We start from the raw sequence: 113322 nt of genomic DNA, 5'->3' as shown, positions 1-113322 counted from the left end.
AGAGTCTAGCTATCTGCTGATGTAGCTTAGGCTTGATACTGGAGAGGACTTGCTCTCAAATCCCTGATAGGCTAGGTCTGGGCATTACCAGGTGTTGAGTTGTACAATGAGTACTTGGACACTCAGCCATGAAACTGAAGGTCCCAGGCTGATAAGACCCCTGATAGTGAGTCCCATGTTCATCTAGAAACCATAGAAACTTAGGGATCAGAGCAACTGCATGTGTTTAACCATGGAGGACAGAGCCATCTGAGCAAAGAATAAATGAAGGATCACCACTTTCACTTTCTACAGCACAGAAGAGACTGACCTTGGCACTCCAGAAAGAAGGTAATAAACACAATAAGAATAGTAATGATAGTAAATAAACCTTAGAGTACTTTCTTCCTACCAGGTGCTATTTTTACCAATTTATGTACACAAAGTCTTTTAACTATCACATCCACCCCATGAGGTGACTTTCCTTGCATGAGACAGGTACAATTATCATTATTTTACAAATGGGGAAACTGAGGAAGAGGTTAAATTACATGTCATAGGTCTCTCATCAGTTAAGCAGTGGAGACAAGATTTGAAGTTGGCTTAGAGTGTATGCTCTTAATCGCTACACGATACTACCTAGGAACATGGGAGATACCTTAGCTCTGTTTTCTTCTAAAATTTTTGAAATTTTAACTTTCACATTTATATCCTAAAACTATCTGGTATTGATTTTTTTTGTAAGTGTGAAGCTAGGTTCAATATCACCTTTTTTGGTGTTCCTGATCCATTTATTGAGTTCCTCTTTCACCCCATCATAAAAAAACCTTGCTTATATATGTAGGATTGTTTCTGAGCTGTTTATTTTACTCCACTTTATTTCATGTCTCCAAAGCCACTCTTATCATCTCCTGAACTTTCTAATAAATCTCGCTTTCTGTTAGACAATATTCCCAGTTTGTTATTTTACAGACTGTTTTGGGATTTTTGCATGTTCATATAAATTTTGGAATTAATGTGTTAATTTCTCAAAATACCCCCTTTTATTCTTTTTTTCCCCCAAGAGACCCCTTTTGGATTTTGATTTGAGTTGCGTTGTATCTATAGATCAGTTTGAGTAGAATGCCATCTTTACAACATTGTCTTTGGTGTACTATTCTCCAGATGTTTTGTTTTTTATTAATATCTCACAAGAAAGATTTGTTATACTTCTCATGCAGCTCATGCACATCTCATTTATATTTTTTCAGACTCTTGTAAATCATATCTTAAAGTATTATATTTCTATTTGTTTCTGGTATACAAAAATGTGGTTAATGTTGTATCTTATATCCAGTCATGTTACTGTATTCTCTTGTTATTTCTAATGACTTGTCTATGGTTCCTTTTGGCTTTTCTGAATAGGCAATTATTATCATGTGACTAATGAAAAATTTTTGTCCTTCATTCCAGTATGTGTGTTTTAATTTCTATTTTTAACATATTGCACTGACTAAGATCTCAAGTATATTGTGGAACAAGAATGTTGTTGTCCTATCTGTCTTTATTACTGATTTTAAAGAAATGCCTGTAATAGTTTCTAATTTTAAAACTATTCTTGCATTTCTGGGGTAGACTTGCTTATAATGTATAAACTTCTATACTCTGATGAATTTAGGTTGCTAATATATTTTGTAAGATTTTTCTACCTATGTTTATGAGTTTGATTGGCTTGTAATTTATTTCTCCTTCTATCTTTGCTTGATTTGGGAATTAGAATATATTAGACTCAAAGTCTGAACTGGGGGAATGGTCAGTCATTTTCTAGTCCTTGGAAAAAAAATTTGCATAAGATTGAAATGCTTGTTCCTTGAAGGTTTGACTGAACTTTTGCATTAGTAAGCTTATCTAATGGTTTATTTTCCAGTCTTCTGATTTTTTCCTGAAGCAGCTTTTTTTCCCCCTGGGAATTTGTTCATTTTGTCTGAATTAAAACAAAAGAAAACACCTTAGATGCACAGTTTTTAAAAAAAATAAATTTATTTTTTTAAAAAGATACTTAGATTACAAAAAATTTTACAGAAAAAAATACAAGGGATTCCCATATGCCTCATTCCCCCATGTCCCATCCTTCCCCACATTAAAATCTTCTTTCATTAGTGTGGTAATAAAGTTTTAAAAAATCTTTTATTATACTTTTTTTAAAAAAAGATACATAGATCACACAAAATGTTATATTAAAAAAGTATAAGAGGTTCCCATATACGCCACTCCACCCCACCCCACTCCTTCCACATCAACAACCTCTTTCATCGGTGTGGCACATTCACTGCATTGATGAATACATTTTGGAGCATTGCTACACAGCATGGATTATAGTTTAAATTGTAGTTTTCACTCTCTCCCAGTCCATTCAGTGGATTATGGCAGGATATATAATGTCCTGCATCTGTCCCTGCAATATCATTCAGGACAACTCCAAGTCCCGAAAATGCCCCCATATCACACCTCAATAAAGTTCTCTTATTAATCTCTAATCTTTGCTATATCTGTAAATATGGCTGCCATTCATCCCTAATATTGTTTCTTTGTGCCTTATCTCTTTTCATCTTGATCATTTTTCTAAGATGGTAATATTTCAAAGAATCAAAGTTTATCTTCATTATTTGATTTCTATGCCATTGAATTTTCGCTCTTATGTATTGTCTCCTTCCTTTTACTTTTTTGTTAATGTCTTAAATTTATGCTTATCTAATTTCTTTTATATTCTTTTTTTTTTAAAGATTTATTTCTTATTTATCTCTCTCCCTCCCCCGTTGTCTGCTCTGTGTCCACTCGCTTTGCGCTCCTCTGTGACTGCTTCTATCCTTATCAGTGGCACTGGGAATCTGTGTTTCTCTTTGTGGTGTCACCTTGTTGTGTCAGCTCTCCGTGTGTGCGATGCCATTCCTGGGTAGGCTGCACTTTCTTTTGCACTGGGTAGCTCTCCTTATGGGGTGCACTCCTTGCGCGTGGAGCTCCCCTACTCGGGGGACACCCCTTTGTGGCAGGGCACTCCTTGCCCGCATCAGCACTGTGCATGGGCCAGCTCCACATGGGTCAAGGAGGCACTGGGGTTTGAACTGCTGACCTCCCATGTGGTAGGTGGATGCCCTATCCATTGGGCCAAGTCCGCCTCCCCTAATTTAATTTCAGTCCTTTTTATTCTTACGTAAACATTTCAGGCTAAAATTTTCATTTAAAATACTGCTTTCTTTGGGCCTGTGCATTTTTACTTGAAATTTCTGTTCAATTTTGAGGTTTTTTTTTTGTTTTTTTGCAAGTGTCTTTTCTAAGTATTTGTATTATAGACTGTATTATATATTTGTATTTCTAGTATTTGTATTATATATTCTGTATGATACTAATTCTTAAAAAATTTGTTCAGTGCTACCTAAGTTGAATATATTTTTTTTTAAAAGATTTATTTATTTATTTATTTATTTCTCTCCCCTTCCCCCCACCCCGGTTGTCTGTTCTCCGTGTCTATTTGCTGCCTTTTCTTTGTCCGTTTCTGTTGTTGTCAGCACGGGAATCTGTGTTTCTTTTTGTTGCGTCATCTTGCTGTGTCAGCTCTCCATGTGTGCAGCAGCATTCCTGGGCAGGCTGCACTTTCTTTTGCGCTGGGCGGCTCTCCTTATGGGGCACACTCCTTGCGCATGGGGCTTCCCTGCGCGGGAGACACCCCTGTGTGGCACGGCACTCCTTGTGCACATCAGCACTGCGCATGGGCCAGCTCCACACAGGTCACGGAGGCCCGGGGTTTGAACCGCGGACCTCCCATGTGGTAGACGGATGCCCTAACCACTGGGCCAAGTCTGCTTCCCCTAAGTTGAATAATAAAGGGTTTTTAATTGAAAAATAATTTTGTTAAGGTTTGCTTTATGGTTTAATTTATAGACACTTTTTGTGACTGTTCCATTTATGCTTGAAAAAAATCATTCCTCTAACTGTTAAATGCAGAGTTCTGTATATTTTTATTAAGTCAATCTTGTTAATTTCATGTTTCAAATTGTCCATATTTTTGTTTCTTTTTATATTGATATATTAGTAATTGAGGGAGGTGAATTGCAAGTTCAAAAACATTGTCGTGAATTTCTAATTTCTCCCTTCTAGATCCATCAGTTTTTTTTTAATCCATCAGTTTTTGAGCCTTTCACAATATTGAAGCTATTTCCATTGCCTTCTGTCTTCTACTATTGCTATTTAGAAGCCTAATAGTTACTCCTTTGAGGCAAATAGTTTTTTCTCTACTTATTGTATTCTTTTAATGTTTGGGAGTTTTGTTATGATGTTTATTAGTATGGAATTAAAATAATTATTCTGCTTGGGTAGATTGTATTTCTTGAATCATGTCTTTAACAATGGAAAAATTATAACAATTACCACTACAAATAATGCCTCTTTTACATTTTCTCTATTCTATCTTACCGGGATGACTATTTCTTTAGATCTTCTCAGTATATTCTCCATTATCTCCCAACATCTTGTTATTCCATTTTTCTATATATTTTTCTTGAGTTGTTTCCTGGTACTATCTTCAGCTCAGTTTTTTGATTCCCTATTTCTCCTTTCAGCTGTTTGTTTTCTGCTGCTTAAAATTGTTTCATTGAGTGTTAAAATTAAAAAAAATTCTGACATACACATAGAGAAATGAAAAATAACTCATATGACTTTTTCAAATAATTCTGTCATGAACATTCTTGCACATATACGTTGATGCATATAAGCACAATTTTGGGGAAGGAATATATCTAGGAGTCAAGTTGATGGAGCAAAATAATGTACCTGGTCAAGTTTACTAGAAAATTCTAGTTTTCTAAGGTAGTCATACAGATTTGTATTCTGAACAGCAGTGTAGGAGAATTTCCATTTCTCACTTTCATCAATACTTTGTATTATCAGTGTTTAAAAATTCAGTGATTTTGATGGGTATATAGTGGTATCCCATTGTGGTTTTAACTTATACTTGCATGATTACCAACGAGTTTGAGCACCTTTCATGTATTTGTTGGACATTTGCAAGTTTCTTTAATGAAGTGCTTATTCAAGACCCTTGCCAATTTTTCCATTGATTATCTTTTTTAAAAAATGAACTTTATTTTCAGGGTATTTTTAGGTTTACAGAAGAATTGCACAGAAAGTATAGGGAGTTGCTATCTTTCTGCCAACCCCCACTCCCACAGTTTTTCCTGTTTTTAACATCTTGTATTGGTGCATTAGTGTGGACATTTGTTACAATTGATAAACCAATATAGATAGATACATTATTAGTAACTAAAGTCTATAGTTCACATTGGGGTTCATTTTTTGTGCTGTACAGTTCTATGGGTTTTGACAAATATATAATGTTAAGTATCTGCCATTCCTGTAGCATAGAGAATAGTTTAAATGCCCTAAAAATGCCTTGTGCTTCACCTATTCATTCCTTTCCCACTCCCCTTAAATCCCTGGCAACCACTTATCATTATCATTACTCTCTGTATAATTTTGCCTTTTCCAGAGTATCATATGCTTGGAATCATACGGTATACAGCCTTTTCAGGCTGACTTATTTCACTTAGCAATATTCATTTAAGGTTCTTACATGTCTTTTTTACGGCTTTATAGCTCATTTCTGTGTAACAGTCCATTGTGATAGTTTGAAGCTATATGACCCAGAAAAGTCATATTCTTATAGCTAATCCTTTCCCGTGGTCATAAACCAATTGGAGGTAGGACATTTTGATTAGGTTACTTCAGTTAAGGCCTGGCCAAAGGGGTCTTAATCATTTTGCTGGAGTTCTTTTTAAATGTGATGAATACACAGAGAAAGGAAGAATGCTATGAAGGGATCGTAACAGATGAATCCAGAGAGAGAAAATTAAGGGAAAAAAAAGAAAATTACAGAAGCATGAAGTCCAGAAAAGAAGGGAGAGACCAGCAGTTGCTGCCATGTGCCTTGCCATGTTATAGAGAAGTACAGGTTTGCCAGGAGCTGGTCTTTGGGGAGAAAGCATCACTTGATGATGCCTTGGTTTGGACATTTTTCTCAGCCTCAATATTGTAAACTTGTCACCTAATAAATTCCCATTGTTAAAAGCCAGTTCATTCTGGTATATTGCATTCAGACTAAGACATATGGATGTACCATAATTTGCTTACCAGATTATCTTTTTATATTTATTTTTGGTGACTTTCCTTTAAAATATATTCTATATTTGAACTTGTGGCTGGTTATATATGTTACAAGCAACTTCTCCCATTTTGTGGCTTGCCTTTTTCACTTTCTTAGTAGTGCCATTTAATGAAAAGAGTTGTGAATTTTAGTTCATTTAATAAATTTTTCCTTTTTGGTTAGTATTTTTTTGGCGTCTTAAGTAGTCTTTCCTACCCTCAAACCATGAATATATTCTTTTTTTTTCTTTAAGATTTATTTATTTATTTATTTATTTATTTATTTATTTATTTATTTATTTATTTATTTATTTATTTCTCTCCCCTTCCCCACCACTCCACCGCCCCGGTTGTCTGTTCTCTGTGTTTATTTGCTGCATCTTCTTTGTTCGCTTCTGTTGCTGTCAGCGGCATGGGAATCTGTGTTTCTTTTTGTTGTGTCATCTTGTTGTGTCAGATCTCCGTGTGGGTGGTGCCATTCTTAGGCAGGCTGCACTTTCTCTCATGCAGGGCGCACTCCTTGCGCGTGGGGCTCCCCTATACCGGGGACACCCCTGCGTGGCACGGCACTTCTTGCGCGTATCAGCACTGCGCATGGGCCAGCTCCACACGGGTCAAGGAGGCCAGGGGTTTGAACCGCGGACCTCCCATGTGGTAGACGGACTCCCCAACCACTGGGCCAAGTCCGCTTCCCAATATATTCTTTTTATTATCTTTTGGAAGTTCTGGATAAATTTTTGTGAAAGTTGTGAGATATGGATCAATTTTTATATTCTTCTATATGGATATCAACTTGACCTAGCATCATTTTAATAAAAAGACTCTTCTTTATCACTCTGTGGGACTAATTATATCAACTAATCAACTTTGAGTTGTGTATTATTCAGCCAAAGGGGTACTGATACAAAATACCAGAAATCGGTTGGTTTTTATAAAGGGTATAAATATTTGGAGTAGGAGCTTACAGATACTAGGACATAAGCATAAGTTACTTCCCTCACCAAAGTCTATTTTCACATGTTGGAGCAAGATGGCTGCCGTCATCTGTGAGGGTTCAGGTTTCCTGGGTTCCTCCCTTCCAGGGTCTTGCTTCTGTTTCCTCTGAGAGTTTACTTTCCAGGTCTCCAGCTTAAGGCTTCAGCATCAAACTCCAACATCAAAAACTCTCAGCTCTGTCCTTTGCAATGCCTTGTATTTGTGAGTCCCCATCCAAGGAGTAGGAACTCAGTGGACCAATCAAACCCTAATCATAACTTAATCATGCCCAGGTACAGACCAGATTACAAACATAATCCAATATCTATTTTTGGAATTCATAACCATATCAAACTGCTACAAGTTGGTTTTGAACCATCTGTTTTGTACCATTGATTCAGTTGTTTACCTTAATGTCAATATCATACTTCTTTTTTTTTTTTTTGAGGGATGAGGAGATCAAACAGCGGATTGAACCTCGTATATGGGAAACTGGCACTCAACCATTGAGCCACATAACCTCCCCTGAGTTGGTTTATTCATTTCTTTTTTTAAGGAGGCACACAGGAACTGAACCCAGGACCTCCCATGTGGGAAGCAGGTACTCAACTGCTTGAGCCACATCCTTGCCCCCATACTCTTTTTACTATTGTAGCTTTATCATAAATCTTTATATTTGGTGGTATAAGTCTTCCTTTTTGTTCTTTTTCTTCAAGAATGTCTTGGCTACTCTTGACCTTTTGATTTTCCAAATATATTTTAGAATTTACCTTGACAATTTTCATAAAAATGCCTGCTTGGATTATGATTGCACTGAATCTTTACATCAATTTGGGGAAATTAATATCTTTACAATGTTGAGTTTTCATCGCACAAGCATGTTATAAAGTTCCATTTACATAGGTCTTCTTTAATTGCTTATTAATGAATGTTATGCATTTTTCAGTGTAGAGGTATTACATGTTTCTTCTTAGATTTATTCCTAGGCATTTGATGTGTTTGGTGCTATTGAAAATGGTATAATTTAAAAAATCTTATCTTTCAGCTCTTTGTTACTTATGAATAAAAATACAACTGGATTTTGTATAATAACATTATATCCTTATGTTCTTGCCAAATTTGTTTCTTAATTATAATAAGATTTTATAAATTCATTTTTATATGAATTCTTTTTGATTCTTTTCACACACACAATCATGGTATCAATTTTATGGTGGCCTCATCAAAAGAGTTGGAGATGTTCTTTTTCCATTTTCTGGAAAAGTTTGTAAAAGTTTGGAGAAAGTCATTGGTAATTTAAAGTTTTTCTTTCATAAGCCACTTAGTCTGACAATCTCTGTCTTTGAGTATTTTATTTATTTATGTATTTATTTATTTATTAATTAAAAGATTTATTATTTATTTATTTCTCTCCCCTCCTGTCCCCCAGAGTTGTCTGCTCTCTGTGTCCATTCGCTGTGTCGTTCTTCTGTGACCGCTTTCTATCCTTATCAGCAGCACCGGGAATCCGTGTTTCTTTTTGTTGCAGCATCTTGTTGTGTCAGCTCTCTGTGTGTGCGGTGCCATTCCTGGGCAGGCTGCACTTTCTTTGATGCTGGGCGGCTCTCCTTATGGGGTGCACTCCTTGCGCATGGGGCTCCCCTACGCGGCGGACACCCCCGCGTGGCACAGCACTTCTTGTGCTCATCAGCACTACGCATGGGCCAGCTCCACAGGGATCAAGGAGGCCGAAGGTTTGAACCGTGGACCTCCCATGTGGTAGGCAGACGCCCTATCCATTGGGCCAAGTCCGCTTCCCTATTTCATTTATTTTTAATGTAATTACTGAAATATTTGGGTTTAAATCTACCATACTACTATAGGATTTTAAATAGTTTCTTCTATGGACTTTCTTTTTGACTAGTTTTATTTTTGAATTTTTAAAAATTAGAGCAGTGGTAAGTGTATAGAAAAATCATAGAAAGTACAGTTTCCGTATAACCCTTCCCCCCACATACACATGCAGTTTTCCCTATTATTAACATGGTGCATTAGTGTGGTACTTTTGTAACAATTGTTGAAACGATAGTATTATAAGTAGTCTATTAACTTAGGCATAACTAACTTACATTAGGGTTCACTTTTTCGGTCATACAATTCTATGAGTTTTTTCCCCTTTGGTTGTAACTTACACACAACCCAAATTTCCCCTTTTTATTCCTTTTCTAACATACAATTCAGTGGTGTTAATTACATTCACAAAGTTGTGCCTCCATTACCATCACTCATTGCCACAACTTTTCCATCACCCCAAATACAAACTCTGTACAATTAACTCCTCAATTCCCTCTCACACCTGACCCCTGGTAACCTGTATTCTAGTTTCTGACTTTATGAATTTGCATATTCTGCTAATTTCATATAAGTGAGATCATTGCAGTATCTGTCCTATTGTGTCTGGCTTATTTTATTCATTGTGATTTCTTCAAGGATTATCCATGTTGTGGTATGCATCAGAATTTGATTCTTTTTTACGGCTGAATAATATTTCATTGTATGAATATATCACATTTTGCTTAACCATGTATCTGTTGATGGGCACTTAGGGGGTTGTTTCCATTTTTTAGCAATTGTGATTAATGCTGCTATGAACATCAATGTGAAAATACCTGTTTGAGTCCCTGCTTTCAATTCTTTTGGGTAAATACCTGGAAGTAGAATTGGAAAAATACCTTTCTGAGTAATTACCAACTGTTTTCCACAGCGGCTTCACATTTTACATTTCCAATAACAATGAATGTGTGTTCCTATTTTGTCACATCCTCTCTAACACTTGTAATTTTCCATTTTTAATAGCTATTCTAGTGGGTATGAAATGGATTCTCATTGTTGTTTTGATTTGCATTTCCTTGATGGATAATGATGTTGAGCATCTTTTCAGTTATTTATTGGCCTTTTTAATATCTTTTTTGGAGAAATGTCTATTCAAGTATTTTGCCCATTTTTAATTGGTATGTTTTTTTTTGTTGTTGAGTTGTAGGATTTCTTTATAAATTCTGGATATTAAACTTTTATCAGAATATGGTTTCAAAATGTTTTCTTCCAGTCTATTGCTTGTCTTTTCACTTCCTCAATAATGTCTTTTGATATATAAAAGTGTTTAATTTTGATGAAGTCTCATTTACCTATTTTTTTCTTGTGATTTTGGTATAAAGTCTAAGAAACCACTGCCTAACATGAGGTCCTGAAGATATTTCCTTATGTTTTCTTCTTGGAGTTTTATAATTTTAGTTGCTATATTTAGGTCTTTTATACATTTTGAGTTAATTTTTGCATATTGTGTGAAGTAGAGGTCCAACTTCATTCTTTTGGGTATGGATGTCCTGTTTTCCCTGAACAATTTGTTGAAGAGACTATTCTTTCTTAATTGCATGGACTTGGCACCCTTGTCAAAAATCAATTTGCCATAAATGTTAGGGTTTATTTCTGAAGTCAGTTAGATTCCATTGGCCTATATGTCTGTCCTTGTGCCAGTACCATATTTTTTTGTATACTGTGCCTTTTAATACGTTTTAAAATTGGGAACTTTGAGTCTTCTAACTTTATTCTTCATTTTCAAGATGTTTTTGTCTATTTGGGGATCCTCACCCTTCCATATAAACTTGATGATTGGTTTTTCCATTTCTGCAAATATTATTGTTGGGATTTTCATTGGGATTGCATTGAATTGTAAATCGCTTTGGGTAGAATCAACATCTTACAATATTAAGTTTTCCAACCCATGAACTTGGAATGTCCTTCCATTTATTTAGGGCTTCTTCGATTTCTTTTGGCAGTGTTTTATGATTTTTCATGTATAAGTACTTTACATCCTTGGTTCAATTAATTCCTAGATATTTTATTTTTCAAATTGCTATTTAAAAGGAATTTCCCCTTAACTTCTACTTCAGATTTTTTATTACTAGTATATAGAATCACTACTGATTTTTGCATGTTAATCTTGTACCCTGCCACTTTGCTGAATTTGTTTATTAGCTCTAGTAACTTTGTTGTGAGTTTTCCAGGATTTTCTATATATTGTATCATGTTATCAGCAAATAGGAAAAGTTTGACTTCTTCCTTTCCTATTTGAATGCCTTTTATATTTTAAAAATAATTTCTGGGCATTTTATTATTTTGGTAGTATTTTCATTGGGATATTTTCCCATCCAAATTTGTATCAACCAAAAAACCAAAAAAAGAAAAAGAGAAAAGCAAAACATCAAAATAAAATATATTAAAAATTTTGAACTATAGACACAAGAAAACTTCACCTACATCATATTTAGTGTTGGTGATTTAATCGTGCCCCCTGCAGAAGGCATAGTCAGGTTTCAATCCCTGGTGCTATGGGTATGGTGAACCTGTTGTAAATAAGATCTCTTCAAGACGTCATTTTTGTTAAGGTGTGGCCTACCTGAAGCAGGTTGGGCTTTAATCCTGATTAGTGGGTCCTTTATAAGCGGGGAGAAAGTCAGAGAGATAAGCCACGGGGAGCATCACAAAGCCAGAAGTCAACAGAACCTAAAAGATTGCTCAAAATTGCCAACCAGTCAGAAGATAATAACCTAGGGTGGAAGCAAGCCTTCTAGCCTCTGAAGTCATGAGCCAATAAATTCCAGTTGTTAAGCCAACCCATTGCATGGAACTTGTTTTAGCAGGTAGGAAACAAAAACATATACCATTGTAGAAATTAAAAAAAAAAATTCCAGATGCATTTTGATAAAAGAAAATTTATACACTTATCTGTGCATTCTTTCCTCATGACATAGCTTTTGTTCTTCTTATTTAGAACAGATAGCATGTCCAGCATATAAATTGAAATAGGAAAAATAAACACTTCCCACATTGACACAACACAACCTGCTTTTGGATCATATAGTCTTTGATCAGAAGGCTGAGGGAAACCTTTGTCATGACACAAACTGCAGGTGGTGGTGTATGTTTGCTAAATGTCCCCTAAAGGAAGTGACTTGGCCCAGTGGTTAGGGTGTCCGTCTACCACATGGGAGGTCCGCGGTTCAAACCCCGGGCCTCCTTGATCCGTGTGGAGCTGGCCCACGCGCAGTGCTGATGTGCGCAAGGAGTGCCCTGCCATGCAGGGGTGTCCCTGCGTAGGGGATCCCCACGCGCAAGGAGTGCACCCTGTAAGGAGAGCTGCCCAGCGCGAAAGAAGGTTCAGCCTGCCCAGGAATGGCGCCGCACACGGAGAGCTGACACAATAAGATGATGCAACAAAAAGAAACAGATTCCCATGCCGCTGACAACAGAAGTGGACAAAGAAAGAACACGCAGCAAATAGACACAGAGAACAGACAACTGGGGTGGGAGGGGGAAGGGGAGAGAAATAAAATAAATAAATAAATCTTAAAAAAAAATGTCGCCTGAAATAAAAGCTTTATTCTTCTGGGAAAATATATACTGGGGATAGAGAACTACTGACTGATAAAGTACTGTGGGACAGTTGGTGGAGGTAATGCAAATTTTTGGAAACCATGTCACCACTTTGCTTCACTGTTTATGGTGGGAAATTAAGTAGGTCATGAAATAAATGGGGCTCTGGCTCTGAATCCCAACAGTCCTCAAACTCCTGAGTATGTTTACAATTTCTGTGTGTTCTGAATGTCAAAGGCAATTGGTAGAATTTTCTTCCTCCCTCCCTCCCTCCCTCCCTCCCTCCCTCCCTCCCTCCTTCCTTCCTTCCTTCCTTCCTTCCTTCCTTCCTTCCTTCCTTCCTTCCTTCCTTCCTTCCTCCCTCCCTCCCTCCCTCCCTTCCCTCCCTTGTGGTTTGCTTGCTGCCTGCTCTCTGTGGTCATTCACTGGGCATTCTTCTGTGTCTGCTTGTCTCCCTTTGTTGCATCATCTTGCTGTGCCAGGTCTCTGCAGGTGTGGGCTGGCTTGCCTCCCATATGGTAGATGGGAGGCCAATGAATTGAGCCACAGCTGCTTCTGAATTGGTAGAATTTTTAATGTTAGCCTTTGACGAGAGAAGCAAAGATTTTGGGGGTAAGGAATGCCATGTAGAAGTGACTACAATTTCTCCCCTCACTCTCTGCCAAATTAAAAAAATCAAAAGCAATGCTGTATTCCTGGAGAAATTGCAGAGTCTGGTGTTTATATCAAACACTTGGAAGATGTAGATGTGAAAAATATTGATCAATATTAGTTTAGTAGATTTGATATTCAGTTGAGGAATGCTTGCACCAAGCAAATGCAAACATGATTGCATTGAACTGGGAACTGAGAATGACATCAAAGCATTTCAGACTGCTTATATGACAAGGAAAACAGACAAAAAAGCGGTTTTAGCTTTGTTTAGGGTGATTTACTCTATTAAGGGAAAATTTGTTAATGTTTCACGATAGGGGAAGTGAAGATATAAATGAGGTTTCTGGAACATCTAATTGTACTACTTTATTCAATGATAAAGTTTAATAGAAGTTAGAAAACCTGGAAAACAGAAATGTGAGGTAACTAGTCAGACCTATTTATTCTTCAGGAATGATAATTTGGTTTATCCCATGGTTAAAATTTCCAGATTATCTGAGTAATATATCATTACTCAGTTTTCCTGCTGTGCTAGTCTATGTGTTGTTAGAGGGAGCCAAAGAGACATTATTCCTTCTTTTAAGGCTTTGACAGTAAAGTTATATAAAGAAGTTTAAACCTGATTTAATAGCCAATGGGTAGTGGATAAGTGCCTGGGTTTGGCTAAGTACGTTTCCATTGTGAAGAGTGGGATCATGGCCGGAAGCTGGAGTAAAAGGAGTCTGAAGGAGCTGGTTCCATGTCCAACAGGGTAAACATTTTTTCTTCTGCGCACCAGCAACATTGTCCCAATTAGGGCAAAGCTGGGTGGAGACAGGGGTGAATGTGAGAGGGCTTGAGTTATGAGAGAGGAACAAATATGTCCCAGAGTGCTGGATCCCTTTTGTTCTGCCCTTGTGTGTTCAGAAGAAGGGCTACTTGATGATACTATTATGTAAGTATCGGGTTCCCAAAGCTCCTGTATGGTCACATGCAAGCGTGGGAGTGAATGTTCTGAACTACCTGTCCCCAGGGAGAGAAGATGAGATGTTCCATTCCAGTGCAGTGCATGGGGTCCAAGCTGTCAGGTGGAAAATGATGAGGGGCATTAACTCTCTGCTTTGTTTCTTAAGGAAAGATGTTTGAGAGAAACATGGAGTACCCAGTGAACCTATTAGCAGTCCATCAAAATGAAGAAGGAGTCTACTTCAGAACAGGTGTGAAATGGCCCCAAGGGGACAAGCAGCTTTGGTGAGCAGGTAGAACACACTCCCAGCCCATGAAAAATACTCTTCTTGTGTTGTCACAGAATTTGAAACACACAAGTAAGGCTTCACTGAGAATGCCTAAAGGCAGGTGACTAAAGTTGAAAAAATTGTTGCCTGATTTGCACAAGTCTCTTTTTTTATAAAAAAAAAAATTATTTATTTCTCTCCCCTCACCCCGGTTGTCTGTTCTCTGTGTCTATTTGCTGGGTCTTCTTCGTCTGCTTCTGTTGTCGCCAGCCAAACGAGAATCTGTGTTTTCTTTTTTCTTTTCATTGCGTCATCTTGTGTCAGCTCTTCGTGTGTGAGGTGCCATTCCTGGGCAGCTCTCCTTACGGGGCACACTCCTTGCGTGTGGAGCTCCCCTACGTGGGGGACACCCCTGCGCGGCAGGGCACTCCTTGCACGCATCAGCACTGTGCATGGGCCAGCTCCACACGGGTCAAGGAGGCCTGGGGTTTGAACCGCGGACCTCCTATGTGGTAGATAGATGCCCTAACCACTGGTCCAAGTCCGCCGCCTCTCTTTGTGGGCGAATTGGAAATGAGCTGCTTCGGTATTTATTGCTCCATTGCCCTGAACAACAGTGGAGAATGGAAAATTTCCTAGTGGGCAAAACTTAAGGATATTTCCATCCTTGTTTACTCTGTGTTGCAAGGTGATGGAAAAAGTGATTAGAGAATTGGTAAGAACATGTCTTAGAAAAGGTCAGTGCAAATGGAACTTTCATTATGACACATATAATTGCTCAAGAATAATTTGTTGAATAAATGGACCTGTAACATGAGATTCTTCATGGTCCATGTCATTGTTCATCAGAAAAGCTCGAGAGCGGCGGACTTGGCCCAGTGGTTAGGGCGTCCGTCTACTACATGGGAGGTCCGCGGTTCAAACCCGGGGCCTCCTTGACCCGTGTGGAGCTGGCCCATGCGCAATGCTGATACGCGCAAGGAGTGCCCTGCCATGCAGGGGTGTCCCCCTCGTAGGGGAGCCCCACACTCAAGGAGTGTGCCCCTTAAGGATTGCCGCCCAGCGGGAAAGAAAGTGCAGCCTGCCCAAGAATGGCACCGCACACATGGAGAACTGACACAAGATGACGCAGAAAAAGAAACACAGATTCCCGTGCCGCTGACGACAACAGAAGCGGACAAAGAAGACGCAGCAAAATAGACACAGAGAACAGATAACCAGGGTGGGGGGAGGGGGAAAGGGGAGCGAAATAAATAAATAAATCTTTAAAAAAAAAAAAAAAGAAAAATGGTCATGAGTCAGTTTAAAATATTAAAAAAAAAAAAACATTGGAGTGCAAATATCTGTTTGATTTCCTGCTTTCAAATCTTTTGGGTGAATACCTTGATGTATTGCCAGGTCATATGGTAATTCTATTCCTAACTTTCTGAGGAACCACCAAACTGTCTTCCACAGGAGCTGCACCATTTTAAATTTCCACCAACAATGAAGGAGTCTTCCTATACCTTCACATACTCTCCAACACTTGTAAGTTTCCATTTCTTTAAATAGTAGCCGTTCCTGTGGGTGTGAAATAGTATCTCATTGTGATTTTGATTTGCCTTTCCATAATAGCTAATGCCGTTGAACATCTTTTCTTTTGCTTTTTGGGTATTTGTATGTCCTCTTCGGAGAAATATCTATTCAAGTCTTTTGCCTGTTTTCAAAATGGGTTGCCTTTTTATTGTTGAGTTGTAGGATTTCTTTATATAGTCTGGATATTAAACTGTTATTGGATATGTGGTTTCCAAATATTTTCTCCCATTGAGTATGCTGTCTTTTTAACTTTCATGCTGAAGTCCTTTGATACAGAAAAGTTTTTAATTTTGATAAGGTCCTATCTATCTATTTTTTCTTTTGTTACTTGTGCTTTGGGTGTAAAGTCTAGGAAACCATTGCCTAACACAAAGTCTTGAAAATGCTTCTCTATGTTTTATTCTAGGAATTTTATAGTACTGATTCTTATATTATGATCTTTGATCCAGTTTGAGATAATTATTGTTTATTGTTTATGGTGTGAGATAGGAGACCACTTTATTCTTATTTTTCTTAGTTTATTTTTTTAAACATGTTTAAAACTTTTTTAAGAAAGAAACTTAGATTACATAAATGTTACATTAAAAATATAGGGGATTCCCACGTGCCCCGCTTCCTAGCTCTCCCACATTTTCCCACATTAACAACATCCTTCATTAGTGTGGTACATTTGTTACAACTGATGAACACATTTTGGAGCATTGCCACTTAGCATGGATTATAGTTTACATTGTAGTTTACACTCTTTTCCACACATTTTTGTAAGTTATGACAAGATATTTAATGGCCTGTATCTATCATTGCAATGTCATTCAGGACAATTCCCACGTCCTCAAAATGCCCCCAAATTACACTTATTTTTCCCTCTCCCTCTCCTCAGAACCTCACTTCCAGTGGCCACTGCCTCCACATCAATGATAAAAGTTCTTCCATTGATGGACTAACAATAAGTCTATAGTAGAATAATAGTAAGTCTACTCTAGTCCACCATTCATTCCCTAATCCTGAGGATTCTGGGATGGTGATACCCACTCCACCTCTAATTGAGAGGGGGCTTAGATCCTATGGGGCAGATGGATTACCTTGTTTGCAATGGCAGACTCTCTCTGTTCCTTGAGATGGTTGTTGTCAATCATCATCTTCTTGTTAGTTGTCTTGGGTGAGTCCAATGAACTGGAGAGTACGTGTTGCAAATCTGTGGACTTTCAAGGCCTAACTGTCACATGGGCAGCCCAAAGATTTAAGTCTCTTGGATGTATACCTATCAACTCTAGCACTATCTATAAATTCAAATAGAAGGGGCAGAAGAACCATATTTAGGGAAACCACAAATAAGTCCAACTCTGTCACATTGGGGAGTATAAATTCCAATGGAGGGTCCACAGGCAGGGTGTCAAACTCCTGAGCTATCTGTCCTGCCTAAAGTGTCTGGATGTCTCCAGAGCCCTCAGGAGCCCCACTATTTGAGGCAATATTTACTGTGGCAGTTAATGAATTCCTGCTTAGACATGCTTAAGTGTAACCTCTGGGATGACCTCCTGACTCACTTTGAAGTCTCTTAGCCATATAAACTCTTTTGTGTTTACCCTTTCCCCTTTTGGTCAAGGTCTATTTCCAGTTGCATTGCTAGTTGGTGCTTGGTAGTAATCCCTGGTGCCAGGGAGGTTCATCCCTGGTAGTCATGTCCCACACTGGGGGGAAGGTAATGCATTTATATGCCGAGTTTGGCTTAGAGAGAGGCCACCCTTGAGTAACAAGGAGGCTCTTAGGAGGTAACTCTTAGGCATCCTATAATACTAGGTTAAGTTTCAATTTCAAAAGAAAAGGTTCATTAAGTACAGTCATCACTATTAAGGGCCCGTCAATGGTCTATCTTCCTTTACTAGTCACTGCCCCTCTACTCAGGAATTATTGCTGTCCCATTAGAGACTGTGACAGAGCTCCCCAGGATGGAAATTCAATATTCTTTTGTTTTTTGTGTGCGTCTCCACCCATTGTGACAATGCCTCATGGACACTTAACACATTCATATGCTTTATAGATATACCCCAGGTGAACATCCTCCCATGCATCCCCCATCACTGACACCCTGCACCAATGATCCTTTTCTGCTACAGTTGTAACCCTTCTGTGATCCAAAGCTTCTACAAAATTGAAGCCAACAAAATAACCAAATACAATTAATAGGAAACTGATATAATAATGATAGTTTAAGAAATATTGAATAAAAAACAAAAATTTTAAAAAAGTTTGAAATAAAAAATAAAAAATTTTTTATATTATGTCTTTTACCATTGTAAGATCTGTTGCTTATATGTACAGTGACATTTTCTTCTGTTTATTCCCCCAGTGCCTTATTTTTTTCATTTTGTCTTCAAAGAAGCTTTAGGTTACAGAAAAGTCACACAGAAAATATAGGTGATTCCCATTTACCCAATATCCTTCCCTTTCCCCCCTTTCCTCTATAACATTTTACATGTCGATGGTACATTTGTCATTTGATGTATAAATATTGAAGCATTGTTACTAACTATAGTCAATGATTCACATTATGGTTGACATTTTGGATCATACACTTTTAGAGATTTTGATGAAGTTTTTTTTTTTTTTAATTGACTTTGTAATAATATTACATTAAAAATATATATGTGAGGTCCCATTCAACCCCACCCCCCCACCCCCCCTCTCCCCCCCCAACAACACTCGTTCCCATCATCATGACACATCCATTGGATTTGGTAAGTACATCTTTGGGCACCTCTGCACCTCATAGACAATGGTTCACATCATGGCCCATACTCTCCTCCATTCCATCCAGTGGGCCCTGTGAGGATTTACAATGTCCGGTGATTACCTCTGAAGCACCATCCAGGGCAGCTCCATGTCCCAAAGACGCCTCCACCTCTCATCTCTTCCTGCCTTTCCCCATACCCATCGTCCACCATGTCCACTTTTCCCAATCCAATGCCACCTCTTCTATGTGGACATTGGATTGGTTGTGTCCATTGCACCTCTATGTCAAGAGGAGGCTCAGATTCCACATGGATGCTGGATGCAATCCTCCCATTTTCAGTTGTAATCACTCTAGGCTCCATGGTGTGGTGGTTGTCCTTCTTCAACTCCATCTTAGCTGAGTGTGGTAAGTCCAATAGATCAGATTGTAGGTGCTGGAGTCTGTTGAGGCTCAGGACCTAGCTTTGATGAAGTTTGATATGGTTTGCATCCATCATTGCAAGATCATGTAGAACAATTCTATCACCCCCAAAATGTCCCATGTTCCATTTATTCTATTCTTCTCTCCTTCTCCCCTCAGAACCACGGTAACCACTAAGATGAACTCATTGAAGGGTAAGATTCATAGTTACTTGCATCAACATTGAGGGCTTGACATAATGGCCTGTCCTCCTCTATTAGGCATGGCCTATGCTCTCAAGACTCCTGCCCCTCTATGTGAAATCATAGCAGGACTCCCTAGGATGGGAGTCCAATACCTTCTTGCTCATTGTGTGAGTCTCCACCCACTGATACAACACACTATGACAAGATGAACATTACACACTCCCTAGAAGTCTGCCCCAGGTGCGCCCTGTCCAACATAAACCAGTAACCCTCTCCTGCCATACTTGCTGGAAGAACATTCCCAATGTTGTAGTTTCAACCACATACCCACAAATCCCCATAGTTCACCTGCTCCCTCCCTCAATCCTCCCCCCAGTTCCATGAACAGTCCAACCCACCCTCACAGACCAGCACTACCCAGCCCAATAGGATCACTGTACTACTGTTATACCCATCCACTGTACAACTACACCTTTCCACCTTATCATAGATTTTGCCCCTATGGGCATTGACTTACAGCCTTCTCCTTTACTGTCTCCTGTAAACCTATCTTCCAGAGTCTAGCTCTGTGAGTCTGATCAATTTGCTTAATTCATATCAGTGAGATCATATAATATTTGTCCTTCAGTGCCTGGCTTGGCTTGCTTCATTCAATGTAAGGTCTTCAAGATTCATCCATGTTATCTTGTGTGTTAATATTACGTTCCTTCTTACAGCTGAATATTATTCCATAGGATGTATATATCACAATTTGTTTATCCATTCATCTGTTGATGGACATTTGGGTTGTTTCCAACTCTTGGCAATAGTGAATAATGCTACTATGAACATTGGTGTGCATATATCTGTTTGTGTCCCTGCTTTCAATTCTTCTGGGTATATACCCAGCAGTGGGATTGCTGGATCATATGGCAGCTCTATAGTTAGCTTCCTGAAGAACTGCCAAACTGTCGTCCACAATGGCTGTACCATTCTACATTCCCACCAGTAGTGATAAGTGTTCCCACTCCTCCATAACTTCTCCAACACTTGTAGCCCTCTGTTTTTTTAAATAGCTGCCAATCTAATGGGTGTAAGATGATATCTCATTGTGGTTTTGATTTGCATATAGCTATGATGTTGAGCATCTTTTCATGTACTTTTTAGCCATTTGTATTTCTTCTTTGGAGAATTGTCTATTCAAATCACTTGCCCATTTTTAAAATGGATTGTCTTTATTTTTGAGGTGTAGAATTTCTTTATACATGCTGTATATTAGGCTTCTATCAGATATTTGGTTACCAAATATTTTCTCCCTTTGAGGAGGCTGCCTTTTCACTTTCTTGACAAACTCCTTTGAAGTGCAAATGTTTTTAATTTGGGGGAGGTTCCATTTATCTATTTTTTCTTTTGTTGATTGTGCTTTGGGTGTAAAGTTTGTGAAACCATTTCCTAATACAAGATCATGTAGATGCTTCCCTACATTATCTTTCGAGATCTTTATGGTCTTGGCTCTTATATTTATATCTTTGATCCATCTTGAGTTAATTTTTGTATAAGGTGTCATTTTTTTGGATATGGCTATCCAGTTCTCCAAGCACCGTTTGTTGAAAAGGCCATTCTTGGCCAGTTGAGTGAGTGTGGTGGCTTCGTCGAATATCAGTTGACTGTATATGTGGGGAACCTATATCAGAACTCTCAATTTGGTTCTATTGGTCAGTATGTCTATCCTTGTGCCAATCCCATGTAGTTTTTTTTTTTTAGATTTATTTTATTTATTTCTCCCCTCCCGCCATTCCCCCCATTGTTTGCTCTCTGTGTCCATTCGGTGTGTGTTATTCTGTGTCTGCTTGTATTCTCACTATGTGGCTCTAGGAACCGATCCTGGGACCTTCCTGAGTGGGAGAGAGGCAATCACTCTCTTGCACCACCTCAACTCCCTGTTTTACTATGTCTTTTTTTTTTTTTTTTTTAAGATTTATTTATTTATTTAATTTCCCCCCCTCCCCTGGTTGTCTGTTCTTGGTGTCTGTTTGCTGCGTCTTGTTTCTTTGATCCGCTTCTGTTGTCGTCAGCGGCACGGGAAGTGTGGGCGGCGCCATTCCTGGGCAGGCTGCTCTTTCTTTTCACGCTGGGCGGCTTTCCTCACGGGCGCACTCCTTGCGCGTGGGGCTCCCCCACGCGGGGGACACCCTTGCGTGGCACGGCACTCCTTGCGCGCATCAGCACTGCGCATGGCCAGCTCCACACGGGTCAAGGAGGTCCGGGGTTTGAACCGCGGACCTCCCATATGGTAGACGGACGCCCTAACCACTGGGCCAAAGTCCGTTTCCCACTATGTCTTCTTATTTTCTCTCCTCTATGTCTCTTGTTGTGTCATCTTGCTGCACTGGCTCTCCATGTTGGCTGGGACTTCTGTGTGGGGCAACTTTCCCACACTGGGTGCCATTCCCACGCAGGGAGGCACTCCTGGTGGGGTGACATTCCCACTTGGGCCAGCGCTCTGCATGGGCCAGCTCACTGTGTGTGCCAGCTTGCCCTGATGAGGAGGCCCTGGGCATCGAACCCTGGGACCTCCTATATGGTAGACAGGAGCCCAGTTGGTTCAGCCACATCTGTTTCCGAATACCATGTAGTTTTGACCACAGTAGTTTTGTAGTGTATTTTGAAGTCAGGTGGCATGATTCCTCCAATTTCATTTTTCTTTTTCAATATATCTTTGGCTATTTGGGGCCACTTGCCCTTCCAAACAAATTTCATAGTTAGCTTTTCCAATTCAGTGAAAAATGCTGTGGTAGTTTTTACCAGGATTGTGTTAAATCTGTAAATCAGTTTGGGTAAGAAAACATCTTAGCGATGTTTAGTTTTCCTATCCATGAATAGGGAATATTCTTCCATTTATTTAGGTCTTCTTTGATTTCCTTTAACAATGTTGTGTAGTTTTCTGCATACAAGTCATTTATATCTCTAGTTCAATTTATTCCTAGGTATTTGATTCTTTTAGTTGCTATTGTAAATGGAATTTTTTTTCTTGATTTCCTCCTCAGTTTGCTCATTTTTGATGTACAGAAATGCTACTGATTTTTGCACATTGATCTTATAACCTGTCACTTTACTCAACTCATTTATAAGATCTAGAAGCTTTGTTGTAGATATTTTTAGGATTTTCTATGTATAGGATCATGCCATGTGCAAAGAGTGAAATTTTTACTTCTTCCTTTCCAATTTGCATGCCTTTTATATATTTTTCTTGCCTAAGTGCTCGAGCAAATACTTTGAACACAATGTTAAATAAGACCAGTGAAAGTGGGCATCTTTTTGTTGTTCCAGATCTTTGAGGGAAAACATTTAGGATTTCACCATTGAATATGATGTTAGCAGTGGGTTGTTCATATATCCCCTATCATGTTGAGGAAGTTTCCTTTTATTCCTATATTTTGAAGTGTTTTTCTCAGGAAAGGGTGTTGTATTTTGCCAAATGCTTTTTATGCACCTACAGAGATGATCATGTGATTTCTTCTCTTTCAATCTGTTTATGAGGTGTATTACATTGATTGATTTTCTTATGTTGAACCATCCTTGGATATCAGGGATGAAACCCACTGGGTGATGGTGTATAATTCATTTGATGTGTTGCTAAACATGATTATCAAGTATTTTTTTTTGAAGATTTTAGCCTCTAGGTTGATTAGAGAGATTAGTCTATAGTTTTTCTTGCTTGTGGCATCTTTATTTGGCCTTTATTAGGGTGATGTTGGCATTATAGAATGAGTTAGGCAATGTTCCCTCCACTTCTATTTTTTGGAGGAGTTTAAGTAGGATTGGTGTTAGTTCTTTCTGGAATGTTTGGTAGAATTCACCTGTGATGATGTCTGGTCCTGGGCTCTTCTTAGTTGGGAGGTTCTTGATGACTTATTCTATTTCATTACTTGTGATTGGTCTGTTGAGTTAATCAGTTTCTTCTTTTGTCAATGTCAGCTGCTTGTGAGTTTCTAGGAATTTGTCCATTTCTTCTAAATTATCCATCTTGTTGGCATACAAATTTTCAAAGTATCCTCTTATGATACTCTATTTCTGTGGGGTCAATGGAGATAGCCCCTTCCTCATTTCTTATTTATTTACATCTTCTCTCTTTTTTTCTTTGTTAGTCTAGCTAAGGGTTTGTCAATTTTATTAATATTCTCAAACAACCAGCTTTTGGTTTTATTTATTTATTTTCTAGTGCCTTCTTATTTTCAATTTCATTTGGCTCTGCTCTAATCTTTGTTCTTTCCTTCTTTCTACCTGTTTTGGGGTTAGTTTGTTGTTCTTTTTCTAATTCCTCAAGGCATGCAGTTAGGTCTTTGCTTTTAGCACTTTCTTCTTTTTAAATATAGGCATTTATGGTTATGAATTTCCCTCTCAGTACAGCTTTTGCTGCATCCCATAAGTTTTGATACATTGTGTTGTCATTTTCATTCATTTCAAGGTAGTTACTGATTTCTTATGTGATTTCCTCCTTGACCCACTGTTTTTCTAAGAATGTGTTGTTTAACTTTAATATCTTTGAGGATAATCTGGTTCTCTGCCCTTTATTGATTTCCAGCTTCATTCCACTGTGGTCAGAGAAATTACTTTGTATAATTTCAGTTTTTCTGAAATAATTGAGAGTTGTTCTGTGGCCTAGAATGTACATGGAGAGTGATCCATGTACATTCAAGACGAATGTATATCCCACTGTATTTGGGTGTAGTGTTGTGTATATGTCTATTAGGTCCAGATCCTCTAATGTATTATTCAAAGTCTTTGTTTCTTTATTGATTCTATCTTGAGTCTGTTAAATGGTGATAACGGTGTATTAAAGATCCCCACTGTAATTGTAGAGGCAACTATTTCTCCACTTAGTTTTTCCAGTGTTTGCCTCATGTATTTTGAGGTGCCCTGGTTAGGTGCATAGATGTTTACGATTATGTTTTCTTCTTGGTAGCTTATCCCTTTTGTTAATATATAGTGGCATTCTTTGTCTCTCACAATAGTTTTGCATTTAAAGTCTATTTTGTCCGATATTAGTATAACTACTTCTGCCCCTTTTTGGTTATTGTTTGCATGTAAAACAATTTTCCAACCTTTTACTTTCAGCCTCCTTGCAGCCCTGGGTCTAAGGTGTATTTCCTATAGATAGTATATAGATGGGTTATATTTCCTTATCCATTCTGCCAACCTGTGTCTCTTAATTGGAAAGTATAATCCATTAACATTCAGTGTTATTACTGTCAAAGAATTACTTATATTAGCCATATTTTCTTTAGGTTTGTGTATGTCATATGTTATTTTTATTTATCTTTTTATTTTTTTAGTTGTTCTTACACTGTCCTCCAACTCTCTCTCTGTCCTGTTTTTTTCCTTTCAACATGCAGAACTCCCTTTAGTTTTCTTGAAGGGCAGGTTTCTTATTGATAAACTCTCTTAATTTCTGTTTATCTAAGAATATTTTGAACTTTCCCTCATTTTGGAATGACAGCTTTGCTGGAAAGAGAATTCTTGGCTTGAAGTTTTTTTCTTTTAGGAGCCTTCTTGCTCCTGTGGTTTCAGATGAGAAATCAGCACTTATATGCTATGCTTCCTGGTCATGTGTGTCCATGTCCCTCAATAGTGTTGGGAAATTTTTGCCATTATTTCCTCCAACACACCTTCTATCCCCTTTCCCTTCTCTTCTCCTTCTGGGATACCTGTAACATGTATGTTTGTGCATTTTGTGTTGTCATTTAAGTCCCTAATTCCCTGCTGGGAGCATTTTTTCTATCATCTTATCTATCTGTTCTACTCTCTGTCTGATTACAGTGTACTGTCTTCCACATCACTGAATCTTTCCTCTGCCTGTTCAAATCTGTTTTGTGCTTCCAGTGTATTTTTGATTTATTGTTTTGTGCCATTGATCACCATCATATCTGTTATCTTTTTATATATATTTACAATTTCTTCAGTATGTTCTCCCAGTTTCTTCTTAATATCCTTAATCTCTTCCTTCACTTCATTATGTTGATTGATGGTATTTGTTTAGACATCTCTGATTAGTTGTTGCATGCTCTGCAGCTCCTCTTGTTTTTTAGTTTGTTCGTTTGACTGAGCCATGTCTTCCTGTTTCTTAGTATGACTTGTAATTTTTTGTTGGTGTCTAGACATCTGTTTATTTTTATGGGTTTATTCAGGTGATTAGCTTCTCTCTCTACTCTAGGGTTTTATTTTGTTGTTGTTTTTGTGTTTGTGATAAAGTTTCCCTTTGACACTTTGTTTCTCTTATTCTATTCCCTTGCTGTTGTCTATGTTCTGGTTTTCCTTTGGCTTCTTTATCTTTCCAGTGCCCTCCTAGATGACTCAGAGCACCTTCCTGATCTATATATATCCAAAGCAGCTCCTTCAGAGAGGTCTCTGCCCTCTGTCTGCTCCTTTGTTGTGAGAGGGTCAGACTCTGCCCATCCAGCTTGGCGCCATTTCCTTGGAACTCCCCACTTTATTCTTTTACATATGGATATCCAGTTCAACCAGCACAACGTGTCGAAAAGGCTATTCTGTCCCAACTGTACCACTATTTCATTTTGAAGGAAACTGCAGATATTATATAATTTTATTCACAAATAATTCAACATGTTATTAAAATTTTTGAGGAATCTTTGTTTTGAGACAAAATAAAAAGATCACATCATGCCAAACAATTTCCACATTATTTTTTAGTTTCATTAAATATGCAGTGTTTAAATTACCCCAAATATCTTAAAAATATTGTTTATTGTAATTAGTATCTAAGCAAGTTTGTTATATTTCTCAGTTCTTATTTAGTATATACTTTCTATCTTTTTTCATTTTTTTTTGTAGTTACAGTGAAGTAAAATTATTTTTTCCAAATATTCAAGGGTAAACTGATGATTCATCACAAAATACTTAAATATACTAAATTGGAGCATATAAGGATATTCTCCAGTTTAGCCACAAGACAAGCATCAATATCAGGAGATGAAATTGATATATTACTATCCAGTAATCCTCATACCATTCAAGTTTCACTCATTGTTCCAATTGTGTCCTTTTAGTAGAAGGATGCTGTACAGAATCACCCATTTTATTTAGTTACCATGTCTCTTAATTGTCTTTCAAACTGTGCATGTTCCACAGTGTTTCTTGAGTTCCATGACCTTGTTTTGAGACTACAAAAGTAATAGTGGAATTTCCCTCAATATGAGATTATATTCTTTCCTTATATTAAGGATATATAAGGATATACCTTTGGCATGAATATCATTTCTTCTCATTGCTTCCTGAATCTCCTGGTTTTGAAATGTCCCATTACCAGTGATACTCACATTGATCACTTGATTGCATTGTGTGTGCCAGTTTCCTCCACAGTATTCTTTTTTGTAATCATTCAAAACCAACTTAACATATACAATTTTAACCTCATTGCATTTATTTTTTAAAAAAATTAATTTATTGAAGTATATCCCTCATACATAAACATACATAAACAATAAGTGTATAATAATAGTTGTGAACTTACACAACAAACATATATAGCATTATAAAGGACTCTCACAACTCACCCTGCCACCAGTACCTTGCATTGTTATTAAACCTTTTAAACAAATGATTAAAGAGCATTGTCAAAATGTTACTACTAAGGAAAGTATTTTTCCCCCAACCCACCCTATTATTGCTATCTTTATATCATTTATATATGAACATACATAAACAATTAAGTGTATAGTAAAAGTTGTGAACTTACAAAGCATACGTGCATAACATCATACAGGGGTCCCCTACATCAACCCTTTACCACCAATACTTGCATTGTTGTGAGATGTTTGTTACAAATTATGAAAGAATATTGTCTAAATCTTACTGCTAATCATAGCCCTTATCTTACATTTGGTGTTTTTTTCCCCCAACCCACCCTATTATTATTTTTATTTATTTTTATTTTTTATTTTTTTAAAGATTTATTTTTTATTTATTTCTCTCCCCTTTCCATCCCCTCCCCCCCCAGTTGTCTGCTCTCTGCATGTTCTTCTGTGACGGCTTCTATCCTTATCAGTGGCACCGGGAATCTCTGTTTCTTTTTGTTGTGTCATCTTGTTGTGTCAGCTCTCCATGTGTGCGGTGCCATTCTTGGGATGCACTCCTTGTGCGTGGGGCTCCCCTACGTGGGGGACACCCCTGAGTGGCAGGGCTTTCCTTGTGCGCATCAGCACTGCACATGGGCCAGCTCCACACGGGTCAAGGAGACCTGAGTTTTGAACCAAGGACCTCCCATGTGGTAGGCGGATGCCCTATCCATTGGGCCAAGTCTGCTTCCCTATTATTTTTAAAATATTTATTTTTATGACAAAAGTTGTAAACTTATAAAACAATCATGCACATGTGCAGAATTCCCAAACAATACCCTTCCATCAACACACCACACTGTGGTAGAACGTTTGCTACAGATAAGATAATATCATCTGATTTTTACCATGTCCATAGTGTACATTTGGCTCACATTTTCCATAATGCCTCATTACCAACGCAGTACATATTTGGCATAGATGCAAGAACATTATATTATTACTGCTAACCACAGTCCATAGGTCACTCCAGCTGTATTTTTCCCATTCCATTCCCAACACCCTGAAGTAGTGATGTACATTTGCTCTAGCTAACCAAGTCACTCTTGCATCTGTACCATCAACCACAATTCTCATCCACCTCTGTGTTTACTGTGCTATTCAGTTCCTAGATTATCCTCTAGCATTCTGTTAATTGGCACTTACATACCTAGACTACCATTTTCAGCCACATCCCCATTTATAAAATAGCTGTTAGTTACTATGTGTTACCATCCACTCTATACATTTCCACATTTTTACAGTAAAGCCAATTAAAACTTCTACATACATTAAACATCAGTAGTCCATCTCAGTCCTCCTCTTATTTCCTTTAAGAATCCACCACCTACCACCAGGTCTTGAAGATATTTTCCTACAATTTCTTCTAGAAGTTTTATGGTTCTTGCTTTTATTTTTAGGTTTTTGATCCATTTTGAGTTAATTTTTGGATAAGATGTGAGATAGGGGTCCTCTTCCCTTCTTTCGGCTATGGATATCCAATTTTCTTGGCACCATTTGTAGAATGGACTGTTCTGCCTGAACTGTGTGGGTTTGACAGGCTAGTCAAAAATCACTTGACCATACATGTGAGGTTCTGTTTCTGAACCATCTGTTTGGTTCCTTTGGTCCATGTGTCTGTCTTTATGCCAGTACCATGCTGTTTTTACTTCTATAGCTAGCTAATTGATTTAAAGTCTGGAGATGAAGGTTTGCTTTTCCTTTTTATGATGTTTCTGGCTATTCAGGACCCCTTACCCTTGCAAATAAATTTGATGATTGTGTTTTCAAATTTTTTTTTAATGGTGGAATTTTTTTTTTGGGATTACATTGAACCTGTATATCAATTTGAGTAGAACTGACATCTTAATGATATTTAGTCTTCAATCCAGGAGCATGGAATGTTCATCCAGTTATTTAGACCTTTTTGGATTTCTTTTAACATTGAGTTGCAGTTTTCTGATTACAAGTGCTTTATATCATTGGTTAAGTTTATTCCTGACTATTTGAGTTTTATCTGTCATACTTTATTTTCACCACTCTTGACAATTTTAGTTACTTTTATTGATATAATCTTCATTTCTAGACTTACTTCCAGGCCTCTCTCTCCTGTCTTTTCTTTTTAGGTTCTAGCATACCCCTTAGTATTTCCTGAAAATCTGGTCTCTTGCTTAGACATTCTCTCAGTTTCTGTTTATCTGTGAATACTCTAATCTTGCCCTCATTTTTGAAAGACAGTCTTGCTGGATATAAAATTCTTGGCTAGAAGGTTTTCTCTTGCAATACCTTAAATATATCACAGCACTGTCTTCTTGCCTCTCTGGTTTCTGGTGAGAAATTAGCACTTAATATTATTGGGAATCCCTTATATGTTATGCATGGCTTTTCTCTTGCTGTTCTCAGAATTCTCTCTTTGTCTTTGGCATTTGACATTCTGATGAGTATGTGTCTTGGAGTTGGTCTATTAGAATTTTTTCAGATGGGAGTACATTGTGCTTCTTGGACATGGATATCTATATCCTTTAATAGGGTTGGGAAATTTTCTACCATTATTTCTTCAAATATTCCTTCTGCCCCTTTTCCCTTTTCTTCTCCTTCTGGCACACCCATGACATGTATGTTTGCACAGTTTTGCTGTCATTTAGCTCCCTGAGTCCTTGTTCAATTTTTTTCCATTCTTGTCTTCATCTGTTATTTTGATGTTCACTTTTAGAGACCATTTCTTTAAGCTCACGAATCCTTTCTTCTGCCCCCTCAAATCTGCTATAATATGATTCCAATGTTTTTAAAATTTCATTTATTGTACCTTTCATTCCTATAAGATCTGCTAATTTTCTATGTATGCTTTCAAATTTTTCTTTTTGCTTATCCAGTGTATTTTTAATATCCTTAATCTTTTTAGCCATCTCATTGAATTTATTAAGGAGATTTGTTTGAACCTCTATGGTCAGTTGTCTCAACTCCTTTATGTCATCTGGAGGCTTATCTTCTTCCTTTAACTGCACCATATCTTCCTGTTTCTTGGTGTGGACTGTAATTTTCTGTTGGTGTCTTGGCATCTGGCCTACTAGAGTATTTATTCTGGGTGCAGTTTTTCTCTTTAGTTTAGGGCTTCCTGGCCTTTCTCACTTGCTGGTTGTGCAGTAGGAGCCAAAGATGTGATTGGTGCTGTAAGCTGTGGAGGCTCAAGCTGCCCTCATTGCTCCAGGGACCAATGAAGCTTCTCCCAACTTTCTCCTTTGCCAGGGATAGGGACAGAGTCACAGCTGTGTGGAATAATCCAAGTTATGCAGACCTAGATTGTAGTTGCTCAGAGAGACTGATGAAGCTTCATGCCCCTTTCTCTCCTGCCTTCAGCGGGGATGGAGCTGCAGGTGTGGGCAGTAATCTATGCAGCGCAGGCCCAAGACGACTGCTTGCCCCAGTAGACTTCTGATTTTCAGTCTGTGCCAGCCAAATGTACCTGCAGTCACCTGAATAGGCTGGTGCAGGGCCCGCCTGCCTCCTCCCTGCCAAATGCGGGGCTGAAGCCTAGTCTGGGGCTGCAGGCTGATCTGGGTGAAAAAAAACCCGTTCATACTGTCACTGATTATTGGTCAGCAGGGCTTTCCATTAGGCTGGGGGTGGAGTAAAAATGATAGCTACCAGCCTCTTTCCAACTTGAACAGATTCACAACTCAGCTGTTTCCAGGGTTATATTTTAACCAGCTGAGTCTACGAATCAGTAGCTGAATTCGGCAGCCAACTGTCTCTTCCTCCCCTGTTTTTGGGTAATGGAGCTTCCAATTCCAGCCACAGAATAGCTCCTAGGGCAGCTCATGCCACCAGAGTAGGATAATCACTGGCCTCCGTGGCTTGACTGGTAATTTCCTGGAGAGGCTGGCATAGATCCCTGCAGCTTCCTTCCTGCTGGAGGGGTCATTGGGGCCCAGGCTAGAGCTGCAATCTGATCTGGATGGAAAGAAGCTGGTCCCCACAAGCACTGTGATTTTTAGTCCGCCCCACTTTCCCTCGTGCCAGGTGCAGAGTTAAGATGGCGGCTCCCGGCCTCTTTCTCACTTGGACAGGCTCAAACTTCAGCTGTTCTCAATATTATACTTGAGCCCACTGAATTTACTCATCAGTAGCTGAAGTTGGTGCCCAACTGTCTCTTCCTCCCCCATTTTTGGGAAATGGAACTTTCAATTCCAGCCATGGAACAGCTCCCAAGGTGGCTTGTGCCTCCAGTGTAGGATGGGCACCGGCCTCCATGGTGTGGAGCGCTCTACTTACGAGTATTCTCTGCAGATGGGCAGTCTCTCCTTCCATTCCTTCAAGGATGTTGGAGGATGCTCTTCTAGTTCCCTGGAGCCCCCAAACAGGTGCTTCAGCTAGCTCCAGATAGCTCTGGGTGTTTACTAACTTCTTTGTAACAGGAGCTGAGTTTAGGAGCTCCTTACTCCGCTGCCATATTGCTGGTTTTCCTCATTGCATTTCTTTTTATGTTTAATAACCTTTTTTTAAAAGGAGTTCTTGGGATTGAACATAGGACCTACTACATGTGAAGCAGGTGCTCAACCACTGAGCTACACCTGCTCCCCTTAATACTTATTTTTAAGAAACCAGATAGGTAATCCTGTTCATTTTCTTTCTTTTTGGATTATGCTAATGTATCATCATATTCCCATTGAATATTTTCCACTGAATCTTATAATACCTGTTTTGGTAGTTAGAATGACGGCTGCCCCCCACCCCCCAAGATATCAGGTCCTACTCCATGGAACCTATAAATGTTATTGTATTTGGAATAAAGGTCTTTGTAGATGTGATTAAGTTAGGGATCTTGAGATGGGGAGATTATCCTGGATTATGCAGGTTACCCATCACAAGTATCTTCTCTAAGAGAGAAGCAAGGGGAGATTTGACACAGACAGAAGAGAAGTGAATGTGCCTCTGGAGGCACCATGGTACCTAGGTAGAAAAAGGATGTAGAATTGACTTTTAAAAAAAAAAGATTTATTTATTTATTTCTCTCCGCCCCCTCCTCCCCAAGTTGTCTGCTCTCTGTGTCCATTTGCTGTGTGTTCCTCTGAAATTGCTTCTATCCTTATCAGCAGTACCAGGAATCTGTGTTTCTTTTTGTTGCGTCATCTTTGTTGTGTCAGCTCTCTGTGTGTGCGGCGTCATTCTTGGGCAGGCTGCACTTTCTTTCGCGCTGGGTGGCTCTCCTTATGGGGCACACTCCTTGCGCGTGGGGCTCCCCTATGCGGGGTGCGTGGCACAGCACTCCTTTGAGTGTATCAGCAGTGCACATGGGCCAGCTCCACATGGGTCAAGGAGGCCTGGGGTTTGAACCGCGGACCTCCTATATGATAGGCGAATGCTCTATCCATTGGGCCAAGTCTTCCCTAGAATTGACTTTCTGCATCCTAACAGGACTTCAGAAATTCTAAGAGATTTTTGGAGCAGAAGAGCATGGGCTAGAATAAAAAGTTGTGGAGATCCTGTGACCAGAGCCAGTGGCAAAGTTTGTGGACATTAACCCTGGTTTCACAGGTATTTCCCAAAGACTATGTGAGGTTAATCACATCTCTGGTTATGAGAGCAGGGTGACCATTGTGTGACCAGGGGTCCAAGCCTGGACTCCAAGACAAAGCAGCAAGTACTGAGTTCTATGTACAATGACAGAGCTGGAGACCAGTAAGATTCAGACATCTCATTCCTAATGGTAGGGTAATTTTTAAATTTCCATTGGACTGAGACCATGCTTTGGGAGAAAAGTAGGAAAAAAGGAAGATTAAAGAGTATTGGAAAGCACAAACTCTGAGAGGTGAATAATTATGCAATTAAGTTTGAACCATGATGAAAATATTTGAATTTGTCGGAAATATCCCTGAATGAGGTTAAGATTACCCTAGTGAGAAAGAAGGCTTGGAACACAGGGTTTGTTATAAAATGGAATTCAGTTATAGAAACTATGTAAAGTGACAGTTTTGCATCTGAGTCCTAAAATGTACATTTTGATCTTGTCCCTCATATTACTACATTCAATATGTAGTTTTCCCTCTGTGTTGGAAGCCTATGCTATGTCCTGGGTAGGGAGCGCTGAATAAGTCCTGCTTTTAAGGTCCTCATGCATAATAAAGGCATTTGTATTTGCTCCAATAAGGAATAGGTAGAGCCTGAGTGCTTTGGTGCTGACTACAGTATGTTTTCCACTGGGGGCCAGGGGGTTAGGGTCAGTGACTGGGAAGGTAGTGGAGGTGCTTCTTTCCATGGCCCCAAAGGAGCTAACATCTCTGTGTCTCCTACTAATCATCAACATAGCTCTAGTAAGCAGAAGACTTAGTAATGACAGGGCTGGATAGAAGAGGGTATAGGTTGGGAGAGGCTGAATAAATATCTACTAGCATACTGGATACTTCTGTGTTCTGCACCTGAGTCTCAGTTAGGATGGGTGACTTTTAATCTTACATTTTTGAAGAGTCTCTATGGGTGTGTTATAATAAGGGAGTAAATGTTCTGCTTTTTACGTCCATGGCAGAATATGTGATGCTGATTTCAGGGCAGGGCATGGGCTGTGAGACTTAGAAAGGTACATGAGTTGGAAAACAGAATTAGATTAAATTAGATTACCTTAATCTCATCTTTGGTGGTTACTCTGTGCTTTATTTGGTAGAGAACTCTTGAAGGAAGGACCTTGGAAAAGTTTGGTTACCCAGTGAACCTAGCAGCTGTTCATTGTAATAAGGTTGGTGTCTCTATTAGATCAGAGGTAAGCAATCTTGAACATCCAATAAACTGGCATCCTACTCTCCTATCATGCCTCTTCCTGCAATGCTGTCTAGGCCCTGCAATCCATACTTATGTCTTCATTGGAAGTTCCTGTGACTTGATGTGTAAGAATGAAAAATTGGATCCTGCCTTGTAAATAGCTTTCTCTAATGTAGTAAATCCAAATTAAATGAAAAAGTATTTATAGTTCTATTGTCCTGAAAGACAACAGGGAATCAGACTTTTCCCAGAGGACATGACATGAGATAGTACCTGTCCTTGTCCATTTTATATGCTGGGAATGATAGTTTATGTCACAGATTTTTGGGCAATGTGCATAAGTATCTGCCTATGTTCAATGATACCTGGAGGAAGCAAGATTGGAAAATTGGTTTTAAAGAATATGAGGCTGGAAATATTACCCAAATATGGAAGTTGAGGAAGTTCAACAGGAGGGACTTCCAGTTTTCTAAGACATTAATTTTATAAACATGCTTCAAGGGGACCAATTCATACATCAGCTGGTTGGTTTGTTCCTAGAATAGACTCCTATAATGGATTTAGATTTGCTTTTCTTCTCCATCATATCTTTGCCAATTCCATTCATCCATAAGAAACTGATGACTGTCTTATTTTTCATCAAATGAATGAGTTTAACACTGTTTTTTACCAAGGGTCTCACTTCGCTTCGAAAGGAGTTAAAGCATATGGTGTTATTTATATCATATGGTTTAAAATTCAGAGGTATCTGGTTGTATAAAATGTGCTTCACCTGAGTGATAGTACTTTGCAAGTCTTGGGATCTCTTTTGCAGTATGATGTCCAGTCTCTAATATGTTTCTTGGGAAGTGGTTGTGGCTCAACTGATAGAGCATCCACCTACCATATAGGAGGTTCAAGGTTTGGTACCCAGGGCCTCCTGACCCAAGGGTGAGCTGGCCCACGTGCAGTTCTGCAGCATGCACAGAGTGCCGTGCCACACAGGGGAGTCCCCCGTGTAGGGGAGCCCCATGTGCAAGGAGTGGGCCCCGCAAGGAGAGCTACCCTGCAGGAAAAAAGTGCAGCCTGCCCAGGAGTGGCGTCGCACACATGGAGAGCAGGTGCAGCAAGATGAAGCAACGAAAAAAGTGACATAGTTTCCTGGTGCTGCTTAACAAGAATGCAAGTGGACACAGAAGAACACACAGCGAATGGACACAGAGCAGACAATGGAGGGGAAGGGGAAAGAAATAAATAAAAAATAAATCTTAAAAAAAAATTTGTTTCTTTCATAGCCAGAGAACATGGATCTGTTAATGATCGGCATATAGATGTGGTTGACACTTCTGTAGCAATGAGATATTATTGATGAATTCCAAAAGGAAATAATGGATTATGTTTGTAAACTAATCTTTTCCTCTGGGCATATTAGATTATGTTAGGTTCATAGGTTTACTTGATTAAGTAATTATGTAAACCTCTTGTACTAGTAGGTCATTGAGTCCCCACCCTTTGGTGGGTGGTCTCACAGATAAAAGGCATGGCAAAGGACAGAGTTAGGAGTTTTTGATGTTGGAGTTTTGATGCTGGAGTTTGAAGCTGAAGCCTTAAGCTGGAGTCCTGGCAAGTAAGCTCACAGAGGAAACAGAAGCAAGATCCTGGAACAGAGGAACCCAGGAAGCCTGAATTCTTGCAGATGTTGGCAGCCATCTTGCTCCAACACGTGAAAATAGACTTTGGTGAGGGAAGTAACTTATGCTTATGACCTGGTATCTATAAGCTCCTACCCCAAATAAATACCCTTTATAAAAACCTACCAATTTCTGGTATTTTGCCTCAGCACCTCTTTGGCTGACTAAAAACAATAAGTGTATAGTAAAAGTTTTGAACTTACAAAATAAACATGCATCATGTCATACAGGGGTCCCTCTCTACCAATACCTTGCATTGTTGTGAAACATTTGTTACAAACTATGCAAGAGCATCATTAAAATATTCCTAAAAACTATAGTTCATATCTTATATTTGGTGTATTTTGTATTTGTATTACAGAGGTTGTGAACTTACAAAACAATCATGCGCATGTGTGGAATTCCTATACAATACCCCTTCACCAACACTTCACACCATGGTAGGATATTTGTTATAGATTATGAGATAATATCATCAGACTATTACCACCATCCATGGCCTGTAGCATACATTTGGCACACTTTTCCCCTACATCCCCATTATCAACACAGTACATATTTCGCATTGATGCAAGAATATTACAGTATTGCTGTTAGCCACACTCCACAGGTCACACCAGTTGTATTTTTCCCATGCTTCTCCACATTCCCACCACCCTGCAGTAGTGATGTACACCCACTCTTGCTGACAGAAAGACATTCTTGCATCTGTACCATCAACCACAATTCTCATCCACTTCTGGGTTTGCTGTGTTATTCAGTTCCTAGATTATTCTCTAGCTTTCTTTCAACTGACATTTACATCCCTAGATTACCCTTTTCAATCACAATCCCATTTATATACCAGCTGCTACTCACTATAATGCATTGCTTTCAACTCTGTCAATTTATACACTTTAACATTCAAGATAATGAAAACTTCTACATACATTAAGTGTCAGTAGTTCTTCTCAACCCTCCTCTTATCTCCTGATAACCTATACTCTAGGTTTTAACTCTATGCATTTATTCTTCATATTTAGTTCATGATAATGAAACCATGCAAAATTTGTCCCTTTGTATCTGGCTTACTTCACTTAGCCTAATGTCTTCAAGATCCATCCATGTTATCATATGTGTCCCAATTTCATTCCTTCTTACTGCAACATAGTATTCTATCTTAAGTACATACCAATTTTATTTATCTATTCATTGGTTGATGGACACAGGGGTTGTTTCCATCTTTTGGCAAGTATGAATAATGCAGGTATGAATATCAATGTGCAGATGTCTGTATCATAATTTTTAGTTCTTCTGGATATATTCCTAGTAGAGGAATTGCTGGATCATATGGTAGTACTATATTTAACTTACTGAGAAAAACTGTCTTCCACAGAGGCTGTACCATTTTACAATCCCGCCAACCTGTCTTCCTCGGAGGCAGCACCATTTTACAATCCCACCAACAGTGAAGGACTGTTCCTATTTCTACACATCCTTGCCAGCACTTAGTTTTCTGTTTTTGTTTTTTCAAAATAATGGCCATTCTATGCAGTGTGAGATGATATCTCGTTGTTTTGATTTGCGTTTTCCTAATAGCTAATGATATGGAACATTTTTCATGTGCTTTTTGGCCATTTGTATTTCCTCTTTGAAGAAATGTCTATTGAAATCTTTTGCCCATTTTTAAATTGAATTGTTTGCTCTTTTATTGTTGAGTTGTATGATCTCTTTATATAGAATGGAAAGCAAATCCTTATCAGATATTTGGTTTCCGAATATTTTTCTCCCATTAAACAGGCTGCCTTTTTACTTTCTTGATGAAGTCCTTTGAATCACTGTGTTTTAGTTTCAGGAGGTCCCATTTATCCATGTTTTCTTTCATTACTTGTGATTTCAGTGTAAGGTTTAAGACTGTACTACTTACCACCAAGTCTTGAAGGTGTTTCCCTACGTTTTATTTTAGGAGCTTTGCGGTTCTTGCTTTTATAGTTAGGTCTTTGATCCATTTTGAGTTAATTTTTGTATAAAGTGTGAGATAGCGGTCCTCTTTCTTTCTTTTGGCTATGGATATCCAGTTCTCCCAGCACCATTTGTTGAATGGTGTTCTGCCCCACCTGGGTAGGTCTGACAGGCTTGTCAAAAATCACTTGACCATAGATGTGAAGGTCTGTTTCTGAAACACCAATTCAGTGCCATTCATCTATGTGTCTATTTTTATGCCAATACCATGCTGTTTTTACAACTGTAGCTAGGGAATATAATTTAAAGTCTGGACGTGAACATACTCCAACTTTCCTTTTCCTTTATAAGATGTTTCTGGCTATTTGGGGCTCCTTACTCTTCCAAATAAATTTGATAATTTTGTTCTCCATTTGCTTAAAAAATGTTGGGGGATTAAAAAAAAGTGGAATTGTATTGTATCAATTTGGGTAGAACTGACATCTTAATTATATTTAGTCTTCCAATGCATGAGCATGGAATATTTAGACTTTTTAAAATTTCTTTTAGCAATGCATTGTAGTTTTCTGAATACAAGTACTTTACATCCTTGGTTAAGTTTATTTCTAAATATTTGATTCTTTTAGTTGCTATTGTAAATAGAGTTTTTCACCCTGACTTTCTTCTCAGATGGCACATTACAATTGTATAGAAACACCACTGATTTTTGCATACTTATCTTGTATCCTGACACTGTACTGAAATTGTTTATTAGCTCGAGCAGCTTTGTTGTAGATTTTTTGGGACTTTCTAGATATAGGATCATAACATCTTGAACAGCCAAAGTTTTACTTCTTCCTTTCTGATTTGGATGCCTTTTATTTCTTTTTCTTGCCTGATTCCTCTTGCTGGAACTTCTAGCACTGTATTGAACAACAGTGGTGTCAGTGGTCATCCTTGTCTTGTTCCCAACTCAACAGGAAAACTTTCAGTCTTTCACCATTGAGTACAATGTTGTATGTGGGTTTATCATATATGGCCTTTATCATGTTGAGAAAGTTTCCTTCAATTCCTATCTTTTGCAGTATTTTTATCAAGAAGGAATGTTGTATTTTGTCAAATGCCTTTTCTGTATCAATCAATAAAATCATATGCTTTTTCTTCTTTGATTTATTAACATGGAGTATTATGCTAATTTTCTTGTATTGATCCACCCTTTTCATGCCTGGTATAAAACCCACTGGATCATGATGAGTAATTCTTTTAATGTGTTGTTGGATTGAATTACCAAGTATTTTATTGAGGATTTTTTCATCCATATTCATTAGTGAAAGGTCTCTAATTTTCTTTTTTTCATAATATCTTTATCTGGCTTTGGTATTAGGGTGACATTGGTTTCATAGAATGACTCTGGTAGCATTCCTTCTTGTTCAATCTTTTGGAAGAGCTTGAGTAAGATTGATGTTTAATCTCCCCTGAATGCTTGGTAAAACTCACCTGTGAAACCATCTGGTTCTGGGCTTTTCATTTTGGGGAGCTGTTTGATGACTGTTTCAATCATTCACTTGTGATTTGTTTGTTGAAGTCATCTATCTTTTCTAGGGTCAGTGTATGTTGTTTATATGTTTCTAGGAATATTTCCATTTTGTCTACATTGTCTAGTTTTTGGCATTCAGTGGTTCATAGGATCCTTTTATGATTGATTTTATCCTGGAGAAAGATGCATGAGCATTTGAAAAGAATGTATACCCTGTTGTTTTGGGATGCAATGTTCTGTATATGTCTATTAGGTTTAGTCCATTTATCATATTATTCAAGCTCACTGTTTCTTTATTGATCCTCTGCCCAGATGTTCTATCCAATGCTGAGAGTGGTGTATTGAAGTCTCCAACTATTATTGTAGAGATGTCTATTTTTCCCTTCAGTTTTGCCAGTGTTTGCCTCATGTATCTTGGGACATCCTGGTTAGGTGCATATATATTTATGATAGTTATTTCTTTCTGATGAATTTTCTCTCTTATTAATAAGTAATGTCCTTCCTTGTCTCTAATAACAGTTTTGCTTTTAAAGTCTGTATCATCTGATAGAAGTATAATACTGCTAACCCAGCTTTATTTTGGTTACTGCATGCATGAAATATCTTTTTCCAACCTTTCACTTTCAATTTATCTGTATCCTTGAGTCTAAGGTGAGTCTCTTGCAGACAACATATAGATGGCTTATATTTTCTTATCCATTTTGCCAGTCTGTATCTTTTGATTGGGGAGTTTAATCCATTAACATTCAGTGTTATTACTATCAAGACAGTTCTTATTTAATCCATTTTGAGCTTTGTGTTTTGTCTGTCATTTCATATTTGACACTTTTAGTTACTGTTACTGATATAGTTGTCATTTCTAGACTCTCTTCCAGGCTTCTCTCTCCTGTCTTTTCTTTTGAAGTTGTAACATTCCCTTTAATATTTCCTGAAAAGCTGGTATTTTTGTTATAAACTCTCTCAGTTTCTGTTTATCTGTAAATATTCTAATCTCACCCTCATTTTAAAAAGATAATCTTGCTGGGTATAAAATCCTTGGCTGGCAGTTTTTCTCCTGTAGTATCTTAAATATATCATACCACTGCTTTCTTTCTTCCATGATTTCTGATAAGAAATAGGCACTTAATCTTATTGGGTATCCCTTATATATTATGCATTGCTTTTCTCTCGCTGCTCTCAGAATTCTCTTTGTGTCTGATATTTGACATTCTGATTAGTATGTATCTTAGAGTTGGGGTGTGGGGAAGCAGCTCCAGGTGTCTGACTATTCAGCCTCTGTCAGCAGAGAGCACTTGCAGTTGCCTGGAGAGCCTGGTGCAGGTGCTGCCAACTATGTCGCTGCTGGAGGTGGGGCTGAAGCCTAGGCTAGGGCTGCAGTCCAGTCTTGGTGGAAAGAAGCCCAGCTCTAACATGACTGTATTTCAGTCAGCCAGGCTCTCCCTCACACTGGGGGGTGGGGTCAAAATGGCAGCTACCAAATTCTTTCCCACTTGGACAGGATCAGACCCAGCTGGATCTAGTATTATACTTTAGCCAGTTGAGTCCACTAACCAGTAGCTGTGGTCAGTGGACATCTCTTTCTTCCTCCACCGTTTATGGGAAATGGAGCTTCCGCTCCTGCCACAGAATAGCTCCTGAGGTGGCTTGCCCCTAGACTGGGATGGGCACCAGCCTCTGAGGCATGGTTTGCAGCTTCCTGGCAAGATGGTACAGGTTCTCCCAGCTTCCTCCCTGCTGGAGGTGGGACTGGGGTTTAGGCTAGACCTGCAACCCAACCTGGGTGGAAAGAAGCTGGTCCTTACAAGCACTGTGATTTTCAGTCAGTGCCACTTTCCCTCGTGCCCGGAGCGGAGTCAGAATGGCAGCCACTGGCTTCCCTCTGACCTGGACAGGCTCAAAGTTTAGTTGTTCCTAGGATTCTACTTCAGCCTGCCAAATCCACTAATCAGTAGCTGAAGTCAGTGCCACACTGTGTTTTCCTCCCGTTTTTACTGGGAGAAATGGAACTTCAACTCCAACCACAGAATAGCTCTCGAGGTGGCTTGCATGCTAAGAGCACTGACCTCCACAGTGTGGAGGGCTCTACTCACGATTCCTCTGTACAGATGGGTAGTCTCCTCCTTCCACACTGTCAAGGATTTTGTAGGATACTCCTCTGGTCTCCTGGGTCCTCCAAAAGGTGCTTTAGGTAGCTCTGGGTGACCATCAACTGCCCTGTTTCAGGGGCTGACTCCAGGAGCTCCTTACTCTGACGCCATCTTGGCCTCTACCTGCACTGGAGATTTTTGCAATCTGGTGGGGGATCACCTTAATAAAAGGCTATCTTGTCTTCCAGTGGTTTCCAGTGTGTATGGCCTCCACTGTTCCTGGTGGTCCATCCCTTGTATTTGGTAGTCCACCACACATGGTACCAAGTGAAACAGGTGTTGAAGTTGAGATAACCTCTTGGTGACTCTAGGCATAGGTATTTGTTTTGCCCACTCAGCCGCCAGTTGTGCTCCAAATTCTCACAGTCTATTACTTGGCAGGCATCAAACTGCACAGTCTGGGATTCTAGGCCTTTGGTTACATTTGCTGCCAATTTGATGGGGCTTGTTGCATCCCGAATCTGGATCATAATAACCAGAGTAATTATTCTCATTCTCAGACAGAGCTTTAAACCCTTCATCCTTCAGTCTCCCAAGGCACTAGGCAAAGTCGTTATGAGTAATAGCCTGCCCTCTACAAGTTATGTTCAAGTGGAGGGATACATTCCCACAAATTTCACTGATACAGTGTCTGACCAATCCCTCCTCCTTTCCTGATATGTCCGCCTGCCTATTTTCTTTTCAGAGTGATCCTTAAAGCATCTGGTGTTGGAATTATTTTCCAGGACTTGGATGTTGTTGTTGGATACTTATTGTTTGGTTCAGGTACTGGTCCTTTTACTTGGGTGTGTGAGTCCAGCCTCTTTCTGCTGTCCGAACTGCAGTTTCAGTGGTTGACCAAACTTGGTAGGGTCCTTCCCGGGTTGGCTGAAGTTTGGACTCCTTCTGCAACTTGATCAGGGACCAACTACTGGGTCAGTGTTTATGAACAGTGAATTCACATGGCAGGGTCTGAACCAGCAAACCACAATGCCTGAGGGATGACAAAGTAGAGGACAAAGCCAGTGTATAATTCTTAAGGAAGAGATCCTTCCACTCTAAGGAAGGGAGTTCCCCAGTCCTCCTAGGAAAGGGCAAGCCAAAAAGCACTTTATAGGGGAGAGACCTAGTTCTTTCCTAGGGGCAGTTCTAATCCTCAGTAGGGCTATGGGTAAGCACTTAATCCAGGGTAACTTTGTTTCTAAGATCAGCTTAGAAAGATGTCTTTTCAAAGTTTGATTCATTATCTCCATTCTCCCTGAGGACAGTGGATGCCAGGGTGTATGGAAGGTCCCTGTGACACCTAGGCTTCACGTAACATTCTGTAGCACACAGGAGGTAAAGTGGCTACCATTGTCTGAGTCTATATTTTCCACTATCCCATAATAAGGAATGATTTATTCAAGGATATTTTTTGGAAGTTCCTGATGCTGTAGTAGAAACCAGAGGATAAGTCTCCACCCATCCTGTCAGACAATCTACAATAACCAGAACATAATTTAGCCGAACCACTGGGGGCATTTCAGTGTAATCAAGCTGAATGCTCTGGAATGGCCGGAGGCCTGGCTCCTTTCCCCCTTGCTCTTTCTTCCTTAAAACTTTCTTATTGACCTTTTGGCAAATTGTGCATCATTCACTTATTTGTTTAGCTACAGTATAAAGGCCCACTCATCCAAAATACTTAACAACCAGATCACACATGGCCTGTATTCTCCAATGACTCCCTTGATGTAAGACTGCTAGTACCTCTCTTTTTATTTGTTTATTCAACATTTTTCTGCTTTCCAGGAGGACCATTTCCCTTGATCATCTAAGGTCATTCCCAATTGTTCAAGCTCTTTCACCTCTTTTTTCAGAGAATGTAGGAACCCCAAACTCCTTGGAAATAGAGGGTGATAGAACCAGCAATCTTGAAAGGAGACAGAGGAAGGCTTCTTTGGCCTTCTCATTTGCCCATCCATTGCCCTTTGCCTCAAATGTATGACCTTTCTGGTATCTGTTTACATGCACCACTGATATTTCTCTGGGTAAGAGAAAATTGGCTAATATCTGTTTTACCAATTCCCCATGGATGATCTCTTTTCCTTTGCTGTTAATTAATTCCCTCTTTTCCCCAAAATTTCCAAAGGTGTAGACCACCCCAAGGGCATACTTAACATCAGTGTAGACCATATCATCTTTTTTCTTTAATAATTTGAGGGCTTGATTTAATGCATACAAATCACAAGTTTGAGCTGACCATTCATTGGGCAAATGGCCAGCTTCTTTTACTCTACGAGTTAGTCAGTCCACCACTACATAGCCATTGTGCCTTTTTCCTTCTAAGACTTTAGAGGACCCATCAATGAAGTCTTTCAGCTGAGGACAGGGGGGAGGTTCCCTAGGTAAGACTGGACTCAGGTGTGGTGTTCAATTAGGTCTAAACAATCATGCTCAGGCGCCTCTATTTGGTCAGATCCCTTCTGAAAGAAGGAGGCTGGGTTTAAGCTATGATCCACTGTCAATGCCAAATCATGTTTTCCCACTAGGATAGCCTCATACTTCAGAACGTGGGAGTCAGTCAACCACCTTCCTGCTTTCTTTCTTTTTAAAGATTTATTTTATTTATTTCTCTCCCCTCCCCGCCATTGTCTGCTCTCTGTGTCCATTCGCTGTGTGTTGTTCTGTGCCTGCTTGCATTCTTGTCTGGTGGCACTGGGAATCTGTGTCTCTTTTTTAAAAATTTTTAAAAATATTTATTTACTTATTTATTTCTCTCCCATTTTCCCCCTACCCCCCCGCCTCGGTTGTCTGTTCTCTGTGTCTATTTGCTGTGTCTTATTTGTCCGCTTCTGTTGTTGTCAGCGGCACGGGAATCTGTTTCTTTTTGTTGCGTCATCTTGTTGTGTCAGCTCTGTGTGTGGGTGGCGCCATTCTTAGGCAGGCTGCACTTTCTTTCGTGCTGGGCAGCTCTCCTTATGGGGTGCACTCCTTGTGCGTGGGGCTCCCCTACACAGGGAACACCCCTCTGTGGCACGGCACTCCTTGCGTGTATCAGCACTGTGCATGGGTCAGCTCCACAGGGGTCAAGGAGGCCCAGGGTTTGAACCACGGACCTCCCATGTGGTAGACAGACGCCCTAACCACTGGGCCAAGTCCGCTTCCCCTGTGTCTCTTTTTGTTGCATCATCTTGCTGCTTCAGCTCTCCATGTGTGTGGTGCCACTCCTGGGCAGGCTGCGTTTTTCATGCAGGGTGGCTCTCCTTGCGGGGCACACTCCTTGCACGTGGGGCACCCCTGTGTGGCACAGCACTCCTTGTGTGTGGCAGCACTGTGCATGGGCCAGCTCACCACATGGGCCAGGAGGCCCTGGGTATTGAATCCTGGACCTTTAATATGGTAGTCTCCTATATGAGCCACATCTGCTTCCCCTTCCTGCTTTCTGAGACAAAATAGTCCTGACCTGATGAGGGGTGCTGATGACAAGCTTCCCCAAAAATCAGCTTGAACGCACCTGGGCCATTCCCTGAAGACAGGGTAAAAAATTTTGGAAAGTAAGGCTACAGTTTGTTTTGGTCTCCCCGGATCTGGGTTAAAACTCACAATGCTATCCCTCTATCTACTGTAACAAACAAATGGAAAGACTTCTTGAGGGAAGAGAAGGCTAGAACAGGGGCTTGCACTAGTGTCTGTTTGAACTCCCCTAAGGCCTCTATTTCCTCCTCTTAGCATTCTAACTTGTCAGGCCCATCCTCCAATAGTTTTTTTTTTTTATATAATCCCTTAGTTTGGGATGCAGAATAGTCTATCCATAATCTACAATACCCCACCAATCCCAGGAATTTCCTTAGTTCTGTTTTTGTCCAGGGAAGAAGTAATTCAATTATGGCCTGAATTCTCTCTGGATTTATCTTCCTCCTTTCCTCACTGATGAGATGGCCCAGGTATTTGACTTCTCTTTCCACAAATTGCAGCTTACTTTTTGACACCCTTAACCCTTGATCCCCCAAGAAGTTCAGTAGATCCTTTGTAGCTTGAGTCACATCCCATCTTTCTTTATCTGATATTAACAGATCATATACACACTTTAAAAGGCTGATTTCCAATGGAATTAAAAATTTTTCCAACATTTTCTCTAATTCTTGCCCAAAGAGGTTGGGGGGTACCATGAAACCCTGGGGTAGGACTGTCCACCTGTATTGCTGTCTCGTTCCAGTGAAGAGATCCTCCTACTCAAAATGAACAAGTTCCTACACTCTGGATCAAGGGGACAGGCTCAAAAGGCATCTTTCAGATCTATTACACTAAACCATTTATGATGGTAGGGTATTTTGCTGAGGAGAGTATAAGGACTGGGAACTACAGGGTGCCAAGCTTGGGTAATTTGATTAATGGCTTTTAGATCCTGTTCCATCCTCCAACTACCGTCTGATTTCTGGATGGGTAAAATAGGGGAATTGAAGGGGGATATACAGGTCTCCAAGAGTCCATCTCAAAGGAGACCTCGATGATGGGTTGGAGTCCCTGTGTCCCCCTTTGGGGAATGAGGTGTTGTTTTTGACAAACTACATTCCCTTTCTTCTTTAATTTGATTATAAGAGGGGGAACCTGTAATCCCCCCTCTGTTTCCTTCCTTCACCCATACTTTTTCCTCGATGTCTTTTTTGTCTTCTCCAATGAGTGGGGTTAAAACAACTTCTATCTGTTTATCCCTTACTTCCAAATCCAGCCGCATGGGTATTATCAGGTCCCTTCCCAACAAATTACTCCCAGCTTCTGGGATGTACAAGTGAGGGCTCATAATTTGGTTATCCTCCCAACAAATATCAGTAGACTCAAGAATGGGACCTTTATATCCCTCCCCTTGTAGCCACAAGACTGTGAAGGAACTACCAGAGAGTTTGGTCCCTGTTGGGATGGGTTCACAGAAGATCAAGCTGCTCCAGTGTCCACCAAAAATGTAATTTCTTCCTGATATATGTCCACCTTTAGATTTACTAAAGTCTCCCAGTGAGCTCTTGAGATTAGGAGCCTCTGATTCCCCTAGTCCTCAAAACTCATCAGGGGTATGACTTGATCTTCTTTCTTTAAATTTGGGCACTCCCTTTTGAAATGACCAGGTTTCCCACAGTGATAACACCCTGCAGAGTCCTGTATTCTCTTAGCCCCTTTATTCAAGATAGTCCAGCAAGATAGTCTTGTCTCTGCCTCCCCCCTCCCTGTCTTGCTTCTAATCTTTTATGGATCATGTGGTTGACTGTGCTCATCATGACTTTGGCTTTTTGCTTCTGCTTTTCCTCCTCCCTTCTCACAAACACTTTCTGAGACTCTCTCAATAACTCTTCCAGTGGTTTATCCATCCATCCATCCATCCATCCATCCATCCATCCATCCATCCATCCTTCTGGATCTTTTTCTGAACGTCAGGCCAAAGCCCCTTTACATAGCTGAACTTTAGTATTCCCTGGGCCACAGGGTCATCAGGGTTCATTCCTGAATATTTCCTCACCTGGTCCCTCAACCTTTGTGGGGGGGCGGGGGTTGTGTCATCTTTTTCTTGATTCACCTCAAAGACTTTATTTAAATTTTGAGATTTAGGCACTGCAAATTTTATCCCCTGTATAATGAGGTCTCTAAGATCCTTCATTTGTGCTCTATCCCCCTGATCATTATTGTCCCAGTTAGGATCTACATTGGGGAACTTTTCCTCTGCTAACATTGCCCCTTGTCCAGGTGGGTGTTGCCTTTCCCACTCCTTCATAGCTGCCCTCCTCACCATTCCCCTTTCTTCTCCCATAAAAATGATACTCTGTATAGATAAAAGTTCAGATCATTTATATAGACAAGGACCTAGGAACTGATCCATTTGCTCGGCTAGCCCCATTGGATCTTGCATTAATAATTTCATCTCCTTTTTTTTTTTTTTTAAAGATTTATTTATTTTTATTTATTTAATTCCCCTTCCCTCCCCCGGTTTTCTGTTTTCTGTGTCTTTTTGCTGCGTCTTGTTTCTTTGTCCGCTTCTGTTGTCGTCAGCGGCAACGGCAGGGAAGTGTGGGCGGCGCCATTCCTGGGCAGGCTGCTCCCTCCTTCGCGCTGGGCGGCTCTCCTTATGGGTGCACTCCCTGCGCGTGGGGCTCCCCCACGCGGGGGACACCTCTGCGTGGCAGGGCACTCCTTGCGCGCATCAGCACTGCGCATGGGCCAGCTCCACGCAGGTCAAGGAGGCCCGGGGCTTGAACCGCGGGCCTCCCATGTGGTAGACGGACGCCCTAACCACTGGGCTAAAGTCCGTTTCCCCATCTCCTTTTTTGAAGTCCCTGACTTCTGTACTTGTCAGGGGTGCATTTACATAACTAATCTCTCCTGGCCCAATTGATACCTCTCTCAAGGGGTATAGAGGCTCAATGGGATTATGTTCTTTCACCCTCCTTCCCTCAGGGGACTTTGGGAATAGAAAATTCTGTATATTCTTTCTGCATTGTACTAATTCTTTCCTCAGCTGTTGGTAGTTTGCAGTCAGTGAGGCAGTTGGCACCGATTGAACTTCTGATTCCCCAGGGAACTGGGTGGGTCCTATTGAGTTTTCAGAGTCCAACAGTTCCTGCTCCAGGAGGGGAGGGGGAGCATAAGAAGAGGGGAGGTTCAATAAGGGATCCCAGATTTTAGTTTCTACTAGCTTGGTTTCTGGGTCTGAAATTTTAACTCTTACAGGATAAAGAGTGGTCTCTTTTCCCTTCAGCCAGCACATGGCATAGTCAGTCCCTCTTGGAAAAGGGTTCCTTTTCATTAGCATATAATACAAGGTCGGCACAGAGCCAATCCTTATGTGCCACAAATTTTGGCCAGAATACATCAGGTGATAAAATGCTTCCTTTAGTCCAAATATAGCAGCAAGCAATATTTGATCATTTTCTTTTTGTCCTTTCCCTTGGTCTGATCATTATTGTTCCAATGTTTTAATGTCCTCCCTAATGTACTATCTGGAAGAATATCCCTGGGGGATCCTATAGATACCCCCTTTCCTCTTTTCCTGGCTGGACAGCTGCCCCTATTCCCCATTCTGAATCTTATCTGGGTTTCTTTTTCTCAGATGTTTTTGCTTCATTTATCTCCAGCCCTTTCCCTCACAGGAGAAGGGAAATGCACAGTGTGTCATGCATCTCATGCATACACAATCACCCCAGACTCATCAGGATTTCCCAACTACCTAAGCAATACTTAAAAGTCCTTTTTTATACCTTGGCCCATGCACAGAGTTGCCTGGTAAGTGAGAGGCAGGTTTTCCCTTCCATTTTCTTGTCCATAATTGGCAGGTCTAAGCACCTGGTCTCAGGTCTTTCCAGCTGTCTGAGGTGGGCCCCCAATAGTGGAGTCTGAGACCACTCAATCAGCAGGGCATACCTTCCCCTTGTCCACCCCAGAAGGGCCCCCCATAGCTTCAGATCCCAGATGACCCCCCCAAAGCTTTTAGAAAGAAAGCTGTACCTGTAAGAGAATAAATGCTCACCTGATTGTGGAGGAGAAAAGAATTTTATTAACAATCTTACAAGTGCAGGTGTGCAACCTGAATATAATGGTCAGCATGCCAAACAACAAGAAACAACAACATTTATATCCTAATCTTAACACACAGGTCCCTCCCCTGTTGCCCATTGATTGGGTCCTTCAGAGTTTATAGCTATCCAAGAGGTCTAATTAACTATATGGTTTCCTGCTCCTTTTTACCATTCTCATTCCCTACATTCTGGTGACTTGGTAGTTGGTGCTGCTTTCAAACTTGGTGCCACTTTCAAAATTGACCCCATATTCAAATTAGGCACCACTTTTGAACTTGGCACTACCTTCAAACTTGGTGCCAAAGCCTTCAGAGCCTCCCTCTCGCCCTCCCTCAACTGCAGACTCAGGCTCAGCTAGTTCCCCAATTAGCATGTGCATGAGGCTGATTTTAGTTTCTGTTTTCCCAATCCCAGGTCACCTTCATGTGAAAGCTAAACTTAACCCTTTTTTTTACAATTAACAATGGAAAAATTACAGAAACTACCACTACAAATAATGCCTTTTTACATTTTCTCTATTCTTTCCTATTGGGATGATCAGATATTTCCTTACATCTTCTCAGTATATTTTCCATTTCTCTTAACAGCTCATTTTATTATTCCATTTCTCTACTTTTTTGAGTTGTCCCCTGGTAATCTCTTCAGCTCAGCTTTTTGACTCCCTAGTTCTTTCAGCTGTTTCTTTCTGCTCCTTATTTGTTTCATTGAGTGTTCAAATAAAAAAATGTCTGACATATACTTAGAGAAATGAAAAATAGCTCATATGATTGTTTCAAATACTTCAGCCATGAACATTCTTGCACATATACTTTGGTACATATAAGCACAATTTGGGGGAAGGAATATATCTAGGAGTGAAGTTGGTGGAGCAAAATAATGTATCTGGTCAAGTTTACTAGAAAATTCTAGTTTTCTAAGGTAGTTGTACTACATTTCTCAGGTATTTTTGTTCTCTGAACAGCAGTGTAGGATAATTCCCATTTCTCCATATCTTTATCAATATTTGGTATTGTAGTCTTTAAAAATTCAGGGGAGCAGGTGTTAGAAACTGAGGTACAGTGGCCTCTCAAGGAGAGACGTGCTGTCTCCATGCTCGTGCTGTCTCCATGACTACGCTTGCAACCTAAGGAATGCAGTGATTGGGAGTTCCCGGCAAATGGGCTGAAGCTGTTAAAGGCTGAAGGAAAAGAGGAGCTCATACCTTTTGTAATGTATAGAACACTTAGACTTTGTACCTTGAGGTAAGGTTTTTTTCTAAAATTCCTTAGACTATAGGTAATGCTAATAGTTAATATGAGTTGCTCCTTAATGTCACGTAAGCTATGTTTCTACTAGGTCTGTGCTTATTGGCACGTAGGCTGTCGTGGTCCTGCTTGTAGACACGTACACTGTGGTATATAAAGAGCCCCTTGTAATCAATAAAGTTGTCTGATGAGTCTCTACTCGCAGATCCCGTGATCCCAGCTCTCTCGTTCTTTTTTTTCTCTCGTTCTTTCTCCTTGTTTTCTTCCCCCTTTTCTCTTTCTTTCATTCCCGATACCCTTTGGGTCCATTGACTCCGACAAGCAGGGACAACCAGCAAGATGGTGGTGGAGTAAGGAGCTCCTAGAGTCAGCTCCTGCTACAGGGCAGTTAGTAAACACCCAGAGCTATCTGAGCTAGCTGAAGCACCTGTTTGGGGGCTTTAGGAGGCCAGAAGGGCATCCTGCAACATCCTTAAAGGAATGGAAGGAGGAGACTGCCTATCTGCAGAGAGGACTCATAAGTAGAGCACTCCACACCATGGAGGCTGGTGCCCATCCTCCACTGGAGGCACAAGCCACCTTGGGAGCTGTTCTTTGGCTGGAATTGAAAGCTCCACTTCCCCAAAATGGGGGAGGAAGAGATGGTTGGGCATCTTCTTTAGCTACTGATGAGTAAATTCAGTGGGCTCAAGTATAATCCTGAGAACAGCTAAAGTGTGAGCCTGTCCAAGTCAGAAAGAGGCCGGGAGCCATCATCTTACTTCCACACCTGGCAAGAAGGGAAGTGGGGTGGACTGGGAATCACAGTGCTGGTAGGGACCAGCTTCTTTCCATCCAGGTCAGATTGCAGGTCTAGCCTAAGTTCCAGTTCCACCTCCGACAGGGAAGAAGCTGCAGGTACCTGCATCAGCCTCTCCAGGAAATTGCTGGCCAAGCCACAGAGGCTGGTGATTGTCCTACTCTGGTGGCACTAGCCACCGCAGAAGCTGTTCTGTGATTGGAATTGGAAGCTCCATTTCCCAAAAACAGGGGAGGAGGAGACTGTTGGCTGCTGATTTCAGGTACTGATTGGTAGACTCAGATGGCTTAGGAATAACCCAAGGAACAGCTAGGGTGTGAATCTGTCCAAGTTGGAAGGAAAGAGGCCAGTGACTGCCATTTTGACTCCACCCCCAGCCTGAGGGGAAGCCTGGCTGACCAAATATCACAGTGATGGTAGGAACTGGTTTCTTTCACCCAGATCAGCCTGTAGACCTAACCTAGGCTTCAGCCCATCCTCTGGCAGGGAGGAGCCTGGCTAGCTCTGCACCAGCCTATCCAGGTAATGTTGGGTAACTTTGGCTCCCACAAACTGAATAATCTGAAGCCTATTGAGGCAACTGTGGTCATCTTGGATCTGCACTGCATAGATTGCTGCACACACCTGCAGCTCCATCCTGTCACCAAGCAGGGGAGAAAGGAGCATGAAGCTTCATCAGTCTCTCTGGGCAACCACAGTCAAGGTCTGCATGACTTGGATTATTCCCCAAAACTGTAACTCTGTCTCTACCTCTGGGAGAGGAGAAATTTGGGAGAAGCTTCATCAGTCCCAGGGGCAATGAGGGCAGCTTGAGCCTCCATAGCTTATAGCGCCAACTACACTCTTGGCTCCAACTGCACAACCTGCAAGGGAGAAAGGGTAGGAAGCCCTAAACTAAAGAGAAAAACTGCACCCAGAATAAATACTCTAGTAAGCCAGATGCCAAGACACCAACAGAAAATTACAGTCCACACTAAGAAACAGGAAGCTCTGACCCAGTTAAAGGAACAAGATAAGCCTCTAGATGACACAAAGGAGTTAAGACAACTGATCATAGATGTTCAAACAAACTTCCTTAGTAAATTCAATGAGATGGCTAAAGAGATTAAGGATATCGAGAAGACACTGGATGAACACAAACAAGAATTTGAAAGCATGCATAGCAGATCTTATGGGAATTAAAGGTGCAGTAAATGAAATTTAAAAAAACATTGGAATCATATAATAGCAGATTTGAGGAGGCAGAAGAAAGGATTGGTGAGCTTGAAGAAATGGCCTCTGAAAGGGAACATACAAAAGAACAGATGAAGAAAAGAGTGGAAAAAAATTGAACAAGGTCTCAGGGAACTAAATAATAGCAAAGGTGTACAAACATACATGTCATGGGTGTCCCAGAAGGAGAAGAGAAGGGAAAAGGGGCAGAAGGAATACTTGAAGAAATAACGGTGGACAATTTCCCAACCCTATTGAAGGACATATCCATGTCCAAGAAGCACACCATACACCCATCTGAAAATATCCTAATAGATCAACTCCGAGACACATACTAATCAGAATGAAAAATGCCAAAGACAAGGAGAGAATTCTGAAAACAGCAAGAGAAAAGCAATGCATAACATATAAGGGATACCCAATAAGATTAAGTGCTGATTTCTCACCAGAAACCATGGAGGCAAGAAGACAGTGGTCTAATATATTTAAGATACTACAAGAGAAAAACTTCCAGCCAAGAATCTTATATCCAGCAAGACTGTCTTTCAAAAAGGAGGGCCAGTTTAGAATATTTGCAGATAAACAGAAACTGAGAGAATTTCTAAGCAAGAGACCAGATTTTCAGGAAATACTAAAGGGTGTGCTAGAGCCTGAAAAGAAAAGACAGGAGAAAGAGTCCTGGAAGAGAGTCTAGAAATGAAGATTATATCAATAAAAGTAACTAAAAGTGTTAACAGAGTGGTGAAAATAAAATGTGACAGATAAAACTCAAATAGGAATAAACTTAATCAATGATGTGAAGCACTTGTATTCAGAAAACTGCAGCCCAATGTTAAAAGAAATAAAAAAGGCCTAAATAACTGGATGAATATTCCATGCTCATGGATTGGAAAACTAAATATCAAGTTTTAATTAGCTTTACTGTAAAAGTGTGGAAATATATAGAGTGGATGGTAACAAATAGTGAGTAATAGCTAGTTTATAAATGGGGATGTGGCTGAAAATGGTAGTTTAGGTATGATTGTTTTATAAGTTTACAACTTCTGTCATAAAATATATATTTAAAAATAATAATAGGATGGGTTGGGGGAAAAACACACCAAATGTATGAGAAGGACTATGATTAGTAGTAAGATTTTGACAATATTCTTTCATAATTTGTAACAACCATGTCACGACAATGCAAAGTGTTGGTGGAGGGTTGATGTATGGGACTCCTGTATGATGTTATGCATGTATGCTTTGTAAGCTCACAACCTTTTATTATATACTTGTTTATGTATTTTTATATATATATGGTATAAAGATAATAGTAGGGAGGGTTGGGGGTTTGGTCAGTAGTAATATTTTGACAATGCTCTTTAATCATTAGTTAAAAAGGTTTAACAATGTAAGGTGTTGGTGGCAGGTTGAGTTATGAGTGTCCTGTATGATGTTATATATGTTTGTTTTGTAAGTTCACATCTATTACTATACACTTATTGTTTATGTATGTCTGTGTGTGGGTTATATGTTTCAATAAATTAATTTAAAAAAATTCAGGGGAGCAGATGTGGTCAAGCAGTTGAGTATCTGTCTCCCACATGGGAGGTCCTGGGTTAGGTTCCCAGAGCTTCCTAAAGAAGACAAACAAAAAATGAGCAGACAAGAAAATACAATGAGGAAACAGATGAGGGAGCCATCTGTATGTGTGAGGGAGGAATTCAACCATTTTGGTGGGTGTGTACTGGTATCACATTGTGGTTTGTTTTTAATATATACTTCTTAATTTTTTAAAAGATTCTTAATTACATAAATGTTACGTAAAAAATATAGGGGATCTGGACTGACTGTGGAGTCCCATATATCCTGCTCCCTATCCCTTCCACATTTTCCCATATTAACAACATCCTACATTAGTGTGGTACATTTGTTACAATTGATGAACACATTTTGGAGCATTGCCACTAAATGTGATTATAGTTTGCATTGTAGTTTACACTCTCTCCTGTACAAGTTTGTAAATTATGATAAGATATATAATGGCCTGTATCTGTCATTGCAATGTCATTCAGGACAATTCCCAAGTTCCAAAAATGTTTCCATATTACCATTGTTTTTCCCTCCCCCTCCCCTCAGAACCCTCAGTGGCCACTGCCTCCACATCAATGATAAAAGTTCTTTAATTGCTAGAATAAAAACGTCTATAATAGAATACCAGTAAGTCTACTCTAGTCCATCATTCATTCCCCAATCCTGAGGATTCCGGGATAGTGTTACCCACTCCACCTCTAATTGAAAAGGGGGTTAGATTCCATGGGGCAAATGGATAGGACTATCTTGCTTGCAATTGCAGACTCTCTCTGTTCCTTGGGATGGTCATTGTCAATCATCTCCTTGTTAGCTATCTTGTGCGAGTCCAATGAACTGGAGAGTAGGAATTGCAACTCTTTTGAGATTCAGGGCCCAACTGGCACATGAAAAGCCAAAAGATTTAAGTCTCTTGGACATACACCTAGTAACTCTAGTACTAACTATAGGTTCAATTAGAAGTGGCAGAAGAGCCATGTGAAACCACAACTGAGTCCACTCTGTCACACTGGGTAGCATAAATTCCAAAGTAGGGCTCACTAGCAAGTTCCAAACCCCCTGTGCTGTCTGCCTTCTGTATAGTGCCTGGATGTCGACAGAGCCCTCAGGAGTCCTGCTATTTGAGGTAGTATTTACTTTGGCAGTCAATGAGATCCTGTTGAGACGTGCATAAGAGTAACCTCTGGGATGTCTTCCCAACTCATTTTAAAGTCTTACATAAACTCATTTGTCTTTACCCTTTTCCCCTTTTGGTCAGGGTCTTTTTCCAGTTGCATTGCTAGTTGGCACTTGGTAGTAATCCCTCAATGCCAGGGAGGCTTGTCCCTAGGAGTTAATTTCCATGCTGGACAGAGTTGCAACTCCTACTCTCCAGTTTGTTGGACTTACCCAGGTCAGCTAACAGGCAGGTGAACATGGTCTACCACCACACCAGAGAACCAAGAGTGCCTACAATTGCAAGCAGGAGAATCGCATCCATCAACCATGTGGGTCTAAGCCCCCTCTCGATATAGAAGTGGGGTGGACATCACCATCCCTGGGTCCACAGGATGGAGGAATAAAATATGGATTAGAGTAGACTTACTCTACTTATTCTACTATAAAACTATTGTGACTAGTAATGGAAGAAACTATAGCATTGATTTGGATAAAGTGGCCATGGTAGTTGCTGAGGGCAGGGAGAGGGAAGAAGAGATGTGATATGGGGGCATTTTCGGGACTTGGAGTTGTCCTAAATGATACTGCAGGGACAGATGCAGGACATTATATACCCTGCCATAACCCACTGAATATAATGGGGGAGAGTGTAAACTACAATGTAAACTATAATCCTTGCAGAGCAGCAGTGCTCCAAAATGTATTCACCAAATGCAATGAATGTGCCACAATGATGAAAGAGGTTGTTGATGTGTGGGAGGAGTGGGGTATGTGGGAACTGTTTATATTTTTTAATGTAACATTTTTTGTGATCTATATATCTTCAAAAAAATACAATAAAAAATGTGATTAGGAAGTAGGAAAAAAATCCCATGCTGGAGAAGGTAATGCATTTATATGCTGAGTTTGTCTTAGAGGGAGGCCACCTTTGAGCAACAAGGAGGCTCTCAGGAGGTACCTGTTTGGCACCCTATAATAGGGTGCCTAAGCTAAGTTTCAATTTCAAAAGTAAAGGTTCATAAGTACAGTCATTCATATCAAGGGCCCGTCAATGATCCCTCCTCCTTCACTGGTCACTGCCCCTGTGCTTGGGGGACTCTTGTTGTCCTATTAGAGAATGAGGCAGAGCTCCCCAGCATGGGAATTCAATATTCTTTCAGTTATTGTGTGAATCTCCACCCACTGTGACAATACCCCAAGAACTCTTGAACATATTCATATGCCTTATAGGTATGCCCCAGGTGAACTGCATCTCATACATCTCCCATCACTGACACCACTCTGCACCATTGATCCTCTCCTGCCACAGTGGTAACCCTTCTGTAATCCAAAACTTCTCAAAATAACTAAATAAAATTAATAAGAAAATGAAATAATAATACTTTAAAAAATAACAGCTAAAGTACAAAGAATTTAAAAAATATTTGAAATAATAAAAATAATTTAAAAATTCAAAATTAAAATTTTTGACATTATATCTTTCATCACTGTAAGATCTGTTGTCTTGCATATACAGTGACATTTTCTTCCATTTCTTCCCCCAATGTCTTTTTTTTTTCACTTTTGTTTTCAAAGAAGATTTAGGTCACAGATAAGTCATGTACATAATATAGGGGATTCCCATATACCCAACAACCTCTCCCTTTTCCCTTCCCTTATTAATATTTTAGATGTAGATGGTACATTTGTTATAACTGATGTACTAATATTGAAACATTACTGCTAACGATGGTCAATGATTTACATTATGGCTTACATTTTGAACCTCATACTTCTATAAATTTTGATGAAAGCAGAGGTCCCATTTATCCATGTTTTTTTCTTTACACATGCTTTCAGTGTAAGGTTTAAGAATGCACCTCCTACCACCAGGTCTTGAGATGTTTTCATACATTTTCTTCCAGAACTGTATGGTTCTTGCTTTTATATTTAGGTTTTTGATGCATTTTTTTCCTTCTTTTTAAATGTAAGCATTGAGGGTCATAAATTTCCCTCTCAATAGTGCCCTTGCCATCCCATAGGTTTTATTTTATTTTATTTTTTATTAAGATTTATTTTATTTCTCTCCCCTTCCCCCCTCTGCCCCCCCTCGTTTGCTCTTTGTGTCCATTCACTGTGTGTTCTTCTGTGGCCGCTTGCATTATCCTGTGGCACTGGGAAACTGTATTTCTTTTTTGTAGCGTCATCTTGATACGTCCGCTCTCTGTGCAGCACCACTCCTGGGCAGGCTGTGCTTTTTTCACTCTGGTCGGCTCTCCTTATAGGGCACACTTCTTGCACGTGGGGCACCCCTATGCGGGGGTGTCCCTGCATGACATGGCACTCCTTGTGCGGCAGGACTGTGCATGGGCCAGCTTACCCCACAGGTCAGGAGGCCCTGGGGATCAAACCCTGGACCCTCCATATGGTAGATGGATGCTCTATCAGTTGAGCCATGTCTGCTTCCTGTCCCATAGGTTTTAATATGTTGTATTCTAATTTTCATTCATCTCAAGATATTTACTGAATTCTTTCATAATTTCTTCTTTGATCCATTGATTCTTTAAGAGTGTTGTTTAATCTCCATATATTTCTGATTTTTTTCCATTTCCCATCCATTATTGATTTCCAGCTTCAATCTGTTATGATCAGAGAAAGTGTGTTGCATAATTTCAATCTTTTAAAATTTATTGAGACCTGTCTTGTGACGCAACATATGATCTTTCCTGAAGAAGAATACATGAGCACTTGAAAAGAATGTGTATCATCCTGCTTTGGGGTACAAAACTTTAAAAATTTCTGTTTTTTCTAGTTCATTTATCATATTATTAAAGCTCTGTGTTTCTTCATTTATCCTCTGTCCAGATTTTCTATTCAATACTAAGAGTGGTGTATTGAAGTCTCCAACTATTATTGTAGAGACATCTCCCTTTAGTTTTGCCAGTGTGTGCCTCATTTATCCTGGGGAGCCCAGGTTAGGTGCATAAACATTTATTATAGTTCTTTCTTCTTGGTGAATGACTCCTTTTATTAATATATAATGACCTTCTAGATCCCTTGAATCAGTTTTGTATTTAAAATTTATTTTTTCTGATATTAGTATTGCTTCTTCAGCTGTTATTTGGTTTTTGTTTGTCTGTGAAGACTTTAAACTTACCCTTATTTTTGAAGGACAGTTTTGCCAGATACAGAACTCTTGGCTGGTGGGTTTTCTCTTTTATTACTTAAATACATCATACCATTTTTGTTTCCATGGTTTCTAACCAGAGGTCAGCACTTAATCATATTAAGGTTCTTATGTATGTGAGGCTTTCTTTTTCTCTTGCTGCTTTCAGAATCTCTTTATCTCTTAGAGTTGACATTCTGAATAGTAATTGTCTCAGAGTAGATCTATTGGGATTTATTCTGTTTGGGACGCATTGTCCTTCTTGGATATTGATATTTATATCTTTCATAATGGTTTTCATAATGGTTGGAAAGTTTTTGGTCATTATATCCTTAAAATCTTTCTGCCCCTTTCCCTTCTTCTTCTGGGACACTGATAATGCATATCTTTGTGCATTTCATGCTGTCATTCAATTTCCTGAGACCCATTTTTTCCATTTTTTTCTCTTTCTGTTCTGTCTTTTCCAGTTCAGATGTTCTGTCCTCAATAACACTAATTCTGTTTTTGAGCAATGTAAATCTGCTGTTATGTGCCGCTACTGTATTTTTTATCTCATCCATTATGTCTTTCATTCCCATAACTCTGTTACTTTTCTTTGCAGGCTTCAAATTGTTCTTTATGCTCACCCAGTGTCTTCCTAATACTCTTTATCTTTTTGGTCATATTTTCTTTCAGTTCTTTGAATTGATTTAGGAGGTGTATATGATTATCATTGATTAGTTGTCTTAAATACTGTATCTCTTACAATATTTGGTTTCTTCCTTTGGTTGGGCCATCTCATCCCATTTCCTAGTATGGCTTGTAATTTTTTGCTGATGTCTAGGCATCTGAATAGGAAGAAGGTGCTCAAACATTTGAGCTATATCTACTCCCCTCCTGCAGGTTTCTTGGGCTATGTTCACTTTTTTTTTCCTTCTACTTGTCAGCCTGAATCCTTCAAATTGTCTTGTTTTTTAGTTTACTGATTATATCTTCTGCCACCTCCAATCTGCTGTTGAAACTCTCTAGAGAAATTTTCATTTCAGTTATTGTGGTCTTCAACTCCAATATTTGCTTGGTTCCTTTAAAAATTTTCTTTCTCTTTATAATTGTTTTTTTTATATCCTTTAGTTTTTTCTCCATGTTTTCCTTTATCTCCTTGAGTATATTGAGCATATAGAGGATCTTTGTCCAGTATGTCCAAAGTCTGGTCCTCTTCATTGACAGTTTCTGAATTTTTATCTTGTTCCTTTGGATAGGTCATCATTTCTTGTCATCCTACAAATTAGCTGCACCTGCCACCAATAACACTAGTGTAATGGGATCTGCCAGATTATGTAGCTCAAGTGGTAGTGCCGTTTTTACCATGGACTGAACCTGTTAGAATTCTCTTATGCTGTGGGTCCCACTCAAATCTATCAGTCTTCTGAATGACCCAATAAGTGCTTTAGAATGCTATTCTATCTATAATATATGCTGCCCTCTCAATCACTTACCAAAATAAGCCCAGAAATATAATAGGGTTAAATGAGGTGAAATAATTCAACAATAAAAATTGTAAATAACAAAAATGTATGTTTATCAAACCTGTGAATAAGGGAAACATTTTACTATGTTACTGGTAAAATGCTAATATGTATTGAGCATTAACTTTGTGTTCTACACCAAGCTGAAAGATACATGGTGACTACTGCTTCCCCTTAAGGTTTCATATTAAAAGGATCAATCTTTCACAAAATCTTTACTGATTCCTCCCAGATGGGGTCAGTAGATTCTCTGTTGGATTTCCACAGCACCATGTTCTCTTCCTTCAGTATCCTCACCACATTGCCTTACATTTATTTGATTTTCTGCTCTCCTGCTAGATTATGACTTCAACAGAGTCAGGAATAGTATCTGACATGCTACAGCACATAGCGCCCAGTGCAGTGCTCTGTACATATGAATTCATCAAGCATTAATTCAACAAATGCTCTCATTTGAGCCTTTAATTTCTCTGTGAGTCAGATAGAGATATAGCTTGCTGGGAACCGCAGAAGGAGTTCATTAAAGAAATGAATCAGCACTCTAAATCTCTTCTATACCAAGAAAGGTCCCCATTAAGTCAGACTCTAGGGCAAATGTTAATGGCTAGGGAAGGAAGAAAAGCTTCCTTTGGGCTGGATTTTGAGTGCCACAGAGCAGTGGATCCAAATCATAGGTACTATAAAAGAGAAAAATTTCCTCCTGTCTAAAATTTGTGTTAAGATAAACAAAACTTCTATATGAAGAGTCCCCATATGCCTGAAATGCAAAATAAATTTTATGTATTGCTCACACAATAATTCAGGATGGGTATTCTGTATAGATGGGTGACTTATCTTCTATGTGGTCATTCAGGATCCCAGGCTCCTTCTGACTTTTTATTCCACCATACTCTGGACTTGGTTGGGGGTTGGGGGGAAAGAATACAAAGAAGGCTTACTATCTTCTAAAGTCTTGCACAAGAAGATGTACAATATTTTTTATGTCGTTCTCTTGCTGGAAACTTTACATTGCCACACTAGCTGCAGGGTGGTTGGATTGGGAAAATGCAGCTCCTCTTTGAGCAGCTGTTTCTCATCTGTAACTCTTCTTAACTAGAGTCAGTTTTCTTTAATATGTGCATGAAAAGAAACACTTGGGATAGGTCAAACAGCATTCTCCCAACTAAAAGTGCAAAGATCAGATGTTTTCAAAAGAAATAACACTTACATTCTGAGGGAGATCGCATTAGTGGCTGAGGAGCTTGGAGAATCAGAACAGGGTCAAATCTTTACCACCATCTTCTTCCCAGCATCTCTTCCATTTATAGTCCAGCACTCCAAGTTTGCCCCCTCTTTCTGCTCTTAGGGGAGAATAAATTTCTTTACTTCTAAGAGCCCGTTTCATCTATTTGTTTATGGTCAAGGGCCACTTCCTCCGGAGAACCTGCCCTGATCATCTGGCTGACAAGCCCCTGCCCACGCCTGAGCTCTAAAATACTGACCATGTGCTTCATTACACACACACACAGATACTATGATGTTGCCATATATTTTCTTCTAATGTTGTAAGGTTGTGTTGTTGTTGTCTGTATCCATATAGTTTCCATTCCTGATCTCTCCATGAGTGCTTGTCACTGGTTATTATGCAGTTATTTACGTTTTAAAAGATATAGGTCTCCAAAGAAAGAACAGCTAATGATGGAAATTTAGGCATTACTTAGAAAGACTATTTGGATATGATGCCCAGTATGGTTCCCCTCAAGTTGTAGGGTAAAGACTATGTGTGTTTGGGTAAAACTGTCCCACCTAGAAAATGTTGAAATGGAAGAGTTGGTGGCACTTTTCCCAGATGAGAAAGAAGGACAGATGGAGGGGATGGAAGGGAGCAACAAGCCAGTAAGAGGTAGAGACCGTAGAGAGGATGAAATAATTCAAATTGAAGGAAGAGGTAAAGTAATTGACTCACAGCCTCATGGAGATGGGAAAAGGTCCCAGATTAAGAACTCACCACCTCACCCCACAAAACCAAAAGAACTTTGCCATGTTTCAGGACAGCTAGTTCATATCAATGATTGGACTGGCTGATTTCTAGTTCTGACTTCTAGTCCAGGCTCTGCCACCAAATAACAGAGTCAGTAGATCAGCTTGGATGAGCATGCAAGTGTCCTGACTCCCAGCCCAGACAGTTTTTTTCTCACTTCCAGGATCCCTATTCCAGTGGCTGGGTCTTAACACCACACTAAATGAGGGAGGGGAAAGCAGGTAAGAAAGTATGTTCAATGTCAAAAAGTAGTTTTTAACACATGATCCTACATGTAGGCTGAGATATTCTGCTGGTCTGAGTTGACCCTTTTATCCAAGGTTTCTTTCTAGTTGCATCATCAGTTAGTGATTGCCTTTTTGACCTTGAATAAAAGGGGGAAATGGCAAAGACAAATGAGTTTATATGGCTAAGAGTCTTCAAAAAAGAGTTGGGAGATCATCAGAGAGGTCGTTCTTATGCACGCCTCAGGAGAACCCCAGAGACAGCTAAAGTAGATACAACCCCAGGTACTGGTTCTCCTGAGGGCTACGGAGACCCACAGGTTCTATGGTCATAACAGATGGAGTTCAGTGCCATGTCAGTGGGCCCTTCTTTGGAAATTGTGTTACTGAATGTGATGGAGTTGGACTCAGATGTGACCTTTCTCACATTGCCTCTTCTGTCACTTTTACTGAACCTGTGGTTGGTGCTAGGGTTGGTGTATACTCAGGAGATGTGAATCTCGGGATTGCCCATGTGCCAGCTGGGCCCTGAGCCTCAGCAGAGTTGCAACTCCTTCTCTCTGGTTCATTGGGCTTACCCATGTCACTAACAGGGGAGGTGAAGATGGTCAGTCACCACACCAGGGAACTGAGAGTGCCTACAAGTCCAAGCAGGAGAATTGTATCCCTCAGCCATGTGGAATCTAGGCCCCCCTCTCGATATAGAGGTGGAGTGGACATCACTATCCCAGGGCCCATAGGATGGAGGAATAAAATATGGATTAGAATGGACTTACTTATATTCTACTATGGAATTATTGTGACTATTAATGGAAGAAACTGTAGTGTTGATGTGGAGAAAGTGGCCATGGTAGTTGCTGAGGGCAGGGAGAGGGAAGAAGAGATGTGACGTGGAGGCATTTTCGGGACTTGGAGTTGTCCCTAAATGATATTGCAGGGACAGATGCAGGACATTATATACCCTGCCATAACCCACTGAATATACTGGGGGAGAGTGTAAACTACAATGTAAACTATTATCCATGTGGTGCAGCAGGGCTCCAAAATGTAGTCACCAAATGCAATGAATGTGCCACAATGATGAAAGAGGTTGTTGATGTGGGAGGAGTGGGGGTGAGGGGGAGTGGGGGCTATATAAGGACCTTTTATATTTTTTGAATGTAACATTTTTTGTGTATCTTCTATGTATCTTCAGAAAAATACAATAAAAAATTGATGGGGGTGAAGGGATGGGGTATATGGGAATCTCTTATTTTTTAATATAATGTTTTGTGTGATCTATTAGCTTTAAAAAAAGATAATTAAAAAAAGTGTTAGCCATTGAAAACAGAAGAAAACAAAGGATCACTAATACCAAATGTGCTATGAAACTAGAGAGAGAACCAGTGCTCTCTTTTCTTTGTCCTGTGAACTCTTTTGTAATTAGAAAATGGAGGGAAACGATATCTTTCAGGAAAGGAAAATGCCATTAGCAAAGGGAAAGATCTGTTAAGGCAGAGGAGGGGTTTTCCCTTGTAGAAGCCCAAGTCCCACCTAGCAAAGGACAGGGGAAGGGGCAGGCAAAGAGCAGGAAACAGGAACTCCTTGCTCTGCCCTCGCTCGGCCAGCTGAGGCAGTGAAGAAGCCGGGGTATCCTTTCTCCTTTTCCTTTCCTTCCCTCTCCACGCCCAGCTGCTCCAGGAAAGCCCTGTGACTTCCTGGCCACATTTAGAAGCTGACTGCTCTGGCCCGAGTCATGGCGTCCCGGGCTCTGCTGCCCATCCTGCTCCTGTGTGTGCTGCTGCTGCAGGCCCAGGGAGGGCCCCGTGACCGCAGGAGAGCGCAGAGTAGGTGATGGTAGAGAGAGGCCTGGGAGGGGCAGGAGGGCTGTGCCCAGTCTGAAGGGGACCTGGCAGTTGGAGCTCTGACCCCTGGCATGTGGAGCTCAGACCCCAGCGCTGTGAAGACTCGGGGTCCTCCCAGCCATGGCCCTCCAGCCCCTTCACCCGGCCCTGGGAACATGAGGATGGGACAGCCTGAATCTTTTTATTCTCCTTCCAAAAATCCAGTGACAAATGGGCCACAGGCTAGCAAAGAGTGCCCTAGAGCTCAGAAGCAGAAGGGGAAAGAGTTATTAGTTTTTATGCCTATCTGGTGAAGAATAAACATAGTCAAAAGTGGGGATAAGTGAAGAAGGGAAGGATGTGGCCAAGGAAAATTTGGGATGTAGAGGGCCAAGATAAAGTTATCATCAGAGGGTGGTGGGGGGAGGAGAACTAATGAAAATAACATTTTCTGGGCAGGAATACTGAAGACACTGCCTGTGATGAGTGGACGCAAAAGTGACAGCGGTAAGTTCCATTCCCTCTTTGGACCTTTGCAAATCCTGTAGGGTGGGAGAGGGCTACTGGAAGGTCTCTCAGACGTTGCTGAGTTTTCAGGGTTAGAGTGGGCTTCAGGAAGACTGAGACTATAGAGAGACAGGGTCCTAGCTGCAGGTGTGTACGGAGGGTCCCAGAGACCAAGGCAGTGGGAGGTCTAGTGAGGGCTGGAGGGTGGTGGTAGTGCTGGGTTTAAGGAATTACCAATCAGCAGGATTTGGTGAAGGGCACAAAGGGAGCTTCCTGAAGAGTCCAGGAAGGTCTTGAGTGGGATCTGGGATCTGGGGTGCTGGAGGAAGATGTCAAACTTGAACACGGTACTTTAGTGTCCTGATTCCATTCATCCTGTCCCCTGCCCTGTTTCAGAACAGCAAGCCATAGAAGATAAGGTCTGTAAGAAGAGGATTAGTTTATACATGTGCAAACGCCAGTGTACAGCCGATGGAGATTGTCAAGCAAATAACATATGCTGCGCTGCCTACTGCGGGAATGTTTGCATGAGCGTCCTGTGAGTGGATGAGTGGTGAGAGGAAAGTGGACAGGGCTGGGCCTCCTGGCTCCCTCCTGCCCTCTATGCAGAGGCCATGGCCTACGACTGAAGCATGAGAACTACAAATCTGGCCCAAGAATGATGCCCTCCTCGTTGCCTGCATAACCTGTCTCTGTCAAATAAATGCAGAGACCCTGCCCCTTTTGCTCCCACTCCTTGTGCTCCTTGCCAACCCGGTCACAGCACCCTCAGCTGACCCTTCTCGCGCCCAGGTCCCCGTTCTCCCACTCCTGGTCATGCTTCCCTGCCCTCCCTTTTGGCCCATGCTCCCTGCCAGGCCCCAGGAGGCTCAACTACCTTGTTTTTCTGCTCAGTGAACCAGCACTCCCAGGGAAAACCTGCTCATGTGTGGCATTTCCAAACGCTGAGGAGAACAGTCCCAACCCTGGGGCAAGAAGGGCCAGATTCAGCATGATATGTGTGGAGGCAAAACCTGGGGTGCAGAGTGGGTGTCCCCAAGTGTTGCTTTCCTGTCCATGGCCTCAGTCTCACCCACTCTGTCTCCTTGTCTCCACATGAGCTACAGATTACTATCCTTTTACAACGAGGAAAATGCCCAAGACCAAAAGAGAGAGGACATGATGCAGCTTAAGGGGGTGCTGCCTCTGGACTCTTTCCGTCTGCACACTTCATCTCCATTATGGCTAGACCACAGACATGCAGATGAGTGCCTTCACTACCCCCACACATCTCCATCATCGTCCAGTGTGGCTACGCCTACCACAGGGTGTGACCCGACCCCGTGCCCTCCATTGGCCGAGCAGTCTCTAGTTCCCGATCCTCTTCCCTGTGGTCTCATACTCTTTCCTTTTAATCTGTGGGGTGGGGGAACAGGTGGTCCATGCTGATACTGCTAAGGTTTAATGAGTCCAGGATGGCTATGGGTTTTGCCCATGGTCCCATGTTGAGTCAGCAGGAGTTCATTACTGGGCCACAGACTCCGTCTCACTTCTCTGAAGTGCTCCTGGACTTAGGCAGGCAGACCATGCCTGTAGGCTCTGGTCCAGAGCTTCCTGCTGGGCCATACATGAAGGAGGCATCACAGGAGGAAACCTGCCTCCATCAGGTCGGACTCTCTGACCCCGTCAGAAGTATCACCGAGCTCTGGCTATTGTGGTTCTCCTCTACCTCTGCCAAGAGCTTCCCTTGGACAAGTGGGTCTTAGGAATGAGTTCATGATCAACTACTAACACCAACATCATTGGAGGTAAGTGGGAGTAACACCATGGTCTCTAAGAGATATTATTTGGTGTTTTGTTTTCCAAATGCTCACTCTCCCAACCATCTTCCCAGGCCATGCCCCAAACAACCTGGTAGAGAATATTAAGAGAGGCAAAGTGACTAGCTAGGGGTCATGGAGGCAATGATCTCCCAGCCCCCAGTCCTGTGCTTTCTACAACGTGGCACACCCTGAGTTTAGGCCAATCTGTTTCCTGTCACTGGCATGAGCACCACATGCATTTAATTGGAGAAGTTGCTCTGCTCCCTTTTCATGCTCTGGTGCCATGTCCCTTGTTCCAGAGAGCTCTCTGGATCCCCACCTTACCCCAGGGAACTCAGAGGCTGCACCCAGAATACCATGCTGGAAGGAGTCAGTTTATACTCTGGGCTCTATGGGAACATATGTGCCCCCTTCTTAGTTTGTTTAGGGGAGCAGGGAACCCTAGAAGATCCTGCATCTCACTGAGACAGAGGAAGAAGCAAATTCAAATTCTCTCAAGACCTGGACTCTCCCAAATACCAGGGCACAGACATCAGAGAGTCACAGAAGTGCCTGTCTATTGGAAATCAAACAAATAGCCTCATGGCTGCTACTGCCTTTGCATTCTTTCCTTCTCATCCAATACCTCAGACATGCTTCTTCTCTATGTCAATGAAGTGGGGAGACCTCTAGAAGGATTCTCATCACCTTATGCACCACTGTGCTGATCAACCCCTGCCTTCCTTCTGTGCTTGGGCTCCTTCATCTCTCAAGATGGGCCCATATTGTTGCCTTCACTAGCAAGGTGTGTCCCATCCCCACCTCTGGTAGCATTCTACATCATTCCAAACCCAGATGCCTCATACAGGAAGTATAATAAATTATTTGTATATTGCAAGTGTTGGGATTAGTGCCTCAATGCATATTTACCACCAAGAGATGCCCATTGGCCCAAGTATAGTTGCAATGGACATATTTGAAGGATTCAAGGGAAGTCTTCTACCCAGAGGAGGTTGTTTTTATGTCTGAAATTTACCATTAATATTGCATTCTTTGTGATTATACCCATCTGTAAATTTTGCATCCAGAGTCTTAGCCGGTGAAGATTATTAATGAGATATAGTAAATAGGTGGAAGTATTAAATTATAAGACCACAAATTTCTGGTTTCCAAGGTCATTCTGGGTCTTTTATTTTGCTATGCATATGGTTGTCCTTTTCAAATGTTGAATCAGGTTTTGTTTCACTTACAGAAGTTTTCTTGATTGTAGTTTATTAGTTACATTTGTTTTTTATAAGGAGCCCAATGATGTGTATTTACATTTTTTTTCTTTGCCCATTCTTTTTACAAATCTTTTTCTTTCTTACTGTTTTATCACTTGTATTTTTGGTCTCTTAGATGTTTTATTCCTTTTCTCAATGCCTTTTATGTTTTAGTTAAATTTATTCTGTCTTGGTCATCTGGTAAGTTAATCTCTATTTTTAAGGTGACTTTAACCTCTTTTTAAAATTTTTAAAATATTATGTCAACTCTCTTTTTCTGTGGTGTTTGTCTATTTATATGTTGAGTTTTTTTTTTAAGCCTAAGGAATTTCTTTTTAATAAAAAATTTCCACACTGGTTCCTTTAAAACATTATGCATCTTATTCTAATAGTGCTACTGTGCTCACACTAATATAATTAATTTCAGTGCTAATTTATAAACATCAAAAGCTTTGGGAAGCAGACTTGACCCAATGGATAGGGCGTCCATCTACCACATGGGAGGTTCGTGGTTCAAACCCCGGGGCCTCCTTGACCCGTGTGGAGCTGGCCCATGTGCAGTGCTGATGTGTGCAAGGAGTGCTGTGCCATACAGGGGTGTCTCCTGCATAGGGGAGCCCCACGCGCAGGGAGTGCGCCGGATAAGTAGAGCCGCCCAGCACAAAAGAAAGTGCAGCCTGCCCAGGAATGGTGCCGCACACACGGAGAGCTGACACAACGAGATGACACAACAGAAAGAAACACAGATTCCTGGTGCCGTTGATAAGGATAGCAGCTGTCACGGAAGAACACAGCGAATAGACACAGAGAGCAGACAATGGGAGGGGGGGAGATAAATAAATAAATAAATCTTAAAAAAACAACAACTAAGCTTTGACCATAGCTTCCTATTTATATACTATTCATAAAAACATGAAAAAGCCAGTTATATTAAAAAAATATGTTAATTGAAAAGTGAAAGCTCTGTGAATGTGCCTAAGAAAAAGCATGGCAACACAGAGGTTATGTTAAAATTATTCACTTGGGGATCAGATGTAGCTCGAGTGTTGAGTACCTGCTTCCCATATACGCGGTCCTGGGTTCAATCCCCAGTACATCCTTAAAAATAAAAAGTATTTACCTAATATATCTAAAATTCTTGAATTACCTAAGTTTTAGGTAATTATATTCTAATAACATTTTTCATTTTGTTACTACAGACAAATATCTTCATTATGGAAATGTTTTACTTCAACATGAGAACTTAATTCTTGCAGAGACACATTCATCAATGACACATTCACCAGTAACACATTTCTATTTGTAATATCCCTAAATCAAGGAACTTCAAAGCTAAAATTATCAAGTGCTGGGAGGCACAAAAATAACATCATTAAAACAGGGTATGAAAATTAACTTTTTTAAAAATTTAAAGTAAAACTTGGTTACTGTTATCTAGGAAATAGTATTTTAAGACTATGCTTATCTCCAGATTAGCAACCACATTTTTTATACTTCAGATGCAAGAAAATGCAATTAATTTTAGCATTTCAGATATGGGTATATTTATCAAGATCTGAAACCTTCTGGAAGGCTTGAAATGTACCAAATTGAATGTAATATAAAGCGCTTTCAAATGATAGAAATCATTATGTCCAATTAAGTTCAGTTACATTTAAAACAAATATGATAAGGTGTGAAATTCAATTAGGAAATACCAGCTTGATTTTCCAATATGAAAATTTTTTTTTGAGCAAGAAAGTAAAGAGCTTATTAAGAAACAAGAAAATGATAAAAGTACATGGTCTGAGGCATGGAGCACGGGTGTGCTGCAGTGAGAGATGCTTATTTGAATTTTTAATTTAAGCCCTGAATGCAGTTCTACATAGAATATCATGTTCCTTTTTATTTTATATGATGTTGGCATTTGTTCTTCCATTTCTATGCACTATTTTAATTAAAAACAGACATTGTTAATTTATAGATACTCTATGAGTCATACTTATTTAGTATTGACATAAAAAGTTCTATTTAAAAACGTAAGGGAAACGGACTTTGGCCCAGTGGTTGGGGCGTCCGTCTACCACATGGGAGGCCCGCGGTTCAAGCCCCGGGCCTCCTTGACCCGTGTGGAGCTGGCCCATGCGCAGTGCTGATGCGCGCAAGGAGTGCCGTGCTTCACAGGGGTGTCCCCCGCGTAGGGGAGCCCCACGCGCAAGGAGTGCACCCCGTAAGGAGAGCCGCCCAGCGCGAAGGAGGGAGCAGCCTGCCGAGGAATGGCGCTGCCCACACTTCACGTGCCGCTGATGACAACAGAAGCGGACAAAGAAACAAGACGCAGCAAAAAAAATACACAGAAAACAGACAACCGGGGGAGGGGAGGGGAATTAAATAAATAAAAAAATAAATCTTTAAAAAAAAAAAACGTAAAAATTATGATTGCTTTAGGGAAAAAACATGCAGCAGTTCTCACTCCCAAACCCAATCCCCCAATCCATAACAGGATTCAGAGCAGTGCTTGTTGATATTTGGACTCAGTATGCTTGAATCACCTGAGGTCTTCTTTAAAACTGTAGATCTCCCAGATCTCCTGAACCAGAACCTCTGAGGGTGGGGTCTAGGAATGATTTTTTAAAATGCTCCCCAGCAAACTGATTTTATAGAAGAGTTTGAGAGCCACTGATTTAAAGAAAAAAATATATGTAAACTGAGTGCTTTCATTTTAAGGTAAAATAAAGTATACATTAAAATTTAGAAAGTCCAGTCAAATGCCATAATGGTCTGTAAGGTAATCTAAAGCTGCTGATGCGCTTGACAAAGCATTAAACACTCTTTTTTCCTGTCTTGAAGTTATCTTTTCCATTATGTACATTAAATGTTGATGGAAACCCATATAAAATCTTCCAAGTTCCAAAGCAATGTCAACCCAGGCCTACATGCATCTCAGCAGGGTTTCCTCATATCCAGCAAACACGGCTGGGTTTGTTAAGGGTCCTCTTGCAACCATCACACCATCTTCCCAGGAATTTGCCCACACTTCCTGCTTCTTTTAAGCTTTTGATGTCTCCACTAACAGTAATAGGCATAGACATATTTTACTTAATTATTTTAATGGCATCATAGTGGATTAGCTGATTTTTTTTTTTTTTTTTTTTTTTTTTTGAGGTACCAGGCCTAGGGATTGAAACTAGAATTTTGTATGTGGGAAGCTAGCACTCAGTTCAACCACGGAGACACATTGGCAACGCTGAGTTGGTTTTTTCTTTTGTTTTGCTTGTTGTTCGTTTTTTTGTTTTTAGGAGGAACTGGGAACCGAACCCAGAACCTCCCATGTGGGAAGCAGGCACTCAAACATTTGAGCCACATCCACTCCCTCATGTCTTTCTTTAACATGTTCTTTCATGGACTGTACTCCAGGAAACTCCTGTTGCTTCAGCCATTGGACAAAAATCTACAGTTCTTGAAGGTCATCATGTATCCTAATTTTAATAGATAGTGAAAATCTGGGGTTTTCCACTTGATTTTTCGCTTGTTTCACCACATCTTGAACAAGTTCTGGCTTATTTACTAGGCAAGCCCCATAACCTTCTGCCATTGCCCATCTCTGAGGGCAGCCACAGTTAATGTCTAGTCCATTCGCATAAAGACAGATTTATACAGGCAGTATCAGGTAAAAGTCTTGCCTCATTAGCAGCAAACTGAACAGTCAAAGGGCAGTCACCTTGGTTTGTGGTGAATTCACTGTCTCTGGCTTTTATACATTTGACAAGATAAGCAGCAAGCATCATTTGTGTATAACACAGATCACAACTGTATTTTCTTTCAAGTGTTCTAAAAGCCAACCTGTGAGCACACAAAATATAAAAATTTGAATATCAAACCACTGGAGCACCGACTTTTACAAGCTGCCCACAATGAACCATTTCTATTGGATCTTTCTTTTTTCTTGACATATTGTGGTTTTTATGCAGTCCTTTTTCATGAATCCAGATTTGTTTCAAATCTGTGTGTGTGACCTTATTTGGAAATAGGGTCTTTGAAGTTCTATGCTGAGTTTTAAATTTTCTGATCCAAGTATCTTTTCCTCTGCAAAATGTTTAGAGATATATAATTAAAATTGTGGGGTTGTACTATCATTTTCTTATTTTTGTGGTGGGAAAATTTTTTTCAGTAGGATTGATTTGATTTTGAATTTTGTTTTCTTTAATAGCGGTTTTATGTGAACTTGTCTGCTCTGTTTTCTGTTTACTTTGTAGCATTTTCTTTTACTAGATTAGCAATAGCATTTGTATGCTCAAATTGTTTTCACTTTGGTCAGAGTGAGCTCTTTCAGGTTGGCTCCTATATTCCTTGGATATTCCCCCATGATTTTATTTTTGAGCCTTTCCTTACTTTCCTGGCTCATCTTGAATTTCCATGCCCAATCCTAGAGTCAACCATTTCTCTAAGGAGCCACAGTTATTTTATCTAAAAACCAGAATCTGGCTCTGGGTGTGCTCATTGCTACTGGGGTATCCATGGTTCTAGGACCTTTCAACAGCTAGAGCTAGAAAATATATGTATGTATAACTAACCTGTATTTGCACACATGTGTATAATTGTTTCTTTGTCTAGGTATATATATTAAACTACCTCTCAGGTCTGAGCTTCACAGTGACAGTTGGGGAGTCAGGGCCATTTGCAAAGAAGGGACGTGAAGCTGTGGGGAGTTTATGCATATTGACTTTATTCCTTGCTCCTGTTCACCATTGTTCTCTCTGTCCCTCTGTTTACAAGGGAGCTACTTTTATGTTACTACTATCAGAATATATGATGGGCTCCTACTGTGGCTTACCTATCATGTTGCATATACTGATTGGCTGGCCTATGTGTTGATTGGGGTCAAGGTCATTCCCTGGCAGCTAAGTGCAGTTATTCTGTGTCACTGGGTCTTGGATGTAGCAAAGAAGTATCCAGGACACTTAGGCTATTTAACTATTGGGCTCTAGGCCCCCTACACCACCCAAGTTCATGTTAATGTCTCTGATGCTAATCCAATACCCCAGGGTTCATTTGCCTTCACCCTTTGCTTGTTTGTAACTTCGTTTTCAGACAGGCTCTGATCATCTACCTGTTATCTCATTATTTGTTCAATCCTATATACATGTAAAGTAGTTTTAGAACTGTTCAGCTGGGAAATGGACTTGGCCCAGTGGTTAGGGCGTCCGTCTACCACATGGGAGGTCCGCAGTTCAAACCCCGGGCCTCCTTGACCCAGGTGGAGCTGACCTGTGCGCAGTGCTGATGCGCGCAAGGAGTGCCCTGCCACGCAGGGGTGTCCCCCGCCTAGGGGAGCCCCAAGCGCAAGGAGTGTGCCCTGTAGGGAGAGCTGCCTAGCGCAAAAGAAAGTGCAGCCTGCCCAGGAATGGTGCCGCCCACACTTCCCGTGCCGCTGACTACAACAGAAGCAGACAAAGAAACAAGACGCAGCAAATAGACATAGAGAACAGACCTCCGGGGGAGGGCGGGGAATTAATTAAATAAATAAATCTTTAAAAAAAAAAAAAAGAAAAAGAACTGTTCAGCTATATCCTTATGAGAAATGAGAAACAAATTTGCTCTCTGAGTCCATGAATGAAAGGGCTGCTTGCTAATTATCACACTAAAATGGCATGTGATAAAAAAACTTCTATGTCATGTTACTCAAATGTGGCCAGTCTCGAAGCCAAACTCAGCATCTAAATGCAATGCCTTCCCCCCAGCGTGGGACATGACACCCCGGGATGAGCCTCCCTGGCACCGAGGGATCACTATCAACTACCAACTGATGATGCAACTGGAGAATGACCTTGAATGGAAGGTTCAATGCGGATCAGCAGAATATCCCTGTCTACATATAATAACATGACTTTAAAATGCTGTTTGACCTAATGTAAGGGGGAAATGGAAAGGAGAAATGAGTTTATATGGCTACGAGTCTCTAAAAAAGAGTCTGGAGGCTGTCAGAAGGATTGCCCTTATGCACAACTGAGCAGAGTCTAAGAGACAGATAAAGTAGATACAATCCCCAGGTACTGGTTCCTTGGAGGGCTAAAGAGACCCACGGGTTCTATGGTCATGGCAGATGGGGTTCACTGCCATGTCAGATGGCCCTTCTTTGGAGCTGGTGTTTCTGTGTGATAAAACTGGACTCAGATGGGATCTCTTTTCATAAGACTTTCATGCTACTTTACTGGAATTGCAGTTGGTGTTGGGGTTTAAGATATATTTAGGGAATTTGAATCTCTGGACTGACAGTGTGATGGCTGGGCCCTGAGCCTCGGCAGACTCCAGCTCCTACAATCTGATTTATTGGACCCACCTCACTCAGCTAAGATGGAGTTGAAGAAGGACGGCCGCCACACCATGGAGTCTAGAGTGCCTACAACGAGAGCAGGGGGATTGCATCCAGTATCCATGTGGAATCTGAGCCTCCTCTTGACAGGGAGGTGCAACGGACACAGCCAATCCAAGGTCCACAGAGAAAAGGTGGCTTTGGAGTGGGAAAAGTGGACATGGTGGCTGAGGGGTGTGGGGAGTGGCAGGAGATGAGATGAGATGTGGGGGCGCCTTTGGGACTTGGGATTGCCCTGGATGGTGCTTCAGGGGCAATCACCGGACGTTGTGAGTCCTCCCAGGGCCCACTGGATGGAGTGGGGGAGAGTGTGGGACTTGATGTGGACCATTGACCATGGGGTGCAGAGATGCCCAGAGATGTACTTACCAGGTGCAATGGATGTGTCATGATGATGGGAGTGAGTGTTGCTGGGGGGGAAGTGGTGGGGTGGGGGTGTTGGGGTTGAATGGGACCTCATATATTTTTTAATGTAATATTTTTACAAAATCAATTAAAAAATTTAAAAAAATACGAAAAAAATAAAATAAAAGTAATGGAAAGTAAAAAAAAAAACAACAAACTTCTATGGGGAAGTGGACATGGCTCAACTGATAGAGTGTCCACCTACCACATGGGAGGTCCAGGGTTCAAACCCCAGGCCTTCTTGACCCGTGTGGAGCTGGCCCATGCGCAGTGCTGATGTGCGCAAGGAGTGCCGTGCCACGCAGGGGTGTCCCCTGTGTAGGGAAGCCCCACGCTGTGCCCCAAAAGGAGAGTCGCCCAGTGCCAAAAAAAGCACAGCCTGCCCAGGAGTGGTGTCACACACATGGAGAGCTGACACAACAAAAAGAGACACAGATTCCCGGTGCTGCAGAGGATGCAAGTGGACACAGAAGAACACACAGCAAATGGACACAGAGAGCAGACAAGGGGGGAAGGGGAGAGAAAGAAATAAAAACAAATCTTAAAAAAAAACCCAAAACTTCTATGAAGCACATGAGATTAGCCTATCAAGAGTTGGACACACGGTAGGAGGAAACAGTGTTGGGAGTTATAATAAGGGCAATCAAGGTACCAGAATGGAGTGAAGGAAATTAAGGTCCACTGTTGGCAAATGAGTTTGTCAGTGATTTGCACCTGCTAAGCCCTCCATGAGAACGGAATGGTATTCCTCCAAGTAGCTGCATGGTACTGCTCTTAGACCTCTTAAACATCTCCCAGGCCTCATGGGTAGTCAGCCAAGGGAAGTTAGGGTCTTTACAGAATTTAAAAGCTTTTCCAAAAGAGAAAAATGATTGGACATTTAGCTAGGGAACTCTGAGAAGCAAGCTTGAAATTTAAGCTTAGTAACACTCATACACGCCAGACCATGGGACAAGAATACTTTATGTAACAAAGGGGTTGTCTACTTACGAATAGGGAAGTATTGGTGCATCTAGCAGAGAAGAGTAGAAACTAGGCTTTTGGGGCCTGTCTGAGCCAAACAGGTCCATGGAAAGGTCTTACTGTGTAAGTAGTGGTTGGAAATCAGGACAAGAGTTGGGAGAAGAGCAAACTGTTAGAAAATGTAATGAAGAAAGCATTTGATTTTCTAGGCATTGATTATATCATGAAAGAAACAATGGCCCCCAAGGTGGTGTCTTGGTTTAATTGCCAGTGAATTGCTTTCCAGGTTTGGGAACAGGGAGATTTTGACTTCTGCTACATTTGTGCCTAAAATTTGGGGGTACTGAAGTCCTCTGTTTAGAAAAGACAGTCTCTAAGAAAAAAGATGAGAACCAGTGAGGACATTTGCCCAAACTCATGTCTTCCAGTCATTTTACTTTTTCCAGCAGATGTTTCCACAATAGGTCCAGCAGCAGCTGTGATTTTTGTCTTCACATTTAAAGTTTCTAGAGCACTTTTGGGTACATTCTTCAACTTTTGGCTCTCTCCAGCACTGCTCAAGTAAACCACCATCTGAAATTGAGATGAAACGGTAGAGGCTGACAGGGGCCAGTAGCCAAGAGCAGGAAGAGATGACTTTCTTTCATAACCTTAACAGCTTCTCCTAGAATCTGAGCCCAGTTCTCACTCAAGCTATCTCTCTGCCATAAGAAATTCCCTTCCTGAACTTCCTCAGATTCTAGCCATTGCATTCTCACTGACCCCGCTGCATCTTCATTGACTCTTTTGCATCTTCACTGCCTTCTTTGCCTTCTCTGCTCTCATAGGTCCTAACAGTGTTGCAGGCTTCTGGATCCTCTCTATACTCCCAGCATTCATACACCTCCCCTTCCTCTCCCCCATATAATTTCTTTTTATTTAATGAGAGAATTCAGGGCCTGGGAGATCCTCTCGCCCAGTCCCACACCTATTTCACAATGTGGAGAATGGGGCCAGGGGCAGTAAGGAACAGATTCTCTCCCTTCCTCTTCCCCTCCTTGCTGACCTTGCCTTTAAGTAACTCAGCCCCTTTCCAAATCCTTCTCTCACTCAACCCAATTTTCTTGGTCCCTCCACTGAGCTCATTTTTTCAAGTGGCAATAAACTTTGTCTGCTAAGAACTCATCTCCTGCCCGTTTTTTATCTTTTCATATTCTGAAAGATCCTGCCACTAAAACTAAAGATACAGTGTTAAGAAATACCCATTTGGTAGTCATCAGAGCACACATGCAGCCAGGACACCAAGCTTCTGTGCCCAGGGCATCAGTGTATTAGGGCTCTGTCCCCCCAGAAAACGGGCATTGGAAAATATTAAAACCTCATAGCTTATGGAATATGTGCAAAAGTTGACACATACTCATTGCTACTTTCAAAGCTGGAAGGAGACTTGAAAGTCCTCAGCTTGGGAGTTACTTAGGTCTCCATGTATTAGGTTCTCCAATGGGTGATCCAGGGAAGTTGGGTCCTGAGTCAGATGTGCCAGACATGATACCCCCTTACTTGTCCAGAAATGAGCACAGCACACCTTTTTCCTCCCCTAATGCAGGCTTACCACCTTTGGCCCAGTTTTTCTTCAATCCTCCCAGGACAGAGAGTAGCTCCATACAGAGGACTGCCACGAGCAGTGGTGTGCAGGGCTTCATGAGGCTGACCATGCGGGTCTGAAGAACAGTTTTTTCCTTCCTAGTTGCTGTTAGAGATTGAGAGAGATAAGTAGGGAAAGAGATGTGACGCGAGAGGCAGTGCTTGTGGGGTCCATTTCACTTTGTCTTTGAGTTATTCTTCCTTGCCCTCTGTCCACCCCACAATACACACACACAGGCTGAGTCCTGGCTTTACTGAAGGGTGTCTTTCCATATATCCCTCATGCCCTCCCTTTGCTTTAAAAAAATGTTTAAAATATGTGTTGCCTTCCTTTGATTCAAAGATAACTCATATTCAGGTTACAAATTTCTTAAAACTTAAAAAGCATAAAGAAGGAAAGGAAAAATTACTAGTAATCCCACTATATTGATATGTTATTCTGCCATTTTATATGTGTGCATATATATCAATATCAATTGTTTTTATAAAACTGAAATCCTGTCAGTCTTGCTGCAGTGCTATATCTAGACTTTTTATTTAAAACCATTTAACAGGATATTAAAATGAAATTTTTGGCCAAGACCTTAAGATAATAGATAGCCCCTGAGTTGTGGGACAGATCAATCTGCAGGGCTTGAGAGAGAGAGAGCACAGAGTGATTAAGGGATTAAAAATCTTACTCATTTTTAAGCTTGATAGAGCAAGGGATGCAAGAAAGAGCCAAGGCAGGCTTGTCTTAGATACAGTGCAGGTGGGCTGCCTGAAAGGGCGTTGTAATCTTAGCAGAAAAAAAGCAAAAGGTGAAAAGTCAAGTGCCTAGGGGCTGGAGAAGTAATCACAACAGACTAGCTGAAAAGGAGATGCATTTAGCTATATCAAGAAGGGCACAGGTGAGACTTTCCATCAACTTGTGTGGAAGGAGACTGAAAGAACCCCTGAAAACACCAACTAGAGAGTGGGTTGTAAGCAGTGCTAAGCCCAGAGGGCACAAAGCTCACTTACAGCAGCCCCTGCCAAAGACAGCTGTCCTGACCCCTTCATCTCTCCTCCCTTCACATCCAAATCACAGCTGATCAGCTGAGGGAGGAGTGGTGGAAATACAAGGGGAGGAAAGAGAGAGAAAAATGACCACTCCCTTCCCCAGCTGCAGGTTTCTAGGTGTGGGGAGCCCACAATTTTAATTCGAGTACAGCATTGTGACTATCAAATAAGCCTAGACTTCTTAATATTCTAAGTTTAGGCAGTGTCTTGTAAGCTAAGAGTTACTAGAATTCACATTCTACACTCAAGCTCTCCTACAGGGGCAGGAAAAGAACTAGCTCTGCTGAATGCCTCAAAAAGGGCCACAAACCGTTCATCCTCCACTAGGACCACTCCCTTGATCATTTCCCCAACAAACCACTAACACATATCATTAACAATTTTCAGTTCATCATTTACCATATGTGAATATTTGGGGTTTCTCTTGCTTTGAAGAAAATGTCACTGAGAACCTTCAACTAAAATTTGGTTAAATCAATTATCAGTTTCAGAGTGTAAGTTTGTAGATCTAGAAGATCTGGGTAAATGCCTACCTATTTCAGATTTGGAATAGTTGTTGCCAATTTTTTCTCCACTGGGCCTGGTTTATTCTAAGATCAGTATCTTGTACCATCGGAGGGAAACTCCCATTTCTCACTATGCTGTTCAGGGTTGGCTCAGTACAGGTCAGAGAACAGAGCATGGGCACTAGGGTCATAGAGACCTGGGTTTGAATCCCAACCCCAGCCCACTTCAGCTTAGTATAGGTTATGTGATGGGCAATTCACACAAACTTCTCTGAGCCTCAGTTTTCCGCATCTGTAACATGGGAGTAATATTAGTTTCCACCTCATTGTGTAAATGCAAATGTTGAACACGTGAAGCACCAAGCGTAGGGCCTGGCCCAGAGAATGTGCAATAAATGTTGGCTCAGAATCTCTTACCTCCTCCAGAGGGCTGATAGTTAACTTTGTTGACTTTGTTGTGTTTTAATTTTTTTCTTGTAATTACTTGACCTATTTGGAATTAATTCTGGTGAGTGGTGTGAGGTTCATTCCTTCATTCATTCACTTATCTGTCCTAAATGAATTCGTTCCACAAATATTTATAATAAGTGATTAGTATAATTCAGGCACTATTCCAAAGCCCTGAGCATTCAGTAATGAACAAAGCAGACAATAATCCCTAGCCATCATGAGTCTAGGAGACAGGCAATACAGAAGGAGAATACATAGGATATTAGAAAGAGATCATTGTTGAAGAGAAGATGACAATTTAAGACAGTGTCAAGGACCTGAAACCTAGGTTATAAAAATAAACACTGGTCATTATTTTAGGCAGCTCAGTGGTGGTGGGAGTTGGGGCAGAAGGAGAAGGTTATGTGGTATTCAAATTCTCAGCTCTTTCCCTACTTCCCCCTCACTCTCAATCTGTTGCTTCACCTTCCTGAAGCCAAACAGAAAGGAAGATCCAAGAATCATGGACAAGGGAGAAGTTTGGATCCTGTGGATTACACACAATGGAGCAATTTTCCCTTTCTCTGCAAGTGACCAATTTTCCCTGAAGGGTTTTAGTTTTGCTTCACCATTTTCAATCAAGCAGAAGAAAACCTGCATGCATTGGTTGAAATCCCTTCAAATTCTGAAAAACAGGCACTTTGATGTTTAAATGTTAGAGACATTTTAAAAGGTGTAAAACTTTTCAGAAGTTCTACCCTTACCCTTTTAAAAAATACGTTTTTAATTTATTTTTAAAAGATACATAGATTACATAAAATATTACAAAAAATAAAGGATATTCCTATATGTCCCACTCCCCACACCTCTCACTCTTTCCCACATTAATAACTTCTTTCATTAGTGTGCTACATTCATTGCAATTGATGAACACATTTTGGAGCATTATAGTTTACATTGTAGTTTGCACTCTTTCCCACTCCATTTGGTAGGTTATGGCAGAATATATAATGTCCTGTATCTGTCTCTGCAATGTCATTCAGGACAATTCCAAGTCCCAATAAATGCCCACATATTACACTCTTTTTCCCTCTCCCTGCCTTCAGCAACTACAATGGCCACTGTCTCTACATTAATGATACAATTTCTTCCATTGCTGGAATCACAGTGAATCTATAGTAGAATACCCATAAGTCCACTCTAGTCCATCTTTTATTCCCCAATCCTGAGGATTCTGGGATGGTGATGCCCACTCTACCTCTATTGAGAGCGGACTTCGATCCCATATGGCTGATGGATGGAAGTCTCCTGCTAACTGCTGTAGACTCTCTTGGATCCTTGTTGTGGTGGTTGTCCATCATCACCTCCTTGTTAGCTGTCCTGGGTGAGTCCAATGAGCTGGAGAGTAGGTGTTACAACTCCCCTGAGGCTCAGGGCCCCGCTGGCACATGGACAGCCCAGAGATTCAAGTCTCTTGGACATACTCCTACCAACTCCAGGGCCAACTATATATTCAATATATGGGACAGAAGAGGCATGTGTAGAGAAGTCACTTCTGCGTCCAACTCTGTCACACTTGGGAGCACAAACTCCAAAGTCAGGTCTACTGGCAAGGCACCAATCTCCGGAGTGCTGCCATGACCATACGACCTGGGTGACTCTGTAGCCATCAGGAGTCACACTATTTGGGGAATTAGCTACTTTGGTGGTCTATGAGATCCTGCTGAAATGTGCATAAGCGTTACCTCTCTGATGACCTCCCAACTCATTTTGAAGTCTCTTAGCCATATAAACACATTTGTCTTTACCATTCCCCCCCTTTTATTCAAGGTCTTTTTCCAGTTGCATCACCAGCTGGTGCTTAGTAGTAATCCCTCTGTGTCAGGGAGGCTTATACCTGGGAGTTATATCCCATGCTCAGGGAAAGGTAATGCATTCATATGCTGGGTTTGGCTTAGAGAGTTAACCTCATCCTTTTGACTCATGTGAAAAGTTACACATTTTCTTTGAAAATAAAGCAAAAGCAAAAACAAAAACAAAAACAAAACACTGGGGAACATACAGAAGAAATTATCACTTTGCATAAAAGATAGCTTATCTTACGTTGGTGAAAGACAAAAAATTTTATTAATGTTTTTGTTTTTTTAATTATTTTATTTTTTTGCTATTTTTATTCATTTTTTTGGGGCTTTTTTTTTGGGGGGGGGCTTTTGCATTGCAGAAGGGTTACAACTGTGGCAGGGGAGGATCACTGGTGTGCAGTCTCAGTGATGGGGGATATGTGGGGAAGGGTACACCTGGGGCATGCCTTTATGGAGTATGAATATGTTCAAGTGGTATGGGGTCTTGGCTCAGTGGGTACAGACTCACACAATAACCAAAAGAACATTGAAGTCCCATCCTGGGTATTCCTGCTACATTCCGTAATAGTGTGGCAATAATCCCTAGAGTACATGTGCAGAGCCTAGCGAAGGAGGACAGACTAATAAACCAGGCCCTTAATATTGATGGTTGTACTTATGAACCTTGTTCTTGTGAAATTGAAACTTAGCTTTTGTGAAATTGAAACTTAGCTTAGTATTATATATTGCCTAAGAGTTATCTACTGAAAGCTTCCTTGTTGCTCAAATGTGGCCTCTCTCTAAGCCAAACTCAGCACAGAAACTTACTACCTTCCTTCCAGTATGGGCCACGACTCCCAGGGATAAGCTTCCCAGGCACTGAAAGATTATTCCAAGAGCCAACTAACAATATGTTTGGTAAAAGACCTTAACCAAAAGGAGGATATTAAATACAAATTAGTTTTTATGGCTAAGAGATTTCAAAGTGAGTTGGAAAGTCATTCCAGAGGTTATGCTTATGCTCATCTCAGGAGGATTTCATTGACTGCCACAGTAAACAGTGCCTCAAACAGGGGTGCTCCATAGTCAATATAGTCAGGGCAGATAATCTCAGGAATTCGGCAACCCATCAGTGGGCCTTACCTTAGAATATATGTTCTCCAGTGTAACACAGTTAGATTCATTTATAATTCCCTATACATAGTTCTTGTGCCCCTTTTATTTGAACATATAATTAACACTGTATTCATTAAATATATGTACCAGAGACTTAAATTTCAGTCTGTTAATATGCTAGTTGAGCCTTGAATCTCAGCAGTGTTGTAACACCTTCTCTCCAGTTCATTGGATTTGCCCAGGATAACTAACAAAATGATGATGATGGACAATGCCCATCCCAAAAAACAGAGAGTATCTACAGCTGCAAGCAAGAAAATTCCATCCATCTGCCCCATGGGTTCTTATACCCTTCTCAATCAGAAACAGAGTGGGCATACCAATCTAAAATTCCCAGGATTGAAGAATGAACAAACAAAAGGGGAGAATGCAACTGTGGACTGAAGTAGACATTATTATTGTAGCAATGGAAGATCTTATAACACTGATATAGATAGTGGCCACCAGAGGTTCTGAGGAGAGGGAGAGGCAAGAATAGTTATAATAGTGGGCATTTTTGGGACATTGTAATTGTTCTGAATTACATTGCAATGACGGTTACAGGCCATTATACATTTTGTCAAAATCTGTAAAAATGTGCAGTGAAAAGTATAAACTATAATGTAAACTATAGTCCTTGACTAGTACAATGCTTCAATATGTGTTCATCAATTCTTACAAATGTACCACACCAATGAAAGTTGTTGTTAGTGTGGGAGGGAGGTGGAGTGGGGTACGTGGGAATCCCTTTATATTTTCAATGTATCATTTATGTAATCTAAAGCTTCTTTTTTTTAATGCATTTAAAATTTTTTTTTAATTTATTTTTTCCCCCCACCCGCCCACCCCCTGTTGTCTGCTCTCTGTGTTCATTCACTGTGTGTTCTTCTGTGTCTGCTTGTATTCTCAATAGGCGGCTCTGAAAACTGATCCTGGGACCTTCTGGAGTGGGAGAGAGGTGATCATTCTCTTGTGCCTCCTCAGCTCCCTGGTCCACTGTGTCTCTTATTATCTCTCCTCTGTGACTCTTTTTGTTGTGTCATCTTGCTGTGCCAGCTCTCTGTGTGAGCCAGCCCTCTGCGTGGACCAGCTCACCACATGGGGTCAGCTTGCCTTCACCAGGAGGCCCTGGGTATTGAACCCTGGACCTCCCATTCGTAGATGGGAGCCCAACTGCTTGAGCCACATCTGCTTCCCTAAAGCTTCTTTAAAAATACAATAAATAAACAGGAAAGTAAAAAAATATACATGTATATCATGGCCCTTTATTCCTAAATAATCCAGTGAGTGTTGCTTAACAATAGGGGCTTTCTCTTACATGAACACAGAGCATTTATCAATCTCATTAAATCTAACATTGATACAATATACTTTTTATCTAATCTACCATTAGTATTTCATATTTTCAACTCATCCAATAATGTCGTTTGTCTTCTATGACATTAAAATTTTTGAAGAATACTGCCATTACTTCCTTTTAATTAAACATATCTCACTTTGAGTTTGCCTATGATTTCTTCATGATTAGATTTAGATTATACATTCTTGGTGAGAATACTGTGTAGGTGATGTTGTGTCCTTCTTGGGGTATCAGGTATGGAGACACAATGTCCATCTGGGTCATCTTTATCTGTCTCATTTTCTCCATTTGAACAAAGACAATAATTTCTGCCACAGATGGCTAGTGTTGGCCTGTCCTGGGGGTATGATTTGGACAGGGAATCCATCCAGGCTTGCACCTCCAACCTAGGACACTAACCCCACCTACCTCTGAATGTGCCCGTGTTGCAAGTGCGGGGAATTGCTGGGCCCGTGGCTCTTCTTTCTGGCCTGTAAGAATAGTGAAGTCCCTGCACGGGCGACAGACAATGAGCAGAACAAATTTCAGACTCAGAATTTAATCGTGGTTCTGGGAGTGACCAGTCCGAGTTCTGCCCTCAAGCAAGCCATAAATTGGGTACTTACAGAACTTTGTCACTGAATTCCTATAAAGGAGTACTTTTTTCCCCTTCTTGCTGCAGAGAGTATTGGTAAGGGCAGAACACTGTGGACCTGTGAGCATCTACTCTCTCCACCTTGTGGTGGTTAGGGGAGGATCTGGGTATTTATTGCTTTCTACCTTTTTTTGTGAACTTTGTCAAGTCCCTTCCATTTGAATATTAATTCTCTTTTGCTATCCAAAGCCTTGTCATCAGTGGTTTGTGGCCTTTGTGCCAATGAAGAAAGCTCTATTAAGAGAACTTAGAAAAAGTTATATAACATGAATATTTAAAATGTATACTTTACCTGGATTCAAATCCTGATTCCCAGTTATTTTGGGTGAGATACTAATCATCTCTGTGCCTCAATTTCCTCATTTGTAAGGTGGGGATAATAACCATACTTTCCTCATAGGGTTACTGTAAGGATCCCATGAGTTATTATATGTTAAGTGCTTAGAGTTAGTGCCTGCCATAGATAGTGTAATGTCATGTTTGTAAAATAAGTGAGTGAAACACTTACCCAATTAATATTCCAGATTACCCAGTTTAACATCAGACAAATCACAAACCTGGGGTAGGAGGATAAAAGTGTTAAAGAGGGCAAAAGGATAGCTGCATTCCAGTGTAGGAAGTCTAGACTTTTGGCTGTGGAAAAAGGAATGTTTTCTGCAGTGAAAGGATATTCTTACACTTGATTATTTTTCTTCCATTTAATTTAACATTTATTTTATTTTTTATTCAGATGTCACATTTTCTACATTAAAATATTATCATTCTTACCCCCCCCCTCACATTCCCTCAGAGAAAAGTAGAAATGAGGCTTCCTGTCAACTGGATGAGAAGGGTAAATGCAAAAAGGGTGAGGGAACAGAGAATTCTGAGGGATCTGGGCATACAGAAGGGTGAGAACCTGTCCTTTGGCTGTAAAGTGGGGAGCAAAAGGACAGGAAAATCAGTGGACAGACCCTAGGCTTTTGTGTTGGTTTATTTGGGAGGGATTCTAGGCTATGGATGTTCTGGAATGTTTACCAGATAAAATAACATATGGGATTTTGTACGTGGTAAAATGGGATTTGGAATTGGAATAACCACTGGCCATCTGGCAATGAAAATCCCATCTGATGGTAGGTAGAGCACTAATAAACCTTGGCATATAATAGTAGTGCAATTGTTAAAACTTTCATCCATGGTGAACTCGGATAGGATAGAAGGAATACATGGCAGGAATGCAACCCCCTAAAGTGGTAGGGGAGGGAGACTCTAAGGGCTATGTAATAAATTCTGCCCTGGGTTTGACTCACAGTTCATCCATTGGGTCCACAGACTCTCCCAGTCGTCATTTTCAGTTCTTCGAATACAGAATTGAAATGATCATACTTAGTAGTAGGTATAAATTTCACATTGGTTCCATGCTATGTGGGAAAAGAGCTATTTTAATGGGAAAAATCTAGTGGAAGTCTCTGAAACTGCTCTCCCCAGACAAGACAGTTGCTCAAAGACAATATTACCTCCCAGATGGAACCAGAGACAATGAAGTTACTCAGTAAGACTAAAGGATACTAGGATGGTGGTCCCATTACATCTACATTTAAACTCACCAGTCTGGCCCTATAAAAATCAGACTTATCTGGATTCCTGAAAATTCAACCAAATAATAACCTCAATTGCATCTGATGTACCAGATGTGATATCTTTGGTAGAGCATATTACATCCACTCAGGCACATGGCATGTGGTGATTGTTCTGGGAATGTTTTCACCCATATTAGTTAAGATGACATCAAGCAATTTTCTTTCACATGGGACAGATTGGGCAGGCCCTGCAGAAATTCATAATAAGAGATCAGATATCTTAGCACTGGCACAAAGAGAACATGAAATGATAGGTGGTAGGTATGAAATCTTTTCATGAACTGAGCAACACGGGCTTTCACTGATGTAGCTCCTGTGACTGCTAAATGTCCAACCTTCCAGCAACAGAAACCAGTGATGAGTCCCTGACACAACACCATCCCTTGAAGCTTTAAACCAGTACTTTGGTGGCAAGTCGAACACATTGGACTCCTTCTATTCTGGAAGAGGCATGATTCAACACATATTCTGGGTATGGGTTTGACTTTCCTGCCCACAAGTCCTCAGCAACATCGTTATCTGAAAGTTTACAGATGTTTGATCCATTGATACTAGTCCTGCATAACATTACATCAGACAAAAGAACCTCTTTGTATATCCAGACTCTCCTTAAACATTAAGCTATAACTGTAGTTTGGTCACATTAGACTTTGTGCCAAGACACCAGCAGGCAAAGAAGGAATCTTCTCCCCAGCTGAGCAATTGATTGTGACCAACTGGAAGAGCTAGGACTGCAAATGATGGGAACAGCAAGAATATGTTTGGCACCCAGGTGGTCCACTGGGAACATCTTGATAATCATCTGCTCAATTCAAATAGTAATTAGAAAGGGCAGCAGCCATGGCCTGAGTAGGTTATATTAACTAGAGGATATGACCCTCAGCCTTGAGGTCTAGATCACTCCATCAAGTAAGCCAATGAGAACAGCAAAGATCTTCCCAAGGATAAGAGGAATCCAGAATGGATAATAGAGGAGGGAAAAGATGATATATGTTGCAGCCCTAAGATGAGGTATAAGTATTAATTTAGGAGTTTGTCTATTTTCAAGTTACTCCAGGAAAAGAACCAACCAGTATCTGGAAGATTTTGCCTACAAGGAATGAATTTATTTCAATTTAAATCAAATGATCTGACCAGTGCAAGCATTGTGTACTAAACAGAAATCACATGTAAGGTGCCTTCTAACTCATATTCAATTTTCCAGCCCTACCCCACAAAAATTGCCTTCCCATTCTTACTAGCTCACATAAGTGTACTTCAGAAAATGAAATATTATCAAGCTAAGATGTTGGACACTATATTTAATGATGGATATACTTCAAAAGACTGGGACTTTAATGGTAGTCTTTTAGGCATAGGAACAACTATCTCTGGGTAGATTAATCCAAATCATGTTTATTGTAACTATATTTGGCCCAATGTTTCTTGGGTGTAGAAAGTATACTGTGATGGTTAGGCTAATGTGTCAACTCAGCCAGGTAATTGTGCCCAGTTGTTTGGTCAAGCAAGTACAAGGACATTTATGGACATTAGTCAACAATGACTTTACTGAATATGTTACTGAATTTTGTCTAGGTTCTTGACTATGCTGCAGAGACAAATTTCAAGAGCATGTCAGGTTAGTTAGGCCAGTAATTTATTAAGGTAGAGAGGGAGGAGAAATGGATAAAATAACAGATCATGGGTCCTAGGTAGAGAGGAAGGGGTTGAAGAGTGATCAAGCGGGTTGATTTATAGACTACCATTTCCCATTATAGATTATAAACATCCAGATTTTACTTGCATATTGATCCAGGTGGGGACAAAGAAGCCAGAATAAGGCACGGAACATGCACTAGGACCAGGTGAAGGTGAGAGAGAGAGAGAGAGAGAGAGAGAGAGAGAGAGAGAGAGAGAGAGAGAGAGAGAGAGAGAGAGAGAGAGAGAGAGAGAGATTCAGCCTTCGCACTTGCTTTTTAAACCATAATTATTCCACCCCTTTGCTAATGGCATGGGTGAAGTCCCAGCTGTTTGCTGTTTTGATTGATTACCCCAACAATCAATCCCCCAGAAGGACCCAATGATAAAGTCTTTGGGGAATATCCAGGGCTTCTCCTGATTTCTGGAGGAAATCTCATTCCGAATTAGCAGAATCTCATGAGGGTCTTCCAGCAGCTATCTTGGGGTTATGGAATGACATGTGGACTTCTTGCCCGGTTCCAGATCCCTCTAATTCCCTATCTTACTAGTCTGCTTCACATAGATAGCTGACTACATCTACATCAGTCAGGGAGATTGACATCAGCAATGAGTGACGCTTTATCCAATCATTTGAATGCCTTAAAATAAGAAGTGACTTCAGCATTCAGAAAGAATTCCCCAGCTCCTCTTTGGACAGCCACCATCTTCCAGAAATTCATCAAGGATCTTCACTGGACTTTCACTAGAGCCCTGGTTTGCACTCTGCCCACGGAAACTGGACTTGGGCTTCCCCAACGTCATGTGAGAGACTCTTATAAAATTGCATACAATTGACAGATATCTCCTGTTGATTCTCTTACCCTAGAGAATCCTAACTAATACAGCTTGGTACCAAGAGTGGGGTGGTTCTTGAGGAACTCTTAAACATGGGATGTCTTAGGTGATTCTGGGAGTTTTGCAATTGGCTCTTACTCTAATTTGACTCAAGCGTACTAATGATTTCCTTTCCAATAATTAAGAGGCTGAAAACAGTCCATGGCACGAGTTGGCAATAGAGATACGCAAAATATCATCACAGGATTCCCCTACTTCCATGCTTATAAGAAGCAAGGACCTTGGTGAGAGTGTTTTCAACACCTTAACAGAATTTTGTTAGAGTCAAAAACTATAATGATATTGGCTGGCTCCTCCTGGACACTCTGGATACACTTACAAAAGAAAGAGACGATTTAAAGGCTTCAAATTTGAAATTAAAACACTGCATGAATAATGCAAAAGTTTCTATGTGTGCTCTGAAAGAAAATCTTGTCTCCTGTAGCCACACACTTGAAATATCTGAGAACCAAACTCAGACTCTCATTGTATGAGTAGCTGAGTTACAAAGTAAACCAAAATCTCAACCCTGCAGGATTTCTGTAGTCAAAGTGAAGGCATTGATTGGAAAGGAATGGAACACAGTGGATTGGGATGGAAACAAATGGGATGATGATAATGTTGCTGGAGATATTGGAACCCTAAATTCTGCTGAGAATTTACCAGCTAAACCTGTGATGGCCTGCCCTGTGGAGACCACACCTTGTAAGCCTTTTATTACCCAGCCTCTGGCATGCCCTAGGGACTCCAGACTTCCTTCCAACCCTGAGGCAGGTACCAGCCAAACTCCAGCATGTGCTGCCCAGCCTCCAGTCTTCCCGGAGGAATCTACCTTCCAATCCATGCCTGAAGACATTGATCTTGTCTTACTGGAAGAAAATGCAAAGGAACGCACTGAGGTCAGTAACTTGCAAAGTATTTCTTATCCTTCTCCTTACGTACCCCCAATGCCCCTCTTCTCTTTGAGACCTATTACTAGACTAAAATCACAAGCCCCCAAAGGTGAAATACAAAGCTTGAATTATGAGGAAGTATGCTATACTCTGGAAGAACTGCATGAGTTTTCCAACTTATACAGACAGAAATTAGGGGTATATGAGTGGGAATGGACACTAGGGTATGGGATAATGGTGGAAGGAATACAAAGTTGGATCAGGATGAATTTATTGATATGGGTCCACTAAGCAGAAATTCTGGATTCAATACTGTAGCTTGAGGGGTTAGAAAGGGCTGTAACAGTTTGTTTGGGTGGCTGACAGAAACATGGAGCGAAAGATGGCCTAGCATGTCTGAGGTTGAGATGACCAATTTGCCCTGGTATACAATAGAAGAAGGAATTCAGAGGCTTAGAGAGATTGGAATGCTAGAATGGATTTACCATTTGAGACCTGCCCACCAACCCTAGAAATGTCCAGAGGACACACCTTTAGCCAGGACAGTGAGGAATAAATTTCTAAGGCTAACTCTGTCTTCCCTGAAGAGTTCTGTGGTTGCTCTTCTCTATAGATCAGATCTAACTTTAGACAGGGCTGTAATGGAATCAGATACCCTAAACATAGAGATGATTGGCAGTTAATTGCCAAAGACAAAGTGGGTGTGTCTACCGCAGATTCAAAGCAGTACTCAAAATAGTCTGAGTGGCATAGAGTTATGGCATTGGCTACTACATTGTGGGGTACCTAGAAGTGAAATAGATGGGCATTCTACTAAATTTCTTCTGGATCTGTATAAACAGAAGAGTTCTAGGTTGAGTGAACAAAACCCTAACTCAAATTACAGGTGCAGAGAATCAATTCCCAGAATTGAGACAGTTTACAGACCCAGAACCCCTTGAATGAGGAGAAGGCCAGTTCCCTTTGGGGAAGAATCCTGTTAAACTGCCAAAAATTTATACTGTTAATCTTCCTCCCACCTTTTCCAAGGAGACCTACAACCTTTTACCAGAGTAATTGCACTTTGGGGAAAAGAAAATGATCAGACATTCTGGGGATTATTAGACACTGGCTCAGAAGTGACATTAATTCTATGAAATCCTGAATGTCACTGTGGTTTACCAGTCAGAGTAGGGGCTTATGGAGGTCAGGTGATTGATGGAGTTTTAGCTCAGGTCCACCGCACTGTTGGTCCAGTGATTCCCTGGACCCATTCTGTAGTTATTTCCCTAGTTCCAAAATGCATAATTATAACAGACATACTCAGTAACTGGCAGAATCCCCACATTGGATCCCTGACATGTGGAGTGAGGGCTATTATGGTTGGAAAGGCCAAGTGGAAGCCATTAGAATTGCCCCTACCTAGCAAAATAGTAAATCAAAAGCAACACTGGATTCCTGGGGGGATTGCAGAGATTAGTGCCACCATCAAGGATTTGAAGGATGCAGGGGTGGTGATTCCCATCACATTCCCATTCAGCTCTCTTATTTGGTCCGTGCAGAAAACAGTGGATCTTGGAGGATGACAGTAGATTATTGTAAACTTAACCAGGTGGTGAGTCCAATTGCAAATGCTGTCCCAGATGTGGTATCATTGCTTGAGCAAATCAACATGTACCTTGGTACCTGGTATGCAGCTGTTGATTTGGCAAATGCTTTTTTCTCAATTGCCATTAGTAAGGACCACCAGAAACAGTTTGCTTTCAGCTGGCAAGGCCAGCAGTATACCTTCACTGTCCTGCCTCAGGGATATGTCAACTCTACAGCTATGCCATAATATTGTTTGCTGGGAATCTTATCATCTCTCCCTCCCATAAGACATCAATCAGGTCCATTATATTGATGATATTGTGTTGATAGGACCTAGTGCGCAAGAAGTAACAAAGACTCTAGACTTACTGGTAAGGAAGTTGTATGAGAGAGGATGGGAGATAAATCCAACAAAAATACAGGGTCCATGTATTTCGAGTGAAATTCTAGGTGTCCAATGGTGTGGGGCATGTTGAGATATCCCTTCTAAAGTAAAGGATAAGTTGTTGCATCTGGCCCCTCCTATGACCAAAAAAGAGGCACAATGATTATTTGGTCTCTTCAGATTTTGGAGACAGCACATTCCTCATTTGGGTGTCCTACTCTGGCCCATTTACCTAGTGACTAGAAAAGCTGTTCATTTTGATTGGGGACTAGAACAAAAGGAGGCTCTGCGACAGGTCCAAGTTGCTGTGCAAGCTGGACTACCACTTGGGCCACAAGATCCAGCAGATCCAATGGTGCTGGAAGTTTCAGTGGCAAATAGAGATGCTGTCTGGAGACTTTGGCAGGCCCCTAAAGAAGAATCACAATGCAGACCCTTAGGATTTTGGAACAAAGCACTGTCATCTTCTGCAGATAACTACTTTCCTTTTGAGAAACAGCTTTTGGCCTGCTACTGGGCCTTGGTAGAGACTGAATGCTTAACCATGGGTCATCAAGTTACCATGAGACCTGAGTCGCCTATCATGATCTGGATATTGTCTGACTCACCAAACCATAAAGTTGGGCATGCACAACAGCACTCCATAATAAAATGGAAGTGATATATACTAGATAAGGCTTGAGTGAGTACTGAACGCACCAGTAAGATACATGAAGTAGCCCAAATGTCCATAGTCACCACACCAGCCATGTTACTTTCTCTTTCCCAGCCCACAGCTTTGGCCTCTTGGGGAGTCCCTTACAATCAGTTGACTGAGGAAGAGAGAACTCGGGCTTGGTTTACAGATGGTTCTGCATGATATTCAGGTACCATCCAAAAGTGGACAGCTGTAGCACTGCTGCCCTTTTCTGGGACATCCCTGAAGGATAGTGGTGAGGGCAAATCCTCCCAGTGGGCAGAACTTTGAACAGTGTACCTGGTTGTTCATTTTGCTTGGAAGAAGAAATGGCCAGAAGTGTGTTCATACACTGGTTCATGGGCTGTTGTCAATGATTTGGCTGGATGGTCAGAGACTGCAAGGATTATGATTGAAAAACTTGTGAAAAAGAGGTCTGGGGAAACTGTATATGGATAGACCTTTCTGAGTGGGCAAAAGGCATGAAAGTATTTGTTTCCCATGTGAATGCTTACCAGAGGGTGGCTTCAGCAGAAGAATATTTTAATAATCAAGTGGATAAGATGACCCACACTGTGGCTAATGCTCAGCCTCTTTCCCCAGCCACTTCTGTCCTTGCCCAATGGGCTCATGAACAAAGTGACCATGGAGGTAGGGATGAGGTTATGCATGGGCTCAGCTTCACCAAGGTTGACTTAGCTAGATCCACTGCTGAGTGCCGAATTTGCCAGCAGCAGAGACCCATACTCAGCCCCCAATACAGCACCATTTCTTGAGCCTGCTACCTGGTGGCAGATTGACTACATTGGGCCAATTCCGCCATGGATGGGGCAGAGATTTGTTTTAACTGGAATAGACACATACTCTGGATATGGATTTGCATTTCCTGCATGTAATGCTTCTTCCAAAACTACCATCCATGGACTTACCGAATGTCTTATCTACTGCCTTGGCATTCCACACAGTATTGCTTCTGATCAAGGAACCCATTTCACAGCAAATGATGTGCAGGAATGGGCACATGCCCATGGAATTCACTGGTCTTACCCTGTTCCCTACCACCCTGACGCAGCTGGATTAATAAAACAGTGGAATGGCCTTTTGAAGACGCAATATGGCACCAACTAGGTGGCAATACCTTGCCGGGCTGGGGCAATGTTCTCCAGGAGGCTGTGCATGCTCTAAATCAGCAAACACTTTATGGTGCTGTTTCTCCCATAACCAGGATTAATAGGTACAGCAATCAAGGGGCAGAAATGGGAGTGGCACTACTCGCTATTACCCCTAGTGATCCACTGGGAAAAGTTTTGCTTCCTGTCCCTGCAACCTCAAGCTCTGCTTGTCTACAGGATTTCATCCCAAAAGGAGGAGCGCTGCCTCCAAGGAACACAACAATGATTTCATTGAACTGGAAGTTAAGACTGCCCCCTGGCCACTTTGGGCTCCTTTTACCTCTGAATCAACAGGCAAAGAACGGAATTACTGTCCTGGCTGGGGTGATTGATTCTGACTATCAAGGGGCAATAGGACTGCCTCTACATAATAGGAGTAAAGAAGAGTTTGCCTGGAATACGGGAGATCCTCTAGGGCACTCCTAGTACTGCCATGACCCGTGATTAAAGTTAATGGAAAATTGCAACAACCCAGTCCAAGCAGGACTAACAATGGCCTAGAATCTTCAGGGATTAAAGTTTGGGTCACCCCACCAGGCAAAGATCCATGGTCAGTTGAAGTGCTTGCTGAGGGTAATGGAAATATGGAATGGGTAGTGGAAGAAGGTAGTGATAAATATGAACTTCGACCACGTGACGAGTTACAGAAATGAGGAATGTAAGAGTCATGAATCTTTCTTCCTTGTTTTGAATATGATTGTTTATGTACACAAACGAATTTCTTTGTTTTCTTCCCCCAATTTTTTCCCCTACCATATGACAAGTTGTATCAGTTTCATGTCATAATATTTAAGGATGCCAAGATTAAGGATGAATATTACCCAAGGACTTGCACCCCATTCTGTAAGGAATTAATATGTTTCTGATTATATGTAGGAGAGCTGAATATTGTTAGGTGGAAATGTATATATATGCATGTCTGTTATTGTTTTTACTTAGGGACTAAATATAGTTTAAGGTAATGTGTATGGTTGCCCAGTTGACAAGGGGTGGACTGTGATGGTTAAGCTAATGTGTCAACTTAGCCAGGTAATTATGCCCAGTTGTTTGGTCAAGCAAGCACTGGGCTAATTGTAATACAAGGTTATTTAGTTATCAGTGAATTTACTGCATAGATAGCTGATTACATCTACATAAATCAAGGAGATTGCTGTCAGCAATGAGTGATGCTTTATCCTATCAGTTGAATGCATTAAAGAGGGAAGTGATTTCAGCATTCAGAGAGAATTCCCTGTCTCCTCTTTGGACAGCCTTCTCCTGGAAACTCATCAAGGACCTTCACTGGACTTTCATTGGAACCCTGGTTTGCAGCCTGCCTGTGGACATGGACTTGTGCATCTCGCAGGTCACGGGAGAGACTCTTATAAAATCACCTATTATTGACAGATATCTCCTATTGATTCTGTTTCCCTAGAGAATCCTGACTAATACCCACACACAAGCTCAAAACCTAAAACTTACAATATACCGATAATTTACTGTGGTTCCTGAACTAGGCACCCAGGTTTGAAATGATGCAGACTGCTAGTAGAGGTGAGGACGGGACATAAAGGCATGCCCCAGGTGTACCCTTTCCCATACATCACCCCATCAATGACACCCCGTACAGTGGTCCTCCCTTGCCACAACTGTAACCCTTCTGCAATGCTAAAGCTCCCCCGGAAAAACAAAGCCATAAAAAAAATGAACAAAAATAGCACAAAAAAAAAAAAACAACTAATAAAAAAGATAATTTTTTCATTGTGTCTTTCATTACTTCAAGATATGCTATCTTTTATGTACAGTGACAATTTCTTCTGTATGTTCCCCCAGTGTTGTTGTTGCTTTTTTCAAAGAAAATGTGTAAGTTTTCACATGAATTCAAAGAGTGAAGTTAGACCTTCTGAAAAGTTTTACACCTTTAAAAACGTCTCTAACATTTAAACATCGAAGTGCCTGCTTTTCAGAATTTGAAGGGATTTCAACCAATGCATGCATGTTCTCTTCTGCTTGATTGAGAATGGTGAAGCAAAAATAAAACCTTTCAGGGAAAACTGGTCACTTGCAGGGAAAGAGAAAATTACTTCACTGTGTGTAATCCATCCAACTGAAACTTTTTCCTAGTCCATGATTCTTGTATCTTTCTTTCTGTTTGGCTTCAGGAAGGTGAAGCAGCAGATTGAGAGTGATTAGAAGTAGGGAAAGGGCTGTGGATCTAAACAGCACATAACCTTCTCCATCTGCCCCAACTCCCACCATTAATGAGCTGCCTAAAACAATGGCCAGTGTTTATTTTGAACACTCTAGGTTTCAAGTCTGAGACCCTTGGCTAATTTATCATTTTGTCTTCAACAGTGATCTCCACCTAATATCTTATGTATTCCCCTTCTGTATTGCCTGTCCCCTAGACTCATGATGGCTTTATGAGACCAGGGATTATTGTCTGCTTTGTTCATTACTGTTACCTCAGGGCTTTGGAATAGTGCCTGAATTATACTAATCACTTACAATAAATATTTGTGGAATGAATTCATTTAGGACAGATAAATGAATGAATGAAGGAATGAACCTCACACCACTCACCAGAATTAATTCCAAATAGGTCAAGTAATTAAAAGAAAAAAATTAAAACACAACAAAGTTAACTATCAGCCCTCTGGAGGAGGTAAGAGATTCTGAGCCAACATTTATGTTGCACATTCTCTGGGCCAGGCCCTACGCTTGGTGCTTCACATGTTCAACATTTGCATTTACACAATGAGGTGGAAACTAATATTACTCCCATGTTACAGATGGGGAAAACTGAGGCTCAGAGAAGTTTGTGTGAATCGCCCATCACATAACCTATACTAAGCTGAAGTGGGCTGGGGTTGGGATTCAAACCCAGGTCTCTATGACCCTAGTGCCCATGCTCTGTTCTCTGACCTGTACTGATCCAACCCTGAACAGCATAGTGACAAATGGGAGTTTCCCTCCGATGGTACAAGATACTGATCTTAGAATAAACCAGGCCCAGTGGAGAAAAAATTGGCAACAACTATTCCAAATCTGAAATAGGTAGGCATTTACCCAGATCTTCTAGATCTACAAACTTACACTCTGAAACTGATAATTGGTTTAACCAAATTTTAGTTGAAGGTTCTCAGTGACATTTTCTTCAAAGCAAGAGAAACCCCAAATATTCACATATGGTAAATGATGAACTGAAAATTGTTAATGATATGTGTAAGTGGTTTGTTGGGGAAATGATCAAGGGAGTGGTCCTAGTGGAGGATGAACGGTTTGTGGCCCTTTTTGAGGCATTCAGCAGAGCTAGTTCTTTTCCTGCCCCTGTAGGAGAGCTTGAGTGTAGAATGTGAATTCTAGTAACTCTTAGCTTACAAGACACTGCCTAAACTTAGAATATTAAGAAGTCTAGGCTTATTTGATAGTCACAATGCTGTACTTGAATTAAAATTGTGGGCTCCCCACACCTAGAAACCTGCAGCTGGGGAAGGGAGTGGTCATTTTTCTCTCTTTCCTCCCTTTATGTTTCCACCACTCCTCCCTCAGCTGATCAGCTGTGATTTGGATGTGAAGGGAGGAGAGATGAAGGGGTCAGGACAGCTTTCTTTGGCAGGGGCTGCTGTAAGCAAGCTTTGTGCTCTCTGGGCTTAGCACTGCTTATAACCCACTCTCTAGTTGGTGTTTTCAGGGGTTCTTTGAGTCTCCTTCCACCCAGGTTAATGGAAAGTCTCACCTGTGCCCTTCTTGATATAGCTAAATTCATCTCCTTTTCAGCTAGTCTGTTGTGATTACTTCTCCAGCCCTAGGCACTTGGCCATTCACGTTTTGCTTTTTTCTGCTAAGATTACAGCACTGTTTAAGGCAGCCCATCTGGACTTCATCTAAGACAAGCCTACCTTGGCTCTTTCTTGCATCCCTTGCCCTATCAAACTGAAAAACGAGTAAGATTTTTAATCCCTTATTCACTCCGTGCTCTCTCTCTCTCAAGCCCTGCAGATTGATCTGTCCCACAACTCAGGGGCTATCTATTATCTTAAGGTCTTGACCAAAAATTTCATTTTAATATCCTGTTAAATGGTTTTAAATAAAAAGTCTAGATATAGCACTGCAGCAAGACTGACAGGATTTCAGTTTTATAAAAACAATTGTTATTGGTATATACGCACACATATAAAATGGCAGAATAACATGTATCAATATAGTGGGATTACTAGTAATTTTTCATTTCCTTCTTTATACTTTTTATGTTTTAAGAAATTTGTAATCGGCATATGAGTTATCTTTGCATCAAAGGGAGGCAACACATATTTTAAACAATTTTTTTTAAAGCAAAGGGAGGGCGTGAGGGATGATATGGAAAGACACCCTTCAGTAAAGCCAGGACTCAGCCTGTGTGTGTGTATTGTGGGGTGGACAGAGGGCAAGGAAGAAAATCTCAAAGACAAAGTGAAATGGAACTCCACAAACACTGCCTCTCGCTTCACATCTCTCTTTCCTTATTTATCTCTCTCAATCTCTAACAGCAACTAGGAAGGACAAAACTGTTCTTCAGACCCGCATGGTCAGCCTCATGAAGCCCTGCACACCACTGCTCGTGGCAGTCCTCTGTATGGAGCTACTCTCTGTCCTGGGAGGATTGAAGAAAAACTGGGCCAAAGGTGGTGAGCCTGCATTAGGGGTGGAAAAAGGTGTGCTGTGCTCATTTCTGGACAAGTGAGGGGGTATCATGTCTGGCACATCTGACTCAGGACCCAACTTCCCTGGATCACCCATTGGAGAACCTAATACATTGAGACCTAAGTAACTCCCAAGCTGAGGACTTTCAAGTCTCCTTCCAGCTTTGAAAGTAGCAATGAGTATGTGTCAACTTTTGCACATATTCCATAAGCTATGAGGTTTTAATATTTTCCAATGCCAGTTATCTGGGGGGCAGAGCCCTAATACACTGATGCCCTGGGCACAGAAGCTTGGTGTCCTGGCTGTGTGTGCGCTCTGATGAATATCAAATGGGTATTTCTTAAAACATACCTTGAGTTTTAGTGGCAGGATCTTTCAGAACATGAAAAGATAACTAACAGGCAGGAGATGAGTTCTTAGTGGGGCAAAGTTTATTGCCACTTGAAAATATGAGCTCAGTGGAGGGACCATGAAAATTGGCCAAGTGGAAGGATTTGGAAAGGGGCTGAGTTATTTAAAGGCAGGGTCAGTTATTTAAAGGAGGGGAGGAGGAAGGGAGAGAATCTGTTCCTTACTGTCCCTGGCCCCATTCTCCACACTATGAAATAGGTGTGGAACATGGTGAGAGGATTTCCCAGGCCCTGAATTCTCTCATTAAATAAATAGAAATTTTATGGGGGTGTGTGTATGAATGCTGGGCGTATAGAGAGGATCCAGAAGCCTGCAACACTGTTAGGACCTATGAGAGCAGAGAAGGCAAAGAAGGCAGTATAGATGAAAAAGAGCCCATGAAGATGCAGCGGGGTCAGTGAGAACGCAATGGCTAGAAATTGAGGAAGTTCAGGAAGGGGGTTTCTTATGGCAGAGAGATAGCTTGAGTGAGAACTGGGCTCAGATTCTAGGAGAAGCTGTTAAGCTTATGAAATGAAAGTCGTCTCTTCCTGCTCTTGGCTACTGGCTCCTGTCAGCCTCTACCGTTTCATCTCAATTTCAGATGGTGGTTTACTTGAGCAGTGCTGGAGAGAGCCAAAAGTTGAAGAATGTACCCAAAGTGTTCTAGAAACTTTAAATGTGAAAACAAAAAATGCAGCTGCTGCTGGACCTATTGTCTCCTGGAAAAAGTAAAGTGAGTTAGGAGATGTGAGCTCGGGCAAATGTCTTCATTGGTTCTTTTCTTCTTCTTAGATACTATCATTTCTAAACAGAGGACTTCAGTACCCCAAATCCTAGAGACAAATGTAGCAGAACAAAGTCTTCCTGCTCCCAAAACTGGAAAGCTCTTCCCGAGCAAATAAACTGAGACAGTACCTTGGGGGGCCATTGTTTGTTTCTCGATATAATCAATGCCTATATAATCAAAGCTTTTCATATTATATTATCCAACAGTTTGCTCTGCTCCCAACTTTTGTCCAGATTTTCAACCACTACTTACACAGTTGTACCTTTCCATGGACCCATTTGGCTCAGGCAGGCCCCCAAAGCCTAGTTTCTACTCCTCTGCTAGATGCACTAATACTCCCCTATTCATAAGTAGACAACCCCTTTGTTACATAAAGTATTCTTGTCCCATGGCTGGTGTGTATGAGTGCTACTAAGCTTTTGAGAATTCAAGCTAGCATCTCAGAGTTCCCTAGCCTGTAAGTATCCATTTTTTTTTTCTTCCAGAAAAGCTTTAAAAGTCTGCAAAGACCCTAACTTCCCATTGGCTCACTATGCATGAGGTCTGGGAGATGTTTAAGAGGTCTAAGAGCAGTACTGTGCAGCTACTTGCAGGAATACCATTCTTTTCTCATGGAGGGCTTTGCAAAGTGCAAGCCACTGACAAACTCATTCACCAGTAGTGGATCTTGGCTTCTTTCACTCCATTCTGGTACCTCATTTGCCATTATTACAACTGCAAACATCGTTTCTTCCTACCATGTGTGTAAGCTTATAACTCTTGATATGTTAATCTCATGGGCTTCACAGAAAAGTTTATCACATGCCATTTTAGTGTGATAATTAGCAAGCAGCCCTTTCATTCATTGACTCAGAGAGCAAATTTGTTTCTCATAGGGATACTTCTAAACACTTCTAAAATAACTTTACTTATATACAGGATTGAACAAATAATGAGATAACTGGTAGATAATCAGAGCCAGGTTTCTCACTGTCTGAAAACGAAGTTACTAATTAGCAGGTGGAGGAGGCAAATAAACCCAGGGGTATTGGATTAGCACCAGAGACATCAATATGATCTTGGGTAGTTTAATGCATTTACAGCTAGACACATACAGAAACAATTATACACGTGTGTGTATATATGGGTTAGTTATACAAATGTATATTTCCTAGCTCTAGCTGCTGAAAGGTCATAGAACCATGGACACCCCAGCAGCAATGAGCACACCCAGAGCCCAGATTCTGGTTTTTTAAAAAATGGTTGACTCTAGGATTGGGCATGGAAAATTCAAGATGAGCCAGGAAAGTAAGGAAACGCTCAAAAACAAAAACATGAGGGAATATCCAGGGGATATAGGAGCCAATCTGAAAGAGCTCACACAGGCCAAAGTGAAAACACTTTGAGCATGTAATTGCTCTTGCTGATCTAGTAAAAGAAAATGCTACAAAGTAAACAGAAAACATAGCAGACAAGTTGACATAAAAGTGCTATTAAAGAAAACAAAATTCAAAATCAAATCAATTTTACTGAAAAAATTTTCCCACCAGAAAAAAACAAAGAAAACTGTAGTACAATCCCACAACTTTAATTAACTATCTCTAAACAAACATTTACATAGGAAAAAAATACCTTGAATCAGAAAATTTAAAACTCAGCATAGTGCTTTAAAGACCCTCTTTCCAAATAAGGTCACATTCACAGATGTGAAACAAATCTGGATTCATGAAGAGGGAATATGTCAAGAAAAAAGAAAGACCTAATAGTAATGGTTCATTCTGGGCAGCTTGTAAAAGTCTGTACTCCAATGGTTCGACTGAAATTTTTATATGCTCACAGGTTGGCTTTCAGAACACTTGTTAAAAAAATACAGTTGTGATCTGTGTTACACACGAAGGACAGTTGCTGCTTATCTCGTCAAATGTATAAAAGCCAGAGACAGTGAATTCACCACAAACTAAGGTGATTGCCCTTTGTTCTGTTTGTTGCTAATGATGCAAGACTTTTATCTGATGCTGCCCGTATAATTCTGTCCTTATGGGAATGGAATAGATAGTGGTTGCCCTCAGAGATGGGCAATGGCAGAAGGTTTTGGGGCTTCCTTAATAAATAAGCCAGAACTTGCTCAAGACGTGGTGAAACAAGTAAAAAAATCAAGTGGTAAACCCAAGATTTTCAGTATCTATTAAAATAAGAACTGTAGATTTTTGTCAAAAGGCCGAAGCAAGAGAAGTTTCCTGGATTATAGCCCATGGAAGAATTGCTAAAGAAAGACATCAAGGAGCAGATGTGACAGATGAAGAAAAGAATAGAAAAAATTGAACAAGGTCTCAGGGAACTAAATGACAGCAAAAGATGTGCAAACAGGGAGGTGGGGCAAGATGGCGTCTGAGTGAGTGCACCTTGAGGTCTCTCCTGCAAAGAGGCAGCAAGTGGGGTTGGAGTCGTGCCGGAGCGGGCTGTGGGTGGAGAGTGTGTGGACATCGATTTGGAGAGAGAGTGGCGGAGGTGCTGCTTGCTAAAGGTAGAATTGTATTTTACAAGTACAGAGGTTGGAAGTTGTGGGCTGGCGGCCACGGTGTTTCCTGAGAACTGTCGGTTGTGCAGTGGTATTCCTGGGTCCCGAGGTCCCCGGATGCGTGGTCCCTAGGTCCGTGTCCCCTGGGTCCCCGTAGCCTGTGTTCCATGGACCTACGTGCCCTGGGTCTGCAGAGTCCGGGACTTCCCTTTCCCAAGTCCAGCGCTCCCGGAGGTCCGGGATTGCCCTAGCCCTCCGGTTTTGGACTGACTCCGTGGGTGGGAGGGATTCGGTGGGGGGGGGGGGGGGGTGCAGTAGGGGGGCCTGGCTAGTGTGGGTTCGATTTTCTGGTGTTTTCCCCCCCTTTTTTTCTTTTTTTGTGCTTGGAGGAGAATACCGGCTGGCTTGGGGAGAGTCTGGGAAGAGAGGAGTGACGAATCTGCTGAAAAAGCCGGATTCACCTAAATACCCTGGAATAGGAAACTTGGCCTGGGAGAAGGTGGAGTCAGAAAATCAACAAGCCCTCTCATAGCACACCTAAAGGAGAGGGACTGTAGGAGGTGCTTTCCAAGCCTCCAATAGCATACTTGGGGTTCCTGGTGAGGTGTGGGTACTCTCTCTCTGGAAATTAAGAGTCATTGTTTTCTGTGCAGAGCTGATTCAACAAGGACCCACTTGAATCACCTACTGGACCTCTCAGGCAGCTTTCCTGCTGCCTGGGAGAGAGGGAAGTGAGGAAGGGAGAAAGGGGGAGTGTCAGATCCCTAAGCATTTTATTTAACTACAAACAGGATTCCTTGCTTGAAACTTTCCCTAGTATTTGGTTGGTTTTTCCTTGTTTTTCCTTCCTCTTTATCCCCCCCCAAGTCCTTTTTTCTTTCTTTTTTCTTTCTTTCTCTTTTTCTTGCTTACTTCCCCACTCCTTTTTGTCTGTTCCTTTTTTTTCTCTTTCTTTCTCTGCTTTCTTATTCTTCTTACATTAGGTGCTGCAGGGAGAGCTTCACATTTGCAGTATTTCCTCATCCTCCATTTACTCTTTTCTGTGTGTATTGATTTTGGCCTCCAACACTATTCCCTTTCCTCTACATCTTTCTATCCTCCATCACTGATTGTTTCTCTTACATTACACCTCTCTTTGTTTGTCCCCCTACTTTTTTTGACTTTTTATTACTAATATCTTTGTTCTGTTTTCTGCCTTATATTCACTCTTTATATTATTGTCCTCTCTTTTCTCTTTCCCTCTCTCCTGAACACACAGGCCTTTTAATTCACACTGTATTCCTCCCTATATTCAAATTTTTACAGTACTCTACTTTTCTTACTGTTATAACTCTACATACCTTACATGAGTCTAATATCCGTTCTCCTATATCTCACATGGTTCTTCTGTTATATTTACTATCAGTACTATTATTATTGATTTTCTTTTCTTACTCCTTTTGCTTTCTCTGGCCCTAATATTTTCCTTCAGGTGAACTTAGCCAACAACAAGGAAATAGAATAAGAAGAACAAAGTGACAAAGAGGAGACTTAACAAGCACGCAAAAACAACAACTAGATGAAGGATGAATGGATAAATAAAATGTGGTATATACATACAATGGAATACTACTCAGCTATAAGAACAAATACACTACAAACACATGGGATAACATAGATGAATCTTGAGAACCTTATGTTGAGTGAAGCAACCCAGGCATTGAAGAAAAAATACTACATGACCTCTCTGATATGAAATAAATAAACCAACATGTCTCAGAAAACTAGAGACTGATGATAAACTTTCAGGTAGTTGGAGGAAGGTTGTGAGCTGACAGCTACTTGGGTGAAATCTATGATAAGCGGGAGGTAAGTATTTGTACAGGGAAGGGATAAAATGGAGGCACAGGAATAACTTAGGGTGGGGCTGCGTGGGCTTTAGGGGCACTAGGGATGGGAGGATGGGTCAGATTGCCCAAGAAATTGGGGAGAGGGTGAGGGGAACATTTAATCATGGGAGATGGTCAGGTATGTGGTTGAAATTGTGGTGCAGAGAAAACTCTTTAGAGAATGTAATATGGAAGGTTGCCTGTTTGGGATGCTTAAGGGGGGGGCATCTGACACAGGGCAAGCTTCTGGGGATTGTATGAGTGCTCATTTTGTCATAGTGGATTATATCATTGGGTGGAGACCCATACAATGAGAGTGAAGGTATACCCACATCCTGGGGAGGACTGATGTTCTCAAACAGAGGGAATTGTATCTCGAGAGAATCGGTGGCTCCCAATGGGTTAGGGCAGTCAAGTATGTGAAGCCATCAACATTTTTGCAAGTATCTCTGAATATGGTCCCTCAAGTAATGAAGATTGATTGTCATGGTGGGCCCTGAGGGGAGGGGGAAATATGTGTTGAATACATGGAATCAGGGTAATTGTGGGGCAATGGAAGTGTTCCACAAGATTAAGCCATGATGGATATAGGTCATGTTAAATTACACCAAAAATGTATAAAAGTCTATAGGCTAAAATGTAAACCATGACATAAAACATAAGATAACTAAAAATTTAGAAAATTGTATAGTCTAAAATATAAACCATAATGTAAACCTAAATGGAACCATATTTGAAAGCTATCATTTCAATATCTGTACATTAGCTGCAGCAAATATAATATGAACATGTAAAAAGATCATTGTTGGGGAAGGGACAAAGAGTTTGATGTTGGATATGTGGGAGTACCATATATTGTGTATGTGAGTTACTGTGACCTAAAACTTATGTCAAGAGAAACTTAATTCCCTCCTGTTACTTTTACTGGAACTGTAGTTGGTGCTGGGGTTTAATATATACCCAGGGGACCTGAATCTCTGGACTGACCATGTGATAGCCAGGCCCTGAGCCTCAATAGACTTGCAACTCCTACACTCTGGTTTATTGGACTTACCCCAGTCAGCTAACATGGAGGTGAAGAAGGTCAACCACCACACCAGGGAGCCAAGAGTGCCTACAACTGAAAGCAGGAGAATTTCATCCAGCAATTCTTGATATAGATGTGGAGTGGACACAACCATTCCAAGGTCCACAGGATGGAGGAATAGAGTATGGATTAAAGGGGACTTAACTGATATTCTATTCATGAACTATTGTGATTAGTAATTGAAGAAAATGTGGCATTGGTGTGGAGAAAGTGGCCATGGTGGCTGCTGGGGGTAGGGAGTGGGAGGAAGAGATGTGATGTGGGGGCATTTTCGGGACTTGGAGTTGTCCTGGGTGGTGCTGCAGGGATAGTTACCAGACATTGTATGTCCTCCCATGGCTCACTGGGTGGACTGTGGGAGAGTGTGGGCTATGGTGTGGACCATTGACCATGAGGTGCAGCAGTGCTCTGAGATGTATTCACCAAGTGCAATGAATGTCTCATGATGATGGAGGAGGTTGTTGTTATGGGGGGAGGAGTGGGGTGAGGGGGGTGAGGAGTATATGGGAACCTCATATTTTTTAATGTAACATTAAAAAAATAAAGACAAAAAAAGAAACAACAACAACAAAAAGATAAAATAATCAGAAAAAAAAAGAAAAAAAAAGAAAGGAGGTAGACACTGAAAAAGAAATGGAAGAAATTGCCTTGCCACTGTTCATACAGGGCAACACCTGTAGTAGTGATGAAAGGCAAAATGTCATTTTGTCACTTCTTTGATACCCCAATTAATTTTTCCTTTATTTAATTTTCTAAATTTCTATGTATTCTATATCTAACCTTTAAACCCATCACTATATTCCATTTTTCTATTAAGGGAACCTGGCAATATATTGGGCTTCCTTTTTGAAGAAGTTTTGAACTACAGAGAGGTTCAACTATGGCAGGGGAGGAGCACGTGTGTGGGGTGTCATTGGTGGGATGCACATGGTTGGGAGGGAGTTCTTCAGGGCATGTATACAGGGTACATAGAAAGGTTTGATATTTTCATAGTGGTTTCAGTTGGAAACAACAGATGAGAGAGTGTTGAATTCTTGACCAGGGGAACTCTATCATATTCCCCAATGGAACAACAACAATCCCCCAAGTGCAATGGCAAAGACCAATAAAGATGGATGGTCCAACGATGAGCCCTAGATACTGATGACTCTGATTATGAGCCTGTGTGCCTGAAATATGAACTAGGTCTATAGCTGTGGGGTGCCTAAGAGTTACCTCCTGAAAGCCTCCATGTTGCACAAATGTGGCCACTCTCTAAGCTGAAGTCAGCATATAAATGCATTGCCTTCCCCCAGTGTGGGACATGACTCCTGGGGATGAGCCTCCCTGGCACCAAGGGATTACTACCAAGCACCAGCTGAAGATGTAACTACAAGCAGACCATGAACAAAGAGGTCAACTCAGACTGGCAGAATATCTCAGCCTACATGTAATATCAGGGGTTAAAAACTGCATTTTGACTTTGGATAAAAAGGGGGAAATGGAAAGGACAAGTGAGTTTATATGGCTAAGTGTCTCTAAAAAAGAGTCGGGAGTGCATCAGGGGATGATGCTTATACATGCTTCAGCAGGGTACCAGAGACAGCCAAGGTAGATGGAAACCCAGGTGCTGGCTTCTCCTGAGGGCTGCAGTGACCCACAGTTTCTATGGTCAAGGCAGATGGCTCTGGAGTTCAGGGCCATGTCAGTTGGCCCTACTTTGGAGTTTATGTTCCTGAGTGTGATGGAGTTGGACTCAGATATAACCTTTCTACACATGCCTCTTCTGTCACTTTTATCAGATCCGTGGTTGGCATTTGGGTTGGTGTATACTCAGGAGACCTGAATCTCTGAACTGTTCATGTGACGGCCAGGCCCTGGGCCTCAGCAGACTTGCAGCTCCTACCCTCTGGTTTCTTGGACTTACCCTGGCCAGCTGACAGGGAGGTGAAGAGGGTCAACCACCACACCAGGGAGCCAAGAGTGCGTACAGCTGCGAGCAGGATAATTGCATCCACCATCCATGTGGAATCTAAACACCCTCTTGATGTAGAGGGGGTCTGGACATAGCCATCCCAGGTCCACAAGATGGAGGAATAGAGTATGCATTAGAGTGGACTTACTGGTGTTCTCCTGGGGAACTATTATGATTAGTAAGGGAAGAAATTATAGTAGTGATGTGCAGAGGGTGGTCATGGTGGCTGCTGATGGTAGGGAGAGGGAAGAAGAGATATGGCGTGGGGACTTTTTCAGGATTTGGAGTTGTCCTAGGTGGTGCTGCAGGGATGGATGCTGGACATTGTGTGTTCCCATCATGGCCCACTGAGTGGACTGGGGGAGAGTGTGGACTACAATGTGGACCACTGTCCATGTGCTGCAGTGGTTCTCCAGAATGTATTTGCCAGGTGCAGTGGATGTGCCACAATAATGGAAGAGTTTGTTGATGGGGGAGGGGTGGCATGCGTGGGGTGGGTGGTATATAGGAACCTCATATTTTTAAAATGTAACATTAAAAAAAAAAAGACACGCAAACATACGTGTCATGGGTGTCCCAGATGGAGAGGAGAGGGGGAAAGGAGCGGAAGGAATATTTAAAGAAATAATGATAGAAAATTCCCCAACCCTACTGAAGGACGTAGATATGCCTGTCCAAGAAGCAAAATGTACTATTCGAAAAAAATCCAAATAGACCAACTCTAAGACACATACTCATCAGAATGTCAAATGCCAAAGACAGACAATTCTGAGAACAGCAAGAGAAAAGCAATGCATAACATATAAGGGATATCCAATAAGATTCATTGCTGATTTCTCACCAGAAATCAGGGAGGCAAGAAGACAGTGGTCTGATATATTTAAGATACTATAGCAGAAAAACTTCCAGCCAAGAATCTTACATTCAGCAAGACTGTCTTTCAAAAATGAGGGCAAAATTAGAATATTCACAGATAAACAGAAACTGAGAGAATTTCTAAGAAAGCGACCAGAATTTCAGGAAATACTAAAGGTGTGCTAGAGCCTGAAAAGAAAAGAAAGGAGAGACATACCTAGAAGAGAGTCTAGAAGTGAAGATTATATCAGCAAAGTAAGTAAAAGTGTCAAAAGAGTGGTGAAAATAAAATATGACAGAAAAAACTCAAATAGTCAGGAATAAACCTTAACCAATGATGTAAAGTGCTTGTATTCAGAAAACTGCAACTCAGTGTTAAAACAAATAAAAAAAGCCCTAAATAACTGGAAGAACATTCCATACTCATGGATTGGAAGACTAAATATCATTAAGATGTCAATTCTACTCAAATTGATATACAGATTTCATGCAAAGCCCAATAAAAAATAACACCAGTATTAATGAAAAAATTGAAAACATGACCATTAAATTTATTTGGAAGGGTAAGGAGTCCCGAATAGCCAGGAACATCATAAAAAGGAAAAGTGAACCCTCATCTCCAGACTTTAAATCATAATACCTACCTATAGTGGTAAAAACAACATGGTACTGGCCTAAGACAGACACAATAGACCAATGGAACTAAATTTATGGTTCAGAAACAGACCCTCACAGGTATGGTCAAGTGATTTTTGACTAGCCTGTCAAACTCACACAGCTCGGGCAGAACAATCCATTAAACAAATGGTGCTGAAAAAATTGGACATCCATAGCTGAAAGAAGGAAAGAGGACCCCTATCTCACACCTTTTCCAAAAATTAACTCAAAATGAATAAAAAAACTAAAAATAAAAGCAAGAACCATAAAACTTCTAGAAGAAATTATTGGAAAATATCTTCAAGACCTGGTGGTAGGTGGTGGATTCTGAAAGGAGAAAAGAGAACTGAGTGGACTACTGATGTTTAATGTATGTAGAAGTTTTTATTGGCTTTACTGTAAAATTGTGGAGGTGTATGGAGTGGAAAGTAACACACAGTGAGTGGTTTATAAATGGGGATGTGACTGAAAATGGTAGTCTAGTTATGTAAATGCCAATTAATAGAATGGTTGAGAATAATCTAGGAACTGGATAGCACAGTAAACCAAGAGGTGGGTGAGAATTGTGGTTGATGGTACAGATGCAAGAATGTCCTTTGTTAGCTAGAACAAATGTTTATCACTATTTCAGGGTGATGGGAATGTGGAGAAGCATGGGGAAAAATACAGCTGGAGTGACCTATGGACTGTGGTTAGTAGTAATAATATAATATTCTTTCATCTATGCAAAAGATGTGCTGTGTTGATACTGAGGCAGTATGGAAAATGTGAGCCAAATGTACACTATGGACATGGTAACAATCAGATGATATTATTCTATCTGTAGCAAATGACACATCACACTGTGGTGTATTGATAGAGGAATGTTGTTTGGGAATTCTGCACGTGTGTGATTGTTTTGTAAGTTTACAACTTCTATCATAAAAAATATATTTAAAAAATAATAATAGGGTGGGTTGGGGGGAAAACACACCCAATGTAAGATAGGGACTATGATTAGTAGTAAGATTTTGACAGTGTTTTTTCATAATTTGTAACAAATGTCTCACGACAATGCAAGGTGTTGGTGGAGGATTGATGTATGGGACCCCTGTATGACATTACGCATGTTTGCTTTGTAAGTTGACAACTTTTACTATACACTTAATTGTTTATGTATGTTCATATATAAATGATATAAAGATAATAACAATCAGATTGGTTAGGGGAAAACTACTTTGTTTAGTAGTATTATTTTGACAATGCTCTTTAATCATTAGTTAAAAAGTTTAAAAACTGTGCAAGTTATTGATGGTAGGGTGAGATGTTATATATGTTTGTTTGATGTTATATATGTTTGGTTTGTAAGTTCACAACTATTATACACTTGTTTATGTTTGTTTATGTATGAGTGATATATTTCAATAAATTAAAAATATATATATATTAAAAAAAAGGGGGAAAATGGACTTTGGCCCAGTGGTTAGGGCGTCCGTCTACCATATGGGAGGTCCGCGGTTCAAACCCCGGGCCTCCTTGACCCGTGTGGAGCTGGCCATGCGCAGTGCCGATGCGCGCAAGGAGTGCCACGCAGGGGTGTCCCCGCGTGGGGGAGCCCCACGTGCAAGGAGTGCACCCGTGAGGAAAGCCGCCCAGCGTGAAAAGAAAGAGCAGCCTGCCCAGGAAAGGCGCCGCCCACACTTCCCGTGCCGCTGATGACAACAGAAGCGGACAAAGAAACAAGACGCAGCGAATAGACACCAAGAACAGACAACCAGGGGAGGGGAGGAAATTAAATAAATAAATAAATCTTTAAAAAAAAAAAAGGAGCAGATGTGGCTCAAGTGATTGAGTGCCTGCTTCCCACATGGGAGGTTCCAGGTTTGGTTCCCAGTTCCTCCTAAAAACAAAAAAACAAAGAAGCAAAACAAACGAAAAAACCATCTCAGGGTTGCCACTGTGGCTCCGTGGTTGGGTTGAGTGCTAGTTACCCACATACGAGGTCCTGGGTTCAATCCCCAGCCCCGGTACCTAAAAAAACAAAAACAAAAACAACTAGTCCATTATGATGCCATTAAAATGATTAAGGAAAATATGTCTATACCTGTTACTGTTAGTGGAGACATCATAAGCTTAAAAGAAGCAGAAAGTGTGGGCAAATTACTGGTGTAGAAGGTGTGACAGTTGTTAAGAGGACTCTTAGCAAACCCACCCATGTTTGCTGGATATGAGGAAACCCTGCTAAAATGCATCTGGACCTGGGTTGTCGTTGGTTTTGATATTGGAACACTTTATATGTGTTTCCATCAACAGTTAATATACATGATGGAAAAGATAATTTTAAGGCAGGAAAAAAGAGTGTTTAATGCTTTGTCAAGCATATCAGCAGTTTTAGATTACCTTACAGACCATTATGGCATTTGACTGGACTTCCTAAATTGTTTTAATGTACACTTTATTTTACTTTAAAATGAAAGCACACAAGTTTACATATTGTTTATTCTTTAAATCAATGGCTCTCGAACTCTTCTATAAAATCAGTTTGCTGGGGAGCATTTTAAAAAATCATTCCTAGACCCCACCCTCAGAAATTCTGGTTTAGTAGATCTGGAAGATCTACAGTTTTAAAGATGACCCCAGGTGATTCAAGCGTACTGGTCATACTGACTCCAAATACCAACAAATACTGCTTTGAATCCTGATATGGATTGGGAGATTGGGTGGGGAATGAGAAGTGCTGCATTTTTATCTCCTAAAGGAATCATGATTTTTACATTTTTAAATAAAACTTTTATTTCAGCACTAAGAAAGTATGACTCATAGAGTATCTATAAATGAATGACTTTTAAAAAATTATTAAAGTATATCACTCATACATAAACAATAAGTGTATGGTAATAGTTGTGAACTTACAGAACAAACATATATAGCATCATACAGGACTCTCATAACTCACCCTACCTCCAATACCTTGCATTGTTGTTAAACCTTTTAAACTAATGATTAAAGAGCATTTTCAAAATATTACTACTAAACAAAGTATTTTTCCCCCAACCCACCCTATTATTATTATCTTTATATCATTTATATATGAACATACATAAACAATTAAGTGTATAGTAAAAGTTGTGAACCTACAAAGCATGAATGCATAATATCGTACAGGAGTCCCATACATCTATCCTCCACCAACACCTTGCATTGTCATGAGAACTTTGTTACAAATTATGAAAGAATATTGTCTAAATCTTACTACTAATCATAGTCCCTATCTTACATTTGGTGTGTTTTCCCCCAACCCACCCTATTATTATTTTTTAAATATATTTTTTATGACAGAGATTGTAAGCTTATAAAACAATCATGCCTATGTGCAGAATTCCCAAACAACACCTCTCTATCAACACACCACACTGTGGTAAAACATTTGTTACAAATAATATAATATCACCTGATTTTTACCACATCCACAGTGTACATTTGGCTCAATTTTCCATATTGCGTCATTATCGACACAGTACATCTTTTGCATAGATGCAAGAATATTATATTATTACTGCTAACCACAGTCCATAGGTCATTCCAATTGTATTTTTTCCATACCTCTCCACATTCCCAACACCCTGCAGTAGTGATGTACATTTGCTCTAGCTCGCATAGGACAATATTACATCTGTACCATCAACCACAATTCTCACTCACGTCTTGGTTTACTGTGCTATTCAGTTCCTAGGTTATTCTCTAGCATTCTGTCAATTGGCATTTATATACCTAGACTACTGTTTTTCAGCCACATCCCCATTTATAAACTAGCTGTTATCACTATTTGTTACCATCCACTCCATACATTTCCACACTTTTACAGTAAAGCTAATTAAAACATCTACATACATTAAACATAAGTAGTCCATCTCAGTTCTTCTCTTATCTCTGTTAATAATCCAACACCTACCACCAGGTCTTGAAGATATATTTTCCAATAATTTCTTCTAGAAGTTTTATGGTTCTTGCTTTTATTTTTAGGTTTTTGATCCATTTTGAGTTAATTTTTGGATAAGGTGTGAGATAGAGGTCCTCTTTCTTTCTTTCAACTATGGATATCCAGTTCTTTCAGCACCAATTTTTTGAATGGACTGTTCTACCCAAGCTGTGTGGTTTAGACAGACTAGTCAAAAATCATTTGACCATACCTGTGAGGGTCTGTTTCTGAACCATCAGTTTGGTTCCGTTGTTCTATGTGTCTTTATGCCAGTACCATATTGTTTTTACCACTATAGTTAGGTAATATGGTTTAAAGCCTGGAGATGAGGATTTACTTTTCCTTTTTTATGATGTTTCTGTCTATTCAGAACCCCTTACCCTTCCAAATAAATTTGATAATTGTGTTTTCAATTAAAAAAATGCTGGTGGAGTTTTTATCGGGATTTCATTGAATCTGTATATCAATTAGAGTAGAATTGACATCTTAATGATATTCAGTCTTCCAATCCATGAGCATGGAATGTTCTTCCAGTCATAAAGGTCTTCTTTGATTTCTTTTAACACTGAGTTTCAGTTTTCTGAATACAAGTGCTTTACATTGTTGGTTAAGTTTATTCCTATCTGAGTTTTATCTATCATATTTTATTTCCACCACTTTTTTTGACACTTTCAGTTACTTTTATTGATATAATCTTCATTTCTAGACTCTCTTCCAGGCCTCTCTCTCCTGTCTTTTTCTTTCAGGCTCTAGCACACCCTTTAGTATTTCCTGAAAATCTGGTCTCTTGTTTAGAAATTCTCTTGGTTGCTGATTATCTGTGAATATTCTAATTTTGCCTTCATTTTTGAAAGACAGTCTTGCTGGATATAAGATTCTTGGTTGAAAGTTTTTCTCTTGTAGTATCTTAAATATATCAGACCACTGTCTTCTTGCCTCCATGGTTTCTGGTGAGAAATCAGCACTTAATCTTACTGGGTGCCCCTTATATGTTATGCATTGCTTTTCTCTTGCTGTTTTCAGAATTCTCTCTTTGTCTTTGGCATTTGACATTCTGATTAGTAGGTGTCTCAGGGTTGGTCTATTCAGATTTTGCTGGATGGGAGTACGTTGTATTTCTTGGACATGGATACCTATGCCCTTCAATAAGGTTGGGGAACTTTCTACCATTATTTCTTCAATATTCCTTCTGTCCTTTTTCCCATCTCTTCTCCTTCTGGGACACCCATGGCATGTATGTTTGTATGCCTTTTGCTGTCATTTAGTTCCGTGAGACCTTGTTCAATTTTTTCCATTCTTTTCTTCATCTGTTGTTTTGTGTGTTCACTTACAGAGGCCATTTCTTCAAGCTCACCAATCCTTTCCTCTGCCTCCTCAAATCTGCTATTATATGATTCCAATTTTTTAAAATTTCATTTATTGCACATTTCATTCCCATAAGATCTACTGTTTTTCTGTGTATGCTTCCAAATTCTTCTTTGTGCTCATCCAGTGTCTTCTCAATATCCTTAATCTCTTTAGCCATCTCATTCAATTCATTAAGAAGATTTGTTTGAACCTCTATGATTAGTTGTCTCAACTCCTTTATTTCTTCTGGATGCTTATTTTGTTCCTTTAACTTAGCCATATGTTCCTGTTTCTTGGTGTGGATTGTAACTTTTTGTTGGTGTCTTGGTATCTGGCTTACTAGAGCATTTATTCTGGGTGCAGTTTTTCTCTTTAGTTTAGGGCTTCCTGCCCTTCTCCCTTGCTGATTGTGCAGTAGGAGCCAAGGATGTAACTGTTACTATAAGCTATGGAGGTACAAGCTGCCCTCACTGCCACAGACACCAATGCAGTTTCTCCGAACTTTCTCCTTTGCCAGGGGTAGGGACAGAGTTACAGTTGTGTGGAATACTCAAGTCTTGCAGGCCTTGGCTATAGTTGCCCAGAGAGAATGATGAAGTTTCATGCCCCTTTATCCTCTTTCTAGGGCAAGGTGGGCAGCAGTCTATGCAGTGTGGGTCCAAGATGACTGCAGTTGCCCTGGTAGATTTCTGATTATTCAGTCTGTGCAAATCAAAGGTACCTGCAGATACCTAGATAGGCTGGTGCAGGGCCAATCAGCTTCTTCCCTGCGAGAGGTGGGGCTGAAGCCTAGTCTAATTCTGCAGGCTGATCTGGGTGAAAGAAATCAGTTCCTACTGTCACTATGATTTTTGTTCACCCTGGCCTCCCCTCAGGCTGGGGCAGAGTCAAAATGGTGGCCACCAGCCTCTTTCTGACTTGGACATATTTACACCCCAGCTGTTCCTAGGGTTATACGTTAGCCAGCTGAGTCTATGAATCAGTAGCTGAAATCGACAGCCTACTGTCTCCTCCCCCCCGTTTTTGGGAAATGGAGCTTCCAACTTCAGCCACAGAATAGCTCTAGGATGGCTTGTGCCACCAGAGTAGGATAATCCCAGCCTCTGCAGCTTGGCCAGTAATTTCCTGGAGAGGTTGGCACAGGTCCCTGCAGCTTCTTCCCTGCTGGAGGTGGGGCTAGGGCCTAGGCGAGAGGTACAGTCTGATCTGGAATGAAAGAAGCTGGTTCCCACCAGCACTGTGATTTTCAGCCCGCCCCACTTCCCCTCGTGCCAGGCACAAAGTTAACATGGCAGTTCCTGGCCTCTTTCTGACTTGGACAGGTTCAAACTTAATCTGTTCTTAGGACTGTACTTTAGCCTGCTGAATTTACCA

General features: G+C 40.8%; 1 protein-coding gene and 2 pseudogenes across 3 annotated transcripts; 2 read left to right on the top strand and 1 right to left on the bottom strand.

Annotated features, from left to right (window-relative positions):
* Window positions 1-14311: 14311 nt before the first annotated feature.
* LOC101425455 (WAP four-disulfide core domain protein 10A) lies at window positions 14312-64464 on the top strand. Of its 3 annotated transcripts, XR_009183317.1 has the most exons (4): window positions 14312-14390; window positions 15864-15935; window positions 63617-63664; window positions 64061-64464. XR_009183317.1 is itself a non-coding variant. In XM_023592097.3 (3 exons), the coding sequence occupies exons 1-3, from the start codon at window positions 63070-63072 to the stop codon at window positions 64204-64206; spliced, it is 285 nt and encodes a 94-aa protein (XP_023447865.1). In that variant the 5' UTR covers window positions 63001-63069; the 3' UTR covers window positions 64207-64464. The 3 variants fall into 3 exon arrangements, 1 of the variants encoding a protein (XP_023447865.1); XR_009183318.1 differs by lacking the exons at window positions 14312-14390; window positions 15864-15935 and adding an exon at window positions 33573-33644; XM_023592097.3 differs by lacking the exons at window positions 14312-14390; window positions 15864-15935 and adding an exon at window positions 63001-63160.
* A 4986-nt stretch (window positions 64465-69450) lies between these two features.
* LOC101425007 (tRNA-dihydrouridine(20a/20b) synthase [NAD(P)+]-like) lies at window positions 69451-71404 on the bottom strand (annotated as a pseudogene).
* Window positions 71405-99774: 28370 nt separating this feature from the next.
* Window positions 99775-109046, top strand: LOC131275825 (tRNA-dihydrouridine(20a/20b) synthase [NAD(P)+]-like; annotated as a pseudogene).
* Window positions 109047-113322: the final 4276 nt, after the last annotated feature.

The sequence above is a fragment of the Dasypus novemcinctus genome, chromosome 24 (assembly GCF_030445035.2).
Source record: "Dasypus novemcinctus isolate mDasNov1 chromosome 24, mDasNov1.1.hap2, whole genome shotgun sequence".
In the NCBI taxonomy this organism is placed as follows: domain Eukaryota; kingdom Metazoa; phylum Chordata; class Mammalia; order Cingulata; family Dasypodidae; genus Dasypus; species Dasypus novemcinctus.
The sequence above is the reverse complement of the archived record's forward strand: the minus strand, read 5'-3'. Positions and strand labels throughout refer to the sequence as shown.

What these genes read in the sequence shown, in the direction of transcription:
- LOC101425455 (XM_023592097.3), top strand. Translation starts at nt 63,070, where the DNA reads ATGGCGTCCCGGGCTCTGCTGCCCATCCTGCTCCTGTGTGTGCTGCTG. An exon ending in TGACCGCAGGAGAGCGCAGA is followed by an intron (nt 63,161 to 63,616) that starts GTAGGTGATGGT and finishes TTTTCTGGGCAG; the next exon opens with GAATACTGAAGACACTGCCT. An exon ending in TGGACGCAAAAGTGACAGCG is followed by an intron (nt 63,665 to 64,060) that starts GTAAGTTCCATT and finishes GCCCTGTTTCAG; the next exon opens with AACAGCAAGCCATAGAAGAT.